The sequence below is a fragment of the Hermetia illucens genome, chromosome 1 (genome assembly GCF_905115235.1).
Source record: "Hermetia illucens chromosome 1, iHerIll2.2.curated.20191125, whole genome shotgun sequence".
Classification (NCBI taxonomy): Eukaryota; Metazoa; Arthropoda; class Insecta; order Diptera; family Stratiomyidae; genus Hermetia; species Hermetia illucens.
This window is the reverse complement of record NC_051849.1, coordinates 80,418,688-80,562,866: the sequence shown is the minus strand read 5'-3', so window position 1 is coordinate 80,562,866 and position 144,179 is coordinate 80,418,688.

Below are 144,179 nucleotides of genomic sequence, written 5' to 3'. Positions count from 1 at the left end.
GCGGCACTTCGTTTGTTTCCCTGAGTACGACGAAGAGACACACGGCGGTTTCGCGATGGTTGTTTCGAAAGCTAAACGAATATACAACGGCTTAGCAATATCTGTCGTTTGCTAAGCAGCGGCGTCGGCGTACGGTGGATTGTGACGATATTCGAATCGCCAAGTTTGTTTCGGTGAATAGAACGACAAACGGCAAAGATAGTCGGTGGCTGAGCGAATGTTATCGATGACTAAACAATGGCGGCGGCGGCGGTTGATCACGTCGAAAACGAAAATGTTACTCTTTTTTTTTTTTTACTTTTCAATTTTACGATTACGATATTACGGCGATTGTGTATTTAACCAAAAGATCCCACTTCTGATCTGTCAAGGATGTGTGGACATGGGATTTTTGGTATAATAAATCACAACACGAGAATTTAAATAAACGGACGCGCTTTATTCGAACTTATCGCTCTCGTTCCTCTCACTCGACTGACTTCACGGCAGGGTTGTACTTTCGGTGTCAGGGCTTGACATTTAACGGACCCATTCTTAGAAACTACCCACCCGAAAAATCTGAAAAAAAATCATGAAGCTACCTCTATTGGTGCCCAAGCCTCAAAATACTCTCCTGATCCATATCTGCTCAAATTAAGTTAATAATAGTACATTACCATATTTTTGGGAAAATTGAGTAAAAGTTAAGTTCGTCCCAGAGTAGTAGTAGTAGAAAATATAATATGAAGCATATTATCTCCAAGTTTGATCAAAATCATACTATTAGTAACAAAGTTATAGTAGCTCAAAGTTGTCTTTACCGTGTAAATTTACAGCCCGAAGTACTAAATCTGACACGCTAAATGCATATGCATAACGGGCTACATAAAAATGGGATAGTTCTACACTCAAATATACTCACAGAAGAAGCAAACAAAACCTTGTTTCACATTTCATTAATCTCAAAGTCCTGATTCTGTTTTGTTTAAGGTCAGAGCCTAATTAAACCTTTTCTTTTGTTTTGTCGTTATTTTCTAAATTTTTCAAGTATCTGAAGGACACACTTAAAGCAGGTACTCAAAATCGAAGAGTGTAACTAATAAGTAAATGTAAGATCTATGGATCTAGTTAACAAAAATTGATTTGTATTTAAACAAGTCGGGAAACCGGAAGCTGGACGCTTCAGGTATGAATGGTTTTATGGATTTTTTTTTAAAGACATTTAAGCGTGCATTTGTGTCATGCATATCTTATGTGATAACGTTCACCTTCGGGTGATATAGACATTCAAAGTCTAGAATTTGCAAAGAAGTGACAAATTTGACCTATTATATCTCTGTAAGGAATCGTGCGATTTCCACCAAACTGGTAGAATCATGCTCTATATTATAGCCTATTGCTGCAAAATTGTAAGTCGTGGTGCCAGAATAAACTTAAGGAGGTTTTGCAGCTAATTACTGAAAATTATAGTAATTAGACAAACAGACAGTAAATCGATTTTAATAAGGTGTTGTTTTGTTTTACACAATAAGGTTTTGTTTTACACAAAGGGGTTGTTTTTTCAGTTTTTATTTATATTACTATTTATTTTCTTTTTTCCAATTGGAGTCATTTTGGACTCACGACACCAACCAAGCTAAGCCAAAAATATTGACATCAGGGTATGTTCGCATTTTTCAGTAGTTGTTCAGTTAAATATCCATATCATAAAAGGTGTAAAAGCCCGCACTTAATTGGATGTAAAGTGGGACGACCCACTGGGACAGTTCGGAAACAACGCGACTTCATTCGCGGAGACAATATACTCCTTGGGTCCATCATCGGTGCCACACCAGAGCGTCTGCGCTCGCAGGTAACTATCAACAATAACAGCGAGATAGGTATTTCGCATGAGTTTCCAATTGGCCGAATTGAATGCATTCCTTACGTCCAGGGTCACCACCACGCAATATTTGCTGGTACAATCCCTTTCGTGAATTGCATTCTCGGCCATGCCAGGAACCATTTTGATGGCATCAATGGTTGATCTGGCTTTAAGGAACCCAAACTCTGCTCCAACATTTTTCCCATAGTGTCTAAAAGAATTATGGATCGATAGGAGGATGGTTCACCTGGTGGTTTACCAGCCTTAGGCAGCAGTACTAGCTTCTGCCATACTTCCATACTGTAGGGAATATCCCCTCGAACAAGTACGCTTCGAACAATTTAGCGAAAATATCATGCCTGAATATAACGGCGAGCTTAAGGGCTCTTTTGCTGATAACTGAGGGGTTAGAGCACAAGGCTATCGTACGAAAGGTGTCGGTTCGAATCTTACTGGTGGCAGGCGGATTTGTATACCCCCTTTCGTGGGGATAACTGGCTTCCCAATCGTTCCATCATAATTCTGTAGGCGCTCCCCAATTAATTTACATCCGCTCCCGACCAGAGTTACTTAAAACAAACCTCTTTTGCTCTGCTGAATGGTAAACTTGAGCTTTTAGCCTACCTACCACTCTCTAAGCCATTCACACGGCTAACCAAAGGCTGGCCAATTCACTATTCCATCAGTAGTTGGGTTTCAAGTACGCGTCGAACAATCCAGCGAACATACCCGGTCTAAATATTACGGCAAGTTTAAGGACCCTCTTCCTGATAGCTGAAGGGTTAGAGCACAAAACTGTCTCACGGAAGGTGGTGGTTCAAATTTCACTGGTGGCAGTGGGATTTGTATCGTGATTTGAAGTCAGATACCAGTCGACTCAGCTGTGAATGAGTACCTGAGTCAAATGGGACCGCCTGTCTCAGTAGGTTGGCATAGCCATACTTTCAAGAAGCTTCCCTCATCCAATGCTTTTTGAGAGTAGCCTGGTGCGCTTCTCGGTTCCCTCTCCTCAGCTCAAAGATGATTGCCTGGTGATCACTGTTGGTGTAGTCCGTCTGTCTTTTATACCCGACTTACTAGGAAACGGCTACACCAATTGTAACGAAATTTGGTGAGAAGATGTGGTCTGTATGTCCCTTCACTTTTATTTTTATGTAGAATTTGAAGAGGGAGGCCCCCCCATGTAAAATTAGTCTCTAAATTATTTTTCAAAGAATGACTATATTCTATGGAAAATATATATACGGGTATCAAATAAAAGGGCTATTTTTTAAAGTGATCTGATTTTTGACATTGGGTGAAAAACATTGGAGTAAGGACTGGAAAAGGTCAAAGTATCGAATTTCAGGTAAATTTATTACATGTGAACGGCGGGGTCCATGCGGACATTTTAATTTTCTTATTGACCTTTTTTTAGTTATTTGCATATTAGTGTCAATCATCATATATCGTATATGATATGTCATCGTATATGTATATGTATATTTTAATAAAGGTTGCAGGTAGTAACCAGTATAATAAACATCAGTGTTTTTAATTTACGTACATATATGTATGTATGCTTTTACGCACGGAGTAAAGTGGAAATGCGCGAAGATGCGTTACCGTTTCGACATACTCGAGTCTTAAGCTTTTGTATAAAAATGGTCGATTTTTAGGCTTTTGAATTAGATATTTTGAAATATGTGACTCTTATTATTATGTAATTTGTGCATGTAGAATAAGATGCTTTATGACCTCAATAACGATAATTGTAAATAGGTCGTTGTAGACGATTGAAAGTTAAAAAAGTTAAAGTATAAATAATAAATTACTGTTGTGAGGTCCTTCGTCTTTCTAGTAAGGGTACCAATATGTAGCGTGTAAACACGTATTTTTTTGACTCGGGGTAATTTACTTATGTCCTGACGCCGACTTTGCTGATTTCTTGATCGGACCGCGACCTACCCTGCAACGTCGACTGAGGAAAACGTCCTAGTAGACTTTTTGTTCAGCACCATTCCTTTTTTTTAGAACGAAATTGAATACGTTTTTTTGGTAAGCCTGTCGCGGGACGTGCCACCAAGAGAGGTCCAGCAGGAATTGGCATCGTGGAGTGATTCCAACTCTACTTTATTTATATCTTTCCCTGATCTGATTATTTTATTTTTGTTTTACTGACGATAGCACAAAATACATTGCTTGAAACCCTCCTCCTTTACCTTGACTTGGGATCAGCATACTACATATGTAAACAACATATCGATTCTGAAGGCTGGATGCCTAGCACTACCCTTTGTATCATTACAATTACAATTCTTGGCTTCTCTGCGTAGAAATCAATGGACGGTCCTTCGCCAAGTAATTTTCTACTATACATCTTCGACACAGTTTCGATCTGTCGGTAATGTTAGTGAGTGTCCGAAACTACTAGTTTTGAAAAAACTTTCTGTTGGTATCCGAACTACTACTGCCAAAGAAATAGTAACGGTGGCTGTTTCCGATCTGTCATATGCTCTCCCTTGGCTTTTGATATCCACATTCTTCACGTTTTCTAATTTAGACTTCCCTGGGAGCTGTACAAATTGTTCCCCCACGTTAAGATTGTTATATTCTACCATAATTAGTCGTCGACTTACGCGCAGGGTGGCATGCTCCCCTGGTAATGACTCGATTTTTTTTGTAGATCGCCGTGCTCACTCTTTTTAAGGTTTCATGTGAAACAACACCTTATTATAATGTCTGTCTATCCGGCTGCCTATCTGTCTGTCACACCCTATTTATTCAGAAACGGCTGTAGCTATTGTCACAAAATGGAGTGAGAACATATGGTCAGTGAAAGCCTTTATATACAGCAAGTGGCGCTATTTTCTGTTTAGTTGAAAGGGGGCTCCCCATACATGCAAAAGGAGGGTGTACATTTTTTTCACAGAATATATCATGTGGGGTATCAAAGGAAAGACTTGATTAGTACTTTTTGAAGCTTTCTTATATTGGGAGAAATTTAGGGAAGAGGGGACTCCAAATGTGTGTTCGAAAAGTGAATCAGGTCTCAATACCTTTCCAACCGAAAAATCTGAAAAAAAATCACACTGATGTATCTGAACTAAATCTAGGCCGTCTCAATATCTGCTCAAAGAAAGTTACTAATATCTATTGCCATATTTTGGAAATTTACCCGAAAACCCTCCTTAAGTTTATTCTAGACATATAAAATTTTGCACCATTATAAGCAACATAATACACAATTTTGGTTTGCATGTGTATAGTTTGGTTTGAAGAAAATGCAAATATTATTAGCAAAATTATGGAAGGCCAACATTTTGGTGTTCCGCGTGAATTTGTCGGAATCGAAGCCGTGTATGGTATCACCGTCATGCAAAATTAACTCATATGAATGTCGGTATTAAATATGTCAAGGAATATTTTGAATCTTTTGTTATGTGCGAATGAGAAAACGTGCATAGGAAATATCTCATACAAGATAACACAAAACTTGTTGTCGAAGCAGTTCGTGCAGGAGTAATCCCTTTTGTCTTCGCCTAATTTGTGTAACATTGTCGCAAAGTTCATTCAGCAAGAAATCTCGTAGTGACCGCGGCTGCGTGACGGGAGCGGAATCTCATTCGGCTCTTTCTTAATTAATTTCCTGAAACAATGCATTTAATAGTGTGCAATTGCCTTAATGTTCGCCGCAGATTGCACATTATTGAATGCATTCGAGCGAATTGATCTTGACAAGAGGCGAATGATTTGCCGCATCCGCAGGCGCATGCGCATATTGCCGCAACATTGCCTAGCGAGTGAGAAAGGCTATGTAGTGGGAATAGAAGCGGTGCACGAACAAAGGACGCGGAGAGTGTTGCTTGGTGAAGAAGCGGTGCGGAGGAAAACAACGAGGAGTTTGGCTGAGTGAGGAGAAGGTTGCTAGAAGTTCATTATGGTCATGAACATTCCTGAGATTAATTTATAATGTGAATTGGAAAGTAAGTTTAGTTCATTATATATAGTATATTTGGTTTTGTGAAATATGAATATTTGAATTGAATTAATTTGAAGACGTTGCGCGGAAAAATAACCGGGGGTTGGATTTTTGGCGGAGTGGAGAGGACAAAGAAGTTTTTGAGATCGAAGGAAGGAAATAGGAAGTTTTTGGGATCGAAGGAAGGAAATAGGAAGTTTTGGGATCGAAGACAAAGGAAGTGACGTTTTGCAGAAGAAAGGGTTGAACGCCGGCTTCAAAGAGTGCATGAAGGGTCGTGAGCGTAGTGGAGCGATTTGCCAGTTGCGTTGTGATTCCGTAAGATACTTAAAACTTCACCTCGCCTACTTATAGCGGAACCACCAGAACAGTTTGTGGGAATAACTGATTCGATACGTTATTTTATGGACGAGCGGAACTTTCGCTGAGTGAATTCAGTGATTTTGTAAATGTTTGACGGGGTCCATTCCAGGACTATTCGTGGACTTGCTAGCACTCCCTCCTTGAAGTGAACGGGGTGCAAGTTGAACACTCCCAGAAAACAAACGAAAATCTTGTGTAAATTGAGTTTTCCCACCTACATTTCGACCAGGACGGAATTCCAAACTCAACTTACAAAATCTCTCGTCCTGTCCTGTTGTCAAAACGAAGAAGGAAGCTCGAAAGGTTCGAACACAATTTTCGAGGGTGCGGGGCACATTATTTCGCGGTTTAGTGTATTCCATCAGTTGTATAATTAGTGTCCTCAGAGTGATAAACGATTCCATTTTGGTCGGATTGGCATCGCATTCAATATGTCACTTTTTTTAAGCCGAGTTACCCCAGTTTTTCTGTGGTGGTTCCGCTTCCTGTTTTGAGTGTCGCACTTACTTCACTGGCGCAATTAAACTTACCCGCCATGATATATAAGTACTAATCGATATTACTGTACTGCATATCGATATCGGTCCAAATAAAGTTAGCCTGGAAAATTTGGTTGAAATTGTCGTAGTTGACAGTTTCCCATTCCTTGTACATTGCTTGTAATCTAAGGCGTAGAGTGTTAATATCACACTAAGTGTACAAGTGGGACTGTCGTGCACTTAAGGTTCCTCACATAAGGAAACACAACATCTTTCATAACTGAGACATACAACTTTCAATTTGCCGACTTATTTGATTTCAAAATTTTAGCCATGATATTTTTTTACACTTCAATCCTAAAATAGAAACTGAGCTGAAAAACACGCTGGAGTCACGTCTTCTCTCCGTCCTTGCCGGCTCAACATGCTAAAGTCTGTTGGATAGTTTGTTTCTGCTCATGCGATCTAGCTATTACTTGTCCTTTGTTCACCATGTTGCAATTACCTCAGGTAATGCACGAAAAAGGGGTTTCTATTATAATACCGTGAGTAGCCACAAAAGCTTCGTCCTCCTCCTTCTGCTTTGCTTGTAAAAAGCTACCCTCGGATACTAGTGGAACAGTTCGGCTCTTTCCAACTAATTTCTAGGCTGTAAGCTATTGTGCCTTCATTGTTAGCGCCTACCGTTCACTTCATCCTGACCGGATTGTACCTTGTTAATTCCTTCTATACGTGCTCAGAGTATACATCCGTTCATAAAATAGTCACATCTAATTCATGATTTCAAAATACTAATTGAAGCCGAACTCACGCTTACCATTGTGCAGATTAATAGAAGTTTCACCGTTGCTTGTTTGACTCTAGTGCTCCTGCTTCTATGTTACATGCATATGTATATATTGATGTATGCACATTACTTTGGAGCATTCCAATTTATTTGATATATCCGTGGATGATTAATCCACTCAAACTTCTAAAAGCGAAAACAAATTAAATTTGAAGCATTGCCTTCCATGGAATCGACTGGGTTTCTATGCCAATTAAACCAAGCGCAAAGCTTACATCGGTAACTCTTCAAACACTGATTCAATCATACTTCCATAATTTACTCAGAATTTCGTTGAATGCGAACCGAGTGTCCGGCGGCCTGCATTGCTCAAATGAATCATTTAGACTGCCAATAAAGGATGTCCGTTATTGTACCCATCTACAAATTAAATTACATCGGACTATATCCGGAAAATATCCACATAGATGGAATAAAATTAATCCACCAGCATCCCAAATTCCAGACTAGAAACGAGAAAAACACACAGAGAGATGGACCAGAGATCATAGGAATGTTGGGCAAACGTTTCATTCCATTTGTTTTGGTAGCACATTTCCCAAATCTGGTAGTTATGCTCTTAACTGCAACGCTAGCGCTGTAATTAATGAATGAACCTTATCCGGCCAATTTGTTTACCAATTAATTCGACTTGCTCCATATATTTTTATCTCTGCTGGATGTGAAGGACATTGCGTTACAGGGGAACGTGCAAGCGTTTGTGCTCAGCTTATCGTCCTTCGCTACCGAAAGGGAGCTGGCCAGGAGATATGCCCGGTTGAGATGAAGGTGTAAATATTGAGGAATCTTACAGCCAAGGAATTCCCAGCAATAAATTATCTTTCATTATCACATCATTAATGGTTGCTAGAAAAAAATAATTGGATGCTCGGCTGTTATCGGATGGGAACATAATAAATATTCATTAGAGATCTGGGCAGGGAAGGTAGATCTGAGTAAAATTAAGAAGGATGAAGGAAGGGTATGCCTAAATTGCTGCTGATTATAAGCCTTAATACATACATATGTGTATTCAGAAGGACTTGTATTTTTACATCTAAGATTTACTGTAAATCAGAATCTTAACATATGTTGATTACATATATGTATCTACATACAAATTCGTAAATGCTACTGATTCTAGCTTTAAAGTTGTGTGTAGTCCTACTCAGCAACCAATCTTACTTGACTGGGACGAACGTTCACAAGACTTTCATCAGGAACGAAGTCGTCTACCAAGTTAAGATTCAGGAAGTAGGGTAAAGAAACCCAAAGCAAATAGCCAAACTCACAGTGCGACCATTTAGATTCCTCGGCAACACTGCTTGCGAATGTATTCAGTAAATATTCGTCCAAAAAATTGATGTCCGACTTTTTGGCAAACTGCCGGAGAAAGTATGGCAACTTCGAAACTAGAAGCGTAAATAAGATGCGAGTATGCAAGAGATTTACATTGTTTCCTAGCCGACCTCATTAACAACGAAGAAAAGAAAGACCGAACAATGGGAATTAAAATTGACGTGTCCATCCTACAGTGGTAGTTGTATTTACACATAAATATACGTACATTCTTCAGGAAGATTTATCAGCATTCAAAATTATTTCTCTTCAGGATAATGCAATTTGCTTTAAAAGTAGAGACGCAGGATATGGGTTCGCGACTAACAACTGGTATTATCAAATTCAGAAAGTGAAATAAGCACATTTTTCATAAGGGAATAGATAGTCCAATAGATTGTTGAAAAAATAAAACAGTGAAATCTGTTCTGAGCAATGCTAAAAAATAATTCTTCAGCGTTAATATGTCGGGAAACCAGAAGCTGGGCGATTCAGGTATGAAAGGTTTTGTTTGCTTCTTCTCTAAGTATATTTGAGTGTAGAACTATCCCATTTATACATAGCCCGTTATGCATATGCATTTAGCATGTCAGAACTAGTACTTCGGGTTGTAAATTTACACGGTCGAGACAACTATGAGCTACTGTAACTTTGTTACTAATAGCATGATTTTGATCAAACTTAGGGTCTTCATATTATATTTTATACTACTACCAAGTTCTATAACTCTGGGATAAACCTAAGGAGGGTTTTACTCAATTTTCCCCAAAATATTGTAATATACTATTATTAACTTAATTTGAACGGATATCGATATGGAGAGTATTTTGAGGCCTGGGCACCATATACAGGGAGCTTCATGAATTTTTTCAGATTGTTCGGTTGGGTAGTTTCTGAGAATGAGTCCGTTAAAGAAATCATCCTTTTCCACCCCTCTCATTACCCGCTTTTCTAACAAATCTCAAAAATGAGTACTAATTAAGAGCTTTCATTTGATACCCCACATGACTACATTCGGTGAAAAAAAAATTTTACACCCCCGTTTTACATGTATGGGGACCCCCCTAAATTCAACCTACAATGATATCACTCACTGCATATCTGGGGGTCCACAGTTCCCACCTTTCCACCAAATTTCGTGTCAATCGGTATAGCCGTTTCTGAGAAAAGTGCTTGTGATAGATGGACAGACAGACAGACAAAAATCGGAGAATGCCGCAAGGCCTGCCTCAGGGCCAGAAGGCGCAGTCAGCGAAATAGAAACCGATCTGGATACGAGCAATGAAGAATGTAAAGACGCTCGGAAGAAATTACATGTGGCCATCATAAAAAGTAAAAGCGAACAATTTAAGCGACTGCGTAATGCAGCTGACACGAACCCCTTGGGTGGCGCCTATAAAACCATAATATCAAAAGTTAAAGGCCAACGCTCCCCACCGATCTCTTACCCTACTCTGCTTAATGAAATAGTAACGGATCCTTTCCCACAGAATGTGAGTACCGCTAACCTTCCCACTATCTAGATAGACACGGCCGAAGTTCCCATGGTAAGTGGAAACGAGGTCCTCGAAGCTGCAGATAAAATTGTTAGAAATAAAGGACCTGGCTTAGATAGCATCCCCAATGAAGCTCTCAAGGCAGCAGTCAAAATAGCTCCAAATATGCTTGCCGAGGTGTTCACCACATGCCTTAAAGAAGGAGCATTTCCTACACACTGGAAGAAGGAGAAATTAATACTAGTCCTCAGGCCAAACAAACCTTTGGGTGAAGCTTCCTACAGGCCGATTCACCTTCTAAATAATACTGGCAAACTATTCGAACGAGTAATCTATAACAGATTAATTCGAATTGCCGAAAAGGATGGCAGTCTCTTCGAAAATCAGTTCGGTTTTCGAAAGGGAAGGTCTACAACGGATGCACTTGTCCTAGTGAAGTGATTACACTTGATGTGAAGAATGCCTTCAATTCTGCTAGATGGAGCAAGATACTTGAGTCCCTAATCAACTTAGGCGTGGCGAAGTACCTGGTGCGCAGCGCTGCCGACTTCCTAATCGATAAGATTCTGTGCTGCGATCAGAGATCGATCAAATGAAGGAATGAAATCATACAAAACGACAAGCGAAGTTCCACAAGGGTCTGTCCTATTATATGTATTATTATGTATAACGGAGTACTGACCCAAGACCTTCGTACTAGTGTGGTCTCCATTGGTTTCGCGGACCATATTGGCGTGAAGGTTGTTGCATGCCTTCTCAAAGAAGTCGAGCTTTGTACAGAGAATACTGGTCTGGCGAAAGAAATACAACGAATTTACGACCGAACGTACCTCACCGGAGAATCTCCTGTTCGTCGGCGACAGTTCGCACGAACTGAAGCTGTCGCGGAATGGCAAGAGAAGTGGGACGAGTCAGAAAAAGGCCGCTGGAGTCACCAAATCATTAGGTTTCGACCTAACTCAATTCTTGAGCGGACACGGAGGCTATCGAGCATATCTGTATCGATTTGGGCGTGATGATTCCCAAAGTGCCCAAATATTGCAAAGGACGCAGAACACATCTTTTTTCATTGCCCCAGATTCGAAGCCCAAAGGGCTACATTAGAAGCTACAACCGGGGAGCACTTTATACCCGAAAATATCATGGAACTTATGGTGAAAGCAAAGGGGATATGGACCAAAGTCGAAAAAGTGATTGCAGCCATCGGAAAGAAGCTTAGGCAGGAAGAAGGCATCCGAAAGAATGAACGTGAGAGGAACGCAAGCAACGAGAACATGAGTGCAGAATAAATTCTGATCCAGCCCCGCGGTGTACTACCAAACCTTAAAAATTATGTCCCCATCTTTGCGCTCCTTGAGCGATAACGATTAAAATTTGGTGGATTCCACGCCTCTTCCCTGGTGCACAATGTTCAATCATAACGTCTGCCATAAAGTCAACGATCGTCAGTATATTTAGGAGTTGTCTTTTAGATGAAAGTAACAATAAAGATGGCTCCAATATGATCAACAGGCGCTATTCGATTCATCCAGTCTCAAAACCGTCGGTTTATATGATCCTGACTTTCATGGGCAATCTGTGTTACTGCTCAGTTGGCAAATTTTTTTGGGAATATTGGAAGCATCAAATATATTTCAATTCTTAAAACTAGTATAATCACACGACATTGCTGGGAATTTTCTCTGTTAGCATTAATATATTATAATTTTTCTTTGACTATATTTTTTTAATCAATTTCAATTTAATTATTGAGCACATATTCACAAGAGGCTAGTCCGTGAGTAATATTAATATAAATGTGTAAAAAGAATGGCAAAATTGTCCAGGACTCTTCAATTTCAATCTTTACTTGCAGAAAATTTTCTTTTCGCAAAGTGCAAGTTGTCTGCACACCTTCACACCCTTTCTACTTTCCTTAGATAACATTCCAGTTACAGAGAAGGTAGTGTTGGCTCTTCTTTTAAACTTAATATATCGGTAGCGGCAGGAAATTTAGCTGTGGTGTCGGGAAACCGAAGTTGGACGCTTCAGGTATGAAAGGGTTTGTGTGGGTCTTTTATAGAGAGATTTCAATGTGCATTTGTCCCATTAGTACACAGTACGTAATATATGCATATATTCTGTGAGAGTATCCACTATCCAAGGGTGAAATTGACATTCAAAGTCTTGAATTTGCAAAGAAGGCACAACTTTGACCTACTATGACTTTGTTACTAATAGTGCGACCAAACTTGGTAGGATCATGCTCTATGTATGTAAGCTACAACATTACCGCAATTTCGTGGTACCAGGATGAACTTATGGGGTTTTGCAGCCAATTACAAAAAATTATAGCAATATATTAATATATTAATATATTATAACTTTATTTGAATAGATGCATGTAGGCTATTTCGGAGCCTAGGCACCATATAATGTTGATTTTTTTCAGATCTTTTGATTGGGTAATTTCTTCGAATGCGTTCGTTAAAGAAATGATCACTTTCAACCTCCGCACTCCCCATCTTTCCAACAAATGTCAAAACTAAGACCGGCTTCAGAAAGTGCTTACCCCACCCCCACCCCACTTGATTATATTTGATGAAAAAAAAATTACAAAAAATTTAAGGGAATCCCTATATATGCAAAAGGGTTTTGCATATATGGGGATTCATTTAAATTCCACGTACAAATATGTAACTCACTGCATGCGTGAGCGTTCACAGTTCCCACCATTCCACCAATTTGGTGTCAATCTGAGTATAATTATTCGGTGTTTCCAACGATTAATTATCTGAAATAATAAAAAAATTGTTGTTTCTTTTTCATTATTGTAGATGTTTATTCTTGCAAACACCGATATTTCGGGAACCACTTGTTCCCTTCATCTGTGCTAACAAGTCCTCTTGGTATTTGCAAGAATAAATATCTACACCAACGAAAAAGAAACAACAAGTTTTTTATTATTTCAGACTGGTGTCAATCGCTATAATCTCTTTCGAGAAAATGCGTGTGATAGACAGACGGACAACAGACAGAAAGACAGACGGACAGTAAACCGATTTGAATAAGATTTTGTGTTTCACAAAAACCTTAAAAAGACGCCTTCTGGAATGAATTTGTTGAAACGCCTAAGCACTTCATCGATGTAAGATTTGCTCTTTATCGAACGGCAAGCGAAACACTATTCTAGATTCTACTAGTACATGGTCGCCAATCTGTGGATTGGATCGCCAACCCAGTCTGCGGATTATAATATACTGGCTTAAGCATGGTTTACCATTATGCCCCACTAAAGGTTGAATATGTGGTTTCCCCCACCCCTTGTGGGAAAAGTACGCGGATCTAAAGCTGTTAATTAGTTGAGAACCATCCAGGTATGCAAAATGGTCAACGCCTTTGATGCTCTGGCTACTAATGCATATAACTGGAATGCATCTTAGAATCTTAGTTATGATGGTGTTTATATTTAGTCCGTCAATACTTGCCCTCTTTCACAATTTAAAAGTATGTGGCCAAAGTCCGATTAGAAACAAACAGATGTCATCAGCGTAGTCGAAGTGTTTGAGGAAAGAGCCGTAGTCCGTTGAACAGCTTGGCGTCCTCCAAACAATGTAGCATGAAGAGCGTCACCAATGACAGTAAGAAATAATATCGGTGACAAAATGTCACCCTGGTGAACTCCGCTTTGCACATCAAAAATTGTAAGACGCCCTCAATTGCGCACTGCAGAAATTGAATCCGAAGAAGGATCCTGGACTAGACAACATTACTGGCAAGATGGTCAAAGAGTTACCATCTATCAAGTATCTCATCCAGTTATTAAATAGGATTATTCAGTTCGGTTACTTCCCGCAGAGCTGGAAAACATCGCTGATAACAATGATCCCTAACGATGGCAACGGTTTAGTGCTAGCAAACTCATATCGGCCAATCAGTTTGCTATCCGTAGTATCAAAGCTTTTCGAGAGCCTCCTCCTCGCAAAACTCTCATCTTCCTATGCCGGTCAAAAAGAAATTTACCAACATCAATTTACCTCCGGCAAAATGAATAGCACAACGGGGCAAGTTCACAGAATTGTGCCGGAAATGAGTCGAGCATTAGAGGAGAAGAAGTATACTTTTGCGGTGTTCTTGTACGTAGCATAGATATCTCATATGTTAAGTATGGCATGATGATCTGGGGTTTGCGTGTGTGCGTTGTTAGTTTTTCAAAGGGGGTTACATCGCAACTGAAGTCTGGTGTACAAAACTAAGAAACTGTTTCCCATGAATGTTCACAAGATTCTTGAATCCTATTAAATTGGGCAAAAGTTTACCGCGCGTGACCACAACATCAATGCCGGTGTACCACAAAGAAACGTACTAGGACCGATTCTGTACTTTGTCTACATATCGGACATGCTAACTAGCAGTAATATAGTCGCCTCTACATTTGTGGATGGTACACGTTTCTGGGCACTCAAGTCGAATCTCAATTAACATTTTGCGTCCTACAGCGGCATTTAAATTGGATCGAGGAATGGCTAACCACCATTCATTCATGCATTCATATCACATTCATGCTCCGTCGGGAAACCTGCCCTACAATAAACTTAAATGAAACCCAAATTCTAAAATCTAGTAGTGCAAACTACCCGGGATTGCACTTGGAGAAATGCTTACGTGGGAAAGGCGTTTTGAAGCCAAGAAGCAACAGATGACCATAAAAGCAAAGGCTCTACACTGGCTTCTAAACAAGCGCTCTAAACCTAAATTGGAATACAAAGTCCTTTTGAACAAGGCAATCATAAAGCCTGTTTGGACATATGGTATCCAGTTATGGGGTTCTTCTGATACCCACAGTCTTGCGCAAGATTACAGCCTACACCACCTAATACATGTACAAACTGGCAACTCATCACAACAGCTTGGCAAAGTATCTGTCGCGAAAGTCTAAAACTCGATCTTTGGAAAGAGGTATTTTAAGTATGTTAGTTTTACGATTTGATTACTTATTTTGAGCTTCATTTTCTGTAAATGAAAGATTCATTAATAAAAGAAAATAGTTGGAAACAAAAAAAAATCATATAACATTGCTTCCAATTTTCATTCGCCTTGCAGGTAAATCTTGATGAACACTTAGCCAACACTTAGCCAACAAAGGACAGTAGCACTCACTTCTCATGTGTTGTTCGCAAAAAGAGTATTGGTAAGAAATAGACTCAGCTTTTGATATTGATTTCACATTTTGGACAAAGTAGTCATTCCTCGGGTGGCAACGAACACCTACCTTCAGCAAAGCTGCACCACCCACTACAAATTAATCATCCCTCTTAATTCTCACAATTGCGTATTAAGCCTCAAAAGCAGTGAACGATTAAGAGAAGCAGATAATTATGAATAGAGTATCATCTAAATTGTTCTCTATATTTCCATTTGCACTACCCTATTTACCCTAATTTCTTTTATTTGCAAGTTTCCCTCTGAAATCTTTAAGGCCGTCAGCAAATTAACGAAATCAAAACAAAGGTTCTCAAATTAAGACAGAGCTCTCAACTGAACACTTTAGTTTAATTGCTTATTTGAGAGGAATTACTCTCCTTACATTTTGCCTACGCAGATAATGTGGTCTTTGACTTGCCATGTGTGTTATAGGTACATATCTAGTGTATGTGGTTGCAGATGTACCGAAAAGCATGCTTAATTACAGTGAAGTCACAAAATTATTTTAAATGTTGATCGAAAATCGTTATGCCCCTTAAATTACCCTTTTGATTTGTGCTTGTCATCACCTAATGGTAAACTATCACACAGACCAGGATACCCATGATGAGGCCCGACTGTATATCGTTAACTTGATTTGCCGTAAACCATACTCATATTATCATACATAATTTTTTTTTTGTGCGTACACGGAGATGGAAAATCTTAGAAAGACACGTCCGCCGCAGCTCCGCCGGCCGAATGCCGGAACTACAGCGGGCGCGTGTGGGGATTCACACCAGTAAAAACCACCCCCGGTTTCTCCAGCCCCAGCCCCGCGGGACCACCATTAAGGTATTACTTCGTGGGGTAGGTTTGCTCTTAGGCACTCATCCTTCTCCTATTTGGAGCTTTCCTCCTTCATTGTTCCTTCAGCAACTCCTCCTGCATTTGGATGATTGCGGAGCCAACCGCAAGCCACTTCTCCTCAGACTCCAGCATCTCAGTAACCAAGCTCTCCGGGGTCCCGCTCCTGCCCAACACCTGGTTGGTCCTTCTCTCCATCGCAAATCGTGGGCAGGGAAACATCACATGCTCTGGATCCTCCGGTATGCCATCGCATCTGGGACAGTTCGGAGAATCATCCAACCCAAAGCGGTGCAGATACTGCCTGTAGCAACCACCGTGTCCCGTGAGGAACTGGGTAATGTGGTAGCTGGTGTCCCCATGTTTTCGCTCAAGCCACACCCTAATGTTGGGAATGAGCTTGTGCGTCCACCGACCTTTCGTAGACTAGTCCCATCTGCGTTGCCAGAGATCAAGCGACTCTGACCTTGCCGCATTTCTACGCTGTGACTGCCTCTCTGTACGTCTTGCATTGTACAGGACACTCATTTCTTTGGTCAGAATGTCAACCGGGATCATGCCTGCCACCACCAATACTGCCTCATCTGATGTGGTTCTAAAAGCACTGCAAACCCTCAAAGCCATCCGCCGGTAAACCGAGTTCACCTGCTTCCGTCTCTGAGAGTTTGCAAGCGCCTCTGCCCACACAGGCGACGAGTAGAGCAGGATGGAGCGCACCACTCCGGCTAGCACCAACCTCCGGCAATGTTTCGGTCAATCAATATTTGGCAACATTTTTGCAAGTGGCGTGGTGGCACCGGCGGACTTTTGGCATGCATACTCTAGGTGTTCCCTAAAACTCAATTTGGTATCAATTATTACCCCCAGGTATTTAATAGCCAGCTTTGATACGACCGTATGTCCACCGACCTCCACTCTCACAGTGTTATTTTTTCTGCGGTTCGTTATTAAGACCGCTTCCGTTTTCGCGTCCGCCAAGGTCAGCCCGGCCTTTTCTAGCCAGGACTTTACCGCTCTCACTGTTTCCGTCGCGTAAACCTCCACATCGTCTGAGTGTTTTGCTGCAACAACCGCAACTAGGTCATCAGCAAAGCCGACAATCGTAGTCCCCTCTGGGACGGAAAGAGCAAGCACCCCATTATACATGATATTCCACAACGGGGGACCAAGTACTTGTGGTACCCCGGCCGTGACAATGTACTCTTTGGGACCCTCATCCGTCCCGTACTAGAGATTCCTCTCTGAGAGGTAGTTTTCCACCAAATTCGCTAAGTATCCGGGGACACCTATGTCAGCCAACGCCCCTTTAATTCAATTCCAGTTGGCCGAGTTGAATGCGTTTCTGACATCCAACGCCACTACGGCACAGCAACCGCCAGAAGTCAGTGCATCTTTTGCCAGGTTTACCACCATGCCAATTGCGTCCACCGCCAATTCGATTCACTGTCTGTCTGTTTGTCTGTCTGTCTGTCACATGCATTTTTCTCCAGAACAACTAAACCGAACCAAACCAAATTTGACGGAGAGATGGAAACTATGAGATCCCACGCACACAGCGGGTCACAAAAATTTAGGTGGAGTTTGAGGGGGGTTCCCCATACAGGGGAAATTGAAATTTTTCACCGGATATGGTCGTGTAAGATACCAAATGGAACTGGAAACTGGTATTAGTTTTGGCGTGAATTGCAAAGTGTGTGAGTAAAGAGTCAAAATGTACACATTTTGTAAATGTGTAAATGTAAAGCGAGACCAGACTCATTTTTGAAAACTATCCAACCCACAAATCCGAAAAAACTCAGGAAAGTGCGCTTAGATGAAGGCTAAGCCTCAAATAAACTTACTAATAATATATTACCAACTTTTATAAATTGCCTGAAAAAAACCCCGTAAGTTCATCCTAGTAGTGCTTACACCTGTGTAACACAAAGCCTTATTGAAATCGGTTTACTGTCTGCTTCTCTGTCACCCTCAGAAACTACTCAACCCAAAAATCTGAAAAAATCAAGAGGCTGCCAATCTATGGTGCTTAGGCTTCGAAATACTTCCATGCCGATATCCCTTCAAATAAAGTCAATAATAGTATATTACTATAATTTTTAGTAATTGACTAGAAAACCGCCCTTAAGTTCATCATCAACGGCGCAACAACCGGTATCCGGTCTAGGCCTGCCTTAATAAGGAACTCCAGGTATCCCGGTTTTCCCCCAAGGTCCACCAATTCGATATCCCTAAAAGCTGACTGCCGTCCTGATCTACGCCATCGCTCCGTCTCAGGCAGGGCCCAATTTGTCATCTTTTTCTACCATAGTTATTGCCCTTATAGATTTTCTGGGCTGGATCATCCTCATCCATACGGACTAAGTGACCCCCCACCGTAACCCATTGAGCCGGATTTTATCCACAAGCTGAAGATCATGACATTGCTCATAAATTTCGTCATTATATAGCCTATGGAATCGTGCATCCTCACGTAGGGGGCCAAAAATTCTTCGGAGGATTCTTCTCTCTAACGCGACCAAGAGTTCGCAATTCTTCTTGCTAAGAACCCAAGTCTTCGAGGAATACATGAGGACTGGCAAAACCATTGCCTTGTACAGTAAGAGCTTCGATCCTATGGTGAGACGTTTCGGGCGGAACAGTTTTTGTAAGCTGAAATAGGGTCTTTCGGCTACCAACAACCGTGCGTGGATTTCATCATCGTGGCTGTTATCGGTTGTGATTTTTGACCCTAGATGAGAGAAATTATCAACCGTCCTGAAGATGTAGTCTTCTATCTTTATTCTTCCCGTTTGACTAGTGCTGTTTGATGTTGCTGGTTGGTTAGTTTTTCGTGCTGACGTTACCACCATACGTTTTGTCTTGACTTCAATGATCTGCAACCCAGGATCTCGCCACACACATGCTCGATCTGAATGAAGACAGATTGCACGTCTCGGGTCGTTCTTCCCATGATGTCGATATCGTCAGAATAGGCCAGTAGTTGGGTGGACTTAAAGAGGATCGACCTCCTGCGTTTACCTCAGCATCACGGATCACTTTCACTAGGGCCAGGTCACAGAGGGCGCATCATAGGCGATCCCTTTGTCGTAGACCGTTGTTGATATTGAAGGGTCTTGAGAGTGATCCTACTGCTTTTATCTGGCCTCCAACATTGATATACCGAATTCTCTCATGGCCGTGTTCAGTTTTACCCTGCGCTATCATAGGCGGCTTTAAATTCGATGAAGAAATGGTGAAATACAGGGAGAATATCTGATCTGTTGCTGATTTGCCGGGAGTGAAGCCTCTTTGGTATGGGCCCATAATGTTCTGCGCGTATGGTGCTATCCAGCCTAGCGAGATAGCGGAGAATATCTTATAGACGGTACTCAGCAACGTGATACCTCTGTAATAGCTGCACTGTGTGATATCACCCTTTTTATGTATAAGACAGATAATGCCTCGCTGCCATTTGTCAGGCATTAAGTCGCTGTATCATGCATTGAGCACAACTTGATGAACCACTTGGTGTAACTGGTCGCCTCCATATTTAACCAATTCGGCTGTAATTCTATCGGCTCCTGGTGACTTACGATTTTGCCGATGAATTGCACGGACTATTTCTCCTATACTTGGTGGTGGCAGTATTTTTCCGTCGTTTTCAGTTGGCCGAACCCCCAACTCGCCGATGTTCTGGTTATTCAGTAGCTCATCAAAGTACTCAACCCATCGCTCCAATATGCCCATTTTGTCCGAAATCAGATTTCTCTCTCTTTGTCTCGGCAGTATGAGCATCGAGGTGTATAAGGCTTCATCCTGCTGCTAGTAAAGCTTCCGCGCCTGGTGTGGTTGGTACATTCCTAGTTCACAGACTTGTTGGTTCTCCCAGGTTTCTTTTTTCCGTCTGTGAAGTCGCTTCTCCACTCAACGGAGTTCGTGATAAGTCTCCGCGCGTGCCCGCATTCTTTGGGAATGCAACATTACTCGGTACGCAGCATTCTTCCATTCCGTTGCTAACTAACATTCATCGTCAAATCAGCCGTTCCGACTCTTTTTGCGGCTGGGCCAAATATGTTTGTGGCCGAATTTATGATAACGTTCTTCAGGTGATTGTGAAGATCATTTGTTGATGCTTCATCTCCAGGATCTCTGTTGGATGTGGTTTTGGGGCATTCCCTCTTATAGGTGTTGCGGAGGGCTGGATTGTGAATGGCTTCAGTGTTAACTCTCACCTGATTGTCAGGGGGGATTCTGGGTGGTGTTGTTATTCGAGCTAGGAGCGACATGCCTACCAGATAGTGATCCGAGTCTATATTGCCCCCCCCCCCCCCCCTATATGTTGTGACATTCATCAAGGCTGAGAGGTGGCGGCAATCGATCAACACGTGGTCAATTTGGTTGAAAATGGTCCTGTTCGCAGAAGCCCACGTATGTTTGTGGACCGCTTTCCGCGCAAACCAGGTACTTCCAACAATAATTTCGTGTGACCCTGCTAGTTTCGAGGGTTCGTTCTACTGCCTCGTAGAAGGTATCCTTCTCCGACTCTGCAGTCTCCTCTGTAGTGGCGTGAACGTTAATGAGCCTTATATTTCTAAATTTGCCTCGGAAGCGCAGAGTGGATAGCCGTTCGCTTATGTTTTCAAACCGATAACAGCAGGTTTCCTTTTTTGGCTGACTAAGAAACTTACTCCGAGCACATGGTTTACTGGATGACCGCTATAATATAGTGGGCGGCAGCATAACTTCGTCTTTTCAAAACTCAATAAAAACTATTGTATGCATCGGAAAATATTTATTTATTTTTTATAATGTAGGTACATGTCTAAAGTTTGTATTTACATTGTTTTGAAGATCAAATCTGTTAGATGACGTCCCCCATTCTCCATACATTCCGAAAACCGATTTCTGGCGTTTGTCGTGACTCTTCTTAGCATAGCAGGTGTTATGTTGGCAATTTATTCTTGGATGTTGGTCTTCAAATCTTGTAGGGTTCTTGGACGGTTCACATAAACACGGGATTTCAAAAAACCCCATAGAAAAAAATCAGATCGGGAGAGCGTGCCGGCAATTCCAAATCGCCTCTAATTGAGATAAGGCGCTCTGGAAAGTGTTCCCTCAAAACAGACATCGATGCTTTTGAAGTGTGTGCTGTTGCACCGTCTTGTTGGAACCAAGTGTCCCCCAAATCCAAATTTTCTAGCCATGGGAAAAAACAATTCTGTAGCATGTTTACATACCGATCTGAATTCACTGTCACTGTAACCTCATTTTCCTCAAAAAACCAGGGACCAATAATTCCAGCTGAGGAAATTGCACACCACACTGTGACTTTGGGTGAATGCAAAGGGTTTTGATGCAACTCTGGAGGGTTGGTATCAGCCCAGTAGCGCATGTTTTGTTTGTGAACCGACCCACACAAATGAAAATGGGTTTAATCGCTAAAAAAAACAATAGCATCCTCGGGAACGACATCAAGAAGAAGCTCACACGCGTTCATCCGAGAATTGAAATCACGTTCTGAAAGTTCCTACACTATCGCCATCTTATAGGAATGAAAGTGAAGATCATCACGAAGAATTCTTCTCACAGAACGATCGGATAGTCCAAGGGCAGATGCGTGTTTGCGCGCAAAACGCCGTGGCGATCGCAACATTGACGCTCTCACTGCTTCAATGTTCTCAGGTGATCTAACGGGCCCAGGGACTCCAGTTCTTCCTTTTGTCGCACTTGCAGTTTGTCTGAATGTAGTGACCCATGTAACAATTGATTTGCGGTCTGGGAAGGGAGCCAACGGGGCTAAATTAAAGCGATTCCGAAATGCACGCTGTGTTACAATAACCGAACATCCGCTTGAAAAGTAAACCCCAACAGCAAAGGCACGCTCCTCACTATTCCAACGCAAGATGGCGACTGAAACGTGTCGGGACAAAACTTTACAGTATCCCCTCTTGAACGAGACCACCAGCGCTCCGCTATGACATCAACTGAGTGGCGCGCATTTTAAAAAAGAAAGTTATGCTGCCGCACCCTGTATATGGTGTAATAACCCTTCTCCAGAAAACCGATCCCTATCCAACGCATCTCCTGTAACGCTGTTACGTCAGCCCTATGTTGGAACTGGATATCGCCTAGCTGCTGGGCAGCATCATTACTGTGCATGAAGCGCGTTCCATTCGTTATTCCTTTGTCGTTGCCAGGTTCGTCATTGTATTATCCGTCCAGTCTGAGGCTCCTGTTGTGATTTCGTAACTTCGGTTTTCCGTGTAGGGTAATCAGCCCTACCCAACCCCCAACCTGGAGGACCAGTTGGTACAATTTGTTCCGTTTTTAGGCGCGGGAGACTCGCCTTCATCCTTCTCCATCTGCAGCTTTTCGTTAAGAACGAGCTCCTAGCGGACACCACGTGGAGGTGGGGATAGGGTTTGGTAGTGGTCTGGTAGAGCTTCTGGTGCTGGTTCAGCAGGCGTTTTCCAGGTTTTATGCTCCATCGTGGGTACCAATCCATGATTCGTCCTGGGACCTATACTACCCTTTGACCATATTATTCACAATTAAATTAATCTTCCCCTCCAAATATCGGCGTAATAAGAATGTCCTGATCTAAATGGATTGTTGCGCCAACGATTATTATTATTACTACATATACGTTTATGTTAAGAAAATCATGACCACTAACTTCGTTCTTTATGAAGTTGTAGGGTTTTTAAACCACCTTGTTTACCCGGTTTCGAATATGGACTCCACTCTTCGAATTTCTCACAGTCAGCCGAATTCAAGTTGCAACCAATAATGATGGCTTCCTTCCTGTGAAAATTACGTTTATTTACTACAATAGTAATGAAATACAGCTACATATGATGCATATTCGGTTGAGGGCCGTTATCGTATAAGAGACCTAAACTGTAATCCTTCTTGCAAGTTTTATTTGACAAGAAACAATTTTGACGTTATTAACAGTCTTCCACACATAAAGCGACTTCAAAATCCCCAAAGCAATTGATGAAAGCAATTATCCCAAACATCTCAAAGTGCTTACCCAAAGCAACTGTGAGAATGCGTTCACTTATATATGTGTGCATGTGTTACAGAGCTTCATTGTCTACATAAACAGAAGGAGGAAATCATTCTTCCCCGAGATCCTTTAATACACTTTGCGTCCTATTTGAAATGATATATCTTCGCATTCTGCCTTTACGTCAAATCTTTTCCTCTCCAGCTAGCACCGCGACAATCCCATGAATTATAATTTTAAATGGTTAAGTCATCGCATTAGATGAATGGGTACCACGAGAATGGCAAATATATCAAATAACATTTTAGTGCTTGTGAGGAGCAATATTCTCCTACGTGACTCGATTTCAGCAGAGCTAAGTCTTCTTTTATAACAATAAATCTGCATATACGATGCACTTACTAAGTCCCCTGTCTTCACGCAGACCCGGACTTCTCCCAATACTTTCATTTGGCGTCCTATACATGCCGCATCGTCGTCGGCTCAGACCCAGAAACATGTATCCTTTGGAGCATTCAAGGAGTAGACTTAAACATTTTATTCTTCGCAACATCAGAATATAAGTTAATGTGATATACGATTTGTATGTGAACAAGTGACGATAGTAGGGGAAAGACGTTCTGGAAGGGTGCAGATGTGTGCAAATGCAAATGGAATGTATTGATGAACGGGAAAACATCTCGAAAATTAGACAACCATGAAATGAAAAATGAAACTATGGATTGTGATTAGATGTGGAAATAAATAATAATCGATAGCGCAACAACCCAAGTCAGGCCTTGACCCATGTTTGGGCACTTTATTTTGAAACGGTAATGATACACTAGAAGGCAATGTAGCCAGCATTGAGCTCACACAGATATGATAAAGATACTCATTCGTAGCAATCTTCTATTGCCACAGCTTGGTGATCTTATGCCTGCAAAACAAGCTCCGGCCGGTCTGTCAGTTATGCTTGAAGAATTCGCAGTTTACCGGCCGTCGGAACGTATGTGGTGACCGGCTCGCATTTAAGCCCCGAAAGGAGATAAGGCAAATCGGTCCGTGTGTGGGTTATACACAGTATAGTCATAGGTGCAGTCAGTACTTTGGAAATGTGTTACATCAAAACTAAAATAGACTCAAAGCTGAAATTATGTCAGAAGGTACAAGATAGTCTAATAAGTAAGCGTACATAGCGGCTATTCGAAATGATCGCGATGGTTCTTCACACAAAGCATCAGACGCTTGGGCCACTTATCGATTACTGTTTCCAGGGGGTTTCACTATACTGGCCCTCAAAGTTGCCAAATTGCGATTACTTCAAGCTTATTCCACAGAGAATAATCCAATAGATTTGCTTCTCGTTTGTGGCCTGGCGCAGAATCCTGCTTAACACACTAATCATTACCTTCGAACAAGCTTTCATTCAAAGGCTCAACTATGGTCACTACTCATTTGTTCATACATTGCTGAGTTGATTTTGACACTGAAGAAGGGTGGTGCCCCCTAAGAATGCGTAGTGCTCGATCCTTAGCTTCATAACATGACCTTCCAAACACGCGATCACTTTGCGATTAAATTTTTCTTCGATAGAAATAATTTTTTATCCCGAAAAACGATTTTGTTATGCTCATTGTGAAGCGGAAAGCGATAGGAAAACTGTTGGAATATGGACGTTAGTTAAACCATCTTTTCACCGACATCAAAGCCGCCTATGACCAAGGCAATACTATACACAACCATAAGAGAATACGGTATCCCGACGAAATTAATAAAACTGACTAGCTGACCCTGATCAATGTGCGAGGCCAGATAAAAGCAGCAGGACCACTCTGGAGACCACCTGGAAAAAGTTATTCGCGATGCAGACGTAAATGCAAAAGGCACCATCCTGACATTATCATCATCAACGTCGCAACAACTGGTATCCGGTCTAGGCCTGCCTTAATAAGGAACTCCAGACATTCCGGTTTTGCGCCAAGGTCCACCAATTCGATATCCCTAAAAACTGTCTGGCGTCCTGACCCACGCCACTGCTCCATCTCAGGCAGGGTCTGCCTCGTCTTCTTTTCCTAGCGTAGATATTGTCCTTAAAGACTTTCCGGACTGAATCATCTCATCCATACGGATTAAGTGACACGCCCACCGTAACCTATTGAGCCGGATTTAATCCACAACCGGACGGTCATGGTATCACTCATAGATTTCGTCATTGTGTAGGCTACGGAATCGTCCATCCTCATGTAGGGGGCCAAAAATTCTTCGGGGGATTCTTCTATCGAACGCGGCCAAGAGTTCGCAATTTTTCTTGTTAAGAACCCAAGTTTCCGAGGAATATATGAGGAATGGCAAGATCGTAGTCTTGTACAGTAAGAGCTTTGAACCTATGGTGAGACGTTTCGAGCGGAACAGTTTTTGTAAGCTGAAATAGGCTCTGTTGGTTGACAACAACCGTGCGCGGATTTCATCATCATAGCTGTTATCAGTTGTGATTTTCGACCCTAGATAGGAGAAATTATCAACGGTCTCAAAGTTGTATTCTCCAATCCTTATTCTTCCTGTTTCACCAGTGCGGTTTGATGTTGTCGGTTGATTCGTCTTCGGTGCTGACGTTGCCACCATATATTTTGTCTTGCCTTCATTGATGTGCAGCCCAAGATCTCGCGCCATTTGCCGCCTGCTCGATCTGGATGAAGGCAGTTTGTACGTCTCGGGTGGTTCTTGCCATGATGTCGATATCGTCAGCGTAGGCCAGTAGTTGGGTGGACTTGAAGAGGGTGGTGCCTCTCGCATTTACGTCTGCATCGCGAATCACTTTCTCCAGGGCCAGGTTAAAGAGGACACATAATAGGGCATCCCCTTGTAGTAGACCGTTGTTGATGTCGAATGGTCTTGAGAGTGTTCCTGCTCCTTTTATCTGGCCTCGCACATTGGTCAGGGTCAGCCTGGTCAGTCTTATTAGTTTCGTCGGGATACCGAATTCTCTCATGGCCGTGTACAGTTTTACCCAGGCTATGCTAACATAGGCGGCTTTAAAGTCGATGAACAGATGGTGCAACTGTTGTCCATATTCCAACAATTTTTCCATCGTTTGCCGCAGAGAGAAAATCTGATCTGTTGCTGATTTGCCTGGAGTGAAGCCTCTTTGGTATGGGCCAGTGATGTTCTGGGCGTATGGGGCTATCCGGCCTAGCAAGATAGTGGAGGATATCTTATAGATGGTACTCAGCAACGTGATACCTCTATAATTTCTGCACTGTGTGATATCTCCTTTTTAAGGTTTTGTGTGAAACAAAACCTTATTAGAATCGAGACGGTGTCTGTCTGTCCGTCTGTCTGTCTGTCTGTCTGTCTGTCTGTCACACCCGATTTATTCGAAAACGGCTACACCGATTGTCACGAAAATTGGTGAGAGTATGTAATCTGGTGATCCCTTTACATGCAGTAAGTGGCGCCATCTTGCGTTAAGTTTAAGGGGGGCTCCCCGTACATGTGAATGGAAGGTGCAATTTTTTTTTTTACAGAATGTAGCCAAGTAGGGTATCAAATGAAAGGTCTCAATTAGTACTTTTCGAATCTGGTTCAATATTTGATATTAGATGAAACATAGGGGAGTGAGGGTTGAAAATATGACCCACAAAAAGTGTAACAGGTCTCGTTCTCAGAACCTATCCAACCGAAAAATCTGAAAAAAATCACAGTGGTGCATCTCTACGAAATCTAGGCCTCAAAATACATCCGGTTCCGATATCTGCACAAATGAAGTTAATAATAGTATATTTCCACATTTTAGAAATTTACCCGGCACCCTCCCTTATGTTCATCCCAGAAGTACAAAATTTGGCACGCGTATATTGAAGAATATAATGCACAGTTTGGTCAAGTTTGAAGAAAATCCAAATATTATTAACAAAGTTATAGGGGGTGAAACTTTACAATTTTTTGTGAATTTCGTGCACTCTACAACCCGCATGACGTCATCATCACATATCAATCCGTCAATACCAGAACGAAATGAATTCTTATGAATTGGGTCGCAGACAATTATTTTGTTTTAGTTTTTTAGTTATTTGTCAACCAGACATGTGTGTATGTAGGTATATAATATATGCGTGCTAATGAACTTTGCGGGTAGTGCCTAATTCAGATAGATATAAGACGTAAATCGGAAATATGGGTACGATAAATTTAGATACGTGCATATATGTGTACAGCAGGTAATAGGCAGTTTGTTTGTTTAGGGTGAGCGTGATATCTATGGCTCTAATATGTACGTATGTCTCGTAGTTTGGAAAAATATGAAGGATTATGTTGGATTTGTAGCTATATACGGACAGAAAAATGTGCGGCTCTTACATAAGATGAACACAAAACCTTTATACCCGAAGCGCGAGCTTCCGGTATTCCGTCTTGTTTATGTATGAGGCAGATAATGCCTCGTTGCCAATCGTCAGGCATTGATTCGCTGTCCCACACCTTAAGCACAAGTTGATGAACCACTTGGTGTAACTGACCGCCTCCATATTTAACCAATTCGGCTGTAATTCCATCGGATCCTGGCGACTTGTGATTTTTAAGCCGATGAATTGCACGGACTGTTTCTCCTAAACTTGGTGGTGGCAGTATTTGTCCGTCGTCTTCAGTTGGAGGGACCTCCAACTCGCCGATGTTCTGGTTGTTCAGTAGCTCATCAAAGTACTCAACCCATCGCTCTAATATGCCCATTCTGTCGGAAATCAGATTTCCCTCTTTGTCTTGGCAGGATGAGCATCGAGATGTATAAGGCTTCATCCTGCTGACTTGTTGGTAAAACTTCCGCACCTGGTGTGGTAGCTCCCTTGTACTTTTCTATTTCACAGACTTGTTGGTTCTCCCAGGCTTCCTTTTCCATCTGTGAAGTTACTTCTCCACTCGACGGAGTTCGTGATAAGTTTCTGGCGTGCCGGCGTTCTTTGTGAATGCAACATTACTCGGTATGCGGCATTCCTCCGTTCCGTTACTAGCTTACATTCATCGTCAAACCAGCCGTTCCGACTCCTTTTGCGGCTAGGGCCAAGTATCTTGTGGCCGTATCCATGATAACGTTCTTCAGGTGATTGTGAAGATCATTTGTTGATGCTTCATCTCCAGGTCCTCTGTTGACTGCGGCTATTGCGGCATCCATTTCCTTCTCTAGGTGTCGCGGAGGACTGTGTTGTGGATGGTTTCAGTGTCAACTCTCACCTGATTGTCAGAGGGGATTGTAGGTTATTTGAGCTCGGAGTACCATGCCAGCGAGATAGTGATTCGAGTCTACATTGGCCGCCCTGTATGTTCTGACATTCATCGAGGCTGAGAGGTGGCGGCGTTCGATCAACAAGTGGTCAATTTGCTTGAAAGTGGTCCCATTTGGAGAGGCCCACATATGTTTGTGGACCGCTTTCCGCGCAAACCAGGTACTTCCAACAACCATTTCGTGTGACCCTGCTAATTGAATAATCCGCAGTCCTATATCATTTGTTTTTTCGTGTAAGCTATGGGAACCAACGTATCGCCTGAATACGGGCTCCTTCCCTACCTGGCTGTTAAAATCCCCAAGTATGATTTTAATATCATATCTGGGACAGGCTTCGAGGGTTCGTTCTACTGCCTCGAAGAAGGTATCCTTCTCCGCCTCTGCAGTCTCCTCTGTAGGGGCGTGAACGTTAATGAGGCTTATATTTCTAAACTTGCCTCGCAAGCGCAGAATGCATAGCCGTTCGCTTATGTTTTCAAAGCCGATAACAGAAGCTTTCATTTCTTGGCTGACTAAGAAACCTACTCCGAGCCCTTGGTTTACTGGATGACCGCTATAATATATGAGCGGCTCTTCTCCAGAAAGCCGGTCCCTGTCCATCGCACCTTTTGTAACGCTGTTATATCAGGCCTATATTGGGGCAGGGCATTGGCTAGCTGCTCATCAGCTTTATCTCTGTACAGGGAGCGCATGTTCCATGAGAAAATGCGTAAATCGCTAATCGGTTGTCGTTGTCGGGTTCGTCGTTGTAAAGTCCATCCTGTCTGGGGCTCCTTTCGTGGCTTCGTAACGTCGGTTTTCTGTGTAGAGTTGTCAGTCCTACCCAACCCCCACCTGGAGGACCAGTAGGTACAGTTTGTCCCGTTTTTATGCGCGGGAGACTCGCCTTCATCCTTCTCCGTCTGAAGCTTTTCGTTACGAACGAGCTCCCAGCGGTCACCACGTGGAGGTGGAGATAGGGTTTGGTAGTAGAGCTGTTGTTGGTTCAGCAAGCATTTCCCAGATTTTATGCTCCATCGTGGGTACCAATCCACGTTTCGCCCTGGGACCTATACTACCCTTTGACCACCTATCCATGACATTATGGGGAGCACAACCCGAGATATATAGAGGGACCAGATCTCGGGCTGCCCATTAATGAAGGCAGGACGAAGTACATGGCGGCAACGTCAGCGCCAAAAAGCAAAGAACAAACAGCATCGAATCGCATTGATCAAATGAAAACAATGAAGATAGGAGACCACAACTTTGAGAAAATCACAACCGATAACAGCGATAACGATGAAATTCGCGCACGGTTATTGGCAGTCAACAGAGCCACTCTTCATGTATTCCTCGGAATCCTGGGTTCTTAGCAAGGAAAATTGTGAACTCTTGGTCACTTTCGAGAGAAGAATCCTCCGAAAATTTGCTGGTCCCCTACATGAAGATGGATGATTCCGTAGCCTCCATAACGGCGAAATGAATGATACCAGGACCGTCTGGTTGAGGATAAAATGTGGCTGAACAAGTTGCGGTGGACGAGGCACTTAATTCGTATGGATGAGGATGATCCACCCCGGAAAGTCTATAAGTCAGGACGCCAGACAGCTATTGGGGATATCGAAATGGTCGGCCTTCATGCAAAAGTGGGATGTCTGGAGTTCCCTATTAAGGTAGGCCTAGACTGGATACTGGTTGTTGCGCCATTGATCATAATAATGATTGTGAAGCATGTGAAACATTTTATCAGTTTTTTTCATCGCTGAAGTCGGATTTCTTTGGATTTAGGTGTAAGTAAGAAGCACTCACAGAGTCTGTGCGTCCCTAACTGGAGATCGTCGCATAAAATACGACTCATGGCATGTGTGGAGATGTTCGTTTCACTCGTTAAATGCTTCGGTTTGCGCAGCGGATTGAGGCAAACTTTTGCGCGAACAGTCTGCATAACATTCGGATGTTGTATAAATCTCGGACGCCCCTCTCTCGGCCGATCTTCAATACCATCTGCTTCTCCGCTCAGATGTAAAGTTCGGTACACGGATTGCTGATTTATAAACAGTGGTTTTAGCGTTTTATGAACCTCTTTGGTCGTCTTTTCAGATTCGGGTAAGGAAACAATAGCCACGCGTTGCTCTTACTTCCCGAATCCCATCATTATACTGCTCACGAAGAACTGCATGGCGTGGCCTGAAACTTATGGCGAGGTAAGAGGAGATCCTATATTACGCGTTCACATTGTTGCCACTGTTTTCCGTTTTCCATTTCTCACGCTATGGCGTTTCGTGATTTACTGACAGAACTTATGTCTATACTATATATATTTACGAGTATATGAACTTCACGTCTCAACGCTTTTCACGGTCACAGTTGATATTGGTTCTTAGCTCCCATAACGTACGACAATCCGGATCAAAGTGTTATATATTGCGAACTTTGTTGCCCTGCGCACATTTTTGTTTTTCCAAATTGCGAATACGAAGTGAAAAGTTTTGTTGACAACAGGCGAGTCATACGCTTGTTGATTTCGTATATTTATTTGTTGTCGTAATCGTTTAGTGTCGGATTCTGCCTGAAGTTTTTTTTTGTTCGTGTAATGATTTCACTCCTTCGCGATCTCTTTTAGTTGTGCCAGGGTATTTATATCATTCGCATAAGCCACTATTTTGAATGATTAATATAACAGTGTACCACTGGCATCTTTCGTTTTATAGACTCCAGAGCGAAATTAAATAATGCTACCGTCAGTTCATAGCCTTGCTTTCACTTTTCTCTTTTGTCAGTTGGCTTCGTACCTTTACTTCAACGCTAGACTGACTCACTGTAGGAGGCGATGTGGTCAGCATTGTGCTCCTCCGTGATTATTGCCCTGATTTCGCTAAAGTACTCATTCACAGCTGTATCCGACATCCCACCACGCTGTAACCCTGAGTCATCCCCTTATAATTCTCACAACAGAATTTGTCATCTTTGTCTTATGGGTCGATCCGAATACTGTTTACTTGCTGCGTTTTTCCTCATCGAGCGCCTACTGTCCAATGGTTTCCTTTGCAATCGTCTTCATTGATTCCACTTCTCAACAATGCTTTGTGGTTGTACATCTGCAAGATTTCTTCTTCTAATGCTCTCTTTTATGCCTAATATTTTCATGCCTTACTGTAACGAAATAGCGATTGCTGTTATCAGCCCGCGATATGAGATTACGTTAAAGATGCTAGATGCAGTTCATCCCTCAATAAGGATCTCCGGTTAGAACGAAATATCGATGAGATGTTCAGACTTCTGCTTCCGTTCTCGCTAGTTATATCGTGGACACTATGGAACCCAGCAGTTCTACGGTGAATCAACTCTCTTCTGATCTACTCAGCATCTTCCCGCCGTTCGAGTGAATTAAAACTGTCTTAAGGCTCCTCTTCCTCGTTTACCGAATCATCCTTGTCTTCTATTGGGGCATACTATATATGTTTATTAGCCAAAAGTTAAGTTTTCACTCAAAGGTCACAAAAGTGACCATCCAGTAAATCATAAAGTTGTATCCCGCAATCTCGCATTGGAAATCGTGGTTTGAGATGTATATGATAGTTCATTGTGTTAGAGTCAATTTCCAATAAATTTCGAAATCGGTTTACTGTCTACCTGTCCGTCCGTCTGTCTGTCTGTCACACACATTTTTCTCGGAGACGGTTACAGTGACTAACACCAAATTTGGGAAAAAGGCGGGAACTGTTAACGCGCACACATACAGTTAATTACATCATTCTACGCGAATTTAAGGGGGTCCCCATACATGCAAAGAGGGAGTGTAAATTTTCTTTTCACCGAATACACTGATGTGGGATATCAAATGAAAGATCTCGTTTAGTACTTTCCGAAGCTGGCATTTGTTGGAAAGGTGGACAGTGCAGAAGGTCGAAAATGATCATTTCTTTCACGGATCCATTCTCAGAAACTAACCATCCGGAAAATCTGAAAAAAAGTAAAGTAGCTGCCACAATATGGTGCCTAGACTCCAAAATACCCTTCAGATCAATATCTGTTTAAAGAAAGTTAACAATAGTAAACATGTAATTTTGCAAGAATGGCTATAACATAGAGCATGTTCCTGCCAGGTTTGATGGAAATCGTACTATTATTAGCAAAGCCTCTGTTCAAATTCAAGGCTTTGGATATCACACGAAAGTGAATATTCTCACCTGATGTATACATATACATTACGTGTTAGATACTAATGGGACAAATGTCCATTCAAACGTTTTTGTAAAGGAAATACATAAAACCTTTCATACCTGAGACATCGAGTTTTCCGGCTTTTTCTATTTTTAGGCCTCACCTTTTGACTTCTTCCAGGAGCCAGTTTGCAATATTTTGGGTCAATGATTCCGTTACTAATATTATCTCCCCGATCTCGTGACCTTCTTTATGTATTTTGGGGACGCATTTGATTGTAGGCAGAGTTGGAATCCTCAGTTCGGATGCTTTCTTAATGATGGGTTTGCATTCTGCCAGCGCCACTCTGCCACTCTTTTAACGTAATGACCCCTGCGTTTTCTTTATCTGCTGGTAGATAGAAAAAGCGTTTCCTTTCAACCACTTAACGGTTTTATAATATAATAATCGTTGGCGCAACAATCCATATTGGATCAGGGCCTTGAAGTGTGTTAGGGCACTTCATTCAAGACCGTAACGGTACACTACAGTAGACTGTAGGAGGCAATGTGGTCAGCATTGCGCTCGCCCGAGATTATTACCCTGATTTTGACTCAGGTATTCATCCACAGCTGAGTCGACTGGTATCCGACGTCAAATCACGATACAAATCCCACTGCCACCAGTGGGATTTGAACCGCGATCTTCCGTACGACAGCCTTGTGCTCTAACCACTCAGCTATCCGGACTCTATAGTTTTATAGTGCTTGGAAAATACTCTTTGCCTGATGGCTAATTGTGGCGGCTAGGTTTCGCCGAATTTCTCCTCAAATGGGTCTTTTTTCATCTTGTGGTGTATTTTTAATTTCTGCATTGATGTCCATTGCGATATCTTCTTTGAGGAAGTGGAGTCTCTTATGGCGAAGTTCAAGCCTTTATTGAGTAGTAAAAGCTGTTCCTGGGTAAAGTGTCCTTTGGATTTGCTGGTCACGTAGTTGGGTATAAATTCTTCCTTGGTTTTCGCTTTTGCCACTAGGTCCGTTGGTTTGTGGTGAGTACCTTTAGTTTCTCGTAATTATCATATCCTAATCCTGCTTTTTTCTGATTCTCCCTAAAGGTTTCACGAAGGTACAAAAGTTGTCGCCCAGGTCCACGTTTAGCCCTTTTCCCAAGAGAATTTTCGAAATGTGGAGGCTTTTCAATGGGTCTAGCTTGCTAGCGCCATTTACTTCCTTCAATATATAATATCAACGTTATCCAATGACAAATAGTGTCCTTCCTTTATTGCTTGTTTGGCAATTGAGGGCTCTATGTGTGAATTGCCACTTTTCCTCTGTTTCTTTAAACTAAAAAAAATACAATTAATATACAATAACTACAGGAATAGCTTTAAAAACCCAAATCATTAGGGAACATTTTCATAAAATAAAATACAGAAGAAGATGAAAGTTGGTCCCCTCATTTGTATATATTTTAAATAACTATTTGCAATTTCTTTTTGTTATCAGCGAGGTTCTCCATGCTGCCCTGTCCGGATTGCGTGGAGAACTTCGAGGGGCTGTGATATTTTTGCTGAACCATCTCAACTATGCCCATGACATCTGTTTGCTCTCTCACCAAGTTGGGATTTTGGCAAAAGGGCTCTGCATTTCGAAAGTGAGGCAAGTAGAATTGTAGATTCTCCCCATTTTTCCCGAAATAAATCGGCGGCAGGCAGTTGGTTGGGGATAGAGCTGTCTGAACTGTATTCTGCAACTTTAAGATCAAGCGAATCAAGCGATCAAGAAAATAGCATATAATATTACAAAACTTGATGATTCTAGAATAAACTTACATCTTTTAGTGATTTGGGGGTTAGTGGGGACCCTTCCTTCTTAAATTCAACTAAGAAAGATGTTACCAACTCAATTTTGGGAGGTGATGTATGGTACGGACTGCGGGATGGTTAATGGTTTAGAATGTCGGCCTCGCAATATCGCCGCTCTGGGTTCAAATTCCAGTCGTCATGTGTGTCTGTGTTCGTCTTGTGTTTGTCTCGTTGCTGTGAGCTTATCACTTCCACAGCGGTAAGCATGATGATAGTGAAACGGAAGTACAGTCAACTGTGTGAATACTTTATACTCCACTACGGAGTGTACAGGAAACACTATATATGGTACTGAAGTCATTTATTTGGATTTATGACCAGCTCAATAACGATGCATCCTTTAGCCCTGCCCATACTATGCTGTACTTTCGAAGGTTTACCAATAGTAGTAAAGACCCTCAGTTTACTTGGCCTGTGAATCTCTTTCCAAGTTTCCACAGACGAGTTGGTCAAGATATCTTCCGTCCAGTCAACGAGATAAACTTGCCACTGCTGGTTAACTGCTGGTTTCGAAAAATGAATGGTTGAGTAAGTGGTTAAGTTTAGGGGGTCGAGACTCACCAGCATCGATCATTACATATGATGAGCTCGTTCGGGACCAATGTCACATCTCCTCCCTTTTCGTACATCCAGAAGGTAAACTCTAAATCTATTCCTGATCACGATGAAGTCGTTTTGATTACATGCACGTTGTTGATCTTATGGCAGACAATGGTCTTTTCGAACAGTGCAGACAGAAATCCACAAACGTCTTACCATTTCCGATATGACCTCCGATACCGTGTTTCCCCATCGCATGTCCGGTTCGCCCATTTCGATTACAATATCACCTTTAGTAGACTTTTTTCTGGATTGCTCATAGAGAAATTCGTTCTCCTCAGTAAAATTCCACGGTCAAATTCTGTCCGATATCGCTTCCAGGGCGTGAAGGAAAGCAGAAAAAATTTTGAGATTCATCACATAGTATTGGAATATAAATATGCAAAACCCGAAAATCACATACATAACATACTATTTGCTTGGAATATGATAAAAAAGTCAGGGCACATTTGCATACATTCTAACTTCGCGACATCAACGAAGATCAGAGCAAAGCAGTTCCAAGAGCATGAAAGTATCTCGAGTTGCTTCTCTAAGGCAAACGTTTAGAAGCCTACACTTCAAACTTTAAAACAAAATCACGTAAATTGCAATAATTTCGTGGTGGACTATTCGAGAGAGAACAGAAAATTCCTATGAGTAGTATGCGGATGAAGCAGAAGAGCCCTTACTTCATACGGAAACGTCAGCTAACCTAAAAACTGAGAAGATGAAGTCAAGCGTCTGTAGAGCACAGTCGAAAAATAAGTTGAAAGACTGGTGTTATCTCTATTAAATCGATTACAAGTGGGGAAATCGGAAGCTAGATGCTTCAAGTATGAAAGGTTTTGTGTATTTCTTTTTTAAAGAAATTTGAGTGTGCATTTGTCCCATTAGTAGGTAGCACGTAATATATGAATATATTATGTGAAAATATCCACTTTCAAGTGATATTAACTAATTCAAAGTCTTAAATTTGCACAGAAGCGACAGTTTTGACCTATTATAACTATATTCGGGAGCGTTCACAGTTCCCACCTTTCTTCCAAGTTTGGTGTCAATCGCTATAACCGTCTCCGAGAAAAATACGTGGGACAGACAGACAGACAGTACACCGAATTTAAGGTTTTGTTTTTGGGTCACTTCTATGAAACCTAACAAATTTTTGGTCCCATATTATTTTTACGAATTTGTTGAAAACAAAATGTTATTAAAATCGGTTTAATGTCTGTCTGCTTATCTGTCTGTCTTTTTCTCCGCCACATGCACTTTTCTCAGGAACGGTTACATCTATTGATACAAAATTTGATGGGTAGGTTGGAACCATGAACCCCTAAAAGTTGAACTTAAGATGAAGGGTTCAAATTTTTTTTCACCCAATACAGTCATGTGATATTAAATGAAAGGTCTTGAAGAGTACTTTCCGAAACGGATATTAGTTTTAAAATTGGTTTCAAAGAGGAGAAGTGTCGGGGTCCAAAAGGAGTCAATTACTTCAAGGACCCGTTTTCAAAAACTACCCAAACAAAAATCTGAGAAAAGATTATGGTGTTACATCCACTTGGTATCGAAGCTCCGAAATACTCTGTGTTGCTCAAACAAAGTTGATGATATTATATTATTGTATTTTAAGAATGTACTATATGCAACATCTTACAATTATATAGGTTTTGATATGAGACATCGTACTGGAAAGTTTGATGGGAACCCTACTATTATTAACAAAGTTATAGTTGTCAAAATTGCGCCATATGGAGTTGAATATCGGGTACATCGGAAATGGAACCATCTTGTGCCCAAAAGTTTTATATCTCAAATGCCGAGCTTCCGGTCTCCGATCTGTTAATTACTATGTTTGTTGCGGATAGCGAAAATAGTCAATGGAATAGACTATGATCAAACCCGAAGATAGATCTATCTCATGAAGCAGAAAAAGTGGTTAAAGTTGACGTTCCAAATGAGCACTTTAGTACACCTCCAGTAAAGTGTCCTATCGAAACGGATTTGAATGTCTTTATGCTAGGTACCTTCGGGATGGACAAACCAGTGCCCTCAGATCATGCGGAGAACTTCACGTGCCTTACGATTTGCTACAATTAGAATTTGGTCGGAAAATTCATTAATGTGGAGGAAACCGTGAAAGTCAAAATGAATTGGAAAATAAAACTTGACCCGATCTTGTCGCTATGTCAAAGTGTTTGATTTCTCATGTAATTAAAACTAAACCCAGTCAGATACCTAATCATTTTTAAAACTATTAATGTATCTTGTGATAATGCCATCGCAATTCGTGATTAAGGAACAGATTACATAAAACAAAGCCCAACTATCTCCTAAGAAGATTTCCTTTTGCTTTAAAATCTTTCATGCATCTAATGGTATACATAATGTATGTGTGTATAATATATAGAATATGCATATAAAACGCCACATATGCGCAAGTATCCTTAACCTCCTTCTGGAAGGGTTTCGCTAAGGATTGATGGCATTACCGTGTTTGCGTGAGATTTGGACGGTTAAAATGAAGAAGTTTTCAAACAGGATTTCAGTCAGCCATAGAACAGAATGAAGTTTGATATAACTGAATATGAGCGTACAGCATCCATCTATGTGCTTATGTATTTCCAAGTGTACGAGGATAAAGTTGAATAGTAGCTTATACATAGATAGTAAGCGAAAGCTTCCTGTCACAACTTTACTACTTACTTATAGGATTCAATTTTTTTATGAAAGCTTGGCAGAAGTTCCAACTATCGAGTTTAGGAAAGATTTTTCAGAAAATTGAACTTGATGGCAAGGCAAGGATGCGTTCGTCAATCTGTCCAATCATAGAGGCTCAAGAAAGAATATTAAATTGCACGTTGTTTTGAGGCCAAGACTGAAAAGAGTTAGATAGATAGGGGCAAAGCGTAAAATATTGACAAAGGCGACGTTGTAACGATCATGTAGATTTGGATAGTAATAAGGGAAAGAATTACTGTCATTTACTTTAATCCGAAACCTGAAGTTGGCAAGACAGTATTCAGATTGTTATCTTTGATGCGAATTTTACAAACTAAGTACCAATTCCACTGAAAAAATACACTAGCCCCGCAAATAGGTAGCTTCAGATTTCAAATTTTAACTATATCCGAAAGCCATATAACCAATCCCAGGATTTTAGTCCAAACTGTTGACGCAAAGCATACATGAAATTCATTCAAATCGGACAAGGAGCACGTCAAACACGATATTATTATATAATATTATTCGTGAGGCAAAACAAATTTCATGCAATGAGCTCGCCGGATGGTATTTTCCTAGTACACAATGAAATACTCATTCCTAGTCCATAATAGAATGATGTATTGCGGTCATACATGACGCCAACTGAAGCGAGTATCTGGTAAGGATAGCTTCTTGAAAGTTTCGCACGTGTAACTAAAAAAAATGGAAGTGTCATGGGATAAAAGGAACTCAGTCAAATCTCTAATGTAGCAGGACAATTCTGCTTGATTGCTTAGTTTGGAAAGTGAAAATAAATTTATGTGACCACATACTTTATGAAATTGTATTTTACTACTAGCACTCTGAGGGGGGAGGGGGTTATTATAAGCCAGAAAGCCAAAACATTCGCATCCAATGGAAAGGAAGATATTCAATTAAATACTTGGACGCCAAGGATATGAAGGCAGTACTTGATGCTGTTGAGGCGCCATATGGTTTAAATGAACAGCTTAATGAATTTATCGTGCTCACCTACTGCGGCGCAGTAAATTTAGAGCGGAACCTCGTAGAATGCAAACACAGCTTTTATGGAGCACTCGCCAACCCTTTTCCACAACACAGTCCATGCCTCACCATCGAGTGTGTCTGATCGTGTCGCGAACATCTCAATTCAACTTGAACAAAGTCTTACAATTGTATCTACTTTTCCCACAATGATTTCCAAAAAGGGCACAGAGTCCACTAACCTGCGGAACTGAACTCCCCAAAAGTGTTCGTGAAGTGGATTCATCCAGCCAAAATGACCATAAGTAGCCAAAGGCGAATTCCGGGTAGTGAGTGAAACGCGAATCCTATTTGTTAAAGTATTGCCGCCCAGCATGTACAAGTACAGGTCAAGAAAATTAAGGAATCTAAAGAAGAAAATAGTGAACGGTCAAAAGACAACAAGCAGAATGAGTCCGTCCTCAGCGAAGTGCGCATTCAAGGTCATCACAGGCACCGCGCTATCCCGGACTAAGCCGTAGTAACAGACGAATTCGAAATGAAGCCACAACGACCAAAAAAGAGCTCATTCCGAAGAGAAAGAGACATTTTCTAGAGACAAGTCCCAGGTGTACTTCCCAGGGGCTTCAAACGACCAACGTCTTTCAAGAAGCGATGAGTAAAAAGACGTTTAAGACACCCAACCCTCAAATGATGTCAGTAACCTAGCAATAATCATAAAAAATTATGGAACGATCTAACTGTGCAGAGGTCCTTCTGAAAGAAACAGCACCACAACTGCCACGCCAAACCAACCGCAGCCAGGTTATGGGAATCAAGTAGGCAACCACACAATCAGCAACACACTCATTGAAATATATCCTCTTAATGATTTCAAACAAATCCAGCAGAACATTTCTCGTACCCTTCTCGACAATTACCTAATTAAAAAGGCAGATATTCCCCCAAAACCTCCGAAGAAAACCCTTTTGGAGAGCAATGACAACTTCTTCACTTACACCGTTCCCTTCGAAAACACAACCAGCCCTATCTGCCGAGACCTTCATTTCCCTTTCTCGGCTCAAGAAACCACTGAAGAACTGAGGGAGCGTCCAGTCCACATTTGACTCGACGTTCCATTGTTCGCTTCTAACAAATTAAAAATAAGCTAGTATTACGACGCAAAACGCCAACCACTTAACCTACCGCTGCATCAAGTATGACTAGGTTCATAAATGCATAAATACTCCAAAATACCAGAGTAGATACCAAAGTGCTTTAATTGCAGAAACGCTGGCCACCTTTCAGTCGTTTCCAAGGGGTACCTTGAGCCGTATCATTTTACCCCGGGCATGGGGTGCTACCAATTTATTGGAAAACGGTCGCTCATGGTCGCACATGATGCAAGAAATAATGGTTGACGCATGTCTTACATAGACTAGATCCTAAAGTAAGAGAAAAACAAATCGGAATACCGGTAGCTCACGCCTCGGGTATAAAAGTTTTGTGTTCATCTTATATAAGAAATTTCAACGCATATTTTTCTATCCCTATATAGCTACAAATCCAACATATTCCTTAATATTTTTCCAAACTGCAAGACATGCATACATATGACAGCCATAGATATTACGATCACCCTAAACAAACAAACTGCCTATTTCCGCATAATGTACACATATATGCACGTATATAAATTGACCGTACCTATATTTCCCATTTACTTCTTATATCTATCTGAATTACGCACTACCCGCAAAGTTCATTATCACGCATATATTATATACCTACATACACATGTCTGGTTAGAGTAATTGATATTCATATCCAAATGACTAAAAAACTAAAACCAAATAATTCTTTGCGATCCCATTTATGAGAACTTATTTCGTTGTGGTATTGACAGATTGATATGTGATGATGACGTCATGCAGGTTGTAGAGTGCACGAAATTCTCAAAAAATGGTAAAGTTTGTTTCTTCAAACTTGACCAAATTGTGCATTATGTTCTTCATTATACGCATGCCAAATTTTGTGCTTCTGGGATGAGCATAAGGGGGGTTGCCAGATAAATTTCTAAAATATGGAAATATACTATTATTAGCTTTATTTGTGCAGATATCGGAACCGGATATATTTTGAGGCCTAGATTTTGTAGAGATGCACCACTGTTTTTTGAGAACGAGACCTATTACACTTTTTGGGGGTCATATTTTGAGCCCTCACTCCCTTATTAAATCCCAATATCAAATATTGAACCAGCTTCGAAAAGTACTAATTGAGACCTTTCATTTGATACCCCACATGACTATATTCTGTGAAAAAAAAATTTCACCCTCCATTCACATGTATGGGGAGCCCCCTAAACTTAACACAAAATGGCGCCACTTACTGCATGTAAAAAGAACACCAGATTACATACTCTGACCAATGTTCATGACAATTGGTCAAGCCGTTTCCGAATAGATCGGGTGTGATAGACAGACAGATAGACAGGAAGACAGACGGACAGACACCGACTCGATTCTAATAAGGTTTTGTTTCACACAAAACCTTAAAAATGAAAAGTTGAGTAAGAAGTCTCAGGTGTGCTGCTATGGGCAAAACCAACTTTTGTGTTTCAATGTGCCCCAACTTCCCCTGTATATTTATACTCTGATAAATGAACATATTCTTTTTGTCATTAATTCCGGAAATACTTTCATAAACATTATAGAATTAAAACGAAGGAACACTATTAAAATTGCAGATGAAGTGATATTAGGAATCAAATTAAAGGAACGGGAACAACTAAATAGTTTAACGGAGATTACTACAGATTAAATGAATAAAAGTCATTTCCACTCCTCTCGAATTATTTTTGATAGTAGGCGGTATATTGGATATTACACTTTTTCGACGAATGAAAGGTGTTTATGAATATCATTAATCGATTTTTTTTTTGCATGAATTGTATCTATATATAGTGGAGAATATGTGGGCAAAGGGATTTTCCGAGTCGTTCAGAAATTACAGTGTTAAACAAGTAAGGAGTTTGCAGACGCGAGTAGAGTACCCGATGAGAAAGAACATCGAAACTCTTTTTACCTGTTAGTTTTTTACCTGAGCCTTATAAATTCGATCATAGGTATAAATATAAAAAGATGGAAAACCAGTCAATTGTCTTAACTTATTTGCTGTTTGGAATAAAAAGGATAATCCAGTCTAGAGTGAGCACTGAAAAGCTTTCAAGCTATACTCAGTTATATTTTGTTGTAAATATTGTGCTTTTTGTGTGTTCAGTGATTTTTTTAAATGGATCGTACGAAGGCAGATTGCTTTAACGTTCAATGTCATGCCCGCACTAAAAACCGAGTATTTCATGGGAATCGATACTTATCAAAGAAGAAAAAGGACTTCGCATCAACATCAGCAAAGAAACTATTAGCAAGCATGAACATGGATGTTCCAATTGCGACAAGTTTTGTATATTTTATATTGGATTTTGCTGGAGTCTTCTCCGGTATTTCTGCAAATAATAAAATATACGTGGTAGTAAAAGAGGAATGCATAGGACATGTGGAGAAAAGAATGGAAACGCGGCTTAGAAATGCAAAGAAGAATCACAAAGGCATTGGTGGAAAAGGGGCTTGAAAACTTGCTGATAAAGTTATTAACGACCTCGCTACATTTTTTGGGCTAGCTATTCATCGACACGCAAATTTGATAGAAGGAATGAAGCAAGAAATTTGTGCAACTTTCTTCCATAAATGTTCTACAGACGAAAATCCACAGCATCAAAATTGTCCAGCAGGCGAGGACAGTTGGCGCAAATGGAGCAAAGCGAAAGTTAAAGAAGAACTGGATAGTTTCCACCACGAGAAGGCACCTTTCACTAAAGAAGTTCAAACAGTCATCAAACCAATCTACGAAGATTTGTCACGAGATGATCTATTGAACAGATGTTTAGGAGCAGAGACCCAGAATAACAATGAGTCGTTAAATGCATTGATCTGGATTTTCGCTCCTAAACACCGTCATTCTGTAGCCAAGGTCGTAGAAATAACCACTTTTCTGGCTGTAATTATTTTCAATGTAGGATTCAGTGGCATTCTCAAAATCATAGTGACAATGGGATGTCAAGTTGGCCTCATATGTCAGGTTTATGTCGACCGCCGTAATGAAGCGCGAATTTGGCGGTCCGAACGATGATCGACTGACCTCGCTAAAAGAGCCAAAATTGAAACCAGAGAGCAACAATCGACCTTACAAGACTTTTTTGAAGAAATGGAGGGTGCTCTCTATGGACCAGGTATAGCAGATTAATGGTGAGTTAAAATTTTACTGTTGATAATCACATGTAAATTTTAAAATGCGTTTTTCTCGAAATTGCATCTTGAAAATCGGCTGCCACCATAGCTCAAAATCTATCCAACCAAATTCTTTGAAATTTTCACGGCTTCTTTAGTACATATTTCTACGGTCCGCAAACTAGGATAATTGCAATCAGACGGGTTGTTTTTTTTTGTATTTATAAAAAAGCCGTAAAAAACACCAAAATCCAAAAAATAAAGTTTAAAAGCCCACAAAAGATTTACCTTTTAATATTTTCTAATTATCCTAGTTTGCGGACCGTGGAATATTGTCCACATTAAAATGCCGTTTAGTTTTTTTTCCTCAGATGAACACAGCGCCCTCCAGCGTGGCAGCAGAAAAACACCTTTTTGGAAATGGGTGCATAAATTGACACGTATTCCGAAAACTAGCTACGATATCAAGCTGAAAAATTTACCACACATACTAGAGATATCAGTAAATATATGGTGGACGTTTCTATCTTTATCCAGTCCTCCACAATAATTTTTCCCTTAAGTGACCCGCCCAGTGTAACCTATTGAGCCGGATTTTGTCGACAATCTGACGGTCGTGGTATCGCTCATAGATTTCGTCGTTATGTAGGCTGCGGAATCGTCCATCCTCATGTAGAGGACCAAAAGTTCTTCGGAGGATTCTTCTTTCAAACGCGGCCAAGAGTTCGCAATTTTTCTTGCTAATAACCCAAGCCTTCCAGGAATAAATGAGGACTGGCAAGATCATTGTCTTATACAGTATGGTGAGACGTTTCGAGCGAAACAGTTTTTTAAGCTGAAATAGGCTCTATTTGCTACCAACAACCGTGAGTGGATTTCATCATCATAGATCTTATCGGTTGTGATTTTTGACCCTAGCTAGAGAAAATTATCAACGATCTCAAAGTTTTAGTCTCCTACCTTTATTGTTTTGATTGATGTTGTTCGTTATTTGGTTTTTGGCGCTGAAGTTGCCACCGTGTACTTCGTCTTGTCTTTATTGATGTGCAGCCCGAGATTTCGCGCCACCTGCATGATCTGTATGAAGGGTTGTTCTTCCTATGATGTCAATATCATCAGCGTAGGGCAGTAGTTGGCTGGACTTGAAGAGGATCGTGCACCTCGTATTTACCTGAGCATCACGGATCAGTTTTTCGAGGGCCAGGTCAATTTCGTCAGGATACCGAATTCTCTCTTGGCCGTGTACAGTTTTATCCTGGCTATATTATCATAGACGGCCTTAAAGTCGATGGTGCAACTGTTGTCCATATTTCGTAACAATTTTTTAACCGCTTGTCACAGAGAGGAAATCTGATCTGTTGCTGATTTGCTTGGAGTAAAGCCTCTTTGTTATAGGCCAATGTAGTTTTGGGCGTATGGGGCTACCCGACCTAGCCAAATAACGTGGGCATGATATTGTTACTATAAAATAAATGAAATCGTAAGAGAAATTCCAAAGGCAACCAAGAATATTAGAATGGTATTAAGTTTGCCAGTGTGCGTCTGGATATGAAGGACTAAAGCAATTTACAATAGCTACTGAATAACTATCAAAATTGGCTAATAACTAGTGTGCACTGATGGATTTAAAGCCGTCAATGTTTCTAAAAACTGGCTATTCTATAATTGAATCAAGGGTTTCGAAAATTCACACTTATTGAAGGTCTACATTAAGGTAAGAAAAGAGAGAGGTATTCCCGGTCAAACAAAAAATAAGCCAGTACGTACAATACTATAAAGGTAATGAGCAAAACGACAAGAGCATCCCAAGTTTAGAAAGGACTGGAATGAGACAGAATAATAGCTGTTTGAGAGAGATGGAAGTTTGACATTCATCAAAAATGAGAAGGATAGGGTTCACACTCAATTCCCAAAGTGCTACCCTGCAATGGGAAATAACATTTCAACACCCGGATAGAAGATGACACAAAAGTAGCGAAAAACTATCTTGGGAAACTGGAGTAAGATAGGCAGTGTGAACTTTTAAGCCACTAAAACTACGTCTTTCATTACAAAACGACAGCATGCAAATACGATTAAATCACTGTACAGACCGAAAAATAGAGCAAACTTTTTTCAAGAACGTTAAAAAGATATTTATTATAGAGATATTGATCAAAAGTTGTTCAAAACAAAATGGCGGCTTGATAGCGCTTTTGCCGAGACGTTTTTTGGGAAACTACGTGCTCGGACTTGAGTTGAAACAACTTTAATGATTCTGTACTGAAACAAAAATAACTAAATCAGGTATCATAATAGCTTCGATACCATGTACGTCTTTTTAAAATGATTTTGAAAAAAGAAAACACCAAAAATCGGTAGAAATTTACCACTTGTGGTTTCCTCCAGTGCAGAGGCAACTTGTCAGACGTTAATTAGAATAAATCCTACATCCTACTATCTAGCGAGCCCCTTGACGAAGGTAAAAATTTTGGCAGTGGATAGCACTTGTTTGACAAAAATTATCTCTATCTTTTACCGCTAGAGAATTATCCACTACCGCAATCATTTGATCCCAGATTTGGCACCATTTTCATAGAAATAGATATTTTTTCAATTGCACTTCGATGATATAACTGTTCAAACTTTAAAGAAATTTCAAAGCCGATTTTTCGTCTAAATCTCAAAATGCAATATTGTAACGGTACTTTAAACTTATCAGCCTGCAAACTTGACAAAAGTTGTCCTGTTATGTTAGCTTTCGATTGGCATGTAAAACTACGCCGCAACAGAGGTTCTGGAGATGAATCATCGACAAATAATCTTCACAATCACCTGAAGAATGTTTTCTTGGTACGGCCAGAAATACACTTGGTCCAAATCGGAAAAAAAATGAGGAAACGACTAGTTCGACGATAAATGTAAGCTACCAATAAAATAGAAATATGATGCGCATGGTGTAATGATTCACTTTCAAAGAATGCGGGCAGGCGCAGTGGCTTATCACAAACTTCATCGAGTAGAGAAAAAACTTCACAGATGGAAAAGGAAAGCCTAGGAGAACAAGCAAGTCTGCGAACTCGAGAAGTACAGAGACCGACCGCGCCGGGTGGGGAAGTTTTACCAACAAGTCAGGCCTACCGAGACAAAGAGGGAAATCTGATTTGATTTGGTATTGTAAGTTGACCACAACGAGGTCCTGGGAACAGAATTGTCTCAGCATTTTGCCTCTAACAATTTTGATATCAAAACGCAGGCCCTCGGTCTCCAGGATCTTTCATCCAAGAAGATCCTAGTCTTCTTGACTGATCCAATACCATATATTCTGTTAAAACGAACCCATGGCTCTTGAACCAGAAATATATAAGGACAGTCCTGCAACTTTCCCAGCTTTGCCGCCAGTAGATAGGAAGAAGCTTTGGCATGCTGCAGGTTGATTTGACTACTTCCTTAGTTTGTAGCCATAAGTGCAGTGTAATATGAAACCCGCCGCTATCTGAAAAGTCTGCTGCGTTCATTGCGAATCTCACTGGGGTTAGCAACTTGTCTTCATCTTCCACCGAAAGTTTCTCATTCTTGGGTCCGATTTCTCTGGATATTGCCACACCTGGTGGTGTAGCAACGTCCATGTCCTCATTCCCAAGAAACTTCGCCTTCCTTCGGAGTGCCTTCCATTGTCGTCAGCTAGAAGCCCTCCCAAGTTCACGGAATCCGGACTGCATGGATCTATTTTTACACACCGGCGTTAGACTAGTTGCGCCCATATTACCAGATTCCCTTTCTTTCATTTTTCCTGGTACAGGCGGAGAAGAAGGTTTTGACAGGCAAGCCTGTAGTCCCTTCTCCTTTGCGGCTGAAATTTCCTTCTGCCGAGCCACCCTCCCCCGTATTTTAGAAGAGTTAGGTAACAGTGTCACCGACCGGCCGACCGCAGTCAGATTTCCAATTCCTCTCATTAAGGGAGTTGCTGTGCTATTGTTTTTAGCTGACCACGCCGTAGACACCGGGTGTAGGTTTTCAATTGCCTGTGTTCCACAGATTTTTCCGTGGGGGAACATGAGCACTTTGATCCCTCACGCTTCATTACTAAAAACCAACGTGTCTATTCCGATGCGTAGGTCCGCAACGGATTCTAAACTCGACACTAATTAGGATTTCGCGACGGCTTATCGAATGAAAAACAGAACGCGAACTAAGTTGGAAAATAGAAAAGAGAAAAAAAAAAAACCGGCTCGACCGCGCGCGTGGAGCCGCAAGTCTCCGGACCCGAGTGCCGCTATCAAGGAGGGGAAGATCCACGACGGATCACCGTCTCAATCGCTGTCTCTTCCGCCTCAGATCTTGTATGAGGCGCGGCCTCTGAGGTTCCCACCCTTCCTCGACATCCTCCGGCCAGTTATTCTCTTTGAGGATGTCCCTTTTATAGAAATTCCGCGGGAGTAAGGAGGAACGAAAGGGAGGAAGTCCTCAAACTACGGTAGGATTATTCAAGCACCATTGTTCCTGTTCAAGCATTCATTAATTATTGCAAAACTTATTACAAAAAAAATGAAAATAAAAATAAACAAAATGTAAAGTTTAAAGAAAAAATGAAAATAAAATCATAGAATAAAAAGAAGATAGAAAAGAAAATAAACAAACAATTTACCCAGATGTCACTCCGAGCTCGGATTGATGCTTCTGGTACTTATTTCCTTTTTACAATTCAATAATATTAATAATAAAAAAATATATAGTGCTTAGAAAAAAACTAACGTTAATTCACTTTCTCTCTATAATTTCGTACTTCACGTTTTATGTGTTTGTTTTGATTTATACACAGCGCGGGAATTCCGACACTTTACTTCTGCAGCTAAATATTAACTTCATTCATTTGATATTTCAATTATCTGTCTTTTCAATTGTTTTTCTCCTTTCTGCTTTAAATGACTGTGCATTTATCATTTGTTAACGATTGAACGATTTGTCAACGATTTGAACTTATTCTCGGAATCTTCGTTTAAAATACACTTGCGTTAGGGTTTAGCACGATGTGGTGTTAGTTTTCTTGGTCGAATTCTTTTCTTTTGCTTGCGAAAATCTTCACACCTTCGGATTAATGATGTTTTTTTGTTCTCGAAGACTTTCTCTCCTCTTCCTTTATTTCTCCTTCTGTAAAAATTGAATTCTGTTCCTCTTCCTCGATTCCAAACAACAACCTCCTCCTGTCCTCCCCACAAAGACTCGGCACCACTCTCCGCGTTCTTTGTTCGTCCACCGCTTCTATTCCCGCTTCATAGCCTTTCTCACTCGCTAGGCAATGTTGCGGCAACATGCGCATGCGCCTGCGGATGCGGCAAATCATTCGCCTCTTGTCAAGATCAATTCGCTCGAATGCATTCAATAATGTGCAATCTGCGGCGAACATTAAGGCAATTGCACACTATTAAATGCATTGTTTCAGGAAACTAATTAAGAAAGAGCCGAATGAGATTCCGCTCCCGTCACGCAGCCGCGGTCACTACATGTTATCGGGATAAGGTTCCCTACTTTGGCCACATTGGCTCCATTCTATTGAGGAAATCTTTAGTCGTCTGGCCAGAAGACCTCTTCAGCTCCAGTATTATATCCCCTTTTTGGGAATCTGCGACTCGGCTAATATTTTCTGCAGTGTTCATCAATTCTGAATTGAATTTGGCCTTTCCGAAAATATCGGCGTATGTCAAATTTTAAGATAATGAGAAATCATTTTGGGCCATAACTTTCTTTTGCGTGTTGCTTTTTGCCTTGCAGACTTGGTCCATCCTTTTTAACGCTGTAGATCTCTTGCGTTCATTTTAATCGGTGTCACTGTTTCCGCAATTTTGGATACTTTGTTGAGCTTTCCTCTTACCATTTGGTGTCCTGCACAAATCCGAAAAGGTTGTTTATACCCTCTAAATTCCCTTTTCCAGTTTATCGCGCTTTGAGGTTTGAGGAGAGTCAATTGTGTTGACTGACGTTTGCTTCCTTCTTGGCTTTTTTCATCCCTGGCACGGTTGTATAGAATCCTAATGGCTCTGATTATGTTTTTAATCAGATAGGTCACACTGTATTTTATTTATCATATTATCTTCCCTCCGAGCAAAGCGTATGAAATTGCGTATATTCTTTCACATTTTTTTTCAAACTACAAGAAATACGTACATATTATAGACGTAGATTTTATGCTCACCCTAAACAAACAAACATTACTTATTACTGTATGTTCTTCTTCTTCTTCTTCAGCCTTTGTCCCGTTCACAACGGGGGTCGGCTCGTTGTGATCGGTTTCGCTATTTAGCTCTATCAAATGCTTGACCTGGATGCAATCACGAGGCTTTTAAATTCCCATCCAGCATATCAAGCCACCGTTGTTTCGGCTGGCCTTTTGGTCGTTTTCCATTAATTTCGTTCATTTAATGTTCAGATCAATCTTGTCAAGTGAATTCTCGTTAGAGCAAATTACGTGACCATACCGTCGAAGGCGCCTCTCTCGCAATTTTCAATCACAATCATTTCGGATGTGATCAAAATGTGTCACCCACTAGTCCAACGCAACATCTTCGTCTCCATTATCGCAGGATGCTGTTCATTGTCTTTTATAGTCGGCCAACACTCAGAATCATAGACCTACGACATCGCCGTAAATTTTAGATTTGAGACGTTCGTTCATACGTCGTTCACAAAGAACACCAGTTGTGAAATACGACTTCATCCAGGTTTCAATAATGCGCGAAGCAATTTCATAACGCAGTTCTCCATTGACTGATAGCGTTGATCCGAGATATTTAAATCGCTCAGTTCTGGGTAGGTCACTATCGCTGATAGTGATTGTGCCTGTTTAATGGAGATCGATTGTCAAAAATTCAGTTTTATTCAGATTCAATCTGAGACCGTGTTGCATCGGGCAATCATTCCATTTTCGGACAAGTTCGAGGTCATTTTTTCAATTATACGCTAGGAAAACATCAATGCATAAAGCGGTGTATAGGGCGCTGGATGTTGGATATCCCGTGTGACAGTATTCACAACAAGCACAAAGAGGAGTGAACTTTACTTTTCGGAACAGGGTAGAGCAATTGAACCCAGTGCACGAATTCTTCATTCACTAAGTGTTGTCGTAAAGCATACCAGATAAGTTCGTGTAGCACACGGTAAAACGCTTCTCTAGATCCAGAAATGTAATGTAAAGAGGGCGATGCTTCTCACGGTGTTTTTCCATGAGTAACCGGGCAGCGTGTATTGCATCAGTAGTTCCGCAGTTGTTGACAAATCCGGCTTGATTCACAATTATTTCAACGATTTCGTGAATACGGTTGCCAAGAATGCGTTCAAAAATCTTCATCGTATGGGAAAGTAACCGGATCGGACGGTAATTTGGACATTCTGCTGGACTATCTTCCTTTTTCCATATTGGAACAGTGGTACTCTCTTGCCAGTCAAAGGGCCGATAAAAGAACTCACTGGCTCCCAGCTCTTCGGTTTCCAGAGCTCAGATGCGATGTCATCAGGTCCTGTGGCTTTCCCCGATTTCATCCGTTATATTGTTTTCTCGACTTTAGTTGCGCTGACAAGCGGAACTGCTCCAAATGTCGGCAATAATTGTGGAAGTGGAAGATGAACAAATTTTTCAGTTGAAATCTGCTCGAAGTATTCTCGCCGTCTATTCGCCGCGGCTCGACGGTTGGTAAGCAAAGTACCATTCTTGTCATTAACGCAACCGTAGTATTCGATTTCCTGTGAACGTTCGTTCCGGCGTTTGGCAAGACGGAGCAGATCTCTCTCGCCATCCCGAGTATCCAGTTTATCATCAAGATTATTGTAATGGTCCGCTCGGGTGACAGCGACAGCTTTCTTTGCTTCCCGGTTGGCATTCTTAAAAGTTTATTAATTTGCCAGCGTTTTTTCTTCGAAAAAGTCAAGTATCTCAGTTGACGTACCGCTTACCTTGTGGCCGATGTTGAAGTGCGATGGTCCCATAGGGAACGATTTTGCAATCAGTGACGATGTAAAAATTCGGCGTCTAGTGAGAATACGGTCGATTTGCGTTTTACTGAATCATGTATTCATAAGTACAAGATCATGGGTGCCCGCAAAATCGAGTATACACTTGCCACCCTCATTGCGAGCTCCAAACTCCTTTCCCCCATGACACCTGTTACCTGTCACCATATTGAGTTTGTGGGCTACCCAAATAGAGAAGTTTATAGCCATTTTTATCGCATTCGCGTTCAATATTGCAGCTTTTTGCACCAGACCATCGAGTTTCTTGCGGAGCGCAAATATCAATGTGCAATTTCCAAAGGGCTTTTGCGAGTTCTTCGGTCTTTCCACTTAGGCTTTAGCGTTCAGACACGTATTTGTTTTGCTTTTGCTCAGACTTACGGACGTCGTGATGCCGTCCATGCGTCCAGAACCCTCGCCCATTTCTCGACAGGACGGGGCCCGTCCTTCCGCGTCGACTGAAGTGGACGCCCTAGCATTTTTCCGAGCCTTATTACTCCATGCGATTATCTTGTTTCTAACGACATTGGATACATTTTCTCGGTCGGCCTGTTGCGGAACCTACTACCAAGAGAGATCAAGTAAGATTTATCATATTGGAATAACTGAAACTTCTCTTTATTTATCTCTTTCCCTCTCATCTAATCTCAGTATTTTTGTTTTACTGAGGATAGTACAAAGTACGTTGCGCCAAAACCCTCCTCCTTTACCTGATCTTGGGACCAGCATACTATGTTAATAGCATGGTAGAGTTTTGCTCATTACTGAATACTATACTTATATGTATATATAAATTGATCGTACACCTATTTTCGTATACATATGCACATATAAAGTACAAGTATATAAAATATTATACGTAAATTGAATACCTCTTGTTCAATGTATAACTATATCTATCTGAATTAGGCTCTACCCCTTTGTTAACATATCCATATAAACACATACATATGTATGTCTGTCTCGAGTAATTGATATTGATACATAAATGATTAAAAAACTAAAACGATATGTTTCCCTGCGACCTCCCATCCAAGTGGGCTCACTTTGTTGTGCTATTGACGGATTGATGTGTTATTATAACGGCATACACGCGTTAGAGTGCACGAAATTCATAGAAAATGTAAAAATTTCACATGCTATAACTTTGTTAATAGTTGGATCTCCCCCAAACTTCCCACAATTATGCTTTATGTTATTCCTGTGCTTGTGCCCGATTTTCTAGTTCTAGCATGAACCTAAGGAGGGTTTCCAGCTGAATTTATGGAATATGCTAATATATAATTATTAACTTTATTTGTGCAGATATCGGAACGGGATGTATTTTAAGGCCTATATTTCGTTTAGATACACCACTGTGATCTTTTTTCCAAATTTTTCGGTTGGATAAGTTTTGAGAACAAGACCTGTTAGACTTTTTGGTGGTCATTATTTGAGCCCCCACTCCCGTACTTTTCACCCGATATCAAATATTCACATGTATGGGGAGCCCCCCTTAAACTTAATACAAAATGGCGCTCTCGTTGGCATGGTGTTCCGAGTTCGAATTACAACACCACCCAGAATTCCCTCTGACAATCAGGTGAGAGTTAAAAGTAAGCCCTACGCAACACCTATAAGAGGGAAATGAATCCCGAAATAACCGCAGTCAACAGAGATCCAGGAGATGAAGCACCAACGAATGATCTTCACAATCACCTGAAGAACATTATCATAAATACGGCCACAAACATACTTGGCCCCTACTGCAAAAGAGTCGAAACGGCTGGTTTCATGATGAATGTAAGCTACCAACGGAACGGAAGAATGCTGCATAGCGAGTAATGTTGCATTCTCAAGGAAAGCAGGCACGCGCGGAGATTTATCACAAACTCCGTCAAGCGGAGAAGCGACTTCACATCTGGAAAATGAAAGCCTGGGAGAACCAACAAGTCTGTGAACTAGAAAAGTGCAGGGAGAATCCGCACCAGGCGCGGAAGTTTAACTAACAAGTCAGCAAGATGAAGCCTTATACACCTCGATGCTCATCCTCCCGAGACAAAGAGGGAAATCTGATTTCCGACAGAATGGGCATATTGGAGCGATGGGTTGAGTACTTTGATGAGCTACTTAACAACCAGAATATCGGCGAGTTGGAGGTCCGGCCAACTGAAGACGACGGACAAATAATGTCACCACCAAGTAAAGAAGAAACAGTCCGTACAATTCATCGGCTTGAAAATCATAAGTTGCCAGGAACCGATAGAATTACAGCCGAATTGGATAAAAATATGGAGACGACCAATTAGACCAAATAGTTCATCAACTTATCCTCAAAGTGTGGGACAGGAAATCAATGCCTGACGACTTGCAAAGAGGCACCATCTGTCTCATACATAAAAAAGGAGATATCACACAGTGCAGCAATTATAGAGGTATCACGTTGCTGAGTACCATCTATAAGATATTCCCCGCTATCTTGCTAGGCCGGATAGCCCCATTTGCCCAGAACATCATTGGTCCATACCAAAGAGGCTTCACTCCAGGCAAATCAGCAACAGATCAGATTTTCTCTGTGCGGCAAGCGATGGAAAAACTGTTGAAATATGGACATCAGTTGCACCATCTTTTCATCGATTTTAAAGCCGCCTATGATAGCATAGCCAGGGTAAAACTGTACACGGCCATGAGAGAATTCGGTATCACGACAAAATCGGTAACACTGACTAGACTCACCCTGACCAAATAAAAGCAGCAGGATCACTCTCAAGACCATTCGACATCAGCAATGGTCTACGACAAGGGGATTCCCTATCATGCGTCTTCTTTAACCTGGCCCTCGAGAAAGTGATACGCGATGCTTAGGTAAATACGAGCGGTACGATCCTCTTTAACTACTGGCCTATGCTGACGATATCAACATCATGGGAAGAACCACCCGAGACGTACAAACTGCCTTCATCCAGATCGAATAGGAGGTGCGAGCTCTTGGGCTGCACATCAATGAAGGCAAGACAAAATATATGGTGGCAACATCAGCACTGAAGACGAATCAACCGACAACATCAAACCGCACTGGTCAAACAGGAAGAATAAGGGTAGGAGAATACAGGTCTCAAACCGTTGATAATTTCTCCTATCTGGAGTCGAAAGTCACAACCGATAACAGCTATGATGATGAAATCCGCACACGGTTGTTGGCTGCGAACAGAGCCTATTTCAGCTTACAAAAACTATTTCGCTCGAAACGTCTCACGATAGGGTCAAACCTCTTATTGTACAAGACAATGGTCTTGCCAGTCGTTATGTATTTCTCGGAGACTTGTTTGAGAGAAGAATCCTCCGAAGAATTTTTGGCCCCTACATGAGGATGGACGATTCCGTAGCCTACATAAAGATGAAATCTATGAGCGATACCATGACCGTCCGGTTGTGGATAAAATCCGGCTCGATAGGTTACGGTGGGCGTGTCACTTAATCCGTATGGATGGGAATGATCCAACCCGGAAAGTCTATAAAGGCAATATCTATGGTAGGAAAAGAAGACAAGGCAGACCCTTCCTGAGATGGAGCGATGGCGTAGGTCAGGACGCCAGACAGCTTTTAGGGATATCGAATTGGTGGACCTCGGCGCAAAACCGGGATGTCTGGAGCTCCTTATTAATGCAGGCCCAAACCGGATACCGGTTGTTGCGCCGTTGATGATGATTTTTGATGAATCAATAAAATTCACTTGGTTTCAATTTTGTTCATTTCCTGGCCTGATTGCACGGTGCAGATACTCTACATAAATAATAAATAATAATAATCCAGGTGACAAGTGTATACCAACCAGCACCTTATCACATTATGAGTGTATGGAATCGTAGTTTTGAGATTTATCTACACCAGAATAACTTTTCAACTCCAAAAGTAAACTAATAGCATAAGGGTCAACTGATCACACTGGATATTATTTATTAATATTGAGTGTCCAAATCTTTTGCAAGTCAACAACCTTAATAGCATGCAGTCATGAATCGAATATAAAACTTCTTTCTACCTTCACCCACTGCAAGTGTGTATACTCCACACATAACCTGGAGTTATCACGGATTGCTCTAATTACTTCCGAAACTGTGGACTCCTCGTCTCCGATGGAATAATAAAGTACCCACTTCTAGTGCCACTTGGATTCTTTTATTCGGTCTTCTTGTTTTACTTTCTGTTTTTATTCTCTGGTTTTTGTAGAACAGGCTCCCATTCTTTTCAGCAAAATCTCGCTAACACAGCGACAGATTAACCCTAAGTATATTCTCCATATCCTTTAAGAGTTCCATTCGTGGGGCATCTGATTCGTCGGACAACACACAATGAATTTCTAATCAGACACACAATGAATCAGGATTCGGTTGGCTACACTTAATAAAATTGGATCTTCCTCACAACAGCCTGCTGCCATGAAAAGCCAAGCAGGAAACATCTTTTTTGAGTTTTGTTGGTAAGGAAAATGTGCAGCGCTGTTTCCGTTCAAAGACAGTGGCAGAATAAAAATCTTTAATTTAAGGTTTTCTTCCTGGATTTAGTTTTTAAGGTTCCTGCTAACGCCATCAAGTTTAATTGGATAATGGAGCAATTTAAGATGGTACGCTATTGCTCAGAAGAACGACAACTGCGTTTGGTTTTCCAGTATTTGGGAAATATGGAAAAGGATTAAGTATCAATGTCGAAATTCTATCTAGGACTAACTTGTTCTCGGAGAAAGTTCATCACGTTGTCTGCATAATTATTTAACTTCAAGAAAATGGCAGCGTTGCTTGCAATCACTTCCAAGCAACACTGTATGCCAAGGAAAGTTAGAATATCTATGATCCATGCGGGTATGCACACACATCACTACATTGAGTTTCGGCAATGGTGAATAGATGAGAAGGCTTCTAACAAGAATGAACGAAACTAAAAACGTGTCCTGCATATAAATCGACGTGCCCGGCATAAGTAGCAGCGAACCGACGAGACGATGGTGCCGTCTTACACACCGAATTCAAGGCAAGACGTGTGAGGGGAAGGATCCTGAATTCAGTGCCCTCGACTCCGCCTGACGAGAATGTTATTTAAGATAAGAAACGAAACGTTGGATATATGCTTGTGAATACAATCCCAATTACGACTTATTGGCTCAGCTCCTGATTTAGTTAGCACAAGATCGGCAGAATAATTCCATTGTGGTGAATTGTCTAGAAGCACTACAAATCAGGAACTACTGGAAAACTAGGTTCGGTCCCTTTTTGAAGTGGAAGTAGCAGTCGAGGATGTGTACATTTGATTTTCTTATAATAAATATTATAACAATGGAGATTAATGATTATGTGAGTAAATATGATAGGTATATATGTATGTATATAAATGCCCACAAGCTTATTAATCCGTATATGTATGTCATGAGAAGTGTCTTCGGTAGTTCTATATAAAATGTGTTTGACTGGTCTAAAACTTCAATCTTTGCCATCGATAAATTCATGCTTAATGTCATTTTGCTTCTCAAGCCTCCATTTTCTAGAAAGTCCAACTTCAAATTGATTACCTGTCAATTTGCCTGTCTGGCTGCTTACCAACTCATTTTCCCTTTTGGTCTGCTACATAGACATACAGTAAATGACATGGCCTTGTGCTGGGGGAAGGGGAGAGTTGTTCATTTACATATATCAAAGGAAATCGTCTTCACTTCACTTATTTATTGTACTTTCAGAGCAGAAGACAAGAGTTTTTGGGAAGACTGCATACAGTTCTTACGGGGTCCATATGCATTTCCATGGTAGACGATTTTAAGTTATCCAGAAACTGGGACGAACCAGAACAATGAGTGGCAGAATCTGCCGAAGGCTTCCACACCGATGGCTGAAAAACAAAACATAGTTCTGGAGGAAAAGTGAAAAGTAAGATTTTGCTTTGTGCCAATATGCAACGGTCTTTCAGGTTAAAGAGTTCGCGATTCTAAGGACAGCAATCTGGGTAATTGACGAGCGGTTGAAGGGCAGGCCCATTGCAATCTGCAGCGGTAGCCAGGCTGCAAGTATTTGGGTAGTCCCTTGATCACCTCAAAAATGGTTCAAGAATGTAGAAACCGATTGAACTCTATGGTCATTGTGGAGTAGAAAGAAATGACATCCAGTATGCCTTTGCAAATGAGGTTTCATTTTTCTCCATGGCCGGACCGGGGCGAGGTGTGAGTAGTATTGGCTAATGCTGTTATTTAAACCTGGGAACAAGGTTCCTATAATGGCAGGTGGCAGACCCTTAATGCTGCTGGACACACCTATCAGAACCAAACAAACATACTACAAAGTTTATCCTGTTGAAAAGCGGAAAGTCTTGTAGGAGTATCGTGGGCATTCTTACTGGTCATAATTCACTAGCTGGAAATATGTATGTTCAGAGTAGAGATCTTAAAATTTTCTATCTGAGTGTCCCGCCTATGGATGCATCAGACACCAGATTTTAAGTGCTGGTATGCTCCAATTGCAACGGGTGGCATCATTCCATTAATCCTGCGATAAACTAACGAATTCGGGGAAATTAGGTACAATAGAGCAGTTCTTAGTGCTTAAAAGCTTTGTCTCTCGGTAATTTCACGTATCACACTCAACTCAAATGATGGACCTTCTGAGGGTCACTTTGAACATCAGTGTGACTCTGTTTCTGTCCCTAAAGACGTGTTTTATTGGTAGGCCCACTTCTAAACTTAACTGTCCTCGGATTATATGATCAGAGCGCATTTTTTCGATGTGGGATTCATTTTTTGACTTCCATAGTTAATATTATTTCGTAGAAATTGTAGTATAAACACCAATGTTATTCACATAACATGCTAGTTCCAAGCGAAGTTAAACGAGAAGGGTTTGAGGCAACGTACTTTGTACTATCCTCAGTAAAACAAAAATAAAATACTCCTATCAAGGAAAGAAATATATAAAGTATGTTTGGAGTTATTCCACACACTCTCACCGGGAAGACCGAGGAACTCACAAGATCCCTTCGGAAAGCCCGCATTGATATCTGAGCTCCAGATGAAACCCGATGGTCCAGTGTCAAAAGCGGCGACATAGAGAATGGCTGTAGACTTCTCTATTTTGGTATCCAACACATTGAATACGATGCTGGCTAACTCTGAAAGAAGAAGTCAAACGATTTGATCCCTAACTGATAAAACTCACCACTACATCAGCTAATGGCACTATTCGCTTCTTCACCGCATACTACAACCAGGGGCCGAAAAAAATGGCTGTTGGCACTTCCCGATGCGAAGACTTGCAACTTGCCTGCTTATGACTATGTCATCATTGTAGTCGTTAATGGTCATGTCGGTGAAAAGGCGGAACGGCAATAGGTTCCATGGAGGGAAGGGTGTGGAAGGCGCAATGAGAGTTACGAGCGTTTAGTCGATTTTGTGGACAGCCATGACCTTCTACTTGTGAATACATGGTTCATCAAAAGATCGTCCTACATTTTTTAATGGCTGTAGACCTGTAGGCTGTAGATCGTCACTGCTTGCAAAGTCGTTCCCTATGAGACCAACCATCGCACCTCAACATCTGCCGTTGGTTGCCTTCTTGAAGATTAAGCCACCTATAAAATAGCGTGATGAAAGCATTTGCCCGACGCGCATTAAATGGTGGCGATGTCCTGAGAGGAAAGAGAAAATGATGTCACTTTTGAAATTGCCAACCATTACGAATGTAGAAGGATCGTGAAACCAAGTTAAAGACAAGATCCGCAAAGTGGCCTATGCAATCTTCAGAGTCACCAAGCCAGGTAAGTTGTTCATCAACCGAGGTACTCGACTTTGGAATGACGATGTTAAAATGACGGTCTGGACAGTTAGAATGGCGAGAGAGATCTGTTTCGACTTGTAAATACTTCTGTTCTGTAAATACTTCTGTTGCGTCAATGACAAGAACGGTACTTTGCGTAATGACCCTCGAGCCCCATGAATAGATGGCGAGAATGTCTGGAGAAGATTTCAACTAAAGAATTTCTTCATCCTCCACTTCCACAAGCATTGCCAACATTTAGAATAATTTCAGCGAATGAAATCGGGGAGAGCTTGAACTTTGGAAAGCGAAGATCTGGACCCAACACTGTTGTTCAGTGAATTCTTCAATCGGGTTATTGACGAAGATAGAACACCATCCAGCAGGCAAGGAAGCACCTCAGTTCCAGTATTGAAAAAGAAAACGTAATCCAGCAAAATGTTTAATTACTGCTCTCCCATACCTTGAAGTTTTTTGAATACATTGTTTACAACCGTATTCGCTAAATCGTTCAAATGACCATGAACCAAGCACGGTTACTTATGGAGAAATATCGTGAGGAGCATCGCACTGTTTACATTTCATTCATTTCATTTACATTTCTGGATCCGGGGAGAGGGTTTGACCGTATGCTGCACCACCTCATTTGATATGCTTTACCGCAACACCTAGTGTCAGAAGAATTTGTGAATTTAATTGCTCTACCACGATCCAAAAGTAATGTGCGAAGTGTGGTGGGTATATCAAAACCGCTTCATGTCTCTGTTAGCGCCCTCTCGCCACTCCGTTTTGTTCTTGTTATTACCATACGGTACCTCCAGGGTCCAGCAACCTATGCACTGCTTTATGCAGATCGTGCTATCAGCCAATGAAGTACTACGTTATGAAAATAATCTATGCATTAGCGCAACCTGGATTAACCAACATCTCAAATCTAGAATTTACCGCAATATCGTCCGTCCTGCTGCCCGGTATAGTTCTGAGTGTTGGACGACTATAAAAGACAATGAATGGCGTCGTGTGTAAATGGTGACGAAAATGTTATGTTGAACTAGGGGCGTAACACACCTTAGTCATATCCGAACTGAGGATATCCGCACTCGATTTGGGATTGTGCCGATCACGGAAACATTGCAAGAGAGGCGTTCTCGATGGTATGGTCAGGTAATTCACGCTAACGAGAATTCACTTTCCAAGATTAGTCTGAATATCGGAATCGATGGTAAGCTACCAAAAGGCCGACCGAAACAATACTGGCTTGATACACTGAATGGCTCACGACTGCATCCAGATCAGGCAAACTACAAAACAAAATTGCGGAACAGATCACGACGAGCCGACCCAGTTTGTGAAAAAGAAGAAGAAAGTATAGTATGCGGGGTTTTGTGGCGTACTAACCATCTTGTCTCCATGTAATTATGAAACAAGCCACTGATCTAGTCCACTGAACTTTGCACCGTATTTCCCTTTATCTAATTTCATGGTGTCTTTTATTGTTCGCTTCATTCCGTTTTCAATTTCGTAATTCCCATCCCGATTGCGTAGTAAGAAAAATATTTTGAAACATTCATTTTGAAATGATCATTTTTGTTGCAATCTAAAGTTATATTGTAGATTGATTGTCCAATATTTCTTTATTGTTGTGAATACGCACATGAGCAAATTGCGACGGAAAGGCATCCTTGTAAACATCCTTGTAAAAGCAACAACAAGAGCTAAAGGAACTATAACTACAAGTTGGAGGATTAAGGCGAGTTTTTCTCTTCATCATTTGCTGCATGGGTAATGAATGTTACTAGAGCACAAAAATTAAGCGACAGATTGGGATCTGTACTGTACTGTACTGTAATTAAATATTTGGTCAGATTTTAAGTTGAAGTCAACTAGATAATTTCCCCAAGATAACGGAGTCGCAAGGATTTTTCGTTTGGTCTTTCAGGTTAATCATTTTTTCCTTTTAAGATTTTGTATAAAGCAATACCTTATTAAAATCGGTTTATTGTCTGTCCGTCTGTCTGTCTGTCCATCACACTCACTTTTCTCGGAGACGGTTGTAGCGATTCACACCAAATTTGGTGGAAAGGTGGGAACTGTAAACACTCAGCATTCAGTGAGTTACATAATTCTGCGTCGGATTTAAAGTGGGTCTCTATAAATGCAAAAGGGGGGTGTAAATTTGTTTATATAGTTTTTGAAAATAGGGGAATAATGTAAGTAATGAAAGCACTTTCCGAAACCGGTCTTAGTTTTGACATTTTTTGGGGGTGGGGTGGGGAATGCTGGAGGTCGAAAAAGATCATTTCTTTAACGGACTCATTTTCAGAAACTACCCAACCGAAAAATCTTAAAAAAATCGAGAGGCTAAAACTATATAGTGACTACGCTCCGAAATATTCTCCATATCGATATCGAAATTAAGTTAATAATCGTATGTTCTATAATTTTTAGTAATTAATTGCAAAACCCCTTTTAAGTTCATTCAAGCAACAGGATGTAGGGTATAACATAGAGCATGATTCTATCAAGTTGCGTGGAAATCGCACTATCACTAACAAATGTATAATATATCGAAGTTGTCATTTCTTTGCAAATTCAAGACTGAATGTCAATATCACCTGAATGCTAGTATTCCCACATAATATATGCATATATTACATGCTACGTACTAATGAGACAAATGCACACTCAAATGTCTTTATAAAAAAAATACTCAAAACCTTTCATACCTAAAGCGTCCAACATCCGGTTTCCCGACTTGTTTTCGAGTGTACACGGAAGGAACAGGCGGGCGAAAGAGCAGGGGATAGACGCGTATCAGCGCCATCGATGGGAGACAAAACCTATAGAACAGCACCATCATGTTCCGAACGGTAGGAATACACTATCTCATTTTCCTTTCCAAATGAATTCTTTTTACGAACTGTGTGAATAAAGTGTGAAAATAAACGAAGCAAAGACGCAAGTCTGCATCTTTCGATGGAAATTTAGACGCTTGCTAATCATAGTCGGGAACACCACAGTGAATGATCAGAATCGATCAATTACTTAGGAATTCAAATCAATGAATTCCTAAAGTTCAATTATTACTTTAAGCTACCTTTCAGTAGAGCACTCGTTGTCTTGAGTAGACTCTACTTTGTTCTTCATAGAAAGGTAGGTCTAAGCAGCAGATTCTTCATTGAAGAAAAGCATGCCAAGGTGTCTTCGTCTGAGATCCGAAGGAAGCCGGGCAGCTGCAAAAAAGTGCAGGGCCGTCTCCTCCCCAATCTTTTCCATATGGCAGTTTAAGCAACAGTGTCCCGTGAAAAGCCCTACTAGGGTGTTCATGTCCCGTTTCTTAAGGGATAACAAAAATGCCGCTCTAGCGACCGCAGGCTTTTTCACAAGGATTTTCGCCTACCGGAAAAAGTTAAAATTCCCCCATTAGGCTGCGTGAATCCTTGCAATTTTACTCCGCAGGGTATACTTGATAGTGGATGGCCGGATTCTAAAAGCTGGTTCTGGCACAACCATTGTGGATCCAGACCCTTGGCGAGCCAGTCTGTCAGCCTCCTCATTACCAGCGATGTTAGAGTGCCCCGGCACCCACGTCAGCAATGTTTCGTTCAGTCGGCCAAGTTTCAGCAGCTCCTGATGACAACTGCACACCAACTGGCTTGATATGTCGTTTAGTGATGATAATGCCGCTCGACTGTCGGAACAGATTCTAATGGTGCGACCCCTTCAATTTTATCGCAGACATTCCTCTCCTGCCAATGAAATGGCATATATCTTCGCCTGGAATATGGTCGTCATTTTTCCGAGGGGTCGGGCCAGTTCCATAATCGAATTCCCCGAGAACACCCCTGCGCCCGATCCACTTTCCTTGTCTGACCTGTCGGTAAAGATTATTAAGTCTATAATCTGAAAAGACTTGTCGATCATTCAAAGATGAATCTGGAAACCATATGATCGGTCCGCATCAGGGTACCGGATCTTTGTCAAGGAATTTCCAGATTGACGCATGACCGTATGATTGTCCGCCTTTCCACGCTTCAATGGTATCAAGTCTATATGCGTCATTGGCAGCTTTCCGTTTCACCTCCTAAATGGGGGGTAGAACTAATCTAACTCTATATAAAACACTGATACAACCACTCATACATATGTAGCGGAGCCCTTACGCGGATCACTGCTAATTGGAATCCATGGAAGGGTATATGACATTCGAACGCCAGATATTAAAAACTGCACTGAACTGTCTTACAATAGACTCCCCGCTTTATTTTCACTACAAACGTAAATCTTTTGTATAGTGCAATCTAGTAAAATTCTCAAAAACGGTTTTTGAAAAAAAAACTGTTTTTTTTTATTATCAGTAGTTTACATTGCCACGATGCCAATTCAGACGTGCTCAAGCTTTTGCATTCTTTACCATTTCTGTTGTAATTGGGAATTTGTCAGTCTTATCAATAGCTAACTATTATAGCAGCTTAAAATGTCCATGTTTTTTTTTGCGCCCATCGTGGTTTCGGTAATTTCACAAATTTGTTCATTTGGCACCTTCTGACAGAAGAATAACTGTTCTGTTGTCTGGGGCAGACACACACCTGTCTGTCTGATGCCTGAGGGAGGCACAAATATTTATCTGGTGCAGCCAAAGAAATTGGTCTGCCTGCACCAGAGCGGCGTAATTCAGCACGGAGCGAAACTCCCCCACCTGTTAGCAGCGGATTGGAGGGTCACGGGGCTGTCTAAACAACCAAAGAGAGTTGGTCTGCCGTGTCAGGCAAAAATAGAATCATGAATTTTATGGTTTTGGATTTGGAAGAAAAAGATTAATTTTCAATTTTAATGATTATTATTAAATTTAAAAGATTTGCAATTTTTAACATCTGTTGTTTAACGTAAAAGGGATCAAGTAAATAATTATTTGTGATTAAAATAAACCCAGTTAAACTAAAGTGGTGACCCCGTAAAAAATAAAAATAAATTGCAATTGCAAAGACCATTATTCAGTACAGTGTGATGTGAAGATTTTCGTGTTCGTGACACAAGAATCCTAATTGTCTGGGAACCATGCTAAGACAAACCGTAGGTGACATAGCTACCGTGCAAAGGGGATGAGGACGCAAACGAATAGTTGGTAGCAATGTAAGCTGAGCTTCTGAATTCCGTGAAAAAGCAATAGACGATCACAAGCGAGCAGAGGAAAAGGAGCGGTAAATATAATCTAAGGAAGATTTGCCATGAGAACATTCCTCGAAGTCCTAGACTTAAGTCCACTCGCCTGTAGCCGTAAGTGTATATGGCTGAAGAGGTTGCCACCGCTAGTTTGAACTGACACGAACAGTAGCAGCCTCATATTAGGCGCAGAGTTTCTAGTTCACTATGGATTGCTAGTGGATCTACAAAATAGGTCTCCTATACATAGATCCCGTAACTTCGCTCAGGTCTTCAGCCACCTTCTCTACAGTCAGTCTTTCAATCATTTTTGAAGAAGTAGCCGGCCCTGGCATTCGCGCGCTTCTTAAAAAAAAATAACAAAATAACTACCGAAAGTAGTCTCGCGCAGCCAGCTTAGCATGATGTGTAGCACCACATCTGCGCTACTGATTCCCCCCTCTTTTCTAAGGTGCGTTCATTATCACCCCAGAAGCTCGCTGTTGCTAAAAAAGAATCCGACACATTTATTAAGCAGGGTATTTGCAGACCATCAAATAGCTACCGGTCTTCTCAACTGCATATGGTTTCAAAGTCCAACGGCGAATGAAGACCATGTGGCGATTGCAAACGCCTGAATGCTCAGCCGATTGCAGACCACTACCACTAATCCACGACTTTACACACAACCTCGCTAATTGCCGTGTTTTCACGACCTTGGACTTAGCCAAGACCTACCACCAAATTCCTGTTGCTCCAGATATCTTCCAAAAACGGCGATATGCACACCCTTCGGACTCTTCAAGTTTACACTGACGCCTTTTGGTCTGTGAAATGCGGCGCAAATACTGAAGCTCTATCGGAGCGCCTGGTCGACATGTGCTTGCCCGCATCTGTGCTAGCCAAGCTCGGGAATGTTGTCGTGTCATTAAACATAATTCACATGCCTATGCCAGTGCGTGGGTCCGCACCTGATCTTGAAAATTAACACACAACCATAGGGATTCGCGTAAGCCTAACGAGTTAAACCAAAATGCGGGCTAAAACCAACAAAAAGAAAATAAAAAAAAAACAGCGCTCAATCGCCCGCGTGGAACCATAAATCTCCAAGCACGAGTGCTACGATTGAGAGGGAAGATCCACGCCGATTAACAGTCCCGATACCCGTTTATTTTACCTCAGATGTTTATTGAAACGCGGTCCCTGAGGTTCGCTCCCTTCCTTGACATTCTAAGGCCATTATACTGAAGGATGTCCCTAATTGGTAAAGCTTTGCTAAGAAAGGAAGAGAGGAGAGGAGATCCTCAAATCAAAGAACGTGAACGCGTCCCGCATACCTGGCTGATCGATGTGCTACATCTGTATCACCGATCCGAAACTAATAAAGTTTTTGGCAACAGTCATGGAAGGGTGATACACCACCTTATCCGTGCCTTCATCTGAGGGTGCTAATACCTCAGAGCCCCCCTCCCCTTTGGTTTGAAATGATGCTAGAGGGCATGGTTTTGCAATAAAGTATGGCCAACGTGCTAAGTGCGAACTGACACACTTGATGTACTTAGATGACATCAAGCTGTATGTTGGTACTGACGACCACCTTAGAAGGTCGTTGCCAATAGTAGAAATGTTCCGCCGTGATATTCGGATGGAGTTTGGATTAGACAAGTGTCGAATGCAAGCCATTCGTAAAGGCCATCACGAGCCCAAGCTATGACCGAGACAGACAAGACAAATACCTAGGAATTCTGCAAGGAACGTCCGGCAGCGGATACGGACAACCATGCCCAAATTCGGAATGCATCTTCCAAACTCTGACGTGGAACCGATGGACCTCCCTCGTGACATCGGAGGTAACAGCGTGGTTGACTTGGCCGCACAACATCATCGCCAACTGGACTCGCTGCACACTTATTTTTACAGGAAAGTGCAGGCGAATCCCTTGCATGCGGTTGCCTGTAAGGCAGGCTGACTCCACTTAACTTGAATCCATCTTGGATCGATCTTTCAATCCTCTGAGTGGGGTGAAGTCGGACCAGGAGCGGATCGATCAATGGAAGTCGAAGGCAATGCACGGTAAACACGTGAATTGCCTTTGTCAACCATTTGTCGATTTGCATTTGTCGAACAGGGGGGAGTTCTTTTTTGAAACGGAGGGGTTCATGTGTGCCATTCAGGCAGCTTATAAAAGCTCACCATGAAAGAGCGGGTGGAAAGTGACCAGTGCAGGATGTGTAGTTCGGCGTTAGAGATAATGGACCACCTAATTTCTGGCTGCGCTGTTATGGTACCGGTGCAATACTCTAACAGGCACATTGCTGTATGTAAAGTGATTCATTAAAAACCTTCCATTCAAGCATGGGCTGATCACTGGAAGCAGTACTTGATAGTTCTGCTTGCAACATGTACTGGGGCCGGCAAATTCTAACTACGTGGAGAAGAAGGTGAACTACGAACCATCGGCTCGGAAAATCAAAAAAATTTGGCGCCTCGAGCAAGTGGTTTTAGTTCCTATAATATTTTCAGCTACAGGTATTGTACCTAAATCCCTCACGGCTTCCCTTGATGTCGTGGGACTCTCACACACTCTGGTTTAAACCATGCAGAAGTACACTATTTTGTGTACGTACTCAATGTTGCGGAGAGTTCTTGGCGGATTCTCCCACTAGCCTACCACTTGCCACCTCCACCAGCGCCCCTTTAGTTTTTAAGTAGGTAGGATCATCCGGGCCTAAATGCTTGGCACTTCGTGCTAGTGTTAGATAAAATCCGGCATCTGTCGAGGTTGTGACAACTCGGAAATATAAATTACTAAAAAATAAGAAAACTCACGGTTGCACACTCAGAACTCTGTGTGGCTATCGGCTATATTCCGACAAATAAAAATTTATTTAACATATAAAACATTTTGATCTCCCGTTGAAAATGAAAATTTCAAAGAAATTCTTGAAAACTTTGTTATACACTTTGCACAATCTCAAAAGTGCGAAGAATGGATCGCATCTTCCTTCCGTAAGTAAAGAACTGATAAGTAATTCCGGTTTGCATTTGGCGTAATCGAACAGGGCTCAGGCTTTGTGGTAAACTTTTGATCTAACTCCTTTGCATATAAATCATTATCCAAACGGTCAGCCACTTTCCTCGGACCGCATTCGAAGAAACGATAAAGATTTGCAAAATTGTCGAGCGATAGAATTTGGAATCAACTTGTTAGACGCAAATTTGCAACAATTGTTCTAACGGGCACAATCCAATTGACCCAGGGGGATGGACGGAGACAAGTTAAGTAAACGGATTTGCCTTCAAAGAGGAGCGTAACACCTTCTAAATCCGAAAACAGAATCTGCCACTTTAAGGTCTTTACTTCTGCATGCTCAACCGACAACCTTAATTTTCACAATCCGAAATATTCTTCACTGGCATTTTTTTCTTCCAAGGCACAGATGCAGCCTCCACAGTCACGCTTTAAAATCCAGTCCTCGGTATCCCTCAATTCAAATTCGCCGTATGTCACCCTTGATTCATATTGCACGAATTTCACTCCAGTCACTTCGAAGATCCTTCGGTGCCGTAACTGTAGGAAAGGCGATTGATGACTCTTGACACTCCAGGGAAATGCTACGGCTGTCCTGATGAACGGCGGGAAGTGATGTTAACTCGAAACTACAGTCACAATTCCAAAGGGAAATTTGTTAATTTTCTTGAAATTCCGTTCATGCACGTGCTACTCAATTCCCGGACCGAGCGATAAGATTCTCAAGATAATGAGTGACCGGTCAATGGTACAGTGAAGCCAACGCTGCTCGCGTCCATCGCCGCTTCCCGTTCGCTTATCAGCCGTCTATCTCTGGAAAGCTGACGTTCTCCCCTGCGTATCAGCTGTCACTCGATCAGCCGGTCCTGCAAAATCTGGCCTTGAATTTCTAGAGTTCCTGTTGCCAGCAACGTATGCAACAGCGTTGGCGGATGTTGGCAATGATGAGCAATATGTGGAGAAATTTAAGGCAATCGCACATTATAAAACGCATTCTTGGATCGAATCAATCCCAAAAAAGACAAGGTTCGGGCCATCACAGACTTTCCACAAACTAAATGGAACAAGGATCTGCGAAAGTTTTTGGGCATGTTAAACTTCTATCGTCATTTCTTGCCCAAAGCCGCACAATATCAAGCAATCCTCAATGCCTACATGTCTGGACCCAAGAGCAAAGACAAGCGTGATTGCGTGCTCTTTGGAGCCCGTTCAGCCACTTGAGCTAGCCAAACGATAGCTGGTAACGCTACACTCCTGGTATTTTCTCAACCTGATGCCCTACTGGCCGTATCCGATGATGCCCCAGACATCACAGTAGGTGCTGTTTTTCACCAAAATATAAACCAAATCTGGATGCCATCTTTTCGAAGAAATTTAATACAGCTCAACAGAACTACGGCACCTATAATCGTGGGCTATTAGCCATGTACATGACAACAAAATACTTGCAATAGTTCCTAGAAGACAACCCGTTCACAGTGTTCACGGACCACAAATCTCTTAGCTTCGCGTTTAACCAGAAGCCCCCCCCCCCCACCAATTCCGGCACCTGAACTTCATAAACCAGTTTAATTCGGGCATCTAGTACGTGCCCACCAAAAATAATGTCGTGGAAGACGCTTTGTAACGCATTTCAGAACTTAGAATCCCTGCCACAGCCGATTTTTCGCCAGTCGACGAGACGCACAAAAGGATGACTCAGTGCTCCAGAGCCTCAGTGACAACTCCAAATACAGATTTCCCCTTTTCGGCTCAGCCTTCGAAATACTCTGCGAAGCTTTTGAAAAGTGACCCAGGCCATATATTCCACGCAGTGCATCGCGTGCCAGATGCGTAAAGCCACCAAAGACGTACAAAAAGTTGTAGACTCATTCCTTCGGTTTACAAGGCGTTCACACATGACCCACGTCGACATTATTCGCCTCTTGCGAGGTTCGCATGGCTAAAAGTATTGTCTCACAATCATGAAGCAATACCCCTGGCCGACATTTCCCCACAATCGTGCCCTTTGTCGGGAATGGAGTTCTAGCCGATGTCATTACTCACCAGTGAATGCAGTTCGAGTTTACCCTGTTCTCGGAGTTAGGCAAACTCCTCGCCTTCACCTTCACGGGACGACTGCGTACCACCCGCAATCCATTGGGATGTTAAATCGCTGACATAGGACACTGAAGGCCGCTATTATTGACACACGATGACTCTTCGTGGTTACAAGTCCTGCCTTTCATTTTACTTGGCCTACATATAGCTCATTGTGAAGAGTTCGCCAGCTCCGAGAGGCTAGTATATGGGGAGAATTTGAGACACCCTAGCGATCCTATGTTCGATACCAGGTCAGCCCTTTAAACCACTGGGTTTTTGTGTTCAGCTCCGCCTTCCCGTCATTCTGTGACGAGGGTCAACATCCCCAAGGATATTCCGCGGTAGCCGGAATGATTCCAATTCATATTTTGGATGATGAGATGACAGGAATTTATGATCTCACGCAGTTTCCCACGAGACATGGCGGATACCGTAAACACCTTTATACGTTTAAACTGGACAACTCACCTAACTGTCCCCGCTTGGACGGTATTCACAACCATATCCACCCCGCGACTTAATACTTGGCGGTGGTTCTGCGGGGATGAAGACAGAAGTAAGGGGGTGGTTTTAGTGGGTAAAAATCCCACACGCTGGAACATGAGTACCAGTGTCTTTGGAAGGTTTCCTCCTCCGGACCAAAAAATAGGCACACGGAAAGCCGGACAGACAGAGATTGAAACAATTTTTGTTTCACACAAAACTTTAATAACCAAGTCAATTGTCACATGAAGTCATTTGCCTCCAAATTACGATTAAAAGATGCATTTTGTTTAGCAATGATTCAGTCCCATATTGTTCAGGTGAATGTGGAAAATTTCTGGAACTACTTATAAGCGATTGTCTCAGAGATTACTTCAAATCTCTCCACATTTCCCGGTCATTAGATATGCAGAGTTCATCCTCTTTAAACCACACTCCACTCGGATAAGTAGGCAGAAAACCTACTCCCCATTCCAGAGTTTAAATAAAAAAGCCATTTACACAGCAGTCGACCTTCTAAAGAAGGCATTATTTTATGTCAATCAAATAAACTCCAATCATTTTCCGTTTTCTTTTTCCATCATCCAACTTCCCGTCATCAATAAAAAGTAAATTTTCTTCTCAAGGTTCATTGGTAGGAGCGAGACTGGTAAGTTACGCCAATATTCGCCACACTTCACTCCCCCGCTGTTCTTGATTTCGTATTCTTTGACCAGTCGCCGAAACCACCCGGCCCGCGCTCCATCTGAAACAAGATAAATAAAAATAACGATGAAAGTAGCACACACAGAAAGGCCTCCTACTTGACTTTGATTTAATTTTGTTTCCAAGTTCAATTTCAATTTAATTTTCTGGCTCAGATTTCTTAAGTCGTCGATGTCGCTGTTGCCGTTGTCGTTCTCCCTTCCGTAATTACACACCGTCGAGGAAGGAAAACTTTGTCCGAATTGAGGACATCCAACGCGCAAAGTAGCTTCTGGGCACCCATCCCTTAGCAATGAATAGCTTTCTCTACGAGGAATTTCCTTTCAATCCGCTGGGCATAGCCAATCATTTTGTATTTTTCTACGTCGGCCTCGTTTTTCTTTCTCGAATCTCGTCTTTAACAAAGTAAACTTGATTTTCATTTTTTTCCGTTCCTTTCCATGTTTCCTTTGGAATCCTGCTTTCTTTCAGCAACAGTTTTAGGGGTGTTGTTGCCCCCAGGGAAAGAACTTGGGTTCTGAAATGCAATATTTTCCTGGTCAGATATGATTGAAATCCCACGAATTTATGAGAATGCGTATGTATCATTTTCAACAAGAAATTTAGATGTACATATGTACATATGTTAGAGGAAACCTTGCCAGTTGACCCAACTATTTGTTCGTAAGGCGAAGGAGTAGTCTTTAATGTAAAAGTGAGCATATGACTTCACTCCAGCTGTACTGCGCCATAGAATTAGCTTCTATTAGCCAAACCCTGAGACATTATCCTTTATCTTTTCGTTAGTATTCTAGTCCACCGCCTTAAGGTTTGCCAAATTCACTTGCCTGCTGCTGCCAGGTCACAGTATTTATCGAATTTGCCAGTGCATGCGACAAAACTCCCAATGCGGGGAATACTGTCCCCATTGCAAGTGAGGAACACGAACCAGAGCAAACCTAATTTCGGTATTATTTGGGACGATAGATCCGAAATTATAGTAACGGATATTCCATTTTACTTTGACATATCGTTGATAAATTGCTTCTCAAAAATATTTTCGCTCTTTAATTCAATTGGAAATCTGATTGCCTGAAATGCGCCGATGAACGAGCAAATCAATAAAATCTTGTTTCGGCAGTCGTTGTTCTGTAAATAAATAATGGAACTTAAATTTCCCGATGACGAGCAAAAGGACGACAACAACGACGACGAACGTCGACCATGATGCAAACATGGTTCTGCACAGCAGTTCGATGGCATGATTGACTTGACTTGAGTAATTGATGACAAATGGCGAATGGAATGAAGCAATTTGGCGGAAGGTAGCGTAGGCAATCAATGATCTGTGCGAGGGATGGGGTGAGGTTGCATCCTGTAGCCTGGTACTAAGGAAGTACAGCACTTGGCTCCAAAGGGAGACAGCATGAGGAATTCTATTCGGCGATACGTGTTACTTGCTAATTATTTCCCGTATTCCCCAGAGAGGGAGACAACTGTGCCGTTTGGATCTATTCAATTAGTTTAGTTTAAATATTTGCACAATTTACTATCAATTTGTCTCTAATTTGAAATCAAGTAGTGTCACATAGTCACAGTGGAATGTCCTCGGGCTATGCACATGGGACAATAGAATAGGTGCATATATTATACACATATGTATTTATACTTTCATTAATAAACAAAAACTCTTCAGAAACCTTAACAGGTAACGTAAAGTTTTACATCTAGAACCTAAACCAATACAATTAATAAAGAGAAATTAAATATTATGCTTGATATAGTGAAAAATTTGAAGGAAAGACTACCAAAAACCTTCAGTCACTGTTGCTGTTTGCTTAACAAGGGTTAGGATGGTAATAAAGGGTTGAAATAAGAATCGGGGTTAGAGGAGGGTTAGGAATGTGGTTTTGCTTTCCTGCAGTAGTGTTGTCGGAGCGGAAAAATAATGGTATCAAAAAATATGACAAAAAGCTTCTAAGTGGTACCCATATATGAGCTCACTTAGGTTCAAGCAGAAAGAAAAGAGTTTCACCTCTGCTGTTGTTTTGGAAGACATACCCTTTCAGTAAGTTGAGCTCAGTAAGACAGCTCTTTATAGCATTTGATCAAGGAGCTCTGTACGGATGGCTCAAGTGGTTAGAGCGCTAGGCTGTCGTAGCGGAAGATCGCGGTACAAATGTCAACGGTGACAGAGGGATTTGTTATCGTGACTGGTTGTGGGATACTGGTGGCCTCATCTATGAATGAGAACCTGAGTCAAATCAGGGCGAGAGCAATGCTGATCACATTGCCTCCTACAGCGTACTGTAGTGTACCGTTAAGGTCTTGAATACAGTACTTTAACACCCTTCAAGACCCTAACCACCCAGATGAAGACGATCTGAATAAAGAAACTGACCGGATCGTGAAGAAAAGAACAAAAATTCTCGTGAAAATTAATAAAACGGAAAACTCAACGAAATTGAAAGCGAAACTGTCCTTTACCGATGGTTGGGTCCGCACCGGAAACTGGAAAATAACAAACACGAGGCTTCGCCTGAATCTAGCGAAAGATGAACGTACTAGCTAAACCTGGGGAGTGAAATTAAAAAAAAACGGATCGACCGTGTGTGGGAAGCCATAATGATCCAGACCCGGGTGCCACGAATAAGAGGTAAGGTGCACAACGGACCGATACTTCTCCTGCCTCCGATGATTGAAGGATTCCCCTTATTAGGGTGACAATGCGAGTTATGAAAGAAAGCAGGAAAAAGGAAGTCTTCAAATCAATAGAAATTTAGCTGAAATTGCTTTCAAAAATTAAATTGAATAAAAACTATATATCGAATTGGTGGACCGCGGCGCAAAACCGAGATGTCTGGAGTTCCTTATTAAGGCAGGCCTAGACCGGATACCGGTTGTTGTGCCTTTGATGATGATGACGAAAAACTATATAATCAAATAATAAACTCAAATAATAATGTAACCGCAACCATAACCGATCCTAAGCCTTTTTGTGAAAGGAGAAGGGATGAATAGCTACAGTCTGAATGGCTGTACGCCACCGCTGCGTCTCAAGGGGTAGGTGAGGAAAGTGTAGGCACTTTTAAGTCTTGCAGATTATCCACTGAGGAAACTATCACCACACCTGGCAGTTGAGTATAAAATGCAAATCCATCTAATGAGAAGAAGATGAAACTTGAGGCCCGGCACGGAGGGAGTCGTCTGACTTGGTGACTGGGTCGGGCTCCCGTAATGAACAGCATGGCGTCGAAACCGTTAGTCGAGGGCCGGTTTGACGTCTCCGCGCCTGCTCCAGCTGCTTCGCCACAATCTGTGACGACCACATTAGCAGGTTTGCGTAGGTAGCGGATGAAGTGGACTGGAAAAATGAACCTCTTCATCATCCGCTCCTACTATGAAATAACGGTACCGCTTTATATCTCGCAGCGACACAATCCCGGCCATCATCAGGGAACGTGTTCGACATGAGGTCATCGCAGAAACTGGTGACTGAGAGCCGATGGGGACAGAGGCGACGTGGTGCTGTTGATGCCGCCAACAATACCGCGACACACTGCAGGCAACAGTTTCAATATTCGCCGGAGCACTTTTCTCCACCGTTCAGCTGAGTTTTCCGCTCAGATTCGGGACGAATCCCAAAGTGTGTGTATAGAGTTCTCGCAAATGGATCTTTTGCGTAGACCTGGCATTCCCAGGCTCTATGCATCTCTTGCAACTCCGAGAATTCTATCTCAAATCATTGATGACATTGCATCTCGATTGTGAGATGATATGTTACTGCTGTAACCACAATCACTTGCTTCGAGGGTTGTGTATTGTGGTGCATTCACGGCTGTCAGATTCCACGGTCAAAACATTTGCTTTCGTATTATTGGTTTGGTGGGCAAAGGGTAGTATAGGTCCCAGGGCGAAACGTGGATTGGTACTCACGAAGGAGCATAAAACCTGGGAAATGCCTGCTGAACCAACACCAACAGCTTTACTACCAAACCCTATCTCCACCTCCACGTGGTGACCGCTGGGAGCTCTTTCGTAACGAAAAGCTACAGACGGAGAAGGATGAAGGCGAGTCTCCCGCTCATAAAAACGGGACAAATTGTACCAACTGGTCCTCCAGATTTGGGGTTGGGTAGGACTGACAGCCCTACACGGAAAACAACTTGTTACGAAGCCACAACAAGAGCCTCGGACTGGACGGATTATACAAAGACGAACCCGGCAACGACAACGGAATAACGAATTGCAAATTTTCACATGGAAAGTGCGCTCCCTGCACAGAGATGAAGCTGATAAGCAGCTAGCCAATACCCTGTCCCAATATCGGGCTGATGTGACAGCGTTACAGGAGATGCGTTCGACAGGGACCAGTTTCCTGGAGAAGAGCCGCTACACCATATATTACAGTGGCCTTCCAGTAAACCATGTGCTCGGAGTAGGTTTCTTAGTCAGCCAAAAAATGAAACCTACTGTTATTGGCTTGTTTTCAACATAAGTGAACGGCTATGCACTCTGCGCTTGCGAAGCAAATTTAGAAATATAAGCCTCATTAACGTTGACGCCGTTGACGCTACAGAGGAGATTGCAGAGTCGGAGAAGGATTCCTTCTACGAGGCAGCAGAACGAACCCTCGAAGCCTGTCCCAGATATGATATCAAAATCATACTTGGGAATTTTAACAGCCAAGTAGGGAAGGAGCCCGTATTCAGGCGATACGTTGGCTCCCATAGCTTACAAGAAAATACAAATGATAACGGACTGCGGATTATTTAATTAGCAGGGTCACACGAATTGGTTGTTGAAAGTACCTGGTTTGTGCGGAAAGCGGTCCACAAACATACGTGGGCCTCTCCAGACGGAACCACTTTCAACCAAATTGACCACGTGTTGATCGAACGCCGCCACCTCTCAGCCTCGATGAATGTCAGAACATACAGGGGGGCCAATATAGACTCGAATCACTATCTCGCTGGCATGGTACTGCGAGCTCAAATAACCTATAATCCCCTCTGACAATCAGGTGAGAGTTGACACTGAAGCCATCCACAACGCAGCCCTCCGCGATACCTATAAGAGGGAAAGGGATACCGCAATAACCGCAGTCAACAGAGGACCTGGAGATGAAGCATCAACAAATGAACGTTACCATTGATACGGCCACAAATATACTTGGCCCCAGCCGCAAAAGGAGTCGGAACGGCTAGCAACGGAACGGAAGAATGCCGCATACCGAGTAATGTTGAAAAAGGAAGCCTGGGAGAACCAACAAGTCTGTGAACTTGAAAAGTACAGGGAGCATCCGCACCAGGCGCGTAAGTTTTACCAACAAGTCACCCAACTACTGGCCTATGCTGACGATATCGACATCATGGGAAGAACCACCCGAGACGTGCAAACTGCCTTCATCCAGATCGAGCAGGCGGGGCAAGATCTTGAGCTGCACATCAATGAAGGCAAGATAAAATATATGGTGGCAATGTCAGCACCGAAGACGAACCAACCAACAACATCAAACCGCACTGGTCAAACAGGGAGAATAAGGATAGGAGAATACAACTTTGAGACCGTTGACAATTTCTCCTATGTAGGGTCAAGATCACAACCGATAACAGAGCCTGTTTCAGCTTTCAAAAACTGTTTCGCTCGAAACGTTTCACCATAGGGTCAAAGCTCTTACTGTACAAGACTATGATCTTGCCATTCCTCATGTATTCCTCGGAAACTTAGGTTAAGAACCTGCTAAGAGCAAGAAAAATTGCGAACGCTTGCCGCGTTCGAGAGAAGAATCCTCCGAAGAATTTTTGGTCCCCTACATGAAGGCGAACGATTCTGTAGTCTACACAATGACGAAATCTATGACTGTCCGGTTGTGGATAAAATCTGGCTCAATAGGTTACGGTGGGCGGGTCACTTAATCCGTATGGATGAGGATGATCCCACCCGGAAAGTCTATAAGGGCAATATCTATGTTAGAAAAAGAAGACGAGGCAGACCCTGCCTAAGATGGACCAGACAGCTTTTAGGGATATCGAACTGGTGGACATCGGCGCAAAACCGGGATGTCTGGGGTTCCTTATTAAGGCAGGCCTACACCGGATACCGGTTGTTGCGCCGTTGATGATGATGATGATTATTGGTTTGGGTGACCAAAGAGATCCACCATGGAAAATTTGTCTGGAACGTTGGCAGGACTCACGAAGGCAGGACAATGGTAGGTTGACTCAACTCAGCTCTGGCAATACCAGCGGGTAAGTGAAGAAAAAAGTGCAGCCGATTTACAGGAACTATGCCATCCCCAGTGAGACATCCGTAGTTGAAATTCTGGACACAGTAAAGCAGAAACGTTCTGCCGTATTCAGTCGGCTACGACGGTATAACGAAAGTCACTCCACACGTATCCAGAATGCAACATACGCGGGGCTTTTTCAGTTCTCTTAACGAATCCCAACGGAACGTCCAGACAGTACAGTTTTCGGCGACGGAAGCGAAAGAATATTGGGATGGATTTTGGGAGTTATCAGCCCAGCATGCTGAGTGGACCACCGCCGAAGGCACCTGCCATGCGATGGCTGTAGGCCACCATGCTGTCTCATAAGGGTAGGTGGGTAAATTGTTTGGACTTTGTAGTCTTGCAGATTTCTCTCTAAGTACACCATACCAGATAGGTATAATATTGCAAACTCAAAAATCAGATGAATTTAAACTGCGATACGGGTAACCGCCTAGGGTCGTCTGATTCGGTGACTGAGTCGAGCTTCCATAATGGACAGCACGGCCACGGAACCGCTAATTGTGGGGCGGATCGACATCTAGACGCCACGATGGCGAGGAGCATGGTTCCGCTTGCTTAGCTGTCCCGTCAAAATCTTTGGCCAACACTTCAGTAGGTTCGCGTAGACAGCGTAAAAACAGCAGAAAAAATCGACCTCTTTACTACCGGTTCCTATTACGAAATAACAACGGCAAGGGCAGGTACAACATCTCCTCGCACCCTGTTGCAATATGAGCACGTAACTTTGCAGTGAGTTGCAAACCAATACCACTTTATCACTCGAAGCAACGCAGTCTCGACCGTCATCAGAGAGCGTTGAGGTCATCTTGGGAGCTTGTTATGAATAGCTGATGGAAGCACAGGAGGCGTTAGTAGCAACATCACACTACCCTGTGACCAACCGTTTCACTATTTTCGGAAGCCCTCTTCTTCACCGTCAGGCTGAAGTTTCCACCGAGATTCGAGACGAATTCCAAACAGAATGTGTACAATTTTCGGAGATGGATCCTGTGCATAGGTCCTGTGCTCGCAATTCCATGATGAGATTCCATATGCGCGGATATGCCACTGCTCCAACTACAGTTACTTGTGTATTGTGGTGTCAGATTGCATGGTGAGAAGATTTAATAATAATAATCGTTGGCGCAACAATTCATGTTGGATCAGGGCCTTCAAGTGTGTTAGAGCATTCAAGACCGTAACGGTACACTAGGAGGCGATGTGGTCAGCATTGCGTTCGCCCGAGATTATTACCCTGATTTGACTCAGGTACTCATTCACAGCTGAGTCGACTGGTATCCGACGTTAAATCACGATACAAACTCCACTGCCACCAGTGAGATTTGAACCACGACCTTCCGTACGACAGCCTTGTGCTCTAACCACTCAGCTATCCGGACCAGAAAAGAGAGAAGATTTGCTTGCGTATTATTGGTTTGAGTGAACAAAGAGATCCACCATGGAGAATTCATCTGGAACATCGGTTAAAGAGGACACATGAAAGGACATCCCTTGTCTTAGATCGTTGTTGATGTCGAATGGTCTTGAGAGTGATTCTGCTGATAAAAGCAGCAGAATCACTGGACTCGCACATTGATCAGGGTCAGCTTAATCAGTCTTATCAATTTCGTCGTGATACCGAATTCCCTCATGGCCGTGTACAGTTTTACCCTGGCTATGCTATCATAGGCGGCTTTAAAGTCGACAGAATGGGCATATTAGAGCGATGGGTTGAGTACTTTGATGAACTACTGAACAACCAGAACATCGGCGAGTTGAGGTCCCGCCAACTGAAGACGACGGACAAATACTGCCACCACCAAGTGTCGAAGAAACAGCCCGTGCAATTCATCGACTTAAAAATCATAAGTCGCCAGGAGCCCATGGAATTACAGCCGAATTGGTTAAATATGGAGGCGACCAATTACACCAAGTGGTTCATCAACTTGTGCTCAGAGTGTTGGACAGCGAATCAATGCCTGACGACTGGCAAAGAGGCATTATCTGTCTCATACATAAAAAGGGAGAAATCGCGCAGTGCAGTAATTATAGAGGTATCACGTTGCTATATCTTATAGATAATAATATCTGTAAGATATTCTCCCCTATCTTGCTAAGCTGGATAGCCCCATACACCTAGAACATCATCGGCCCATATCAAAGAGGCTTCACTCCAGGCAAATCAGCAACAGATAAGATTTTCTTTGTGCGGCAAGCGATGGAATAACTGTTGGAATATGGACATTAGTTGCACCATCTCTTCATCGACTTTAAAGCCCCCTATGACAGCATAGCCAAGATAAAACTATACACGGCCATGAGAGAATTCTGTATCACGACGAAATTGATAAGACTGATTAAGCTGACCCTGACCAATGTGCGAGGTCGGATAAAAGCAGCAGGATCACTCTCAAGACCATTCGACATCAACAACGATCTATGACAAGGGGATGTCCTATCATGCATCCTCTTCAACCTGGCCCTGGAGAAAGTAATTCGTGATACAGATGTAAATACGAGAGGCACCATCCTCTTGAAGGCCACCCAACTATTGGCCTAGGCTGAGGGTATTGACATTATAGGAAGAAGAAGCTGAGATATACAGTCTGCCTTCATCCAGATCGAACAGGCAGCGATTGGGGCGAGACCTCAGGCTGTACATTAACGAAGGCAAGATGAAGTACACGGTGGCAACGTCAGCATCAAAAACCAAAGACCAACAACAACAAAAAAACAATAAAGATAGGAGGCTACAATTTTGAGGCCGTCGATAATTTCTCCTATCTAGCGTCAAAAAGCACAACCGATAACAGCTATGACGATGAAATCCGCGCACGGTTGTTGGCACCCAACAGAGCCTATTTCAGCTTACAAAAACTGTTCCGCTCGAAACGCCTTACCATAGGATCAAAGCTGTTACTGTACAAGAACATAATCTTTCCAGTCCGTATGCACTCTTCGTAGACCTGGAGTTCTTGTCCGCGTTCGAGAGAAGAATCCTCCGAAGAATTATTGCCCCCTACATGAGGATAGACCATTCCATATCAATACCATACCCCTTTAATTGTGGATAAAATCCGGTTGAACAGGTTGCGGTGGGCGGATCACTTAATACGTATGGATGAGGATGATGCAGCCCGGAAAGTCTTTAAGGGTAATATCTATGGTAGCAAAAGAAGACTAGGCAAATCCTGTCTGAGAAGAGCGATGGCGTAGGTCAGGACGCGAGACAGCTTTTAGGGATATCGAATTAGTGGACCTCGGCGCAAAATCGGAATGTCCGGAGTTCCTTAGGCTTAGACTGGATACCGGTTTTTGCGCCGATGATGATGATGATGAAGGTGAATATGGGGAGATACGAACCCAAGGGCACAACGGAATGCTTAAAATTCATCAAGAAGAACCTCCAAATAATAGTGGGAATTCTTACTGATCACTGCCGACTAAATTATAACCTGGGGAAAGCTAGGGATATCCACGGACACCGCCTGCAGCTTCAATGCGTAGTGTGATGAAATTTTCATACACGTTCTGGGACAGTGTCTGGCACTTGCGCAGGTGGAGGGAGCTAGAACAGTAGTTAATACCAGATGTCAAATTGAAATACTTGGAAGTATGAAATATATTAAAATTCCTGCCGGTTATAGGCTTGCTCGACGTTTTTTAGAGTTTTATTTTTGAACAAATGGTAAAGTGAACATATGATAAAATAAAACCTTTGATGTTCGAAGCGCCAAATTCTGGTTTACCGTCTTGCTTTCTTTCTCTGATTTGTTTTCAATTTTTTCTTCCACTTCCATGTTTTTTTTAAAATTCCAAAAATCCATTGTCAACTCTTCCAAAAATATCTTATTTCCGGTGCCGTCAGAACCACCAATACACGATGATCAATCTTAATCTAATACAACCTAACTAATTGTCAAAGAAACACACAAGATTATAACAACAAATTTAGAAAAATATTTTAAATTTTATCGTGTCTAAAGAATTTACCAGTTTTACAAATGGCAATTAATATATAGATACAAAAAAGTACAAAATACAAATAGTAACTCTCATTACTGCATGCAAGAGCGGTAGAATACTTGCAAGTTCTAAGATTCATTTAGTCCTTATCATTTGCATACTAGAATTAGTTTAATACTCCAATCCACTTTAACATAGAAATTTCCGGAAATATCTAATTTCCTTAGCTGCATCTTATTAGACTGAATAATATTGAATCATCTAGTACTTCCTGCATTGCATCCAAAGCAGGAGCGACCATCACCCTCTTGCTTGGCTAACTCTTTTCTCCCTAATTCGAATACTCGTGGCTTTCAATAAGAAAAGGAATGCTGTTATCAGCCAAAGATAATTACGGAAGCTGTCAAAAAGTACAAACAGGAAAGGGGATATGCCAGCAGCAGAACGCACCACTAGAAACGGAATCACAAAGGACAAGCCAAGCTACATGCAGTTTAGGTCAACCCTAGTGCAGAGTGTACGTTCACCGCTCTGCGTCTCAGCGAGAATTCTGGGACGTCCCTAAGGTACCCGATTCCGTATCATGAGTATTTAGAGTAGCGTGGGGTAATGCGTTATGTGTTGAGGGAAATATGAAATTCAATGCAAATTAGATACATATCTTGTGCTCTATTTCAAGTCTTAAAGGAATCTGCGAATTAAAGCAAAACCAACTCAAAGCACTTGGAGAAGGTTGTATTACTGAAGTGGACCCGTCTCCGACCAACTCATGTCATTTGTCCTCAATCTCCCCGAATAAAATACAATAAATATACGAGAATCTACATGCACACACCCTCGATAATATATATTCTAACCATTCACTTTGCCTCCAGGGCGAATGTCTGTTATCCTGTGTGAATTTTGGTTGTGTCCCATGAGAGTCGAGCCACACAATCTAGACCTGGGTTTGAAAAACTGCTTTAGTGCATGAGGCGGCTATGTGTTGACTTAGGGCCGTACTTTAAATTAATTTTGGCCGAGTTCCAAAATAAATTATTCGCTTGCAAGACAAGTTCTTCTCACCAGAGTAGTAAGAAGGGGGATGGCAAAACCTTTAGAAAAACCTAAGAATATTTCAGGATGCTTTCTGTATGCAATTCAAAATCTCCGGGTGCTTTTCAAAGTCACGACAACGACATCAACGACAACAAAAAGCAAGAAAATGAAAATTTCGGTAAGGTTTTTTCTCCTTTCATTCAATTCTAAGTGCCAGGAGCCGTTTTTCTTAGATTTATCTAGTAGTGTCGTAGTGACGGTATGAGCTCCTCGTGCCTTTGATGAACAAAATAGGGAAATCTATTCACTTGCGAATGATAGTGAAATTCGCTTTAATTGAAAAGATGACATGAAATGAGAAGAAATAATGGCACAAAGGTAGAAAAAATTAAAGATTAGGCAAATTTTCGTAGATGTATCATCAGACAAGATAGTGTTGGCTTGGGATCAAAATTAATTCGTTAATAAAACTATGATGTTGGCAATTCAGAAAGTAATTATTATAAATAGTTCAGTCCAAAATTTAGTTGGCTTTAGTTCACCATCTAAGGCCAAAATATAACAGATTTTGCATCAATTCTTCCTTCTTGAAATTCATTGAAACTTTGTGATTTCGTCCTCCATTACGAGCGTCAATTAATCATTTGGTCCTTAAAAACGGTGCTGCAAAATGCATGTTGTAAAGACAACAAACACAAACACGAGGACATGGATTACAGAGGGTAATGCCCCGCTAGATTCCAGCATTTAATGGACATAAATAAATCAATTTGTCGGACATTATCCGACATTAGGAATCGTTGGCACATTCGTAAATTACTTCTTTTTTCCGTATGGGCACACGTCATGGCGTTTCAATCCGTCCGCTAGGCGTGCAGATAGGTGAGTATGCATTCATGCCGGTAAAACACGCTACCACTTTCGTATTAGTTGGACAAAAGGGTTGGTGAAGAAATTAGTAGAGGAACGATAAAATGGAAAGAAGGGAGTGTGTAAACGGAAACTGTGAAATTATGCAAGGACATGAGTTTGAATTTCCATGTTACGAACAGAAGAAAAGTTTTCCGTTGAATTATGTCGTTACTTAAATGAGGATTAAATTAAATCACTCTGTAAGTGATAGGTTTTAGGGTTGGGGTAATTTATGGTGGTGTGCATAATTAGAAGTGTGGAGGATTCAAGTAATCTCAACTGAGACCGAGCTGTAATGTACCCTTGGTAGTACTTACTCTTAGTGAAAGCATTCTTTGCTCTCCAAATAATAGCTACCCGCGGATGTTACACTGAAAGGCGAAAGACCGTTAATTGCATTGTGCAGAAGAGCTTTGCGTGCAGAGTGGCCCTCACAAATGCATTGGTAAGCGCATTTGAATATTTGCTGCATTTTCTCAACCGATTATCTACATACATATATTGCACATATTTTTTCCTCATCATATTAATAATTATTTAGGAAATCAGGCAAACATTCTTGATTCGATTTCATCCGCTTCTCCAATTTGCTCTAGAACAGCCACGCCTCACTCCATAACAGCCCAAATGGGCTTAATAGATGATGTCCCTTATAATGTACGATCTAACCAACAGCAGAACTCTCATCTGCTACAAGCCAAGGAATGCGCTGGAATATTAGAAAAACTTGCCCATAAAAACCATTGCAGTATATGTTATGATCGAAGAGATTTTTTCCGAAAGAGAATCACTTTAAAGCTGGGCGATTAAGAAAATAGTTGAAGCAGACTGACAAAGGTACGTACGGTACAGTCTTGAAATCTTCACTTTCCCTTTCATTATCCCCTGGGGCAGCGGGGTCAATTCGATAAAGTCAGGTTTATCACTTCCCTCAGTAGTATGCTTAGTTCGGGTTAGGTCGAGAAACCATGTATTACACATGCTGGCATTTAAGACAGAAAGCGTCCCAGAAATGTTCTCATGGTGTATTCTTTTAAGGTTTTGTGCTAAAACTTGATTAAAATCTGCTATTTTAGATAAACATGACTGGTCTAGACACATCACTAAAACCACTTCCGACTCCCACCTTCCCATGAAACCATCATTAGATATTACATCACAGGAGAAATTAGCCTATTCTAGTAAAGGGATGAATGAATGCGTCAGCGACTGCTTCTGGGTAGCTGTAACCACGTTAGGGTGGAAGGGGTCCCACAATGTCCAAGGGGACTTGCTGAAATCATTTGTCGGGTACTTCGAACGGCTGATACGGATTTTTGATTATCGGCAACTACGGGTTCACTGCATTACGTCTTTACGTACAATGAGTGTAGTACGGTCTCCAGAATGCAAAGCGTACAGAGGTTGTCACGAATGGTCTGACAAGCAAATAGGCAGTGTCGCAAGTTAACGATTTTCCGTTACCGATGCCAACTGGCTTCAACTTAGGTAACGTTGAATTTTCAACATATAGTTGCTGGTCCTTAAGCTGTTCAGCTACTAACACCTCAGTTTGATTGATAAGGATACAGCCTCCACTCGAGATAGAGCATCAGCTACTGCGTTGGCCCCTTATCGCACGTGAAGAATGTCAATCGAAAACTCCACTATGAAAGTCACATAGCGAATCTGACAGAGCGAGGCCTTAACTACCTTCTGTTTGAAAGCAAATATAAGTGATTTATGCGTTTTGCTTGTAAACAAAACACCCTCCAAAAAGTGGCGAAAGTACCGATTGTCGCTGTAAATAGCTAATATGTTAGCTCTCTATCGTATCTGTTAACTAATGGTCGCCGTGTTGTTTTCAGGAAGTGCACCAATTGCTATGCTCAAAGCGTCGGTCACCAAGGCTATTGACAAATCGGGCAGGAAATGTATTAGCAGTCCTGCATTAGAGATGCGGTTTGTGCACACACTACTACTACACACGACTAATAGGTATTCGATCTCCTTTTTAAGGGTTAGTGTGAAAGAAATGCTGGCCTAGCAACCATAAGATGTTACATCACGTGTCAGCTCACTCTAGCTTGGTCACCTTTCGACTCTACGCGGCCTAACTAACCGCGCTTTTCTAGTCTCCTCTGCCTTTTGCAGGTCGCATCACAGTCTTCCTGACATTCTAGCATTTTTCGCACCAGTTTTTCTGGTACGAGCACCTCTCTTAGAGTCTCCTCTAGATTCTTCCTTTCTTCCACAAATTTTAGACAGTGGAAGAATACGTGCTCTGCGCCCTTTCGAACTCCATTACAGTTTGAACAATCGGGTGAGGTACCTAGTTTAAACCTGAAACAGGTACTGGCGATATATTCCATGCCCCGCTAGAAATTGGGTAAGATTATAATTAATCTCACCGTGCCAGTGTGTCCAGCAACCCTTTCCTGAGGATTCCCAACGCTCTTACTATCTATTTAGAGATATATCTCCTTTCCAGTTTTCTTCATCTGCGAATCATGGGAGAGGGACTTCACATTGTATAAGTTCGTCATCTCATCTGCCAAGATGTCAATGGGCATCATTCCCGAGATGACGAATGCTGCATCATCTGAGACAGTCCTGAATTCCGAGCATACCCAGAGGGCTGTTTTTAAGGTTTTGTGTAAAACAAAACCTGTCACGCAGATGGGAACTATGAAATCCCATGCATACAGTGAATGGCATACACTTAGGTGGAGTTTAAAGGGGGGCTCCCCATGCATACAAAGGGGGGATTCAAAATATTTTTTTACCGGATATGGTCGCATAGGATATCAAATGAAAGGTCTCGATTAGTACTTTCCGAAACTGGCATAAGTTTTGGCGTGAATTGCAAAGTGCGTGAGTAAGAAGTCAAAATGTACGCAATTAAAGTGAGACGGGACTCATTTTCGGAAACTACCCAACCCAAAAATTCGAAAAAATCAGAGTAGTGCGCTTAGATGAAATCTACGCCTTAAAATATGTCCCATTCGGATATCTGCTCAAATAAACTTACTAATAGTATATTATTAACATTTAGAAATTTACTGGGAAAGCCCCCTTAACTTCATGAAAATCTGACCATTAACGCCAAAGTTATAGCAGTTCAAACTTAGCAATTTCGTGCGAATTAACATCATCCTAAGCCATACAAATAAGATGCTAACCCATGATTGAACAGAAAGCACGGTGAGATTGATTACTTCCTTACCCAACTTCTTTTTAAGGTTTTGTATGAAACAAAACCTTATTAGAATCGATTCGATGTCTGTCTGTCTGGCTGTCTGTCTTTTCTTTTTTTTTTTTGTTGAGGAGGTGGAAATCTTCAAAAAGATACTGGTCTGGACACACCAGCGTGTGGGATTTTTACCCACTAAAACCACTCCCGACTCCCTCCCTGCCCCGCGGAACCACCATAAGGTATTACATCACGGGGCGGAGTCAGCTCACTCTAGCTTTGTCACCTTTCTTCTATACGCGGCGCACGTGACCGCGCTTTTCTCCTTTCCTCTGCCTTTCGCAATTTATCTTGAATAGATGTGATCATGGAGTTGACCGCATCCCAATTCTCTTGACGTGCTAGCATTTTCGGTACCAGATTTTCTGGTACCAGCACCTCTCCTAGAGTCTCTTCTAGATTCCTCCTTTCTTCCACAAATCTCGGACAGTGGAAGAATACATGCTCTGGGTCCTCTGGGACTCCATTGCAATTTGGACAATCGGGTGAGGTCTCCAATTTAAACCTGTGAAGGTATTGGAGATATCCTCCGTGTCCCGTGAGAAACTGGATGAGATTATAATTAATCTCACCGTGTCGTCTCTCCAACCACTCCTTGATGGCAGGAATGAGCCTGTGCGTCCACCGGCCCTTTCCCGAGCATTCCCACCGCTCTTGCCATCTATTTATGGATCTCTCCCTCTCAGCGTTCTTCGTCTGAGGAAGAGGTTGGCTTTGCATTGTATATATTCGCCATCTCATCTGCCAAGATGTCAATCGGCATCATTCCAGAGATGACGAATGCTGCATCATCTGAGGCAGTCCTGAAGGCAGAGCATAACCTCAGGGCTGTCCTCCTGTAGACTGAACTCAGTTTGGTAGCATTCCCTGACATCCACAACGCCTCCCTCCAAACTGAGGTCGCATAGAGCATGATCGAGGTCACCACCCTGGCTATAAGCAACCTAGAGGTATGCCGTGGCCCTCCCACGTTCGGCATCATCCTCGCCAGGGCCATACTAGCAGTGGATGTTTTATCACAAACATACTGTAAGTGTTGCTTATAGCTGAGCTTCCTGTCTATCACCACCCCCAAGTATTTAATGGTCGGCTTGGAAGTGATGATATGATTCCCGATTCTAACACAGGCGTAATTTCTCTTCCGGCGCTTCGTGATGAGGACCGCTTCTGTTTTTTCCTCCGCAAGCGTCAAACCAGAGCTCTCCAACCAGCATTTGACAGCACTGATTGCCTCGCTTGAGTATAACTCAGCATCTTCAAGATGCTTTGCGACAACAACCAGTGCAATGTCGTCAGCGTAACCCACCACTGTGGCTTCCTCCGGAAGGGGAAGATTAAGTACATCGTTGTACATGATGTTCCACAGTAGTGGGCCCAATACGGAGCCCTGTGGGACACCGGCGGAAACAACGTACTCCTGCGGTCCGTCATCAGTGTCATACCATAGCCTCCTTTCAGTTAAGTAACTATCGACGATAGCAGCGAGATAGGCGGGAATACCAATCTTCGCTAGGGATTTGCGTATTAGATTCCAATTGGCCGAATTGAATGCATTTTTCACGTCCAGGGTTACTACCACGCAATATTTGCTGGTACTACCCTTTCCGTGAATTGCATCTTCGGCCAAGCCAGTAACCAATTTGATGGCATCAATGGTTGATCTGGCTTTTCGCAACCCATACTGCCGATCTAAAAGGCCGCCTTGGCCCTCAACAACCGGGAGTAATCTATTATAGATTACCCGCTCTAACATTTTCCCCACCGTGTCCAAAAGACATATGGGTCGGTATGACGATGGTTCACCTGGAGGTTTACCACGCTTAGGCAGAAGTACCAACTTCTGTCGCTTCCGAGCCGCCGGAAATATTCCCTCGGACATGCACGCTTCAAACAGCTCAGCGAACATGCCCGGCCTGGATTTCACGACAAGCTTAAGGGCCTTATTCGGCACTCCGTCCAGGCCCGGCGCTTTATTGTCTCCTATTCTGCTGCAGATCTCCAGCAGCTCGTCTCTGGTGACTGGAGGAATTGCCGTCACATTCAGAGGTGGTTGGAATATGTCGGTGCTCTCCTCTTGCTGGGGGAATAACGCCTGTATGATTTTCAGCAAGAGGGTGGGACACGTGATCTGCGGAGAGGAGCGGCCTCTGAATCGTCCCATCACTATTCTATAAGCACTCCCCCACGGGTTGATGTCCGCTTCTGAGCAGAGCTCAGAGAGCGGAGAGAGAGCAGAGCGGGCTGCCTTATAGGCGCACTCTTTCTGCCCCTGATCGACTCTACCTACCGCCCTCTGAGCCGCTCTTCTGGCTCGGTGGCAGGCTGATCGAAGACCGGTCAGTTCATCATTCCACCAGTAGTTTGGTCTTCTACTGGGGAATGAGCACCTCCTAGGCATAGACGCGTCACATGCTTTGGCGATGCATTGAGCCAGATGGACGGCTCTTTCCGTAGAGGCGCCTGCTATATCAGGTTGATCTAACCACATCTCTAAGAAGCTCTGCTCATCCAAACATTTTGCAGACCAGCCTGAAACCTTTTTCGGTTTCGGGCATGATAGCTCTTTGCCCTGTGGCTCGAAACATGTCTGAAAGAAGATTGCCTGGTGATCGCTGTGGGTGTAGCGTTCGCTGACGCACCAGGACATTCCACGCGCCAGCACAGGGCTGATAAAGGTCAGGTCTACAACCGAGCCTGACCCCCCTTTCTGAAAAGTATTTACGGCACCTTCGTTAGCCAAAACCATGTCCAGCTGCGCAAAAGCCCCTTAGCATTTGATTCTCTGCTACCCCACTCTAGGGCCCAAGCATTGAAATCACCAGCAATAACCTTTGGACTTCGTCCCCTTGCGTCGAGAACAAGATTATCAAGCATTCGCTCGAATTCAGGCAGTGTCAAACTTGGTGGGGCGTAGCAACTGTATACATATACACCACTTATTTTCGCCCACACAAAGCCACTGGCTGCCTGACTTGCAGTACATTGTATGGCTTGTCGACCACAAGCCCATATCGCCGCTCCACCAGTCGAATCTGTGACCCATACGCCACCGTGGCGGTTTCTGTACGGTTCACTTATGATGGCAACCTCAATCTTAGATTCGAACGTGGTCTGCTCATTTTCATTGCAGTGAGCGCCTTCCTAAATTCCGGACATTTGGCACTTCCGGCAATGTGCCGGTTATCCTGTCCCTCTTTGGCTACGCACAATAGGCAGTTGGGGTCCCTATTGCAGTCTCTGGCAATATGGCCTTTCTCCCCACACCTTCTGCATCGATCGGACCGATCTCTGTCTGTCTGTCTGTCTGTCTGTCTGTCACACCCGATTTATTCGGAAACGGCTGAACCGATTGTCACGAAAATTGGTAGGAGTATGTAATCTGCCGTTCCCTTTACATGCAGCAACTGACGCCATTTTGTGTTAAGTTTAAGGGGGGGCTCCCCATACATGTGAAAGGAGGGTGCAACATTTTTTTCATAAAATGTGGCCATGTGGGGTATCAAATGAAAGGTCTCAATTAGTACTTTTCGAAACTGGTTCAATATTTGATATTAGGTAAAATATAGGGGAATGAGGGCTCCACATACGACCCCCAAAAAGTGTAACAGGTCTCGTTCTCAGAACCTATCCAACCGAAAAATCTGAAAAAAATCTCAATAGTGCATCTCTACGAAATCTAGGCCTCAAAATATATCCGGTTCCGATATCTACACAAATAAAGTTAATAATAGTATATTTCCACATTTTAGAAATTTACCCGGCAACCTCCCTTATATTCATCGCAAAAGTACAAGATTTAGCATGCGTATAATAAAGAACATAATGCACAAGCTAGTCAAGTTTGAAGAAAATCCAACTATTATTGACAAAGTTATAGGGGGTAAAACTTTACCATTTTTTGTGAATTTCGGGGACTCTTCATGCATGACTGCATGACGTCATCATCACATATCAATTCGTCAATACCACAACCAAATGAGTTCTTATGAATGGGGTCCCAAAGAATTATTTTGTTTTAGTTTTTTAGTCATTTGTATATGAATATCAACTGTGTATGTAGGTATATAGTATATGCGTGCTAATGAACTTTGTGGGTAGTGCCTATTCAGATAGATATAAGAAGTAAATCGGAAATGTGGGTACGATCAATTTATATACGTGCATATATGTGTACGGTATTCGGAAATAGGCAGTTTGTTTGTTTAGGGTGAGCGTAATATCTATGGCTGTAATATGTACATATGTCTCGTAGTTTGGAAAAATATGAAGCAATATGTTCTTGTACGGATAGAAAAATGTGCGTTAAAATTTCTTACATAAGATGAACACAAAACCTTTATACCCGAAGCGCGAGCTTCCGGTATTCCGACTTGTTTTTTTTTTTATGGATGGGGGGGAAATCTTAGAAAGACGCTGCTGCGCCAGGTTGCAGCATTGGGGGATTCGCACCCACTAAAACCACCCCCACTCTTCCGCCCCTCCCCGCGGGACCACAGTGAAGTATTACTTCGCGGGGGAGGCTCTGGTTCGCTATACCAGCTCGTCCATGTCACGTCAGGAGTTTTGTCTGCACCACGGCTACTGCCTCATTTACCGCCATTCAGTTTTCCTCCAACTTCAGCATCTCTTTCACCAGGTTCGAGGGCTCGATGTCCGCCCCTAAGATGCTATTCAACCTCCTTTTCTGCTGCAGAAATCTGGGACAATGGAACATAACGTGCTCCGGGTCCTCGGGTGTAGCACCGCATTCAGGACAGTTGGGAGACTCGTCCAACTCGAAGCGATGCAAGTACTTCCTATAGTCACCGTGTCCCGTAAGGAACTGTGGTGGTAATTCAATTCTCCGTGCTTTCGGTTGACCCATTTCTCGATACACGGGATCAATGTATGGGTCCACCGGCCCTTGTCGGAGTTATCCCATCGTTGTTGCCACTTGCCACACAACTCTCCCCTGATGGCTTTTCGGAAATCCGCATTCACCTCGACTGGATTTGCCTTCCGTTTTTCGTAGAGCCAGTGTGCCTCGCCCGCTAGAAGATCTATAGGGATCATTCCTGCGATGACACACACTGCCTCCGTCGACGCCGTCCTAAATGCGCTGCACACCCTTAGCGCAATTGGCAGTTATGCTGAACTTATCTTTCTCCGGTTGACAGCGCGGTTCAACGCCCCCGCCCAGACAGGGGCCGCGTATAGCAGGATCGACCTCATCACTCCCGCGATGAGTAACCTGCGACTATACTTCGGCCCTTCCACGTTAGGCATCATCCTTGCAAGGGGGGGAGCTGGCATTTGCTGCCTTCTCTCACGCATAATCCAAGTGTCCCTTGAAACTCAGCTTGGCATTGATCATCACCCCCAGGTATTTGACAACCGATTTTGAGACGACCTCACGATTACCACCCTGGATGGTAACCGTGTTGTTCTTCCTACGGTTGCTAATGAGGACCGCCTCCGTCTTTTCGTTCGCCAGGTCCAGCTTGGCCATTCGTAACCATGACTTGATGGTGTGAATGGCTTCATTTGCATAAAGGTCCACGTCCTCGAGATGCTTTACATTTGCAACTACCGCCAGATCGTCCACAAAACCAATCAGCGTTGTCTCCTCCGGCATGCGAAGGCCAAGCACTCCGTCGTACATTATGTTCCACAGCAGCGGTCTCAATACAGAACCTTGAGGCACACCTGCTGTCACAATGTACTCCTTCGGCCCGTCGTCCGTCTCGTACCAGAGAAGTCTGTCCGAAAAGTAACTCTCGATGAGCCGAGCCAAGTAGCTAGGAACACCCAGTTTGGCCAAAGCGCCCTTAATCCAGCCCCAGTTGGCTGAGTTAAAAGCATTTTTGACGTCCAGCGTCACCAGAGCACAGCATTTGCCCATCGCCATTGCATTTCGAGCCAATTTCACGACCTTTGCTACTGCATCGACCGTAGAACTGGCTCGCCGAAACCCATATTGCCACTCCGAAAGACCACCCGCAAGCTCGATGAACGGGAGCAGCCTGTTGTATATCACCCTCTCCAACATCTTCCCCATGGTGTCTAAGAGACAAATAGGGCGATATGAAGAGGGCACGCCGGGTGGTTTCCGGGGCTTACCCAACTTCTAAGTGGGCATGGAGGTTTTCAGTCTTACCTGCACAGGATTGGGAAGGCGCGATCTCCTGATTGTGTTCTGCAATAGAGTGGCGGATGACGCTGAACACACCTTTTTCTCTTGCGAGAGGTGAGACGGCCTCCGCCAGCAGCTTTATGCAGACACAGGGGAACTCTCTCCAGACAACATTGTCAGAGAGATGCTGAAGGGCGATGGCAGCTGGAATCGTATTGCGCATTATATTCGGGCTCTTCATATTACGAAGAAGATTTAACGCGGCCGGCGGGAGGGATCGGACGGTAAGGGGTTCCTTGAACTAACAACAACTCCCTTCCTCCCCTCCCCTCCCGTTGGTGAAAAGAATTCCCTGACTTGAAGGCTCCCAAAACCAGGAGAGCGGGAGGACTAGCCCGAAGTAATGTGTCAAACGGTTCCAGGCTAGTTCTCTGATGACAGGGAGGTGTTTAGTTGGTAGTCCGCCAGCGTGCTGTTGCGGGAGTCTAACGCTCTGTGCGTAAACGCATTCACCTACCCTACTCCCAAAAAAAAAAACATGTCGGGAAACCTGAAGCTGGACGCTTCAGGTACGAAAGGTTTTGTGTATTTCTTAGTACGTAGCACGTAATATATCCATATATTATGTGAGAGTAGCCACTTTCGGGTGATATTGACATCCATAGTCTTGAATTTGCAGAGGAGCGACAGCTTTGACCTAGTATAACTTTGCTAGTAATAGTGCGATTTCCTCCAAACTTGGTAAGATCATGCTCTATATTATAGCCTATGTCACTGCATGGTACTAGGATGAACCTAAGGGGGGTTTCTAACCAATTACAAAAAATGGAAGGAATTTCGGAGCCCAGGCACTATATAGTGGCAGCCTCCTGATTTTTTTCAGATTTTTCGGTTTGGTAGTTTCTGAGAATGGCCCCCTTAAAGAAGTGATCACTTCCAACCCCCCGCGCTCCCCACCCTTTCAACGAATGTCAAAACTAAGATCGTCTTTAAAAAGTACTAATCGAGACCTTTAATTTGATACCCCACATGACTATATTTGATGAAAAAAAATGTTACACCCCCCTTTCACATGTATGAGGACCCCCCCCCCCCCTTAAATTCAACGTAAAAGGATGTAATTCACTGTATGCGTGAGCGTTCACAGTTCCCACCTTTCTACCAAATTTGGTGTCAATCGCTATAACCGTCTCCGAGAAAAATGCGTGTGACGGACAGACAGACAGACAGACAAACAGACAGACGGACAGACGGACAGACAGACAGACAGTAAACCGATTTTAATAAAAGATGATAACGTCATAATTAATGAGAATAATCGACATTCGAGTGAAACAGTAAAATTCCATTCAAGAAGAATCCAATTGTCCCCAGCCTTCTTACGGTTTTGTGTGAAACAAAACCTTATTAGAATCGAGACGGTTTCTGTCTGTCCGTCTGTCTGTCACACCCGATTTATTCAGAAACGGCTGGACCGATTGTCACGAAAATTGGTCAGAGTATGTAATCTGGTGTTCCCTTTACATGCAGCAGCTGGCGGTGTTACGTTTAAGGGGGGGCTCCCCATGCATGTGAATGGAGGGTTCAAACTTTTTTTCCACAGAATGTAGCCACGTTGGGTATCAAATCAAAGGCCTCAATTAGTACTTTTCGAAACTGGTTCAATATTTCATATTGGGTGAAACATAAGGGAGTGAGGGCTCAAAATATGGCCCCCAAAAAGTGTAACCGGTCGCGTTCTCAGAACCTATCCAACCGAAAAATCACAATGGTGCATCTCTACGAAATCTAGGCGTCAAAATATATCCGGTTCCGATACCTGCACAAATAAGGTTAATAATAGTATATCTTCACATTTTAGAAATTTACCCGGCACCCCCTCTTATGTTCATCCAAGAAGTACAAAATTTGGCATGCGTGTAATGAAGAACATAATGCAAAGTTTGGTGAAGTTTGAAGAAAATCAAACTATCATTAACAAAGTTATATATGAATTATATATATGAATTTTGTGCACTCTACGACTTGCATGACGTCATCATCACATATCAATTCATCAATACCACAACGAAATGAGTTCCTATGAATTGGGTCCCAGAGAATTATTTTGTTTTAGTTTTTTAGTTATTTGTTAACCAGACATGTGTGTATGTAGGTATATAATATATGCGTGCTAATGAACTTTGCGGGTAGTGCCTAATCCAAATAGATATAAGAAGTAAATCGGAAATATGGGTACGATCAATTTATATACGTGCATATATGTGTACAGTATTCGGAAATAGGCAGTTTGTTTGTTTAGGGTGAGAGTAATATCTATGGCTGTAATATGTACGTATGTCTCGTAGTTTGGGAAAATATGAAGGATTATATTGGATTTGTTGCTATATACGGATAGAAAAATATTACATAAGATGAACACAAAACCTTTATACCTGAAGCGCGAGCTTCCGGTATTCCGACTTATTTTATATTTGATGTAGGTCACATTCTTGGCATTTGCTAATAATATTAAACTCAGAGTGTGAAGCGTATGAAGTTGACTATTATCAATACAGAGGTTTCCATCAAATGATTTATTTAAATCGCTTTCTAAAAAATAGAGGGCAATTGAATTTTTAGCTATGTAACACGGAGCTGTCGTGCACTAGTCGCTCCTCACATCTTTTTCTTTTTCTTCAGCCTTTGTCCGTCATTTTATTTTAAGTGCCTGATCAGAATATAATCGCCAGACTTTCAAATCTCCATCCAGCGTATCAAGCCACCGTTGTTTCGGCCGGCTTTTTGGTTGCTTACTATTGACTTCGATGTTCAGACCAATATTGGTAAGTGAATTCTCGTTGGCGTGAATTACGTGACCACACCATCAAAAACGCCTCTCTTGCACTTTTTCCACGATCGGTGCAAACCCATATCGATCGCGGATATTCTCATTTCAGACGTGATCATAACATGTCACACACCAGTGCAATGCAACATCTTCGCCCCCATTACCGCAAGACGCCGTTCATTCTCATTTATAATGGGCCAACACTAAAAACTATAGAGAGCGGCAGACGGACGACGTGCGCTGATACGTCGATAACAGAGAACACCAGTTGTGGAGTGCAACTTTTTACAGGTTGCGTTAATGCGTGAAGCAATTTCATAACACAGTTCTCCATTGGCTGATAGCATTAACTCGAGATATTTAAATCCCTGAGCTCTGGCAATGCCCCTCGAGATATTTAAATCGCTCAGCTCTGGTAATGGCAGTAACCTGCCCAGAACTGAGCGATTTAAATATCTTGGGTCAATGCTATGAGCCAATGGAGAACTACGTTATGCTCCTCACATAGGGAAACACAAAACCTTTCATACCTGAAGTGTCAAGCTTCCGGTTCCTCGACTTGATTGTAAACTGGAATTAGTTTGTTAGCGTTAAATATAATTTCCAATGTCTTTCCCCAAACTGCAAGGTCACTCACTACCTTAGCTATTAGCAACTTAGAAACATCCCATGGCCTCCCCAGTTCGGCATCATCTTTGCCAGGGCCACAATTGCGGTGGATGGTCTGTCATAAGCATACTTCACGCGTTGTTTATAGCTGAGCTTTCCGTCTATAATCACTCCCAAGTATTTGATGGCAGGCTTAGCAATGAACTCTCTAGCCAACCCTTAACAACACTGATCGATTCGCATGAGTATAACTCAGCATCTTCTAGATCTTTTGCGACCACAACCAGCACTATATCGTCGGCATAACCCATCACCGTGACTCCGGAAGGGGAAGATTAAGTACATCGTTGTACATGACGTTCCAGAACAGTGGGCCCAGTACGGAGCCCTGTGGGACATCTGGGATATGTTATCAGTGTCATACCAACCCCTCCGTTCTTTTAAATAGCTGTTGACAATAGCTGCAAGATGAGCGGGAATACCAATCTCTGCCAGAGATTCCAGTACTAGGTTCCAATTGGCCTAATTGGAAGCATTTCTCTCATCCAGGATCACTACCACGCAATATTTGCTAGTACTGCTCTTTCCGTGGACTGCATCTTCGGGAAAGCCAACCATTTTGAGCTAGCTTTACGGAACCCATACTTTCGATCTAAGAGACCTCCTTGGCTCACAACAATCGGGAGTAATCTATTCGAACAACTCACGGAACATGTCCAGTCTAGATTTTAAGGCAAATTTAAGGGCCCTATTCGCCACGCCATCCAGACCTGGAGCTTTGTTGTCTCCTATTCTAACGCAGATCCTCAGCAGTAGTGGCATTTCCTCTAGATCAGAGCTCTGTTCTTATTAGAATTACTACTTTTAAATAGTCCTTCACATTTGGCATTCAGTTACCTTGCCTGCGTTTTATCTTTTATAGTGTTTGACATCGGCGGAGATCTCAAAACTGACTAACTTCTCCTAAATGGGTCCTTTTCCTGGTTCGGGAGGACCTCCTGGTGTCGCTCCTCTTGAATATGTGCGGTTGGTGTTGTTACTGCCTTTGTCGAGCAGCGAACTCATCTTTCTTCGATTATGTTACTGGTGCTCTTAGTAGGGTGGTACTTCGTTTGAACAACTCCTTTTCCAAATCTAAAACACTTGTAGCATTGGATGCCGCGGTGGTCTACCCATCACCGAGACACATCGATGGATATCAACGACCGGGAGCCCGCTTGTTCACTCCCAAAATCCGCCGGTACTGGGGTTCCGAGCTCCTGCACCGTAAGTTTCCTCGTCTTCCATAGTGATTTTACGTTCTAGGTATCCTTCTCATAGCTATTTTGCTCCGCGCATCGGAGATGAGCCAAAAGTAGCCCATGAACATTCAGTACACGAAAAGTGCATGAACACCTATTTGCACATCAATATATGCGCCAATTCGCCAACTGGGCTCGCGCCTGATGGGAGATCTGGCCACTTCTCACTGGTCCGTCTGTCTGTCTGTCTCTCACAACCGGTTTACCGGAAACGCCTGAACTAATTATTAAGAAATTTAGTTACAGCATGTGGTCTGTCCCTTTACATGCAGCGAATGGAATCATTTTGCGTTGGAAGTAAGAGGGGCCCACCATGTATGTGAAAGGAGGATGTACACTTTTTCATCAAATGTAGCCATGTGGGGTGTTAAATGAAAAGGCTTGATTAGTGACAGGGAAATGAAAGCTGAAAATGCGTATCCCAAAAAGTAAACAGGTCTCGTTCTCAAACTTATCCCACTGAATTGAAAAAAAATTGCGGCTGTCTGAAATCTAGGCCTCAATATACATCCCGTTCCGATATCTGCTCAAATAAAGTTATACTATTATTAACTCATTATCAACATAATCATTTTAAAAATTTATTCGAACACCCCCCTTAATTTTATCTTAGAAGTAGAAATTTGGTGGCAGTATAGGCGATACTATAGTGCCTGGATAGCTGAGTGGTTAGAGCACAAGGTTGTCCTTCGGAAGGTCGCGGTTCAAATCTCATTGGTGGAAGCGGAATTTGTATTGTGATTTGAAGGCGGATACCAGTCGACTCAGTTGTGAATGAGTTCCTGAGTCAAATCAAGGTAATAATCCCGGGCGAGCACATTACCTCGTACGGGGTACGTAATCCAGTAGTACACCGTTACAGTCTTGAATGAAGAGCTCTATCACTCTTCAAGGCCCTGAGCTAATTGGATTGTTGCGCCAACGATGATTATTATTATTATAGGCGATACTATGAGATACAATTCTGGAAAGTTTGAACTTTATCTATTGTTGAGAAAAATTATAGAAGGTAAAAGTTTCGCATTTCGCGCAAACTTATTGCTCTCTATTACTTGTATGAGGTCACAACCATATAAAGTGAACGTATATGAACGGCAGATTCCATGGAGACATTGAAAGAAAAGTGATTATTTTTTTCATAGACCAGGAGGCTCCCACTATATGGCTATGGGGCTCCAAAATACCCCCGATACCGAAGAAGAAAATTAATAATAGTATATAATTATAAATTTAAGCAATTGATTGCAAAACCCCCCTGAAATTTATCCTAGAATTGCGAAATGTGGGCCATAACATGAAACAGGATTGTACCAAGTTTGGTCGAAATCGCACTATTATTAACAAAGTTATAGTAGGTCAAAGTTGTAGCTTCTGTGCAAATTCATGACTTTGAATGTTAGTATCACCCGCAAGTGGATATTCTCACATAATATATGCATATATTACGTGTGAAGTACTAATGGGGCAAATGTCCACTGAAATATTTTTATACTTGTTTATTTTGAAGTCTTGAAAGCTACAACTCACCAAAATAAAAGCATAACAAACTTAATTTATGCAACATTTCAATTATTCTTGTAATATGTAATATCCACCTTTCACTGCATCTTGAAGTATACATATATTACCATGATGCTATTTCTTGCCAATAAATGAACTTACCAAGTTATATCCAAAAATAGCTGTTCAAATAATTATTGTGCAGCATTGTTGCATTATGACAGACGTCATAAAGATTTAATTTGAAAAATCTAAAGATCATTTTTACATTATCAAGAAAAGGATTTTTGTGTCTGGATAGCCGAGTGGTTAGAGCACAAGGCTGTCGTAGGGAAGGTCGCGGTCCAAATCTCACTGGTGGCAGTGGAATTTGTATCGTGATTTGACGTTGGATACCAGTCGACTCGGCTGTGAATGAGTACCTGAGTCAAATCAGGGTAATAATCTCCTACTGAAATCTTATAGTGTACCGTTACGGTCTTGAATGAAGTGCTCTAACACACTTGAAGGCCCTGCTTCAATATGGATAGTTGCGCCAACGATTATTATTATTATTAAGAAAAGGATTTAATGATCTTTGGACTAATAAATCCTAATGATAGTTCAACGATCCTTTCACAGTGATATATGATACTTACGAAAGGATTTTCCCGACAATATATTAGTATACAGTATTTTAAGATCTGGAAACCATATGGAGGCAGCTCCATGGTTTTTTTCCAAATTTTCGATTGAGTAGTTTCTGAGAATGCGAATTGCTTGTATGAGGGCCCCCTTAATCTCAACCTAGAGAGATGTTACTCACTACATATCTGGGCGTTCACAGTTCCCACCTTTTCAACAAATTTCGGGTCAACCGGTATAGCCGCTTCTGAGAAAAGTGTGACAGACAGAAAGATAGACAAACAGACAGACATTGAACCGGTTTTAATAAGGTTTTGTTTTGCAAACAGGAGCTTCGGGGGGAAAAAACACCTCCAAATATTTGAATAACGTGTGTGTGTCCATTTTCAATTCTCAAAATGTTTAAATATGGTATATAATTTGAACCTGTTCAAAACAAGCAACCGTGTTTAACTATATTTGCTGTGTGTGTGATATAACATCTTTTGTCGGGAGCAGCCTTAAACGGGTGAAGAATTTCAAATCTGAGCTTTAAAAGGTGTAACCCTCATCTGAGTGTAATTATGCAGTGTTTCCAGCGATTGATTATTTGAAATAATAAAAAACTTGTTTTTCTTATCCGCTAGTGTTGATATTTTTATTTTTGAAAATACCGATTTTCGGGAACCAATTGTTCCCTTCATCAATGATAACCAGTCAAGACTTGTTAGCACTAATGAAGGAAATATATTATAATATAATATTTTCCGGTACCAATACATGAACCAAACATAATTATCTACTATTGCCAGCGGTTCATATCAATAAACCACACACGTTTTCGTGATCAACCCGTACTTATATACACAATTATGCCTACCCCTTCATGGAACCGGCAGGTGAAGACCACGCCATCCTGGAAAACACGAATCGTTCCCAAAGGGATCCTCAGCTAAAATTAATAGACCATTAGCTTAATCCCAACTACAATTTTATTTTATTATGTATATATATATTTCGGGAGCAACTTACTCCCTTCATCAGTACAAAGCTAATTAGCTTAGCTTAGCTAATTAACTACAAACAGAAGGCGATATCTAACATTTTAGAAATGGGATCCTCAGCTGTTTGTTCTACAAATAGAAATTGACAAATGGCTGAGAGAGGCAATTCAGGTGTATACCGCATTGTCTTCGACTTCCATTCATCGATCCGCTCTTGGTCTGACTTCACCCCATTCAGAGGAATGAAAGATGTATCCTTCTAGTTATGTGAAAAAAGCCTTATAAGCGGCAGCACGGACGAGCTACTCTTTGCTGTCAAAATAGGAGAGTGGCGAGTCGACTTAATGGTGATGTTGTGCTGGAATGTCAACCTGGCCCATGTCTCCGATGTCACGAGGCAGGTTCATCCGATCTACGCAGCATTGGTGAGTCGCATATAGAATTTGGATATGGCAGTCTCCATTTGCCGATGGACGATCCCCAGATCGGTCTTTGTCCACAGCAATGTTGCGAATGCATATGCTAATGAAAGGATAGCGAATATATTCAGTGCGCCTATTTGTGACCACATCAGCTTCACTCGTGGTGTGTTCGGATAGCTGAGTGGTTAGAGCACAAGGCTGTCTTACAATCTCACTGATGACAGTGGCGTTTGTATTTTAACTTGTGTACCTGCGTAAAATCAGGTTAATGACCTCGGGTGAGCACAATTCTAACCGCATTGACTCTCATAGGGTACTGTAAGGTACTGTAGTGTACCGCTACGGTCTTGAATGAAGTTCTCTAACACACCTCAAGGCCTTGATCGAATTGCATTGCCGCGCCAGCATTTATTATTACATCAACATCAACATCAAAGCATTCCATGAATCACCAACTTGAGCATTGGTCCTATGCAGAATTCATAGATATTTGTAGAAGTTTGTCTTGATCGTAGCTTGTATATGAAGATCACCAATGCTGTGTTTGGCAAGAGGCTCGTGATACCCTTTGGGGATGGCTTTTATTCTATTTTTATCTAAATCGAATTCCATCGGCATACAACGGCACAACATTTTGACTTTGTGCAACAGACTTCTAAGATGGTCTTCAGTACCAACTTACCACTTGATGCCATCTAAGTATATCAAGTATGTCAACTCGCACTTAGCACGTAAGAGATACTTGATTGCAAAACGATGCCCTCGATTATAATGCCGTCACCTTCGCTGCTGTTCAGTGCCATTCGAAACGAGAGTCTGATTAGTCAGATGTGCAGAATACTGTCAAAAACTTTTGCGTAGGGCAACTAAATGTGTTTCTTTGGTTTCTAGTTGCTCGTCCTAAATCTGTTGAGTCGAAGATGTGCTGCTCTTTGCAACCTCTTAATACAATTCTGGAGTATTTCAGTGTCGAGGTGGGCACAGAGCTTCCCACATTATGACTTTTGGAGGATAAAAAGAATGGTTTGCTGACGGCTTCGATTGTCAAGATAGAGGCAAATTCATCGCTGTCTCGTCTCTGGCCTGTCTAGTGCTCAGACCCTTTTGCAGAGGAATACCCCCCTTATATGCTCAGAGCCTAAAGCTGTACCGCCTTCGGTCACCGTGCTCCACATCACAGTGGTAAGTTTGCGTCTCACGGGTTTGCTTCTGCCCTGACGAAAGAAACCGTCAGCAAATATTTTATTAAATTATATATTTGCCCAAAATTAGCAGTGCGAGCATCAGACAAAAAGAATGAATAGCTCCTCAAAATTAACGCGGCCCGTTATCTGCTTGAAAAACGGGAGACGGTACTTGGGTTCCAACCTAAGGAACCCCCTTGAGTAATCGCCGATCTGCAAATATAGTAAATGAAAGGCTCATAAAGAAAAAAGAAACTGTTTCGAATTTTTATGTCAACTATCTTCTTAATTTACTCAAACGTTTTTTTAGGTTTTGTTAAAAATTATTTATTTTGAATTATATGCCAACACACTGTGTACACTGGTGAGCGTTTGACGGTAGAAACTTTGTACCAGGATGCTCCAGTTCTTCAAGCCGTTCAAGCCTCATTGAAACCCTTATTTGCAATATCCACATAAATCATGCCGGGTTCTTCAGAGGTAATCAGCTCGGGATGATCCCCAGAGTCCATCGCGATATTCTTTTGCTTCCTTTCCAAAAGTTGACCTCTCTAGATAATCTGGTTCCCTGTGTATGTTGCATTCTGAACATGTCGAGATTGACTTTCGCCAAACCGTCTCATCGTTGATTTAAGGTAGAATTCTGGGAGCCGCTGGAGATGCATTTCCGAAAATTTTACACACAACTTTTATAATTCGTCCTGAATTTCAGGTTGACACATCCATTCTTGGACACCAGTGCAATGACTTCAAGTTGATCACGCTTGCGGATGGCAGGCAGGATTGTGTCACCGCGAGTAATAAATCTGGAACCCGCTGTACAGTCACTTACGCATATTGCGGAAAAGGTTTGGGGTAATAAGGGGCAGCAAAATATTGTACCCGATATTGTAATGCCGATTATTTCGAAACAGTTATTGTAGACGAATCCATGCAACTAGTCCTCGTGGTGGCTAGACCTCGAAACATGACCACAACCTAGTCACCAATTCAGTAGACGCCCACCAGTTTTGCGTACCAGACCTTAATTGCCTTCCTATTTTAATTTTGTGGTAGTGATATTGCGCCCGACTGGCTTAGTGAGCAACCTGAAAGGCTACATAGTTGGCTCTACGGTCGTCTCCATTCAGACTGAAGCTGTCTATCCCTCCTCTTTCACAACCGGTCTTTTGGGCCATCTTTTATTTTTGTATATAGCCATTATCAAACCGCGATGGCGCGATAGTTTAGAGGGTAGAGCGTCAGCCTCCCAATTTCGCTGTTCTGGGTTCCAATCCCAGTCGTCATGGGTGTCTGTGTTCGTCTTGCGTTTGTCTCGCTGCTGTGCACTTGTGGTGATAGTGAAACTGAAGCACAATCTGACTAGGTGAATGCCCTATACTCCACCAAGGAGTGAAAGGGAAATGCTAATTATCAAACCAAATGTGGTAAAATTATTAATAAAAACATATTTTAACTCTGAATTGGTAATGGTTTACGGCTTGGTTCAATCAAAAAGTATGCTCTAACTACAGTCATTCCACGCGATTTAAGTTATCTAAATCCGGATAGAAGAATAAAGTACCCAAATCAAATGCTAATTGAACCGTCTGCGTAAAGCTTTAGGAATTCAAAACTTCAGAAAAATTTGGAAAAGAAGCCATCTAAATCGCGTTTTTAATATCTGACTCGCGAAATACGTGAAAGGCCTAAAGAAAGCGAAAGTCAACCCACATCTTCTAAAGAGCGCTAATCTAAAATGGTGCCTACTATTGTGAGTTATTGTGTTGAGGACATTGTGCCTAACCAAACATGTTATACATAATCTTAGAATATGCGACCCCCAGGTTGTACATAGTACCGTATCCAAGATCACAGCAATAAACATCCACTTTCCGATAATTACTAGGAAGTATTGATTTGAGAACAGTTTTACTGCCGCACTAAAGGAAAATCCTTCCCCGCCAACAATTATTCGTAAGTATCCTTAACGCTAGTCGTAGCTCCTGGTACTCTATTCCGGTAAACTGGTTGCCAACCAAACTTAAAAACCGTCAGAAGTCACGCAAGGTAACCAGTCAAGTTGGCGCCAAAATAATTTTCACGATTTCATACATAGCCTCAGAGTCATCCCCAATCACACACGCGTCTCGCTTTACGACCCGAAGCGAAGCACCCTAGCCCTTGAAAGTTACTTAAGTAGGATCCATCTTAGATGTTCATTTCATATCTCCGAGTAATTCAACTTCCTAGAGCACAATACATCTTGTACGCAACCCTTAAATGTTGCGCTACCCCTACCTTCTCAACCCTGTTCCTTATCCTTGTGGTGCGGTAGAGAATATAATACGTTTGACTACATTCCGTGGTGTCTTTGTCGAGTGTCATGGCAAAGCGAAAGGGAGTGGATAACGGCCCCAATTACTCCCGAAACGCTATGAGAAAGCTTGCAAAGAAAAATTGTTGTAATGTAGTGGAAACAGTTTAAATTTATGACCACTTTCTGTAGTTTACAGCAAAAATGAAGTTGTATTGAATTTCTTTATGATGGCAGTCGCCGACATGGAGTGAACGATGATATGGCAAAGTGGAAAAGAGTTGAATACATTTTTATCTTGAGGGGCCATAATAATAATGAGGCATTGCTGGATTTATTTTCGTACATTTTTGTAGACAAGGCACTATTCTCGGGATCTGGGCTCACGTCGTCTCCGTACTTACTTAAATATTTAATGGCTTGGAATCCACCGTTGAGTAATAATCGGGCATAAATATAGCTCAGTTGTTATACCTCAATCAAATGTCTCGTATAGTGTTGGACCTTAGGACCATTGCTTGTGTTCGCAGGTACAGATTAGATCTGAGGGAAAGATAAAAGTAAACGGGCATCACTTAGTCATCTCTAATATACGATGACACCAGAGCTGGATGGAGGATTTCTCAGGATTTCCTGGAACAAACCGTTATTCTTCACAACAGTATCACCAGGAACCAGCTCAGAAGCCATTAAAAGTCGAGCGAAGTAGTTAGGAACCTCAATAATAAACTTCAACCACATTCATCTTGAGAAACCATTCTAAGGAGAGCAAGCAGATAAAAAAATAGAAAAATCCAAAGCGCATCATTCGCTGTTAAGGATATTTATAGAAGTTTTTCCATCGTCGTTGCGCCATCATTGGAATATCCCGGGTATGTGATATGCCTGCTTGGTTTCGATTTCCAGCAGGATACTTTATAGAGCGTCGTAGGACTTTAATGGTATGTCTTTTGGAATTTATTGTTCGTGTTTATTGCATTGCATCTGTGCTTCTATCAGATTTTTATGGGAGTTATGGCTCAACTTTATGGTCATGTTTTACTTTACTTTCCCATAGACATTCGTTATTCTCCATCCGAAAATCGAATACGATCCAATTTTCAATTGAATACTGCCTTGCGCTTCTTGAGGAAGCTAACCGACTTCGGAATACTGAATCGCTGCATTGATATTCGCAGGAAAATACATTACCGAAAGTGCTGTTATGCAGTTTTCAATCGAATAAATATGCAATTAGTGAGTAGAATCTGCAAGAAGTTGAATGATTTATTTGGCAGTGCGCACCCGGAGGAGCTGCCGCATTAAATCGAGAGGCAAAGGAGTTGTTGACGGCCCTCGGTATTGGCTGCGAATATAGTAGGAGCAGAATATTCCGATTTTGAGTAGTTCAGAAAATATCGTTTGGTTTTAACAGTATCCCCAACCCTTCTATATATTATAGAATGGTAATAAGCATTGATCTAGCTTTATTTGGCTATTAAGAATTAAAACCAAATATTTTTCTAGCCCAAGATTTTGCTGAGCCATTCTGTCATCATCAGGAAATCTTAGGCTGAAGGGAGAATAAAACAAATAAAAAATAATTGGTTTCATCGTGGTTTGTCTATTCACTAGACAGATAGGTGCCTTTTGTATGTAGAAATACGTCATAACGCCATCACGAAATTGAAAATGACAGAATTTGGTCTTTGCACAATATAGTTTAATTTGACTTCAGGAATATACATTTTTGGGGAAAACTGTCACTATTTTCTTTTTCTAGTTTATGACCTAAAATTTTCGAAGTTTAATTTATTTCCTTCTAAAGTGATTTTTTGGGAAATATTCTCATTCTTCCTTATCTTTTCTTTCTTTTTTTTTGCGAAACAAAACCGTATTATATCCGTCTGTCCGTCTGTCACATCCGATTTACTCGGAAACGACTGAACCTATTTTCACGAAATTTGGTGAGAACGTGTGGTCTAGTGATTCCTTTATATATAGCAAATGGTGCTATTTTGTTTTGTGTTTAACAGGGGACTCCCCATACATGCGAAGAGAGGGTGTAAACCAAACTATCATTAACAAAGTTATAAAAGGTCAAGGTATTGCATTTCGCGTAAATATATTGTACTCTGAAGGCATGTATGACATCATTATCCATAAAATGACCTTATTATGAACGGTGGGCTTTATGGGGCCATTTTAGTTTTCCTTTTGTTAGCTTCTTCAAGGTTTTCCGTGAAACGAACCCTTGTTGGAATCGATACGATGTCTGGCTGTATGTCTTTTTTTTAGGAGGTGGAAATCTTCAAAAGACGCTGGCCTCACACATATGAGATTCTTACCCACTAAAGCCACCCCCGACTCCCCTCAAGCCAAGTAGAACCACCATAAGGTATTACATCACGGGACACCCTCTGCCTTTCGCAGTTTACTCTAGGTAGATGCGTCCATGTTATTGATCGCATCCCAGTCTTCCTGACGAACACCCGCAAAGACAACATTCTCCTGGGATCCATCATAAGTGTCATACCAAAGCCTCCGTTCTTGTAAATAGCTGCAAGATAGACGGGAATACCAATTTCCCTCAGAGATTCCCGTACTAGGTTCCAACCCACGCGACATTTGCTAGTACTGCCCTTTCCGTGGGTTATATCTTCGGCCAAGCCAAGGTTGACTTACCTGGAAGTTTGCCAGCCTTAGACAATAGCACTAACTTCTGTCCCTTCCATGATACAGCGAATATACCCTCGGACATTTACGCTTCGAACAACTCAGCGAACATGCCCGATCGGGATTTCACGGCAAGCTTACGGGCCCTATTCGGCACGTCATCCAGACCCGGAGGTGCTTGTCAGTCCGTCTGTCTGTCACCCGATCTATTCAGAAATGGCTAAACCGATTGCCACCAAATTTGGTGAGAATGTAAAATACATCTCATTACGATATATCCAAAAAAGTTTATATTAGCATACTACCATATCCTACAAATTTATCCGAAAACCACCTTTTTTTCGAGGTATGGTAAGTAAAGGCATTTACGCACAGAGTCTTGGACTCCCGCAACGGTACGTCGTCAGACTACCAATTAAACGCCTCCCCATTGTCTCTCCAGCCTTGCGCAGTCTTCAAATCAAGGAATTATTTTACCTACGGGGTCATTCGACACTGGTCAAGCTCTACCTTCTTTGGATTGAGAAGAACCCCCATCCCACCTTCCAGAAGAAAAAAGGTCTGATCGACGTCGTCCACATATTGCAAAACAGAGGATATCGTACCTTTACAATCTTATGCAGGTAAGATTAGAAACCCCCATGCCCACTTAGGAGACAGGCAAGGAAATAGCCAGTCTCAACATGTTTCCGATTCAGCTATTATTTAATTATTCGACAGCTGATGGAAACGCATGATCCCTTAGAATTGGGACATAGCAACTTTGTGCCAGATTGCTGCTCGTGATAGGAACCAAATCTCCAGCCCCATAGTACGCAATAGACCCCGAAAACAGCTAATTTATGATGGGGTTACATGTGATATCTTCCATAATGCCCTTGAAATATGAAGGGACTCCCATCGACCTACAAAATTGGTTTCCAAAAGTAAAAAGGCTGGGAACTATGAGCTTTTTAAAAAAAAGAGACGTATTCCCTAGTTTATAATAACCGGTACATTTTAGACGATGTAAGGTTTCAAATTTGAATGCCATATTCTCTGGATTGTTATGTTCTACACCTGCACATCTACTAGCTTTTCCAATCTAGCGGTAACAGCTATTTATGATTTTCCCTGGTGCGGTTCAAAGTAATTCAATCCTGCCTCGCTGATGTCCATGTTTTACAAACAAAACCTAACAAATCAGATGTGAAGTTAAAATTCCAAATTCCGCCTTTTGATTACGGAGTTATCTACGCACCACTCTGCTTTCGACTTCTGCATTTCCCCAACGATATTTTGAGGATTTCTGCTGATTTTCAAAAAGTCTTCCAGGCTCCTCCCCTCTCCGCAGATGGACGATAGAATATATCGGACTCCAGATGCTCAAGGGTGCATTAACATTCAGGGGAAATGAGAGAATTACCCAACCTAAATCGGCGTGAATGCTTCTTGTATCCAATGTTCCGATAGGAATTAGGTCAGGTGGTAATTAATCTCGCCATAATATATCTGAATTAACTTCTCAACACAAGAAACTAGAGTATAGGCTGACCTCTGAGCCTCTGCTAGTCATCCCACTGTTACCATTTTTCCAACGACTCCTCCCTTGCCCGAAAGGCGGCATATTCTGTATCCTTTTCATTTTTATTCATTCTCGTTTTCTAGTACAAGCAGCGTGCCTCACTTGCCAAAATACCCATCGGGACCCGCAATAACACACGTGAGATTGTCCTGAAGGCGCTGGACACGCCTAGCGCCACTTAGCGATAAGTCATGTTTACCCTCCTCCGATTGTTCTGACAACACTAGTGCTTCCTTTCAAACCGGTGATACCTATAATAGTGTAGAACGAACCATTTCGACCATAATTAATTTGCGGCTCCCTGTTGGAACTTAACTGTTAAACATCATTCGTACTAATCACACGCTGGTGTTGGCTGATTTCTCATAAACATGATCCAGGTATCCCTTGAAACTAATTTTCGTGGCAATCATCACCCCTAGGTACTTTATAGCCGGCTTTGAAATTATGATGTGTGGTTGATTAGTCAAAACCATCTCCGTCTTTTAAACCTCAAGGTTGTGGCGCGGCAGGATTCGCAGCATTCGAAATTTATTTCGAATGTTGCGAGCGAATAGATGGCGCGGATCTATCCACTTTGCGTGGCACGCCAAGGGAGTGGAAGATCGCAGTAATTATGTTTTTCAGACCTGTCACTGAATTTAATAATTAAGTTGAAAATTGCTAAAGAATACGGAAGTCCTTTTTGAATTAAAAAAATAGAATTTGAGTTAAGTTTGCTGTATAGAATTCGCGTTGAGTTTGCTGTATAGAATTCGCATTGAGTTCGCTTAAATATTATAATAAAATTATAAGTAATCATAATCACTTAATTGGATTACTTAATTGGTGACCCCGGAACTCGCACCAACAGCATCAACAACTAGGATCCCGAATTCCCAGAACCTGCAAAATTGAAAAACTCAAGCACATCATCATCCCCATCAACAAATCGCAGTCTGCGCAAGCACAATCGCCCAGCAGGCAGCCGCAACAACCGATTGGAGATAAGTAAGACTTTCGCCGCCGCACTCAACTCCACCATCGCCGCAGAGGTCGAAGCCGCCGCCGTCACCGCCGTAGCCGCTACCGTCGCAGCCGACACCAATATCACCGCTGCAACCATCGCTATCGCAGCAGGAGCCGAAGGCTCCGCCACCATCGCCGCCTCCTCAGCAGGTGCCGCCGTTTTAGTTGTTATAAGTTAATTGTATTTCACTCTAAGTCAATATTAAAAGTGAATAATTGTCCACCATCGCTGACATTGGTGAAGTTCTATTAACGACAAAAATTCGTCCGAGCAACACGGCAGAAATAGAACTTCCAAGGACTGAGAAATCCTTCCAAAACATCAGTAGACCGTACGGCAAGCGATTTTCACGCGTTCGCATCTACAGTTGAGTGTGGAGTGCCGTGGTAAACATCACGAAAACGTGTCACATCTCCACATCCCGAGTCGGAGCAGAGGCAAGAAAGAAAAACGCGAGAAAACCTTCTCTACACAGTGTACTGCGCGACACACGTCGGACCCTCACCAGAAGTGGATTTTCACGCGACTTCCCGTACGCACGCCCTCCTGCACAACACCTTTCACGCACCGGACTAGTCATCATTGCCACAACGATCAACAACGGCAACAAATGGACGTCCCCAGCACCGCCAACGCCGCAGCTACAGCCGACAAACAACGAGGAGTTATACTTCAGAGAAATTATTATTCATTTATATATAATATTTATTTATTTATTCAGTTAAAAAAAAAAAAAAAATAGTAATAAAAAAATTGAAATCGCTGCAAGAGACGGCGTGCAGGTGTTTAACATCGCGAGTCCTCCATTCTCATTGGTGGTGTTTTTGGTCTGCGCTGGATAGCGTCCGCTTCGTTTTTTCTCGTTTCGTGCGTGCATTTGTGGGTGCGGCCTGCCGTGTCGGTGTAAAGTTCACCGCGTTTCAGAATAAACTCACCGCGTTTGCATTTCAATCTCGTACTTTTCGTGAAACAAGATGTCTTTTGACAATAAAGACGCAGCAGGCCCATCGAACCCGCAAGTGACCGTCCTCGCCGTACGCGTCCCTCCGTTTTGGCGGCGGAACCCCGAGCTGTGGTTCGTGCATTTGGAAGCACAGTTCCAAATGTCCGGCATCACATCGGACGCGACCCGTTTCAACTACGCGGTGGTCGGCCTGGACGAAGAGTCCATACTTCTGGTGTCCGACGTGGTGAAGTCGACATCGTATGTGCAGCTCAAGAGTGAGTTGATCAGGCGCCTGTCGGCAAGCGAGTCGGCAAAATTAGACCACTTGCTGGCAGGTTTAACCTTAGGTGATCGAACTCCCAGCCAATTGCTTCGTGAAATGAGGCAATTGGGTGGGAGTAAGATCGGCGAAGACCTGATCAAGTCGCTCTGGCTGCGTCGGCTCCCGGAGGGCACCCAGGCGATCCTCGCTTGCGTCTCCGGTTCCTTGGAGGAACTGGCAGCGACGGCCGACCAGGTTCAGGAGGTGTACGTACGCCCAACCTTGGCGGCCGTTCAACCACCGTCGGATGAGGTGGGTGAATTGAGGCGCGAGATTGCTGCTTTAACAGCCAGTATGGCCGAGATGCGGGCGACGTTGGACGCTCAGCGTTCGGGCGCCAGATCGCGAGCACGCTCGCGGTCTGCCATCCGAAAAGGGCGATCAGGTAGCAGGTCGTCAAGACAGTCCACGGACCAAGGGATTTGCTGGTACCACCGCAGATTCGGGGATAAAGCGACAAGATGTACGCTACCGTGTAGATTCTCTTCTACCGCAAAAAACTAGGTCCGCGGGGGGTCTTGGCGGCGGCCACCCAGAACGCAGCACCACGTCGCCTAACTATTTTCGACCCCCTCAGCAGGCGCAACTACCTCGTCGACACGGGTGCGGAGGTTTCGGTTCTTCCCGTACCCCAGCATCATCAACTTTTCCCTCAACCGCTCAAACTTGCGGCAGCAAATTCCTCCCGCATAAACACGTACGGGTATAGGCAAGTGGACGTGAGTCTTGGCTTGCGTAGGACGTTTTCGTGGCGTTTCATCCTGGCGGATGTCAGCTTCCCCATACTAGGCGCAGACTTCCTGTGTCACTATGGATTGCTGGTGGACTTGCAAAACAAGTCTCTTATAGACTCCACGACCAAACTTAATTCGTCGGGACATATGGTATCTCACCCAGGCAATAATCTTTCCGTTCTTTTAGAAGACATTACCGACTCTCGTGTTCGGGCACTTCTCCAAAAGTTCAGCCAGATTACTACCAACTGTAGTCTCTCCAAACCAGTGAAGCACAATGTGCAGCACCACATTATCACTACTGGTTCCCCGATCTTCTCGAAGGTGCGTCCTCTACCATCTCAGAAACTGGCAATTGCACGGAAAGAGTTTGAACAACTTGTTCAACAGGGTATCTGCAGGCCCTCAAACAGCTGTTGGTCTTCCCCACTGCATATGGTCCCTAAGCCAAATGGCGAATGGCGCCCATGTGGGGATTACAGAAGGCTAAATGCACAGACTGTTCCTGACCGATATCCAATTCCACTCATCCACGACTTTGCGCATCACCTCGCGAATTGCCGCATCTTTTCGACCTTGGACTTAACCAAGGCTTATCACCAAATTCCAGTAGCTCCTGAAGACATTCCAAAGACGGCAATATGCACACCCTTTGGACTCTTCGAGTTCACCCGAATGACTTTCGGATTGTGCAATGCGGCGCAAACCTTTCAAAGGTTCATTCACTCAGTCCTGCGAAACCTTGAATTCTGTTTCGTATATTTGGATGATGTTTTGGTCGCTTCTTCTACTGAGTCTGAGCACTTAGCCCATCTCGAGTGCATTTTTCAACGTCTCCTTGAGGCCGGTTTAGTCCTAAACGTTGAGAAATGCAAATTCCTTCAACAACAGGTGAGATTCCTCGGCCATTTCATTTCCCCTGAAGGAATACAGCCCGACCCAGACAAGGTGCAAGCGATAACAAGCTTCCCGCGTCCAAAGACAGTGAGGGAGTTGAGGAGGTTCTTGGGCATGCTGAACTTCTACCGTCGTTTCCTGCCCAAGGCCGCCCATCTCCAGTCCATTTTGAACGCGTACTTGTCTGGCCCCAAAACTAAGGACACACGAGAGATCGTGTGGTCTGAAGAGGCTATCTGCGCGTTTGACAAATCTCGTCAACAACTGGCTGACGCTACACTCTTGGCATTCCCTCTTCAAGATGCACCCCTAGCCGTTTTTGTTGATGCCTCTGACATCGCAGTAGGTGCTGCCCTTCACCAAAAGGTGGACCAAGTTTGGCAGCCGTTGAGCTTCTTCTCGAAGCAGTTGAATCCCGCTCAACGGAACTACAGCACCTACGATCGTGAACTGCTCGCCGCATACCTGTCCATCAAATACTTCCGTTTCTCCCTAGAAGGCAGGCCGTTCACAGTGTTCACGGACCATAAGCCTCTCACGTTCGCTTTGAAACAGAAGCCCGACAAAGCGTCCCCTCGTCAGCTTCGACACCTGAGCTTCATAAGCCAGTTTACGTCGGACATCCAGCACGTGTCCGGGAAGGACAACATTGTTGCTGACGCTTTGTCTCGTGTCTCCGAAGTTAACATCCCCGCCTCACTCGATTTCTCGGCTATTGCCAAGGCGCAAGTGGATGACGCAGCACTTCAGAGCCTCAAGTCCAACCCCAAATACAAATTTCGGGAGTTGCCCATCTTCGGCTCAAACCTCTCGCTCTGCTGCGAAGACTCGGAAAAGGGACCTCGGCCATACATTCCGGCCACATTTCGCAAGGAAGTGTTCCACGCAGTTCATGACTTGGCGCACCCCGGCATCAGGACAACAAACCGGTTAGTCACCGGAAAATACTTCTGGCCCTCCATGAACAAGGATATTAATTCCTGGGCCAGAGAGTGCATCGCATGCCAAAAATGTAAAGTCTCCAGGCATGTTAGGAAAGAAGTGGGCTCATTCCCCCGCACTACCAAGCGTTTCCACACCATACACCTCGACATTATAGGGCCTTTGCGAGACTCGCACGGTTTTAAGTATTGCCTCACAATCATCGACAGGTTCACGCGGTGGCCTGAGGCAATACCTCTGAAAGACATTACGGCGCAATCATGTGCTGAAGCCCTCTGTCGAGAGTGGATACCTCGCTTTGGCGTCCCTGCAGTGGTCATCACTGACCAGGGAATGCAATTTGAGTCCACCCTTTTCTCCGAGTTAGGCAAACTCCTTGGTTTTAAACGCCAGCGGACTACGGCATACCACCCACAATCCAATGGGATGTTGGAACGTTGGCACCGGACGCTGAAAGCCGCCATTATGGCACGCGACGACCCGTCCTGGACGCAAGTCTTGCCTCTCGTCCTACTCGGCCTTCGTACAACCCGCCGAGAGGAATTTGCTGCCAGCCCCGCGGAGCTGGTTTACGGGGAGAACCCAAGACTCCCAAGCGATCCGGTCTTCGACAAGAGATCGGGTCTCACGGAGTCGGGGTTGGTGCGTCTACTGAGGGACAATCTCCGGCGCATCAAGGCGCCACCACCCACTCGACACTCGTCCATACCTGCTTGTTCGCCCAAGGAACTGGACACATGCACACATGTGCTGATCAGAACGGATGCCGTCCGGAAGCCGCTGCAGCCTCCATATGAGGGCCCGTACCGCGTTCTCGAGCGGGGAGAACATTTCTTCCAGCTCGAGATCGGTGGTCACAAAAAGGCGGTCTCTTTGTCCAGGCTGAAACCCGCGTGCGCCCCGAAGCAGCGTCGTGTCCGCTTTGTGGATTAACGGCGAACGAAGTTCGGGGATCAGTCGCTGAAACCCCCTAGGTTTCATCTGGGGGCGGAGTGATGTGGCGCGGCAGGATTCGCAGCATTCGAAATTTATTTCGAATGTTGCGAGCGAATAGATGGCGCGGATCTATCCACTTTGCGTGGCACGCCAAGGGAGTGGAAGATCGCAGTAATTATGTTTTTCAGACCTGTCACTGAATTTAATAATTAAGTTGAAAATTGCTAAAGAATACGGAAGTCCTTTTTGAATTAAAAAAATAGAATTTGAGTTAAGTTTGCTGTATAGAATTCGCGTTGAGTTTGCTGTATAGAATTCGCATTGAGTTCGCTTAAATATTATAATAAAATTATAAGTAATCATAATCACTTAATTGGATTACTTAAGCTGAACCATCTCCACGGCTAGATCATCTGCGAAACTAATTGTCGAGACCTTCTTCGGCACAAGAAAAACAAGGATCCAGTTGTATATCACATTCCACATGAGTGGTCCCAACACTGAGCCCCGTGGTACTCAATGCCATCTGTGTACTAATTAAGACGCTTACCAAAGTGTCTTTTCCGAGAGAAGACTTTCGAGTAGCTTGCTCAAATAAATATGTACACGCGTTTTAGCCAATGAACTTTTTATCCACGAAGCTGGATAGATTGAACACTTTTTTGACGTCCAATGTTACCCTGCTACCTTGCTGCTCCCAAACAGGGAGCTTTATTATCACTGATTCTCCGGTAAATTCTCAGTTCTTTCTCAGTTCTCGCAGGTATGGTGGTCCTACATTGCTTACATTTTTTGCGCTCCCCTTTATGAAGGGGAAGAGTTCCATCATTATATCGAGAAAAAGGTGCGATCAGGTGAGTTGTGTTCTTCGCCCCCATCTTCTTCATAACAACCCGGTCCCCTTTTCCGCACAGGTTTTCGTCTGCCTCCATGCAAAACTCTTGTTGTATCTCGCAATGTTACTGAAGATTTAGCGATAAGAAAAGTATGCGCCAAGTTCGGGCCCAAGGTGCTGTCCGATTTCAAGTAAACTTGGACACACAGACGTACTTTTATTCGCTCAGATGAAGCCAGCGTTTAGAAGAGATCCAATCAGCCGTGACAAAGACGTCGCCAGAGATCCCCGAAGACGCCACCCAGGGAGCGTACCGGCAGAATCGTTTGATAAAGTGTGCAGAGGCCCAAGAAGAAAAATTTTAAGTGCTCGTGCAAATCTGCAAATCAATAAATTACCCTGTTCAGCCCAGCCCTGCCACTTTTCGATCTGCGTTTGTCGAGCAAATGGCTGTGTGGCCGGAAGAGGGTGGAATTTATGTGTGCTATTTGGGATGACGTGATCGCCACCTGGACTTATAAAAAGCTCATAACGAATGGGCGGAGGAGAACGCCCAGGACAGAATGTGTTGTTCGGCGTTAGACTTACTTACTTTTCGAACGCACCCTGTATATCAAGGAAAATTTTGAATTTTTAGGTATGTACCCGTGAAAGTTTCTCACACAAGAAACCTTTATACTTAAAGCTTCCACCTTATCGTACTTCGTCTTTTTAAGGTTTTGTGTAAACACAAAACCTTATTAAAATCGGTTTACTGTCTGTCTGTCTTTTTTTTTTTTTTCGGCGTTGAAAGGTGGAAAGGTTCAAAACCTACTGCTGGCTCCTACCACGCAGTTATGTGAGACTTCTACTCACTAAAAGCACTCCCTTCTCATTCCACTCTCCCCACGGAACTCCTATCAAGTATTGCATCGCGGGGCTGGATCAGCTTTTAACTGCGGCTCATTATGGTTCTCTCCCTTCCTTGTTTTCGTCGTAGTTCTTCCTGCCTAAGCTGTTGGTGAATAGCTTGCAGTTCCCTTACAACCTGGTTCCAGGCATCCGTTGACTCCAGCATAAACTCCACAATGTTTTCGGGTGCTAAACGCCTGTCTGCGACCGCTTCCATTCTTGTTCGGTGCGCGGTGAACCTGGGGCAATCAAATATGACATGCTCCGCATTCTCAGCCACGTTACCACATCTTGGGCAGCATGGTGATTCGTCGTGGCCAAATCGATGTAAATAAGCACGATAACCTCCATGTCCACTCAAGAATTGTGTTAACTCGTAGCTTAATTCCCCATGGTTTCGTTCAAACCATCTCCGAATATCCGGAATGATGCGGTATGTCCAACGATCAGTTTGGGACTCGTCCCATCGCTGTTGCCACCGTTCGATAAATTCCCACCGTGCCAGCTGCCGTCGAAATGCGCTAGACTCTCCAGCTGCATACGTTTTGTCGTAGAGTCGCCGACTTTCCTTCGCCAAGATGTCTATGGGGAGCATCCCTGCTAGTACATATGCCGCTTCTCCTGATGTTGTCCGATATGCACTGCATACCCGGAGTGCACTTAACCGATACGCCATTCCCAATTTTCGGCAGTCCACTTTGTTATTCAGAACAATTGCCCAAACTGGAGCTGCGTAGAGTAGCACGGAGCTAACTACCCTGGAGAGCAGAAGACGTCGACTTTGTCTTGGCCCACCAATGTTCGGTAGTATCCTCGAGATCGTTGTAGCGATGGAAGACGCTTTAGTTGCGGCGTACTCAATGTGTCTTTTGAAGTTGAGTCTTCTGTCAATAATTACTCCCAAGTATTTGAGCGATGGTTGGGAGTAAATTGTTTTACCGCCAACTTTGATTTTCACAGTTGTGTTCTTTCTTCTCTTGCTAATGAGAACTACTTCTGTTTTATGCTCGGCAAGTGAAAGGCCAGAATTTCTCAACCAGGAATTGATCTCCCATATCGCTTCATTTGCATAGATCTCGATCTCGTCTTGGTGCTTTGCGACCACCGTTATTCCGATATCATCGGCGAAGCCAATAGTTGTCACGTTGTCCGGTAGGCGTAGCGTCAACACTCCATCGTACATAACTAGCCACAGCAAGGGACCCAGAACAGAACCCTGTGGCACTCCGCAAGTTGTCGGGAATATTTTTAGCCCATCGTCCGAGTCGCAGTAAAGTCTTCTCCCAAGGAGAAACTCGACCACAATGCGTACAATGTACTTCGGGGCTTGTATCTTTTCGAGTGCCTCGATGATTTTTTTTCCATTTTGCACTATTGAACGCATTTTTTACGTCGAGGGTTATTACTGCACAGCATTTTCCTTCTTGTATTGCAGCCTGAGCCAAGCCAGTCAGCATGCTGATTGCGTCGACAGTTGATTTTGCCTTACGAAATCCGAATTGTTTGTCGGAAAGGCCTCCTTCCTTTTCCTCAACAGCAAGCAGTCTGTTATATATTACTCGTTCAAATAGTTTGCCAATGGTATTGACCAGACATATCGGCCTATATGAGGAGGGGTCACCCAATGGTTTACCTGCCTTCGGAATGAGTATTAGCTTTTGTATCTTCCATTGCTCGGGGAATTCTCCTTCCCTAAGGCATGCCGTGAAAACTTGGGCAAACATACCTGGTGCTGTCCTGGCGGCTACCTTCAGGGCAATGTTAGGGACTCCATCCGGTCCTGGAGTCTTTTTTTCAATCAATCTTTTTGCTGCGTCTAGAACCTCTTCATTTTCCACTATCGGAACTTCGTCGGGATTTAACTGTACTGCAGGCAGACTTGTACCATTCAGATCCACTGGGAATAGAGTGTTCACTATATTCTGCAACAACTCTGGGCAAGTAATCGGTGGGGAGCGCTCGCCCTTCAGTGATGACATCACCGACCTATATGTGCCACCGCATGGGTCGGAATCAGCTTCAGTACACATCCGCTTGGAATGTTCGGATTTGCTCCTTGCGATAGCTACTTGCAATTTTTTCCTCGCATTTTTATATTGCACGTGTAGCTCCTCGAACTCAGGTCGGTTTCTTCTGCGCTGGGAGCGTCTCCTAGCTTTGAGACACTTTTTCCGGCATTCCTCAATTTCGGAATTCCACCAAAAATTAGGATTTCGTCTTCGGAAAGTGCTACGTCGAGGCATAGCGGCATCGCATGCCCGCTGCAATTTTTCCACGACCTGTGAAACTTTGTTTTGTGCGCTTCCCGATAGCAATGTATCTTCCAGAAGTTCCTCCTTGAACATTTCTGCGTCGAATTTCTTAGTTACCCAGCTCATCGTTATTCGTGTTAATGGTTTCAAATTATTCCTTTGCGAGGTTTGAAAGAAGATAGCCTGATGATCGCTGTGTGTGTACTCCTCGCTGACACGCCACTCCAAATCTCTGATTAAGGTATCACTGACGAAGGTGAGGTCTACCACCGATTGCAATTCTCCCCTCCGGAATGTGTTGACTCCCCCAGAGTTGGCAAGTACCACGTTCAAGCGCGAGAATGTCTCCAGCAATATTCGTCCTCTTGCGTTGGTTTCTCTGCTACCCCATTCTTCTGCCCATGCGTTGAAGTCGCCGGCTATTACTTTGGGGTTGTAGCGACTTGCATTGAAGGATAGTTTCTCCAGCAATGATGTGAATTCCTCTAATGTGAGGCTCGGTGCTGCGTAACAGCTATAGATATATATCCCTCCAATCTTGGCACGGGTGAACCCGTCTTCTGGATGTCTTTTCGCATCTACTATAGCTTAGCTTCCGCAGCTCCATATCGCCGCCTTACTGGTTTTGTCTGCTATCCATACTCCGCTATGCAGATTTTCGTATTGTTCAGATACAATCGCAACGTCGACATTGTTCTCGAATACGCTTTGGGAAAGTAGGTCTTGGGCCGCTCGACAGCGATTCAGATTGAGTTGCATAAACTTCATTTGGCTTTTTTTATGAACGCCTTTCTGAACACTGGGCATTTACTGCTTCCTGCAATGTGGGCGCTGTCATTACTTTTTGCTTCCACACAGAATACGCACTTGGGCATTCCGTTGCAGTCCTTTGCCAAATGGCCTTGTTCTCCACATTTGCGGCACAGATTTGATCTGTCTTGGGAGCTAGTGCAAGCTTTCGCTATATGACCAACCTGCCAGCACTTAAAGCATTCATGTACTGGACTCTGTTCCCGTTACCGACAGACCACCCATCCAATACGTACTTTGCCTACTGCAATCGCCTTTTTCGCTGCTTCAATAGGAAGACTTATCGACGCTATCTGCGTGTCACCGTACGCTTTTCTAAGTCGTAGCACATTAGACTCGCTCACTGATTGTAATCCCAATTGGGTTTGCAAGGCCTCGCAGATCTCAGATTTTGTGGTGACTTCATCCAAATCCTTGCATTCGATCACCACCGAATCCTTACTCATTTTGACCGCCGCAGCCTCACCTAGTGATGCTTCAATTTTCTTCCGTAGGTTTTCGCCTCCGTCATCACCGGTTTTAAGTTCGAACAACAAGTCGCCTTTCTGTGTTCGTCTTATCCGCGTGACATTTGCACTCAGATCCGTCAAGGAGGCATCTGCTTTAACCTTGCGTAGGATTTCCGCGTACGTCAACTCGCTGGTTTTTGTTATTATCAGCGCGTCCGGCCTGGCTCTTTTTTGCAGCTTCTTCTTAGGTCCTACCTTAGTCCACGTGTCTTCGGCGCTGTTAGTGGCCTTTTCCGTATGCCCAGATAATCTTCCGTCATTCCCAGGTTGCACCGGCATCTGTTTCTCCTTTTTCCTTTTTGCTGTTCGTTGGGGAGATAGCACTTCTTCATTTGGGTCTCTTAATCGTTTGTTCCGAATTTCCGAGATATCCTTTTCACTTTGGAAGAGTTCTTTGCTAAAGAGCTTTTTGGGAAGAGATGTCTTCTGCGTGGTTTGGGTTGCTACGGCAACCATCGCTTTTTGTTGGCTTATCGGCACTGTTGCTTCTGCCCGTGCTTTCACGTCCTCTTTGGCCTTGAAGTATGTTTCCCTAATAGAACGCACCTGATCCTTTATCGCGTGGTGTACATTATTGCGTTGGTTAACGTACTCCATTAGATTATTAATCATCGATCCCAGCTTCGTAAATGCGTCACCCTCAGCTTCAGCAATAACTACACTGCTGCCCACTGGGCCCAACATGTGTTTTTCCGTCGAATTCGCTGCTGGTGATCTCACTAATTTTGCGCTCCGCTTGAAAGGATCACTCGCGCTAGAAGGTAACAGTGGAGACTCCCCACTAGCCATTTTGCTAGTGGGAAACCCACCGCAGTCCTCCGCTTCCTCCACTGCTTATAGTAATTTAACTCAAAAAAGTGAAATTATAATAGTGTAGTTTATGTCTGTCTGTCTGTCCGTCTGTCTGTCTGTCTGTCTGTCTGTCTGTCTGTCCGTCACACGCATTTTTCTCGGAGACGGTTGCAGCGATTGACACCAAATTTGGTGGAAAGCTGGAAACTGTGAACGCTCACGCATACAGTGAATTACATCCTTTTACGACGAATTTAAGGGGGGGGGTCCCCATACATGCAAAAGGGGGGTGTAAATTTTTTTTTCATCAAATATAGTCATGTGGGGTATCAAATTAAAGGTCTCGGTTAGTACTTTTCGAAGTCGGTCTTAGTTTTGATATTGCTTGGAAACGTGGGGCGTACGGGGGTTGAAAATGACCATTCCTTTACGGGGGCCATTCTCAGAAGCTACCCAACCGAAAAATCTGAAAAAAATCAGGAGGCTGCCACTATATGGTGCCTGTGCTCCGAAATACCTTCCACACTGATATCTGCACAAATAAAGTTAATAATAGTATATTACTTTAATTTTTAGTAATTCGTTTCAAAACCCTTCTTAAGTTCACGCTAGGAGCACAAAATCTCGCGGCAATATAGAGTATAACATAGAACATGATTCTACCAAGTTTGGTGGAAATCGCACTATTACTAACAAAGTTATAATACGTCAAAGTTGTCGCTTCTTTGCAAATTCAAGACTATGAATGTCAATATCATCCGAAAGTGGATATTCTCACGTAATATATGCATATATTACGTGCTACGTACTAAGAAATACACAAAACCTTTCGTACCTGAAGCGTCCAGCTTCCGGTTTCCCGACTTGTTTCGATTTATTTTGAAAAAATTGCAATTGTTAAATTTTACACTTGTAAACTAAACGGAATTTAAAATCAAATCTTAATTATTGCAAATAAGGACTGAAAATGTCCTTTTAAAAATAAAGAACAAATACTCAAACCCTTATATACCCTACGAGTTGCAAGGCAGGATATTAATGCTCCGCCATTCATATGCGTCTGAACTAGGAATAGAAAGATTTTGTTTAAAATCACTGACCCAGATACATTTGCATTTTAAGCACAACAACCATCCAGTGAGCGAAGAAGCGGAGAAAACAAATCCACACTTGCCCGAAAATCGATTGAAAGCCATTAGTTCAATGGCTTATAAAAGAAATCGAACTCAATGTATTTCGTCCGGTCTAGGCTTTTGCGAGGGATATCCTTTTTCCCATTGTATTGATTACTTCATTTATTAGCGTCCACCTATCAGTCTTTTGTAATTCAATCAACGATTCATCTCTCTTATTTGGATGGAAGGATAATGGCTAACACACGACCCAACGTACATATACATTTCTGCTTAACAAGCGCCGGGGGTTGTTTTTACAAATAAGAGTATAAGGAAGCGTTGCACAATTGATAAGGGCGTGATGAGACAAGGGTGAGTATTTGTTTGAAGGTCGACGGATGCAGAACATAAAGCGACGTGGCCTAGAAGCGATACGGCTGCCAGCAGTTAATTTTAATTTCATTTTATTGGCCGTACACTAGTTACTCATTTTAGTGCGACTATGGTTATCCTATAATTGCCACGGGTACCATGTTTTATCACCGCTGGTATCTCAGGAGACGTTTGCGTTTATTTGCTAACATTCGTTGTGTAGTCGTACATTAATTAAATTTCTTTGGGGTCAGCCTTTTTGAATAGGCAAACCCATTAGGTGTCTACCCTTAGCGTTGAAATGGAGTTTAACCTTAATGCGGTCACTTAAATAATATGAACATCATGAAGATTTTGTGGCTTTATTCGAGGATTTATTTATATCCCTCATTTAATTGTGATAACCACTTGTTTTATAGATGGAAAATGGCGGTAATACACTTAGCTATGTACAAATGTACATCTAGCTCTGTTAATTAAATTTATAAGAAGGATACAAAGTGGGCTTTTATTAGGAGCAGCTACGTATAATTTCTTTATAATGAAACACACTTATCAATGTAATCCATGATCCATTTGTTCCTACAAAGTTGATTTCCTGAAATGCTTCCTTTTAATATTCACATTTCTAACTATGTACTACTATTGGTGTTTCTATATCTCCGAGCTATGGCAGGGTTAAAGTTGTAAAGCATTGAAAGCAAGTCACCAACCCCTTGATATTGTCTTGCGGTAATCATTTTCCAACATTACATCATACAATGTTGCTTATTCCTTTCTTTCGTTACAATTTTGATGGGTCTGTCGTCCTATTGCTCCGTCAGGTCCTATCAATCTCTTATCTGCCGGACCACCATTTTCCTTTCCTGGGGCAAAGGACTGTGTAACAACTTCAAGACAGCAGTAGCCCTTACTTAGAAATAATTAGCCACAACTTGCCTACGCTTCGGTATCATTCAAGATAATTAAAAATGAAATATTTCCTTAATTACGTCTGGGAGTTATGTCCAAGAATATCTTGGCAATTTGTCATGTATGTATCTTTCCCGGACGATCTGTTTTGAATGTTTTGTGGTTCATCTGAAATGGCGAAGCTAGGTAGTGGAAATATACAGAGAATGAGTCTCTTTAATTAACCAAGTTAAAGGAGAAAATATTATATCTTGGCATATGTAGTTTGATCGATCTATTATGTACATAATAGTTTGCTAACGCACTCAATATATAATATTGGTACTATCTATATATATAATAACAAGATAAATAGTAGATGAAACTTGGTAAGTGAAAACAAATCAATACCAAAATCGAAATCAACCAATAAAATCACAAATAGTTATGATAACAAAAAATTATTAATTTTTCATTCGCGAGAATGAGTGAAAGAACTTCCTGGCCCTCGAAATGACCATCTATGGAGGCTATCACCACACCTGATAATTAGGCATAATATACACTACCAGCTAATGAGGAGGAGGGAGAATTTGCGGCCCGTTACAGATAACCAGTGGGAGTCGCATAATTTCATACCTAGCTCAGGCTCCCGTAATGTACAGTATGGCATCAAAATCTGTGATTGCAGAGCAGTTCCACTTCTAGGCGCCATGATGAACAGAAGCATGGCTCCACCTACCACTGCTGTTCTATAGCGACTGCCTTAACAAATTCGTGTGAGCAACAGGTGCTTGGTAGAACACCAAACCGCACGTGATTAGGTGATGGCAATTTCATCACGCCGCATAGAGGGCAACAATTCTAGTACTATCCGAAATTTCAGCTGCGGTTCGGGACGAATTCCAAAGATCGTGTATAGAGTCTCCTAAAGTAGATCCTTTGTAAGAGCAGATCTTCCCAGGCAGAAACTCCGAGAATTCTATCTCAAATTAATGATTACATTTCGTCTCGACGTTATGCTGATATGTCGCTCCTGTAATTACAATCACCCTTGAGTTGTAGTGCAGTTGCATGTTACAGGGTCAGAAGATTCGCTCCCGTGTTAAGTTTTATTCATACGATCCAGCAGCTAGCGTGTCCAGCACTGAACGTGTCAACACAAAACACACAGGATAGGTCAAAACTCTTACAAATAATTTTTCCCGTGCTGGAAGGTCTTCCAGAAAGTAAATTGAAAAGTTACTATGTTACTCCACTGACAGCGAGGAAACATAGCCATGCGCACGATTTTTTTTGGTAATTATTCCGTCATAGGCCAATCTATATTATCATGCATCTCTCAAGAATTCACGCTCCGTGCTGGACATGTATGCATACTCTCATAGTAAATGCAAGGAAGAATTTGCAGATGCAAAATAATACTGGATGAACTTTGGAGCTTACTGACCCAGCACAGGCTGACTGAATTACCGCGAAGAGCACCCGCATGCCACTATCTCTGACATAAACCTCACGAAGAGAAGATTCAATGAATTATAAACGGCTTGAAGAACTAAATCTCGGCCAGAATGGGAGCGAAGTTCCTGTTGCTAAAAGTAATCACATAGCATAAAGCTGATCATTAATCAGCCCAGGAAATTTCGTCCTTCCTCACTCCAAGGATTACACACCTTGTCCATAAAAGAGATACTGTGCAGGACCCCGCAAACATAAGATCGATAACTTGTTTACCAACACTCCACAAATATTAGAGGAAGGGTCACCGCGCAATTCCATATCAATGACATTGTATTCGAGCATCAACTGCAAAAATTGTAGAACAGGCAATTAGTTTTCTTCGCTAAAAATATAAATGACCTACGTCTGCACCACACTGATCCCAAAATAATAAAGTATTTGGCGAGAGTTATGAAAGGGTGGCATACAACCTTGTCAATGCATTCATCTGAGGGTATCAACACCTCAGTGCCAATCCGCTATGGAAAGGCATTTTCCGGGCAGATTCTCTTTGGTTTTGTATGCTACTGCACTCCCTTTCATGGTTACTGAATAATATGGCATGATTTTGCCATAGAATATGGCCTACGTGCTAAGTGCTAGCTTACGCACTTGATGTAATTAGATTACATCCAGTTCTAGACTAGTATTGCACTAATGACATGTTTAGTCGTGATTTTCGGATAGAATTTGGATTAGATAAGTGCCGAATTCAAGCCATCCGTAAAGGTTATAACCGCCCCTTGAACATCACCTCGTCGTGGTGGGAGAGCTTGCGGTAGTTTACTATTACACTAAGGGTATCCAAAAACATATGAAGATGGAAACAAAGGATTGCAACTCTCCAATTAGTAAGAAGTCACAAACTTCGAATCTACCCGCAATTTTGAGAAACCAGGTCGTGGCCGAGGGCACGAATTTTGCAGAACTTACCAAATTTATGTTCCCCCACGAAGAAATCTGTAGAAGACAGGCTGTCGCTTCAGTAGAAAACCTACACCCGGAGAACCACGGGAAGAAAGGGAAACTAATAATGTGGAGGAAACTGGTCTAACGGCGGTATGCGGAAACAGATCCATGCAGCCCGGACACCATGAACCTGGGAGAACCTCTAGCCAACGGCAATGGAAGACACTCGAAAGAAGGCGAACTTTCTTGGGAATAAGGACATGCAAGTTGCTACACCACCAATTATAGCGATATCCAGAGAAATCGTATCCAAGAAAACGGAACTTTCGGCAGAAGGTGAAAACAAACAGGTAACCCCGATGAGATCCACACTGAAGGCAGCACTCTTTTCAGTTAGCGGGACTTCATATTAAACTGCACTTATGGATATAAACATAAGCGTTAGTCAAATTAACCTGCCGAATGACAAAGCTTCTTCCTATCTACTGTTGACAAGCTAACAAAGTTGCAAGACTATCCACATATATTTCTGGTTCATGAGCCATTGGTTCGTTTCAAGAAAATTTGTGGTATTGGATCAGTCAAGACTTCGGGAACTCTTAGCGTGAATATGAGAGGCTCGTAAAACGTTCGAAACGGGACTCTTTTAGAGCATACTGTGAGGAACTAGAAGATGAAAGGGAGTCTTCCAGGCTGTGTAGACTCCTTAATAAGGATACGGCCAGCCAAGTTAAATCTCTTGAAAAACCGGATGGTGCTTTCATGAACTCTAACATAATCGTTGGCGCAACAATCCATGTTGGATCAGGGCCTTCAAGTGTGTTAGAGCACTTCATTCAAGACCGTAACGGTACACTAGGAGGCAATGTGGTCAGCATTGCACTCGCCCGAGATTGTTACCCTGATTTGACTCAGGTACTCATTCACAGCTGAGTCGAGTGGTATCCGACGTCAAATCACGATACAAATTCCACTGCCACCAGTGAGATTTGAACCGCGACCTTCCGTACATGAACTCTAGGGTTGAATATATACAGACTCTTTTGGACCACCCGGGAGAACAGGTCTCAAAAGTGGGAAGAAGAGAATTGTCGGTTTCTGCAAACCCTTCAACATGGAGGTGTTGCAAGGGGAATTGGAGCACGGCCTGAGCGGTTGTTACCAATATGAGGCGAGAGCTTCTATACTGTCATCTGAACACTTCAAAGCATCTACCCAGTGATGCATGAGAGCATGGTGTTGACTACCTAGGAGAAGAAGCGATGAAAGGCTGCCCTCAAGGAGATGCATTATCGCCACTTCTATGTAGTATGCTGATCAACTCACTACAATACGAACTGCAAAAACTGCAAATACACGTTCAAGCTTATGCGGATGACATGGCAATGCTGGCTGTTGGTCGAAATCTCGGAATGGTGTGTAGAAATACATAAAACGCCATTGATTTGATTGACAGACAGTAAATCCAAACAAAATCACAATGGTATTATTTACAAGAAGGAGGAAAATGAATGGTCTTTGCCTTCCAGAGATGGAGCCATGCAACCCTGAAATATCTAGGAGTTATTCTAGGCAAGAAGCTTCTTAGAAACAAACATGTAGAGACAAAGATGAAACGAGCTCTCACAGCTTATGGGCTGTGTAGGCGGAACTTTGCCTCGGCATGGGGACTTAGGCCTCAGGTAGTAATATGAATATATGTTGCTACCACTAGGCCGATGTTCGCTTATGCATCCGTAGTGTGTGGACTAAAATGAAAAAGGTGGGTATCTGATTCTCGCCAGTGCCATGAGCACGATATCCCGCGCAGCTCTGAATGCATTACTCAATTTACAGCCCTTGGATTTGTTTATTCAGAGCACTACAATGAGAGCAGCTCATAGACTAATTCAATTAGATCTATTGGAAAACAATGGACGTGGGGCACATAGAATTGGAAGAGTTATCGTGAAACGAAGATAAAACTGGAACGAACCAGAAGTATGCGCGTCAGAATATACTGACGTCTTCTACACCGATGGCCCAAAAACAGAAAATGATTCTAGAGTCAGATTTCTGGCCAATTGACAAATTTATAAGAATGCCAACCGGCAAGCAAAGAAAGCAGTCGCCGTCACCCGAGCGGACCATTACAGAAATCTTTACGATAAACTGGACACTCGGTATGGTGAGAGAGCTCTGTATCGACTACCTAAAAGCCATAACGAACGTACACAGGATATCGAACACTTCTGTTGCGTTAATGACAAGAACGGTACTTTGCTTACCAACCGTCAAGCCGCAACGGATAGATGGCGAGAATTCTCCGAACAGATTTCAACTGAAAAATTTGCTCATCTTCCACTTCCACAATCATTGCCGTCATTTGGACCAGTTCCACACGTCAGCGCACCTAAAGTCGAGGAGGCAAAAAACGGATGAAACCGTGCCACAGGACCTGATGACATTGCATCTGAGCTCTGGAAAGTGAAGAGCTGGGACCCAGTGAATTCTTTTATCGGCCCTCTGACTGGCAAGAAAGTACCACAGTTAGCCCACACTCTGCCTTACAGACAGCCGCATGCAAGGGACTCGCCTGCTCTTTGCTGTAAAACAAGTGCGCAGCGAGACGACTTGGTGATGATGTTGTGCCGCCACGTCAACCACGCCCCTACCTCCGATGTCACGAGGCAGGTTCATCCGCTCCACGGCAGACTTCGGATGATGCATTCGGAATTTGGACATAGGTGTCCGTATCTGCCGCTGGACGTTTTCCAGATCGGTCTTCGTCCACGGCAATATTCCGAATGCATAAGCCAGTGAAGGGGTAGCGAATACATTCAAAGCGCTTATTTTATTCTTCCCCGAGAGACGCGGTTTCAGCACCAGCTTCACACGTCGCAGGAATTCGGACAGCAGATCACCAACTCGAGCATGGGTTCTTTGCAGAATTCCTAGGTACTTGTCTTGTCTTGTCTGTCTCGGTCATAGCTTCGATGTGGAGGTCACCAATGCTATGTCGGCATGCGACTCGTGATGACCTTTACGGATGGCTTGGATTCGACACTTATCTAATCCAAACTCCATCCGAATATCACGGCTGAACATGTCTATTATTCGCAACAAACTTCTAAGATAGTCGTCAGTCCCAGCATACAGCTTGATGTCATCTAAGTACATCAAGTGTGTCAGTTCGCACTTAGCACGTAGGCCATACTTTATTGCAAAACCATGCCCTCTAGCCCCATTTCAAACCAAAGGGGACTCAACGTATCCCCCTGGAAGATGCCTCTCCGTATACGAATGGGCTCTGAGATATTAGCACCCTCAGATGCACGCACTGATAAGGTAGTATGCCACCCTTCCATGACTGTCGCCAAAAACTTTATTATTATTGTTATTTCTTGACTAGGAAGTTCCATAATAGGAAAACACTGACCCTTTGTATTAGAGAAGATCGAAAAATTGCTGGATGCCTGGATACTCGACATGAACCACAGAAACATACCAATTTTAACTGCAGTCATCCAAGAAAAGGCGAAAAGTTTGTTCAATACCATCAGAAGTGAAAACGAAGCCTTTGAATTTAATACAAGTCGAGGATGGTTCGGCAAGTTCAAATCAAGATTTGGTCCGGCTAGCGCTGATTATGAAGAAGCGAAAAAATTTCCCGACATGCTTAAAAGTATCATTGATGAAGGCGGTTACAGCCCGAGACAAGTTTTTAATGTCGATGAGACAGGACTTTACTGGAAGCGTTTACCATCACGAAATAAATCTAATAACAAGTCCTGAAACCGGAAGCTAGACGCTTCAGGTATAAAAGGTTTTGTGTATTTCTTTTATAAAGAGATTTGGGTGTGCATTTGTCCCATTAGCATGTGGCACGTGAAATATGCATATATTATGTGAAAATAGCCACTTTCAAGTGATATTGACATTCATAGTCTTGAATTTGCAGAGGAGGGCAGATTTGACCTAGTATAACTTTGTTAGTAATAGTGCGATTTTCACCAAATTTGGCAGGATCATGATCTATACTGTAGCCTACATTGCTGCAAACTTTTGTGATTTGAGGGTGAACTTAAGGGGGGTTTTCCTGTCAATTACTAAAAATTATAGTAATATACTATTATTAACTTTATTTGAACAGGTATCGATATGGAGGGTATTTCGGAGCCTAGGCACCATATAGTGGCAGCCCTCTGATTTTTTCCAGATTTTTCGGTTGAGTAGTTCCTGAGAATGGGTTCGTTAAAGAAATGACCACTTTCAACCCCCCGCACTCCCCACCTTTTCAGCAAAAGTCAAAACTAAGACCGGCTTCGAAAAGTACTAACCGAGACCTTTAATTTGATACCCCACATGACTATATTTGATGAAAAAAAAATTTACACCCCCCTTTTGCATGTATGAGGACCCCCCCTTAAATTCGTCGTAAGAGGATGTAACTCACTATATGCGTGAGCGTTCATAGTTCCCACCTTTTTACCAAATTTGGTGTCAATCGCTACAACCGTCTCCGAGAAAAATGCGTGTGACGGACAGACAGACAGACAGACAGACGGACAGACAGACAGACAGTAAACCGATTTTGTTTTTGTTTTACAAACAAAACCTTAAAAGGTTACAACACCAGGCTTCAAAATCTCCAAAGACATGTTTACACTTGTTTTGGGCATAAATACCGCTAGTGATTTCATATATAATATACAATTAATGAAAAATTTTACTCTTCTTTACCCTATGCATACGAGCATGTATTTCTTAGGCTTCGACTTATCACATTTTCGACTGATAACGCACTTTCATGAAACCAATTAACGTGATAAGTCAAGGTATGCCTATTCTTTCTTGTGAGGCGTTGCTTCCCACGCCTTGCTGATAACGACGGGTTCTGACTTCGGTCTTTCCTGGAATGCGAGCGCTTCGCAAAGTTAGACGAATTGTTCCAGTGGATACGGTCATATTTATATCTGAATTGATGGAACTTTCAATTTAACGATAACGGAGCCTTTAGACTTCGCAAGTCGCCCATAATTTTTTTTTCGTCGTCTTTAGAAAGAATTTCTGGCGATCTCTTTTATCTCTGGCCAGTAGAAAATCTACCGCGTATTTTTATGTTTGTCAAAGGTGAGATTCGACGATAGGGCGTACCAGTTCCTTAAGTCTTTAATTTCTCGCTCGGCTCGCTCCCCCTTCGCCTCTAAAGAAATATTATTTAACTTACTTCGTTCCACCATTCTTTGCTTTTTATTTTTGATAGAAGAAATATATTTTTTAATTGGTCCAAATTAACAAAAGTTAAACCTATAGATATTATAGATTTGCTCACTTCTGTTCGTAGCTCACAAAAGCGGTCACAGTTGCTGTCAACCCAAATCAGTAAAGCAAAAATAAACTTATTGAAAGAATGTCATAATGCGTCATTAATGTATTAGTTTGATACCGATAGAGCCTGATAATATACATTTCTAGTAATTTCAGCCACACATTCAAACGAAATATTGAAAGCAATTTACAATTCGCAAATGCGGTCTTATGAGTACCTGTATAATGAGTTAAGCCGAAAAAACGTTGCATTGAACAACAAATAAAACGCAACAGTGTACCTACCATAAATTTCATTCAATCCGCCTAAAATTATGCAAAGATAGATTGCGTACATACTTATTCATCTGTGATAGGGTTTTGTATTGAGTAAATATAACAGTGAATTAAATATTCAATTTTGATACACGGGTGGAATTTTTTCTCAAATAAAGGCAGAGAGCGGGCATATTTATGTTATATGATGTAAATCGAAGTATTTTGCTTCCATACCTTTCACTTTATTTCGTTATATTGAACCATCATATCAACCAGTCATAACAGTCCTTATTAAATTTACATTAATTGCAGGTAATTTTTCCGATTTAAAAAAAAAGCAAGGACTTGAATTGGAAAGATCTCTGCGAGAAGCCACCATTGTTTCAAGAGTGCGGAAAGCAGAAATTCAGATGCCATTTTTTGAGCAGCATTGTCGAGACTATACTGTTGAGACAAAAAACATTTAAACTTCATTTCACCATTATCTATTTTGCACTAACTATAACGACATTTGCAAGATATGGTAAAATTAGTATAAACCAACAAATTAGAGTTTATGTAAATGACACAATTAAATAAATCCAAATATTTATTATACTAAATATTGGAGGAATACCAGTTACACAAATAAGGCATTTCAGCAGGTAATGGAATTTTCTCTTAGGACGGGAATTCGGTGCCCCGCATATGTGGTGAAACCCCAGTGAGTTAGGGGTTGTAGAACTCGTTCAAAGTATTTTATGCCTATCGTAACGGAATAGAGATTTGTGAGCTAGTGATCTGCACTTCCGAAATGGGTTATCCTTCAGAAACGATTACAATATTCCCCAACGACAACATCGAGGCTCCCCAGATTACTCGGTGGTTCCAACTTCAGCGAGAATTTAAACGAAACAGGTTAGACATTCTCGCATGAAAAGAGATCAGATAGTGGGGCCCTGGGCCATTCTCCTCCACTGGTATATTGTGCTGTTATATTCTAGCAAGTCATTACTGTTTGCAGCATTCACTGGCCGCGCCCTATTATTCTGGCAACCGGTATTACACAACCATTTCAATACTGTAGCGTAAGCATCAAGAGATACTTGGGAGGAGGAAAAAGAAAGAGAAAAAGGAGACTTTCAATGAGCAGTTCCAAACAGTCCAACAGAGGCTTCGTAAAGAGGATCTTACCAATGCGATGGGTGATCTGAATACCAGGGCCGCCTTATGTAACACCCTCCACGGACATGATGTGATGGGGAAATACGGTGGTGGTGGTGATATAACAACTATAGTAAGATGTTTATGGCTTTCTGCTGTCTTCACCGCCATTGCTGAATAATTTGCTGATAACCTTACTCCTTCAGGATCGGATCTGTTGCGCAAAATGAAGCAAATATAGCATTTATCCATCGAATTATGAACGACGAGCTTTTTTGAGAAATTTGTTTTTTATTGTTGGGTAAAATGAACCACAAGGGCGGAACGTTAGAATAAAATTAGAACCGTTGTTTCCCTGCTAGTCTGTTCTGTCGATAGTCGTATTTTCAGCTGGTCTATTTTCTAATACTGTTATCCTTTTTCTAGTTTTCCTCGACAAAATTGGGAAGTTCAGTTTCGAATCGTTATTTTCCAAGTTTGTAGTGTGTGGTACACGTGAATAAAAACATTGATTTTATTTTGCACATACACTCAGCTTCTTAATAACATTAAATTAACTGGAAATGGATAAAAAAGGAAATATTAAAGTAGAATGGAAGACGCAAGCTCTGCCCCTTTTGAAAGAGGGAAGGTTTGTTTCTAAATAATCAGTGGCTGAAATAGCAAGAAAATTCAGTATTGTTCTTGTCAAACCAGACATTTTCAGACTAGTCGAAAAAACTACAAGGGAAAACGCAAGTTACTCAGAGGGAAGTCCAATCAATTGCGAAAGTCTTAAAAGGCTCGAAATGTTCCCTCTCAGAGTATTTTGGAGAGAGGCGCTGGCGTTCCGATATCCCATTAAACACTACACAGACGTTTGTATGAAAACAGGTTAAAATTCAGGAGGCCAGCAAAAAAGTCTATGTTAAAAGAGTTTATGCGGCGATGATTGTTATTGGCTCCCTTTTATAAGGATTACAATTCGAGATATTGGAGAAAGATTTATGTTATTTTGCTTCTTTTTAATTTTTTGTAGGTCTTCTTTAGTGAGGAACAAGAGAAACAAGAATCCACACTTGTCCGATTCCTGTTTAGTTAAAGGGATAATCACCGGCAGTAATGATTTATGGCTGCATTCATAAAGAAGGATCTGATCCAATAAAATTTTCTGAAAATACAATGCGATCTAGGCAGTACATTAACGTAATGCAGGGGGTGTTTTCGCCATATATCTGCAGCCTCCGCGTACAGAATAGGAATGCAAGATGGCCTACCTTGCTATACATCTAGAACTAGAATTAATTAAAGAAATTCACCAGATCGGGATCTACTGCGTTGACCTGGCAATTCTTTAGATTTAAACCGGATAGAGAATTAATTGTTTACCTTTATTCATAAACAATGATTAGAAATTGCATTCGTAGTATATCTAATCCCATTAGAGATGCAATTAACAAGTCGGGATACCGGAAGCTGGGCGCTTCGGGTGTAAGGGTTTTGTATTCATCTTATACGAGTGTCCAGATAGCTCAGTGAAACTAGGGTAATAATCTCGGGCGAGCTCAATGCTGACCACATTGCCCCCTACAGTTTTACTGTAGTATACCGTTACCGTCTTGAATCAGGTGCTCAAACACACTTTAAGCCCCGGATCCAATATGGATTGTTGCGCCAACGATTATTATTATTATGCGAGAAATTCTCTTTGCATAATTTTCCACTCGTACACAGCTAAGAATACAAAACAATTCCTCATATTTTGCCAAACTCCAAGATACAAAAATTTGTGTTCAGCTGAAACAAACAAACATTGTCTACATATGCCGCATTGTTAAATTGATCTAACGCATCTTCATGCATTTCGACTTTACTCCGTGCGCAAAAGCACGTACATAAATGAAAAACCGATGGTAACCAGGTAAACACATGTCTATTATGGTTAGTATCCGCAAGCTTTTAGCACATACATATACATGCATCTCTCCCTCGAATAATTGGCACTATTGCTTGCTATGCTAATAACTAAAACAAGTCGGAATGCCGGAAGCTCGCGCTTCAGGTATGAAGGTTTTGTGTTTATCTTATGTAAGAAACTTCAACGCACATTTTTATATCCCTATATAGCTACAAATCCAACGCATTCCTTCATATTTTTCCAAACTACAAAACATACGTACATATTACACCTATAGATATTATACTCACCCTAAACAAACAAACTGCCTATTTCCGAATACTGTACATATATATACACGTATATAAATTGATCGTACCCATATTTCCGATTTACTTCGTGCACAAAAGCATTCATATGTACATACAATATATAATACGTATATTGAATACCGCTGGTTTAATGTACAAATATCTCTGTATGAATTAGATGCTACCCGCAAAGTTCATTAGCACGCATATCCCATATACCTACATACACACATCCCTGTTTGGAATAATTGACATTCATATACAAATGACTAAAAAACTAAAACAAAATACTTCGTTGCGACCCCATTCATAAGAACTCATTTCGATGTGGTATTCATGAATTGATATGTGATGATGACGTCATACAGGTTGCAGAGTGCACGAAATTCACAAAAGATGGCAAAGTTTCACCTTAGTTAATAATAGTTTGATTTACACCCGTACCAAATTTTAGAATTCTGGGATGAACATAAGAGGGGTTGCCGGGTAAATTTCTAAAATGTGCAAATATACTATTATTAACTTTATTTGTGCAGATATCGGAACCGGATGTATTTTGAGGTCTAGAATTCATAGAGATGCACCATTGTGATAGGTTCTGAGAACGAGACCCGTTACACTTTTTGAGGGTCATATTTTGAACCCTCACCCCTCTATATTTCACCCAATATCAAATATGGAACAAGTTTCAAAAAATACTAATTGAGCCCTTTAATTTAATACCCCACATGGCCCCTTAAACTTAACACAAAATGGCGGCACTTCCTGCATGTAAAGGGAACGACAGATCACACACTCTGTCGGCTGTGACAGACAAACAGACAGACGGGCAGACAGATAGACAGACAGATCTACGACAAAGCATCCACTGCGAATGTGGCCCTGGTAAAAATGACGCCGAACGTGGGAGGGCCACGGCATGCTTCCAGGTTGCATATAGCTAGGGTAGTGAGTTCGATCCTGCTCTATGCAGCTCCAGTTTGGGGAAAGGCATTGCAGGTTACATCTAACGCTAACAAACTGAGTTCAGTCTACAGAGGAACAGCCCTAAGGGTGTGCTCCGCATACAGGGCTGTCTCAGATGATGCAGCATTCGTCATCTCTGGAATGATGCCCATTGATATCCTGGCAGATGAGATCACGAATATATATAGTGCCAAGTATATCTCTCTTTTATCGCAGACGAAGAACGTCGAAAGGGAGAGATCTCTAAATAGATGGCAAGAGCGTTGGGAACGCTCGGGAAAGGGTCGGTGGACACACAGGCTCATCCCTGCCATCAAGGAGTGGTTAGAGAGATGGCACGGTGAGATCAATTATAATCTTACTCAGTTTCTCACAGGGCATGGAGGATATTGGCAGTACCTGTTCAGGTTTAAACTAGATACCCCACCCGATTGTCCAAACTGCGATGGAGTCCCAGAAGACCCAGAGCATGTATTCTGCCACTGTCCAAGGTTTGTGGAGGAAAGGAAGAACCTGGAGGAGACTCTAGGAGAGGTGCTCGTACCAGAGAATCTGGTGTGAAGAATGCTAGGATGTCAGGAAGACTAGGATGCAATCAACTCCATGGCCGTATCTATCCATAGCAAACTACCGAAAGGCAGAGGAGACCAGAAAAGCGCGGTTAGTTACGCCGCGTAGAGTCGAAAGGTGATCAAGCTAGAGTGAGCTGACTCCACCCCGTAATGTAATACTGTACGGTGATTCCACGGGGCTTGGGGGGAGTCGGGGGTGGTTTTAGTGGGTAAGAATCCCACACGCTGGCGTGTTCAGGCCAGTGTCTTTTGAAGATTTCCACCTCCTCAAATAAAAAAAAGGCAGACAGACAGACGGACAGACAGACATCGACTCGATTCTAATAAGGTTTTGTTTCACACAAAACCTTAAAAAGCCAAAATAAGAAAACGTCCCCATGGACGCCGCCGTTCATATACCTTCAGTTTATGTGATGATGAAATCATACATTTCTTAGGATGCAACAAATTTATTAAGTTATTAATATTTTGTCAATCGACTTTTGTTGTAGATTGCCCAGGTATACTTCGTGAATATTTTGTTTTAAAACTTTCTTCGAAGTTTTTTTTTGGTTTTAAAACACTCCAACCACTTTCAAATGGATTGATACCAAGATAGTTGGGTGGCCACGGAAGAGCGTAACCTGTCAGCGGGCATTGCCCTGCATAAAGTTTATAGAATCTCCATTTGCTACCATTCGTTAAACAACGAATAGCAAAAGACTATCGTTTTAAATGTTGTTACTGATCCTGCTGCCTTCCACAAAATGCATATCCAGGATTTTTGTTCACTGCCACTCCCGAAAGCATCACTGAAGGACGATATTTAGCAGTTAAGTGTACACAGGAAAGGTGGTACTTTTCTCCTGGTCGTCATTGAACGGCAATAAACCGATCTGTCAATGCTTTGAAAGTGGATTCGTCACTAAACAAGAGCTAAAAAATAGCTAAAAAACCGAAATTAACCCTAGCTGGTTTTTGTAACAGCAAATAATTTAAAATTGCTTTTTATTCAGCTCCTACCTCTTCAAAGTCAGCTGCAGCAAACGTTTTCCATTGCTTTGCGAAATTGCTCCCCATACATGTGAAAGGGGGGTGTAACATTTTTTTAACAGAAAAGAGAGGTATCCAATGAAAGGGCTCGATTACTTTCCGAAATTCATCTTATTTCTGATATTGGGGCACGCAAGGTGCAAAATATATTGACTGAGTTGCATCTGCCCTGGACGAAACCGCAAGTCAATATATTTTGCAACTTGGGCGCTTGCCCAAGGATGAGGGTTCCGTGGACCACAACCGAGAAATCATGTTGTTTTTCAACTGGTCCGGTCCGTTATTAAGTGGATTGCGGACTTAGGAATCCTTCGATTCTTAAACAAAAATTTTAGTTTAGCCTCGGCCGGCTTTGGCGGTTTTGTCTTCAATGTAATTCATACACTTGTCCCTTTTTTGAATTAATATAAAAGAGCAAATACCAACTTGTAACCACTTCGGTCAGGCTGCTTCCAGGGCAGAGTTGAGGTAGCGTCTGATGAGTTGCATCTGCCCTGGACGAAACCGCAAGTCACTATGGAATATTTTGTGTTTTTAACTATGTACGAATGGAAAAACTTGTATAGAGAGTATTTTATAGAAGATGAACACAAAGCCTTTAAACCAGAAGAGTAGAGCTTCCAGTATTCCGACAATCGAATTGAATTGGCATTGAAATCAGCGGTGTTCATAAGTCTGCACTGTAGTTAATAGTAGTTAATAGACGCAGCCTTTCACCGGCTTCTTGATTCAGATCTTATTCTTGACGTTATTAATTACTAATTCCTCCAATTGGCGGATGCATCCTGAAGGTATTAAACGCGCTCCAGTCAATGATTGTAGCAACAATGGTGAAAACTTTGTAGACTTCTGCAACTCCTACCGGCTCGTCATTATTCTAACAGAGCCTATAATAAGGTCAGTTGATGCTCAACTGACCGGCAATGTACATCTCACAAGATCGACAATATTGCAGTCTGTAGTAGATTTGAGAGTTGTTTTGTATGTAGATGTGCGAAACAAGAGTGATGCTGCTTTCTTTTGCGTATCGCACCCACGTCTTCTCATAGGGGCAAAACAATCTCGTGGATTCGAGGGTAAATATCTTGAACAGCACCCCTGAGAATGTTGATGAGCATTGATCCGCTATCCACAGCGCTCTCCGATACATATAAGGTTATCAACTTCGGTGAAAGGACGCCGAAAGGTCTATTTAATTGCCGGGACCTGGAGGCCGATCAAGGAGTAGACTCTTAGCGCCAGTGCTAGTAGGGATGAACGTGATGCGGTTGAGTTTTGGTTGCATGTGAAGAGTTTCACTAGTCTGCATACAATTACGATTTTGTTACTGTATCATCACATATCACGAAAGAATTTGCACAATAGACTCCTCATCCACGTCAACCAGTAACTCAATAGGCGGAGGGAACATTTAACTGAGTAACGCCTGGTGAAGTTTCACCTCTTGTGGATGAAATGGCTAGTCACCATAATTTGCGGACACGGATAACCCAAACAGAAGAAAAAATTATTTTGACCATCAATGTACTGAAGTGTGGTAAGGCCGCTGGTCTTGACAGTCTCTCTGCTGAATTGTTCATCGCAGCTATAACTGTGCCCAATAATGAGATCTTTTCCAGTCAGTGGAAAATGAAGAGGATTGTCAAGATTCTGAAGAAGGGAACCAGTACTCAGTGTAACAATGTGAGGGGTATTAGCATGTTTCGTACCGTTACAAAGTTAATAGTTAAAATTATATCTCGCAAGCTTAATCGACAAAGAGCAGCCTGGTTTCCGCTCTGGATCATTCAGCCCTGACCACATCCTGCAGATCATCTCATAATATTGTGCATTTTACCTGATCGGCCTCTCTTCATCGACATCATGGAGGCTTTCGACAGCTTGAATAGGAAGTGTATCTATAATGGTTTCTATTTCTATTCCTGTCTCCGCCATCTGATCGGGCTACTCAGGCCTGAGAAAATATCGAACGGTAACCTGAGTTTTTGTGGATACATTCTAGTTACCAGCTGATTAGAGGGAAGTGGCACATTTAAAAAAAAGAGCTGAATTGCTGGCTATACAAAGCAAGGAAACTCATTTTCTTAAAGTGGCCACAAGTGGGTCGCCCTAAAATCACAGGAAGCAAGGAAGTAAGGAGCGGATATAAATTTCTCCCGTAGACCCGGAGGGCTGAAGCGTTTTTCGTCAAACCGGAAACGATAGCGCCTAGGCGTAGTGGATGCTCCTTTTACAAGATGCTGGCCACCATGCATTTATAGAGGCCCCCTTACACTCAAAAGTTCAGAGTTCCGACTTTCAGATAGAGAGGCAGAGGTACAGTAAGGTGATTTAATAAATTTTTGTGTAAAATAAAAAATATATAAAAATACTGTGTTTTGAGTCAACAACAAAATAACCTTTTTCAATTTTTACAATGAGTAAAAAAATTCAACAAAGAAGTTGCATACAATTATGTTTTAAAAATGGCTACCCAAACATTGGATATGTTGAAAAGACATTTGGTGACAATGTATTGTCGAGAGCCAGTGTTTTTGTTTGAGCACAGCTTCTGTAACAAGGTTAGTGGGTTTTTAGGTTATCCGACTGATCGCCTTGGGGTCAATGGTATCGAGTTACGCCCGCTGATTCTACAACCCCCACGTTCAATACTAACAGCTTACATGATCCAGTTATTATTCGGCAGTGGACGAATCGTCTTTTGATCGAAGAGCATATGCCCTAGTTTCTCTAGTTTGCTGGGAGACATCAAGGAATATTGATCCATACATAAAAATACTCTTTTTTCGGGGGGTACTTAAGAGATTGACCTTGTCCGGAAGGGGCGTCGCAGACCTGGCTGTGGAAGTGAGTGGATAAATGTGGAGAATTGGAAGCTCTATTGATCGCTCCATATGCAACAAATGGGATGCGCGGGCTCCGTTGACGTGAGAAATGCCGCGAAATATAGGGAACTATGCGTTATTATTAAGGAAATTGTCTACTGCAGCTATCGCAAATAATAATTATAAAAGAACTTGCAGGTAGGCGCAAATCTTTTTTTAATCAGACCTAGGACATAAGAGCCCGCTTCTCATGTATGATTATAAGCAGCTTAAGAGGCGGAAGGAACACTTTCCCACAATTTTCAATCGTATAACATCTGGTGAAGATTCAAATCTCGTGGACAGCTCTCCGAGTTGGACATCATCGCGCTTAACTGGTGCAAAATTGATGGGCTTCACCGGTCTCCTCCACAAAACTGTGCTTCACAGCACTTTTGGCTCCTATAGAGCTGCTATTATTCGGAAAGACTAGGAATCCGAAATATTTCTCAAAGAGTGAAGAAAGGCGATTCCGAAAATTTGCATTCGTCCTAAGTACGAAAATATGAGGGGTATTCTCTGTGGAATTTGGACTCTAAAACGATATTATTTCTTGTTGTTAAAGTAACCAGAATCGGGTTGAAAATAAATACCAAGAAAGTCAAGGTTGCCAGTCTGACTGCTTTTTATCTCGGGAGCATTGTTGGCGGCGGAACCGAAGTTAATGTTACTCGACGGACTAATCTCAACAGCAACGAAATTCATGAGCAGTGCCAATAGTCCCTCTGTGCTGCTATACGGGAGCAGCATTTAGAAAGTGACAGCCCATGTTCCAAGCCTCTGTTAAACCTGGAATCTCGGATGACAAACTATATCACCATTTGAGCTAGATAGAGAAGTTATCATAAGGACATATTACAGAACCTAGAAACTGGAGCTTATTTCATTGTAGACGATTACATCTGAGTTTTGTTGTTTGTTCAGTAAATTATTGCTTGAAGTATATTGACATAAATTTCAACAATTAACGCCCCTTGTTTGGGACCCCCACCCATTACCTTCCTCCGATGGGATATCGGCCGTGCCTTACCACCAGCTGAGGCACGGTATTTACTATGCGAGGGTGGGTTCAGTACCTTTCACTTTTTCGATTGTGACGTCAGGATGCCGACTTCTGGAATTCATAAAATGTGAAAGAGGAGGAAACAAAATCTTTAATATCTTTTCCCATTTGTTAGCACCCTCACATCCACTTGTTGTTGTTGTTGAGGCTAGATTTAATTTTCTGTGACACTGTTGGTTGAAACGTTGGACGTGAAACAAAAATTCTCTTCTGCATGTCGTAAAAATGTATGGAACTTTCAATGGGATAAGGGTTCAGTTAGCAATTTAATACAATCTAAAAAAATTGACGCAACATTAATTGCAGTTAGTATGCTATTAAAATAGGCATCAAAATCTCAAAACAATTTCCTGTATTGTATTCCGTGAAAAGCGTAAGATTTTATCTAGTTAACAACTCGAGGGCACCCTTCATTTGAACACAATTCTTGTAAAGTCTCTGTAGGGTTCTATATTTCTTCTGCATCTTTCAACGAGAATGGCTTGAAAGCAATTTGAATATTTCCTAAGCCATATGAATATCACATGGTGTTAAAATGTGCTCACAAGAAAAAGTGACGACACTCATGACAACAGGTAGGGGAGAGGATAATGCACGTGAATGCATATCATGGCACACGGAGAAAGGAGTTTTTACGTGCTACATTTCAGAATATGAGAGAGACTACAAACAAGACTATGAGTGCATTACTTGTGTACTTAATGGAAGGTAACTGAAACTGCATCAACCGGTAGAAACGGCCCTACCATGCTTTTGTACATACTACACCCTCAAGTACACTTTAAATTTTCACTCTTTGTTTTTTCCCTGTAGTAAAGAAAGACATTAGCTGTTTCTTCGTCCTTCGAGCAGAATATGTAACAAACTAGATGAGACGAAATATGATGCTATTTCGTGCAGGTTAGTACCCTTGTCCACTAGTGTGTTAAGTGCGTACTCAGCAGCTGTATGCTGTAATTGGAATTGTTCACTCCTAAGTGGCTACGTTGCTTCATTTTGCTTAATGTTCAGAGCAAAATGAATGGAAATTGCGTCGAAGAGTTGCATCTAATCCTTAATGTTTAGCAATTCTGTCTAATGCACAGACACTTACAGTTTTTCAGTGACGGGCAAAATCTAATATTACCAAAAACAGAAGTTCCATATTGTCTATGTTGTAATCACTAACCCATTTGGGAATGATCGGAATAACAATTCCACTTGACTATTTTCACGTACGAGACCAAACGACGATAGTAAAGCTATCAAACAAACTGAAAAAGCGCAGCTCCAATTAGGTGTCCATCAATATGCGTTTGTAGCCTCTATATGTCCTGCATATCGTCCGTCAAGTAGTCTTAGTTCCGAATTTTTTCTTTCTGTTTTTCAGCCCTTCATTGGTACAGCTAAATCGGTTATGAACTACACTTGTTCGTGCGTATGAAGCAGAGAGGCTCGCACTAGTTTGGTCGGCTCATTTCCCAAGATTCTCAGCATAATATATTTATAATAAGGATGGTAGCATGCCACTAAGTTATACTTCAACGCTAAGTTTTGATAGAGAATCTTGCGAAAGGAGTTATAACGGATAGCGCACTCAGATGCTATCTACTGGATGGTCGTCCTTTCACAGTTGTATAACCTACAACTGAGCTGGTTATTGAGAAGTTTGATGCAAACCTGAATTGAAGTAAGAAGTGCTTCTGTCTCGTAAAACAGTTCATTTTTGAAGACTTCAATGTCAATGTCTTTATATCATGTTGATTGTCTGCTGGACTGAAAGCACATTCGACATATAACCTCATTTTCTACTTTCCTATTTCAAAGGAGACAATTTCTTGTCTGCCAAGGCGGTAGCTTCTTGTAATAGACTACAGAATTGTTTCTCATAGAAAAATTCTTGACTGTATTACAATGTTTTCAAATCAAGCACGCCTTCCTCCCAGATAACGTAGTGTAGTGATCTTCTGTTATTTGGACTGTTGGACTTACATCGAAAGTATATAAAAGAACACGAATGGAGAAGGTCTTTACTGCTGGATCCAGTTCCTTGGAGATGAAATGTGTTATCCCCTTCGTGGAAAGTGGTCTTTTATTGAGTCGAAACACCCATGACGGTAAAATCTTCCTTTGTATAGCTTTATAATGCGCTCCAAGATGTTGATTGTGAGGAAGAATAACCATAGTAGCCGCAACACAGATCAGATTATGAACCTATATCGCAATAAGCTCGCTAGTCAAACTCGCCATGGAGTCGATGTCTGCACCCAGCTGGATTCGGTTCAAAATTTGTGATACGATAATAGGGGTGGTGAATAAATTTATTAAGTTGGTTGACCCAAACTATACGATGCCGTCTTCCATTCGTCGCGATATAACCGCCAAAAGATGGAAGTGCAAAGCGCTATTCTGACTTCGTGTCTAGGGCTACATGAAGAGGATTTAAATTAGTGTCCCCACTTTTTTCCCATGAGTAACAGGGAAGCATTCAACTTTGTAGCAGAATGCAATGCATTACAAGGGTGCAATGTTCCATGGCTACATGATCGGGAATCTTTGAAGGAAAACCGCTGAAAAGCAGTGTGACTTCACTGCAATTCATCGGATAGGCGCGTCGATTCGGCTCTACACCTCATTCCACGCCTTGACCTTCACGATGTCCTTCCTCCAACAATCTCGCGTCCACCAATTTTAAAATCCGAGCAGTTGTGCGTTGTAGTGGTTTTTCTTGCTGTTCTTTGTCCTTCTTACCTTCCTTCGATTTAGGTAGCTGCCCGCCTCTCTGATACTCCCGACCATCCTGAACATTGCCCTCCTTGCTTGATTCCCAGAAGGATCTCCAGGGATGCCGCTCAACATGTCCTCATTGCCCCGCTGATAAACACGCAAGCCAGTCTTTGGAGTTTATGTAACTCCTTGGCCTGTGTGCTGGGTTTGGCTTTTTCTACCCAGATACCGTCCCATAGGTAATCATTAGCCTTGCTATTACAGTGTACATCCTAAGTAGTATCTTCGGGCTGCAACCCCATTTTATTCCTGCTATGGACCTACAAGTCATAAGAGCCCTCGTAGCTTTCCGACAAGTGTTTGCGACATGCGTCTTGCAGAGTATTTTTTAGTGTAGCGTAATTCCCAAATATTTGACCTCTATTTCTCGTTTTACCTTCATGTCATGAAACCTAATGGCACTCACGTGATCAAGCTTACTACTACTATGCTGGTTTTGGCTGAATTAATATAATTCCACCTTGCTACACCAGGCACTAGTAACTCTTAATTCAGTTTGGATTCCATCACATAGGGTATTCTCATATTTGCCCCTGCAAGTTAAAACAATATCATCCGCGTAATCCTGGACCAATTTTCCATTATTTATTGGCACGTCCGGGGGTTTCTCCACTACCATATTCCACATAAGCGGCGCTAGTACCTCGCCCTGCGGACATTCTTGAGCGGTACTTCTATTTGCCTACTCTCTTGCATTTTGCCCATCCAAAATACGATTCCCTTGCGGCTCAGGGCATCTTGTATCTCTGTGTGTGATGTGCTTTCGAATGCTGCTTCGATATGCAAAGACGCACACAGTGTTTCTTTTGTTTCTATGGCAGCCTGTAGTACATCCATGAACTGATACAGAGCAGTTTCAGTTGACCATCCTGCCCGGTGTTGACACTGATGTTTGGGATTGCGCTTTAGAACGTTAATTATAATATAGTTGTCTATGACTTTTTCAACTGTTTTAAGTGCGAACGATGTTAGACAAATTGGTCTGAAAGATTTAGGGTAAAAAAGATCCTTTTTACCAGCTTTCAGAATAAAGATTCCTAGTGCTATGCACCTTACCAGAGAAACTCTAAGATGATTTCTAGGCCTCTCCTCCTCCCACATGGCACTTTCCTGCACGTCGCTGTCCACCCTTAACCCTAGAAGTCCTAGGTCTAGGTCGTCCTGGTCTACTTCCCTGGCTGACCCAGTCCTTTCCCCCTCCATGGCTTTCGAGAGTTCTTCGGGGACCTCGGTATGCTTTGCACCTTTTCAAATCCATAGCTGATGTGACGACTTCAACATTTGATTGCCTACAGGGGTCGGACATCTACCCCCATCGTAACGAATCTACCCTTGCTCTCCGCCTTGCTTCTGAAGACTTACATAATCATGTCTGGAGATCTTCATTCTGAGCGATTAGGAGGTCCACGATATCTTTCTCCTCTATTGTTGCGGCTTTCGGGAGAAAAACTGTCACCATTTATGGTCCTGGTATATCATCCCTAGTACATGTTGACAGTTCTGTTCCTTCCCAGCCTGGAAATTTAGAAACTATGGTCCTAAATCA